Source organism: Amblyraja radiata, chromosome 17, assembly GCF_010909765.2.
Source record: "Amblyraja radiata isolate CabotCenter1 chromosome 17, sAmbRad1.1.pri, whole genome shotgun sequence".
In the NCBI taxonomy this organism is placed as follows: Eukaryota; Metazoa; Chordata; class Chondrichthyes; order Rajiformes; family Rajidae; genus Amblyraja; species Amblyraja radiata.
Window position 1 is genome coordinate 34,505,748 of NC_045972.1, and position 144,179 is coordinate 34,649,926.

General features: G+C 43.0%; 2 protein-coding genes and 1 long non-coding RNA gene across 4 annotated transcripts; 2 read left to right on the forward strand and 1 right to left on the reverse strand.

Annotated features, from left to right (window-relative positions):
- Window positions 1–7,298: 7,298 nt before the first annotated feature.
- Window positions 7,299–71,096, reverse strand: mmp15 (matrix metallopeptidase 15). Of its 2 annotated transcripts, none has more exons than XM_033036105.1 (10): window positions 70,897–71,096; window positions 41,648–41,796; window positions 29,729–29,851; window positions 29,225–29,532; window positions 27,562–27,723; window positions 24,671–24,903; window positions 23,735–23,873; window positions 10,241–10,391; window positions 9,440–9,555; window positions 7,299–8,996 (listed from the first exon to the last, which is right to left on the reverse strand). In XM_033036105.1, exons 1-10 carry the CDS (start codon window positions 70,999–71,001, stop codon window positions 8,557–8,559), a joined length of 1,926 nt encoding a protein of 641 aa, XP_032891996.1. In that variant the 5' UTR covers window positions 71,002–71,096; the 3' UTR covers window positions 7,299–8,556. The 2 variants fall into 2 exon arrangements, with proteins under 2 accessions (XP_032891996.1, XP_032891997.1); XM_033036106.1 differs by lacking the exon at window positions 70,897–71,096 and adding an exon at window positions 57,231–57,331.
- A 16,378-nt stretch (window positions 71,097–87,474) lies between these two features.
- On the forward strand, window positions 87,475–143,828 carry LOC116982719 (Y+L amino acid transporter 2-like). Its single transcript, XM_033036107.1, has 8 exons — window positions 87,475–88,436; window positions 93,685–93,810; window positions 97,303–97,444; window positions 102,053–102,176; window positions 110,493–110,596; window positions 135,343–135,439; window positions 141,034–141,183; window positions 143,408–143,828. Exons 1-8 carry the CDS (start codon window positions 87,920–87,922, stop codon window positions 143,612–143,614), a joined length of 1,467 nt encoding a protein of 488 aa, XP_032891998.1. The 5' UTR covers window positions 87,475–87,919; the 3' UTR covers window positions 143,615–143,828.
- On the forward strand, window positions 122,295–130,099 carry LOC116982720. Its single transcript, XR_004414521.1, has 3 exons — window positions 122,295–122,304; window positions 122,437–122,446; window positions 129,981–130,099. It is a non-coding gene; the product is annotated as an uncharacterized LOC116982720 (long non-coding RNA).
- Window positions 143,829–144,179: the final 351 nt, after the last annotated feature.

Sequence of the window (144,179 nt, forward strand, 5' to 3'; positions counted from 1 at the left end):
CATCCAAAAATCTTGTTTGAATAAAGGGCTTCAAGAAATTTGCACAGAGCACCAAATTTTCCATATGGTGAATGGCTGCATTTAATTTGATGGCCTCCGAAGTTTATCCCAATCTCCCAACAGAAGCTCCAGATAAATCGCCAAAGCTAAATGGTTGTGTCAAGCCAGGTTAAATGTTTAAATAAAGCACTGCTGAGTCCCAAGGCTTGTCCTTGACTAAAATGTGTCTTATAACCCCTAATATAAGCTAATAACTTCAGGTAGGGTAGGAAAGGTGACTCAGAAGATTCTACCTACGTACATGGAGTCAAGCCAACTCTAGGAACCAAGAGTTTGAAGAACAAGCTATAGATTACAGTCAGAAAAGTACCAGGCCTGATTGATGTGAAGAATTATTAGAGCAAAAGACTAGATTTAAACAGGCAAAAAAAAATCAAAGTTTATAGCAGATTGATACTGTAGTATTAGATGATATTGCAGTAAAATCCATTCACATCCTGATGGGAAGAATAACAAAAAGTTAGGGGAAAGGCAGCTTATTCATCTGATGTTGTAAATGTAACTTATTTGCTTCGTCTTCTGAGCGTGTTTGCTGTGTTAAATGCAAATACTGTTGAAGGGCAAATCAGAGAGAATAAATTAAAGTGTACAGTGCTCTCAGTGTTCCTTTGTGTATAATTCAAAGTCAAAAAGAGATGAAGGAGATTTCTTGGAGATCAACCAAGAAAATACAGCTCTAGAACAGATTATCTAAAAGACTAATTAAAAATGAGTTATATATCAGGTTATTAAATGCAATATATTATAAATGGTAAAACAATCAAATATTAATATTTTGCAATAACCAATATATAATGATCAAACTCGTTGTTTGCCTTGTCTTTCTGTTGTTAAGTTGGAGCGTCTACTTATAACTAGTAGTTGATCAAACCTGCTTAAATTGGGTAATGCAGTAAATTTATCTATAATTCATGATCTGTCCCCTTTTCAGAGGTTCAATATCATCATTGTTTTTAATATCTGGAGGATGTTACGGGAAAATATCTTCATTCATAATTCTTATATTTTCTTCACTTATTTAAATAGTAAAAATGGAACCAGTAACAGTCTTATTTCCTTGCTCTAAAAGGAGATGAAATATTGGAGCAGACATTTCCTGAGGCAATATATGTGAACAAACACGTACCATTCTGGCTGTTCCCCCCCTCCTCAATTCAAGTGCTAAAGATAGGTAACACATACAGGAAATTAGGACACTTCCTGATCCAGCCCCGCTCCATACAAGTGACATCCTACTGCACAGCTCCAAGGGCCTGCATTCAGACTCATTGTTTTCTCATCATGTGTTGTTAAGTCATTGAGTTGTATATTGTTCTGATTTATAAACATATTACAATCATAATGATCCAGTAGACACACACACACACCCACACATATAAAAATAATCAGTCTGTAGGAAGGAATTGCAGATGCTGGTTTAAACCGATAATAAATTGAGCATAATAAATAATAAATTGGCCATATGTAGTAAGAAACAAGGCGTATCCCGTAACATTGAACAACAAATAAGAAAGAAAAACAGGTGACTATTTTGTCTTTTCATAGAACATAGAACAGTACAGCACAAGAACAAGCCCTTTGTCTCACAATACCTGTGCCGTACATGATGTCAAGTCTTATCTGCCTGCACATAATCAATATCCCTCCATTCCTTGCATATCCAAATGCCTATCTTCACCACTTTTTATTCTAAGGGGTGATTTAGTTTGTGCTATACAATATATATTTCTCCTATTCCCTTCACTGTTTGCTACTGTCTGCAGCTCAGTTGGAAAAATCACATGCCCCTTTCCCCAGTTTCACTGTGCTAATATCTCTCCAACCTGACACTCTGACGATATCAATCTTCCATCTCACTGACATGGCCATTTAGCTTCCCTCTGAGCAATTTACCTGAGTGACTACCATCTAATTGCTTTCACATGAGTAATGTATTACTGTCAACGGTGGAACAATATTGCAACAAGTAGTGTTGCTGCCTGAAAGCTCTGGCGATCTTTGGTGCTGTCATGTCTCCCCCCTCCCCCCCCCCCCCCCCCCCCTCCCTCCCCCTCCCCCATTAACATTAAACATTAACTTAAACATTAAACTCGGGTCTCTGGCACTATAAGGCAGCAACTCTACTGCTGCGCCACTGTGCCACACTGTTAAATTACAGTTAATGTTGTGAATAGTAGGAAAATCAGGATAAAGGTAATAGGCATGTGAGATAGAGATTACAGGGAAATAAGTGGAGGAATGGGATTGCATTGAGAGGTAACATGAACTGGATGAGCGAGATGGCTCTCTTATAAGTTGTACAGAAATATGGGAAGGCAATCCTATGGAAATCGTATAAAAACGGCTGACAGTTTGTAGGTGGGGTTGGTGGTGGGTGGAGATTAAGAAAGAGTACTCTGTCAAATTGTTGTATAAGACTCCAAAGTACAACATTGCCAGTGGCCTCTCAATTTAACTTTGTGGCAAAATGACAAAAAAACACAGAAAAAAACTATACATGATTGAAAACATCCATGTAAAGCTTAGATGCTCAGAAATAGGCTGCTGACATTTCCATTAAAGTCATTGTTTGCTGACAAATTTCTTCAGCACTCGTTCATACATCTACAGCAAGGATTCCTGGGAACTTGATCAAGATTGAGAGCACAAATTCCACAAGGATACTTTTAAAATAGCAATCAGTTTATATTTTTTATAAAATCTACCACTAACAGAAGTTAAAGTTTTTTTATTTATGATAATCTAAATGGTTCACTATTTCCTTTAGACAAGGAAACTGCTCCTCTTCACTTGCTTTAGCCTTTAATTGGACACCAAAATAATGGATTTTTAACTGCTTTCCAAATAAATTCAGCAATTCAAGAAATAACCCATTGGCCATTTCTCTGGGGGACTAGGGTGAAAAAGTTTAGATACCCAAAATTTGCTCATGGAGTTTAGTCAGGTGCCAAATGCAAATAGAGCCACCTAATCTTTTTGAATCTGTTGGAAAGTCAGTGATTTGAAATCCTAGCTCAATTTTTCTCTCTGTCAATGCTACATAGCTTGCTCAGTATTTACATTCATGGCGATCCAGCACCGACCAGCGATCACCCGTACACTAGCACTATCCTACACACTTGGGACAATTTATAATTTTACCAAAGCAAATTAACCTACAAACCTGTACCTTTTTGGAGTGTGGGAGGAAACTGGAGCACCTGGAGAAAACCCATGTGGAGAACGTATAAAATCCGTGCAGGTCAAGGTCGAACCCGGGTATCTGGCAAGCTAAGGCAGCAACTCTACACCTACCATGCCACCCTGAATATTGAACATTTTGGTAAAATAGTACTGTTTGACCATAGCATGCTAGCCCATATATTTACTTACCAGAGCACAGTAAGAGGCCATTCAGTTCATTGGTTCCTTGCCAGTTCCCAGCAAAGATATCCCATTAGTCCTGCAATCCATTCTCTCTCACTTTGCTCATCAACTCGCTTTTAATTCTTTCTGCCATTTATCTATATTCAGGGGTAACTTACAGCAGACAATTAAACTACCAGAAAATCTTTGGAATGTGAGATGAAACAGGAACAATTGATGGAAACCCATGTGGCTTTGAGGAGAACAAGCGAGTTCCTTGATCTGCGTCATATTTTAAGGTGTACCATAGCAGAGAGATGGTTCTTCCATCTGAATCTGTAGATCATAATTAGGATATGCCGTAAATCCCACATTATATTTTGAAAAGAATGATTTTCCATCTTGGTGCTATGAATGTGCAGATATATGCTGCGTTAAATAAGGCCACTGATAGTCACTGCAGAGGCAGGAAGTTTCATATGTGGTATTTAATTGTAACACACGCCAGCATGAACCAATTTAAAAAAGAACATCAGAAAATCTAAATACACACAACATTTATTTAAAAAATAAAAACATACTTCCAACATTCGTTTCTAAATTGCATGATTTCTAGGAACATTGAGTGACAACGATTAAAGCACCTTGGCAATGTTTGGTGACCAGTAATGCACTGGGTGTTTGGACAAGAGGTAATGGGAACCAGTTTCAGAGAGTGAAACAGTTCAGCAGAGTTGTTCTCAGAATTAGTTATTTGATTTTATTTTGGAAAAACCTGCCACACAAATCCAGCATATGTGAACTCCTGCCTGAAAAATGTATAAATACAACTTATCCAGATTATGTTATAATAAACTGGGGAAGTCGCTGTAGAATATAACCCTCTTTGTCCAAATTAACACCAAATTCAAAAGGTACCTTCAAATCACCAACATTATCATGGACTGATGACAGTAATGTACTGCAGACAGAACAAAATCGAACTGAATGCCATGAAAGTGTGGACTTTGGAATTTTGGCCAGCCTCTGCACCTTGCAACAGTTAGGTTAGAATGACGAGCCCTACTAGAAAGGCTGCGATAAGGTCCCAGGTTTGATTAATACTCAATATAAAGGCACATGGAGTGTGTGATATGGCATCAGTTCCTCTCGGAGTGTTTGTTGCAGATTCCTAATCAGGATACCACTCATTCTGCTTTGGATCAGACTCTCAAATATTTGACCTGACAACCTGGGAAATTCTAAAATATTAATTGATAATGTAAAGGCTATTAGTTAATTTTAAAATTAGCTTTTTCCCTTCACTGATGTAAATATGACAACTGTAATCCTGGGATTATTTGATCTTCATCCAAAAGAAATGAGAGTTTGACCTCAACCCTGTTATATTTGACTGACTGCTTCAGAAATGAGAGGTGTGAACATTTATGAGTGCACAAAGAGCGGTACGACGGCGCAGCGGTAGAGTTGCTGCCATACTGCCTTGGGCAAGACACTTCACCCACCTTTGCCTGTGTGTGAATGTGTGTGAGTGATTGGTTGTGGTCGGAGGGGCCGTAGGCGCAGATTGGCAGCCACGCTTCCGTCAGTCTGCCCCAGGGCAGTTGTGGCTACAGAAGTAGCTTACCACCACCGAGTGTGACTGAGGAGTGAATGAATAATGCGATGTAAAGCGCCTTGAGTATTAGAAAGGCGCTATATAAATCCCATCCATTATTATTATTATTATTACAGAACTTACAGCGCCAGAGACCCGGGATTGATCCCGACTATGTGTGCTGCTGTATAGAGATTGTACGTTCTCCCCGTGACCACTTGGGTTTGCCCCAAGATCTTCGGTTTCCTCCCACACTCTTTGTAGGTTAATTGGCTTGGTATAAATGTGAAATTGTCCCTAGTGTGTGCAGGATAGTGTTCATGTGCGGGGATCACTGGTCGGCGCGGACTCGGTGGGCCGAAGAGCCTATTTCTGCAAAGTATCTCTATACTAAACTATAGTCTTTACTGTATAGTGGAGGAAGGCAATTTGTTGGGTCTTGCTCATCCATTTAGAAAAAAAAACAAGCCACATTCGCAGCTTCAACTATCTGCTAATGAATCCATCATTTTGCCTGCCTTGTATGGAAATCCAATCCAAAAATAATGACACCAAAGGAAACCATATTAACATTAGATTTAAATATATATTTTACCAGATGGATCCTTTTTCTTTTGTGGGCTCAACAAAGTTAGGTTCCAACGTTTATCTTTTCATAGGGTTTTTCACTTTATAGCTCGTCTCTCTGTCACCTTCCATCAAGGCTGATGGATAATTCATGACATAGCAAGAGACCATTATCTTCATATTTTTGTTACATCCATGTTTTCTGGCATTAGGAGTGGGTCATCTGAGCACCTGTGAAATCACAATTTCTCTTTGACTGACAAAGTTTTAAAAATACTTTATTTTCTAATTGAATCTATTGATTGGGTTATAAAGCTCAATAGATATTTTTTCCAATGGCTGGTCTTGTTTTGTGCTGAGTTTGCAACAGTCATATATTTATTTCGAATTGCACCCTTTGATGTGTGAACACTATTCCCAGGGTGTATCACCCAAGTGTAATTTCTCATAAATATCTGCACAGCTTCAACACTGACTGCCATGGTCATAAATGGATTTCAACCAGATAGGTCTGATGAAAGGTCAACAACTTGAAATGTTCTCCTTCCTTGGAAGCATACTTGCAAAATATTGCCAACATTTTTGTTTTTAGAACAGATTTTATCATCCTCACTCAATGTTTTCCATCTGCCTGATTGATTTGACTGCATCAAGCAATTTAGTAACTTTTGCAGTTTTCCCAAATCAACGTTTAACTTTTGAACCACGATGCTTGGGTAGAAAGTGAAGAGATTCAAATATTGATCTTACATGACTTTTAAATAGACAATATTAACCAATTTTTTACCCATTATCAGGTTTTTTTTTGAAAAATTAGACATATGCTTATTATCATTTTCCTTTTCCATTACACGACTCACACACGGTGTCCCAAACAAATTTATTCTGGGAACAAAAATGATGAATAAAGAAAATCAACCATTGTAAGTTAATTACTTCGCCAATTAGAGAGGTTTCAGAAGCATTAGAAGCATGAGGAAAACAAAGCAGCAAGAAAATAGGGAACGCATATAGCAGTTGAAAGAACAATGTCAAGAGATGAGATGACATACTTGGGGATGATGAACTGAGGAGAAGTTGGATGGCACCAAGCATTAAAATTGTGCAGTCAGTTTTTTTCGAGCAAATGAAACTGATGGTATACTACAGAAATGAGAATTCAGAATTCCCGCATGGCTGGAAATGCAAGCTCTGTTCTGAAATAGTTATACTTTGTGGAAGGTGGAAGGAAATAGGCTAGTTGAGCGGGAAGTTGATTAAATCAGGCTGAGGATTTTAGGGAAAGATCGGAAGAGGCAGGCAATGTTGCAATGAAGTCCGAACAATGAAGAACTTGATCAATTAAAGTTGACAAAATGCTGAAGGTCTATATTATATGTAGCCTGACTTAACCTCAAGTTTTACTGGACAGACAGTATATCAAGAAAATGCTTTCAGTTTTGCTGAAACAAAAATATAATACTTTTGGGGTCTTTCTAGTGTTAAAGTTCATTTAGCTGTAACAAAATGTCCAAATAGACTTTCAAGGAGACAAAGAAGTACATTTCAAAGTTGTTGGTGGAACCTGAACCCTGCAGTTCTGCCTAGTATCATTGAGAGGATTGCATGCAAATGATGAAAAGACAACACATCTTAGGAAACGTGTTGAAAGAGACTGCATTTGTAAATTCTGCTAAAATTAAGCTCTGAATAGCAGAACAGACAACCCTATTCCAGATGCATTTTTTTTAATGCCCAATGCCCATACAAGGTTAAAACCCTTTCAGATTGCAGAATGCCCCTATTAAAATTCACTCTAGTAGACGATTATCACCAGTCCAGCACAGTTCTGCATCCAATATGGAAACAGGCCTTTTAAGTTTACGGAATCACAGTACTGACATCTTTATTATTTATACATACTATATTCTTCTGAGGACCAAACTATCCACAAGGGCAATGAATCCCTTTTTCACCAATTGCCTCTTAACAATTAGAACCCTTGTTCTAGTTTAATGAAAGATCCCTGCAGCCAAAAGGCTAGAGACATATCTACAACTAATGGGATCTCCCCCCTTGCAGTGCAGAATAGGGCAATAGCCGAAGAATCTCAGCTATCAGTCTGAGTAGTTAAGTCAGGACTCCTGTTAAACAATGGTGATTCTTTACAGGAGTAATAACCTAATCTACAGGAAAGGCACAAATACAAAGCTTTGAGCAAGAATTCAACAGTCAACAAATACATTTAGTTGGTCCTCCACTAAAATCTGGTGAAGTGGAATGATTTCCTTTCAATAGGTCTAATCGCAATTTGTAGAAAGTTATGGCAATTATCTCTCAGTGATACTGTGGATAGCATCTTTTCCCAATTGTATAGCGATTCTGAGGAAGTTCTTTGGAGTACTTGGTCTAAATGCAATAATTCTAAGGCATAGAGAAACAACATTGCCTTTTGTGGCTGCTCCAATTCTTCCATGAATTACTGTAAACTGTCACCAGTTGTACTGCCCTCATTACATGCTAATCCTAATCAAATCTTCAGCTCAGGAGTGGAAACGTTTTAGTATGTTAAAGTATGTGTAGCGGATAGAAACTATTTATGAATTAACCACAATGAATAATGTGCTCAAACAATATCAATAATTTCAAGTGTTTTGTGTGATGTCGTTCTTCATTTATAGCTAATAAAACTCTTTGAGAAGCATTAAATGGAGTCATTCCTCAGGTCAGGCCTCACCTTGTACCACTCCACTTAGCCTAGTTAAGGGGAGGGTGTCAAAGAGGTATGAAACCTAGAAACCGCATCACAAATTCTTTCAGCCAGATTTCACTAGGACCATATCAAAATACCCCAAATTCCTTATGTTTTTTTACAACCAATGCTTCAGTTAACATAATTGAGCAGGATCGTTAAAAGCAAAACAAATAAAATTGAGAAGCAGCGTCACCTGTACTCAATGTCTGTGGCCCAAAGTGATGAGCCACCTAGCAAAAGCACCGTATTAATGTCAAACCCAGTCCTGCATAGAACGTTTACAGTACAGCAGGAGTCTTGGAGTTCCTTTCTTCTGCAGTTGGAGTATGGCATAGATCAATCCGAGAATGCACAGCAGCAGAATTAGTGGAACAATGACAATCACTATATTCATGACTCTGGTATAGTCATCCACAGGGATATTAATATGAATGTCCACCTCTTCTTCACTCTCTTTGTCTTTCTCTTCCTTTGTCCCATCATCATTGTCAGCATCATCGTCATTAGCTGTATCATTATCATCATCAACATTGTCATTATCCAAATTAGGCTCCTTCTCAGTAAAATCAGGTTCAACATCTGGGCGGCACCCCATCCAGTCACGGAGGATGGATTTTGGATAACCAGGCTCTGTTCTCAACAGTTGGTTGTTAAATTTCCAGTATTTGGTACCTTTGTAAAAATGTGTGTATGCTGCCAGACAAACAGAACCAATTTAGACATAGCCACTCAATAAATTGAAATGTATTACAATAGTAGACGGAAATACTGTACAGTTAATTCCATCACCGTTTTTCTAGATAGTTATTTGCCACTGTGGACAGCGCATCTGAGTATCAGCTGATTGCTGAAAATGTTTGCTTCTTGCAACACAAAAACCCTACCAATATTTGGGCATTTATTTAAAATATGACCGTGATTGTAAAGCCACTGTGGAAACTAGTGTTTGTTAGGCTTTAAAATATGATGTTTTGATCTTGCATCATACAATTGTATGTTAATTACTTTGAAATTAATTCCATTTCTTGACATTAAACAAAGAGGAGGTTGCTCCATTCAATAGACTGCACTTACTAGGGTCTACCAAACCCCAAGTCATTATATTGTCATAATTCCCAGTATGAATAATTTCTCACCTCCATCGTCTGTTAGGAAAGCGCCTTTTGGTGATGATGGAATTCCTTTCCAAACACTTATTGGCTTTGGATAACCACTATCTACTGCTCTCTTTTCCTCACTGAATCGCCAGTAGCTGAAATCATTTGAAAGTATGTTCAGTATTCAATATTATTTTAGCATCATAACAAGAGCTTTGAAAACCAGTCTTCCCAACCACACACTATTCTCCAAATAAGGGGAATCAAATCTCTGCAACCAAATGATCACATAGCAACATACAAGGGAACCTGAACAAAGTCAGAAATTCCATTACAAAATGGCATCAAACAGACAAATGAAATATGTTAGAAGTCTTTACAAAGCATAAACTAAAGTGTGCCCTCTCCTCTCTCTTAAATTTCTTTACTCTCCCCCACCCCCTCCTGACTGATAATCAGTCTGAGGAATGGCCCTGACCCGAAATATCACCTATCCGTGTTCTTCAGAGATGCTGCCTGAGTTACTCCTGAGTTATTCCAGCACTTTGTCTCCTCTTGTGTAAACCAGCATCTGCAGTTCCTTGTTTCTGCATAAACTAAAGGATATTTGGCTGGGGAAAATAGCTGAATATCTCATAGTCCATAAGAAAAACAGGCTCTACATCTGCTTGTGTAGTTGCCCTGAGTTTAGAGTACAGTTAAAAATGGTCTAGTACTGATTCTATCAAACCAGAAATGATCCAGACCTTTCCACAGGTGTAAATATTATAAATAGGAACAAAATTAATACATAAGTTGACCTATAGTAAAATGAAAATGGTAACATAACTTAAAGCAGACCTGTCGCCTTTGAAGAAATAAGTCTGACCAGTAATTTCCCACCAAATGGCTGCATCAATTCCATCAGGAGGCATTCCAGCACCAAGGGCCACTAGATGACGGGGGTAACCTGGCTCCAACATTGCTTCATGGAACAGCCAGAATTTGTCACCTGCAAATGAAGGAAAGGTTCTATTTACTTTTGAGTATGAATACTTATCACTTTTAAGACAACATATAGAAATTCAATTGTGAAAGAAGATATGCATTCAATTGATATACTGCCAAGACTCAAGAATGTTTTCTTGTCATAAATCCCAAAATGGAAAAATGAAATTCTATCTGCTTAATGCAAAGATTCAAGCATATAGTTCCATTTGCAATAGTTCAACAAATAAAGCAGCCCGTGCCTGCATGCTGCAAACCTTGACAAAATTCAGACTGTACACTGTAATCATGTATAGTCTCTCCGGGAGCTCCAGTATCCTCCCACACCCCAAAGATGTACAGATTTGTGGGTTAATTGGCTTGGTAAAATTATAAATGGTCCCTAGTGTGTGAAGGATTACATCAGTGTGTGGGATCACTGGTTGGCGTAGACTCGGTGAGCCTAAGTAACCGTTTCTGCGCTGTAACTCTAAACTAAACTAAACTTTCCGCTGATGGAATAGAATGGAATACTTTATTGTCACATACGACAAGGCAGTGAAATTCTCATATTTGGCTATTCCCCCCATGCCAGGTCCTCCATTGTTATTCCTCCTCCCCTAGGTCTACCGCCGCCGAGGCTTCACCACCACCGAGGCTCCACCACTGTTGCAGAGGCTCCACCGCTGCTGCAGAGGCTCCACCGCTGCTGCAGAGGCTTCACCACCGCCGCCGAGGTTCCAGTGCCGCTGATGCTCACCGCCACCGCGAGGCTCCACCGACCCAGACAGGCTTTGTCTCCCGGCTTCTCTGCAGCCTCCCAGGACGCGTCTGCCGCCGTGGCCTCCTGGGAGGCCCATCTATCCCTTTTCTTTAGAGATGCTGCATGACCCGCTGAGTTACTCTAACACTTTGTGTCTACCTTTGGTATAAACGAGCATCTGCAGTTCCTTTTCTACATTCTTATCAGGACCTTGATTGGCTAGCATGCACCAAAAATGCTATTCACTGTCCCTCTAAATTAAACTAATCAATCTAATCTAAACTAAAATACTGATAAATGGCAAATTGATTTTGTGCCACAAAATCATAGGCACTGGAATCACATCTGGTGGATTCTTATGATATGCCTAATAAATTCCTCATGGTTCGTGGCTGCAGTTGTAATTACATTCTTTGGCAAGACCAGGAGTCTAGACTAGGTGAGGGTCCATGAATAGTAGAATTCGATTTTGTCATAAGAGTCATCAGTGTCTCAGCAGCACTAGTACTAGTGCTGGTACTTGGTGGGCCCTCCAGTAAGCAGTTGTGAAATGGCAAAATGCATTAGTGCTTAAAGTAGATCTGTACATAGCAAATACAGAGTGGTTTTAACAAAGGATTTTAACATTCATTTGTATTGGCACATACTGACCAGTTCATGTCTAAAGTCTGCTCAGGTTAGCTTTTGGAAACAATATCTCCAAGAACCAATAAGCGAGTAGCCCATAATGTGGCTGTTCTGCAGGTTCTCCCTTCCCATTACAGGCAGTATTTAAACATACCAGTCTATTAAATGGATCCTTAAGCAAACATTTCTCTTGCACACGTTGTGCACAAAGCAATATTGAGTCCATTAGGAGATTGGCCCTGACAATGCTGTGTGCAAATCACCTTAGTACATTTCCTCATTAATGGAATAAATTATAGCTTTTGATTGCAACCAATAATGTTCATTGAACATTCACTAAAAAATTAATAGAACGTTACACAGGGATTGAAACTGTGATGCAAGTTAAAGGGCCCTGTATTGGAATATCGCTTTCTTGCACACAGCTTCCCCTAGCCTCAGGTTCAATGCTCAGGATAATGGAGATCCCATTAATGGCTGCATTATAACTCTTCACAAACTATTGCTACAAATCACATCAGAATTACAAACTACAATCCTAGATCAATCACACATGTAGGACAAGTCACAGCTTCGACCTCAGCAAGGACAGATGACCAATACAATACAATACAATTTATTGTCATTTTAGCCTCAGTGAGGCTCAAACGAAATTCTGTTTGGGAGAGATCTCTGCGTCCTTTATCCAAGCCATCACAGCAACCTCTCATGCAGCAGTTCAAGTTCAAGTTCAAGTTCAAGTGAACTTGAACTTCTGTGGCTATCATGGAGAAATGTCCTTTAAGATTTCATGTTCAAACTGCCGGTGTGGCCCCAAGAATCTTAAAAACTGGTGCATGTTCTTGCCATTGATTAACGCGGTAATGACAAAGCAGTCGCAATCTCATAGGCTTGTTTCACTACTCAGGTACTGTTTCAATGCACAATTCTGGGTGCATTGCCCTTAGCGCCATTAAGTATCTTTGGCTAAATTCATGATACTTTACAGATGATCCAGTTGATCCTTAGCATCATATATGGATCACATATTCAGTGCATCAAACAAAAATGATTTCTAATAAAGGCCTTCATGGTAGTCTGATCCAGAAGATTAAGATGAATGGAACCCATGGTAAGTTTAGTTTAGTTTAGTTTAGTTTAGTTTAGAGATACAGCACGGAAACAGGCTCTTCAGTCCACCCTGTCCGCACCAACCAGCGATTCCCGCACATTAACACTATCTACGCACACTAGGGACAATTTTCACTTATACCAAGTAGCCAATTAAATGACAATCCTGTACGTCTTATTGTGTGGGAGGAAACCGAAGACCTCGGAGAAAACCCACGCAGGTCACAGGGAGAACGTACAAATTCCGTACAGACAGCACCCGTAATCGGGATCAAACCCGGGTCCCTGGCACTGCAAGTGATGTAAGGCAGCAAATCTACCGCTGCACCATCGTCCCGCCCTGGTCATTTAGATTCACAACTGGCTTACTCATAGAAATCAGAAGGTTGTGGTGTTATTCTAGTTGAAGGTCTGTGACCAGTGAAGTTCCGCAGGGATCTGGGATGCTGCCAACTTTGTTGTTTGTGATATATATAAATGACTTGGACGTGAATGTAGATGGGTTGGTTAGTAAGAATGTAGACAACACCACAATTGATGGAGTTGTGGAAAGTGAGGCAGGCTGGCAAAGTATACAGCGGGATACAGCTCAGCTACAGAAACGGGTGGAGAAATGGCATATGGAGTTTAATCTAAGCCCATATAAGGTGTGCACTTTCAGAGGTCAAATGTAAGGGGAAAATACGCAGAGAATGGCAGGACCTCTTAATAGCATTAATGTACAAAGGAATCTTGTACAAAGTCTATAGCTCCTTGAAAGTTGTTATACAAGTAGATTAAGTGATAAAGAAGGCATATTGTGCGCTTGGCTACATACATCGGGCCATTGGATATAAGAATCAGGAAGACATGTTGATGCTTTAACTTTTGATTAGGCTGCATTTGGAATCTCGTGTGCAATTCTGTACAGGCAGATACAATAGAGACATTCAAGAGGGTTTTAGATAGGTATACGGAATCAAGAGCTGAACTCGCTATCAAAACATGGAGGGGACGGGGGACACAATTTTTTGGCAGCTACGCGCGCATGCGCACACTCACACACACACACACACGCGTGCGCGAGGCTTCAGAGGCTCAATCCAGCGCTAAATGCAGCTCAACTCTGCCTGTCTCACCGGGTTAACTACAGCCCTGTCTGGACTGACAGGACACCAGCGCTGCTTCTCCGCACTGGCCATATTTCCCGCAAGTCCAGGCCGGGCTGAAGGTTAACCTGGCGGGACTGGCAGAGTTGAGCTGGGTTTAGCGCTGTTTCTCTGCGCTGGCCTGTCTGGTTCCCGACCAAAGATCCCATAGCGGAGGACCTTTGCTGCCGACCTCTCTGGCCACCCGCGGGGGGGGGGGTACTCGGGAGGGGACAGGACAGCGCCGGAGACCCGGCCGGGATCATCCTGGCTGCGGATGAGGCGCGGGTCTGTGCCATGTCTTCCTCCTCCAATCATCGAGCTCTATCCACAGTCCCAACACCCCCCCACTCCTCCCTCTCCAGTCATCGTGCTGAATCATGTCCCGCCCCCATTGCCTGCTGAACGACGTCTCTCTCGTCCTATCGGCGCCCTCGATCATCAGTCCCACCCCCACTGTCTCGCGGAAAGCGGAGATTTCACCAGATTTTTAAATCCGGATGACAAAAACTTGGGGGGATGTCCCCCACCTCTCAAAACATGGAGGGGACGTGTCCCTTCTGGCCCCCCCGGGTTTTCCGCCCCTGTACAGAATGATTGGTTATGGATCACGTGGAGATTAGTTGAACTTGGGATCATATTTAGCATGGACATTATGGGCTGAAGGGCCTGTTTCTATGCTGTACTGTTTTATGTTCTATATTCTAATTTAGAGGAACCAGTGTTTAACATTCTTGGGGCCAATCTGACACGTTGAATGCTGCTCCGCATTCAAACTGTCAGAATGGCCCCAAGAACTGAAATAAACCAATCTACAAATGGAATGCAGATACCACAGCAGTCTACTAGTTGTCTAATTGTTATGTCATGATATTCTGTGGTGAATATTATTCCAAGTAGACAAACATCATTTTTAATTGAACACAGGATAAACTATCATAAAGATCCAGTGCAGGTGGCAGTGTAACTCTTGTCTTCTGCTGACTGGTAAAATAAGATGTCTTAATTATTTGAATCAGGCCCAAAGTAGACTGGCAGCCAAAAACTCTGCACTTCTGAACCTCCTTCACTAGAGTAGGGCACCAATAATATCAGGCCTATAAAGTTCATTTAAATTTGGATATTAAAATTAGCTTTTGGACAGCAGCGATAGACACAGGCAACATGCTGCTCTGAATCTTTCACATGTGCATAATTGGCATGAATAGGAATTGAATCCCATCCAGACATTAAGTTGCATAAGACTTTTCCGAATGAAGATACATGTTATTGTTTGTTGAGATTATATACAGTCACAAATTAGTATCTCTTCAATGCTGAAAATGAAAATGTTTCCTGTTTATCATTTACAGTAGTGGAGACTTTCCTAAACACTTAATTCTGGATCTCTGAAATTGCTAAACCGGGTTTAATTTCCACAGCTTGCATATGTCCAATTTTGGTTTTGGCAAAAGGCAATAGCTCCTTCCACATGCTGTTTAGCTCCACACACACACAGCGTGTGCTTGTAAGGAAATGGAATTTGTAAACAGCCTTCTGTGAATGTTCATGTGATGTACAAGCTGCGTCACCCACAGCTGTTCTGTGCTTATGTTTGGGAAGTCTGAAAACAGGCAAATTGTACAATAAAAACATACATTTTCCTGAATTTTATACCAAAACGTTCCAAAATAATGGGCACAATTCCCACCTACAGGGTAATTCGTTTTGAACAAGTTAATATAAAGAAAAAGATTCAAGGTCAAAGATTAATGAATTACTTTTAAAAAATAATGTTCCTAAAATAATGCTCCCAAAATTGTTCCCTTAACTGCTCTGCTTGGGGCACTGATAGAAGGAAATATAAATCAAATGAGAGGAATTCTTTCCTCCTCATCTGTAAAAACCAGGTAGCTAATATGAAAATAAAAGCTTTTCGCTGTACCCCAGTACACATGACAATAAACTAATTGCATGGAGTGTTTTTGGACCTGGCAAATGCATTTGGATCTTTGGAGTTTTTTTTGGAGCGCTTTTGATTTCTTTAGAGTTCCAGGATCGATAGTAAATTTAGTGAAAGCATATTTCCAAGATGTCCAAATGTGTTTTAATACAGCAGACTTTACGACAGCATGGCAGAGACTAGTGATGGTCATTGTGGCAGGTGTACTATTTCCCCATGAGTTTTTATAATGGCGATGGAGCTCATGATTTGAGCATCACGGTGGGTCGTCGGCAGGGATAGACGGCAGGACGGACTGCACCTCCCTCCAATCAGGGCCTATATGGATGATATGACCTTGGTGACCACAATAGTAGCGTCTACAAGAGATTATTAGAGAAGCTAATTGATAATCTTAAATGGGCTAGATTGAAGATTAAGACTAGTAAATCACGGAGTATTTCATTGGCAAGAGGAAAGGTAGTAGAGAAAAGATATTATGTAGATGAAGAAGAAATCCAGGTTATAATGGAGAAACCAGTTAAAGTTTGAGTAGGTAGTATAACAAGTTTGAGTGGGTAGTATACATTTGAGGTTGGTTGACACGGAACAGGTTCTGCAACTTAGGAAAGATGTTACTGACGGGTTAGAGAAGTCAGGGCTTCCAGGCAAGTTGAGGTTTGGGCTATTCCATACGTAGGTGTGGCCATTGACAGTATATGAGGTGGCCATTTCTTAAGGTGGAAAGGTTAGAGAGATTGGTTAGTTCATATATTAGGAAATGGTTAGGAGTTCCACGGTGACATAGTAATGTGGCTTTATATGGGAAAGGTATTCTTCATTTACCATTGTCTAGCCGAACAGAAGAGTTTAAGTGTGCTAAGGTGAGGCGAGAGTTTCAATTATCAGGGAGCAAGGATACCTTAGTTGGTAATCTGATGCCAAGTGTAACTAGAGGGAGGAAGCAGAATTCAAAGCAGGCAGTAGGAGGAGAAGCACAAGCAGCTCTGAGGCATACGTTCATTATTGGTAGGGTGCAGCAAGGGAAAGGTGGCTTAGGGTTCAGCACAGGGAGGCTTAGGGTTCACCAGTGTGGAGTAAGGCAGGTCCAACAGAGAGGACAAAATTGGTTGTAGAGCAGGTACGTCGTCAGGAGGAAACAGTGAGATGTATAAGAGCACTAGCTCAGGTTCAGGGACAGTGGATGAACTGGGAAAGTGTAGAAAAGAGGTTTAGCTGGAGGGACCTGTGGTGCATGGAGGCGGATCATGTTAGTTTCCTTATAAGGGCTATTTGTGATGTGCTGCCATCACCGCAGAACCTTAAACAATGGGTAGGTCTGAACCCGTCGTGTCCCTTGTGTTCAGATGTCGTAACGTTGAGGCATATTTTGTCAGGATATAGTACTAGTCTTTCTCAGGGTAGTATACTTGGCAGCATAACCTGGTCTTGAAGTGCTTAGCTGCTGCAATTGAGAGGAGGAGAGCACAAGTGAATTCAGTAGGCATCAGGACTGAGAGTATAGTGATTCATTTTGTCCGTGAGGGAGAGACAGGTAGGGGAGGGAAATTTTCAGACAGGTATGAGTTAGGCCAGTTACGGGGAGCCAATGATAGGAAGATGCAGGTAGATTTGGGAGGAAAACTTGTTGTTCCACAGGAAATAATTAGTACTAGTTTGAGGCCTAATATAGTTGTTCTGGGATGCCAGAACCAACTGTTAAGGCATCCCAAGGTGTCGTGGGTCTAACTCAACGAAACACTGAAGAAGGGAGCTGCCCACTTGATAACCCCAATGATATACTTGCATCTATATGATTCGTTTTTTTAAGAGCTAGTTAACATTTAGGTAACTGTATTTTGCATACGGAGTTATTTATTTGCCCTTTGCATAGGTTGGTATATTCAGTTAGATAATACTTTGGCTTTGTGCTTGGTTTTCTTAGTTGAGCGCTTATCCTGGAGTTATAGCACAAGTACTTTGCGTTTTAATTGCAATTTTAACTAAACTGAACTGAACTGAGCAGAGAAATATTAACAACTTAAATTTCTATTGTACACGCTGTTCATAGGAGCAAAAAGGGTTGTGGCGTAGGAACAATATTATTAAAGCTGGAGGTCTGTGACCAGTGGAATTCCACAGGGATCTGTGCTGATATCTCTGTTGTTTGTGATATATGTAAATGACTTGGATGTAAACATAGATGAGTTGGGTGGTAGGTTTGAAGATAACGCCTAGATTGCAGACTGCGAGGAAGGTTGTCAAAGTATACAGCGGGATATAGATCAGCTACAGAAATGGGTGGAGAAATGGCAGATGAAGTTCAATCCAAGCATGAATGAGATGTTGCACTTTTGAAGATGGAATGCAAGGGGAAAATATACAATTAATTATGACCATTGGCAATATTGATGTGCAGAGGGATCTAGGGGTCCATGTTCATAACTCCCTGAAAATGGCAACACAAATAGATAGAGTGGTAAAGAAGGCATATGGTATGCTTGACTTCATTGGTCAGAGCATAGAGTATAGGAGTTAGGAAGTCATGATGCGGCTTTGGTTAGGCCAGACCCAATACAGGAAGCATGTGGAGGCTTAGGAAATGGTGAAGAGGAGGTTTACCAGAATGATTCCGGGATTAGGAGTATTAGCAACAAGGAGAGATTGGACAAACTTGGAATATTTTTTGCTGGAGGGATGGAGACTGAGGAAAGGACCTGATAGAATCATATACATTTATGGGAGGCATATATAAGGTAGGCAGTCACACCTTTTCCCCAAGATGGAAATATCAAATACGAGAGGGCATAATCTTAAGATAAGAGGAGCAAATTTTAAAGGAGATGTGCGGTGCAAGATTTTGTACAGAGAGCATTGTGAGTACCTGGAACCCACTGCCAGGTGTGATGGAGGCAGAAACAATAGTGGCATTTAAAAGACTTTTGAATAGGCGCGTGGATATGCAGGGAACGGGGGGATATGGATTGTGGAATTTGTGTACACAGATAAGAATTGGTCTTGGCACCATGTTCGGCAGACACACTGTGGGCCAAAGGGATTGTTCCTGTGCTGTAAGGATCAATGTAGGAAGAAACTGCAGATGCCGGTTTAAAATTAAGATAGACACAAAAAGCTGGAGTAACTCAGCAGAACAGGCAGGATCTCTGGAGAGAAGGAACGTTTCGGGTCGTGGCCCTTCTTCAGTCCCTTAGATTTAGGAAATGACAATTGATTGATTGAAAGACACTGCTTAGAAACAGGCCCTTTGGCCCACTGAGACTATGCTCATCACCAATTACTCCTTGACACGAGTTTTATGCTATCCCACTTTTACATCCACGCACTAGGGGCAATTTATAGAGGCTAATTAGCCTTTAAACCTGCATGTCTTTGTCAGGTGGGAGGAAACTGGACCATGCAGAGGAATTCACGCGGTCACAGGGAGAACATGCAAATTCCACATAAACACCATGTAAGGGCAGAATTGAACCTGGGACTCTGGCGATGTACAACATCAGCTCTATCAGATGCACCATTATGCTGTCTTGATTTATCAAAGGCCCCATTCTCCAGAATTTAAGTTCAGTATCCAAATTTGCTGATGATACAAGGTGAGCAGTGTGAGCTGTGTGGAGAATATATGAGATGTTTTGGGAGGATAAAGATGGGATAGATGAACGGGCAAGACACAGCAGATGGAATATAATATACAAAGCATTCACTTTGGAAGACAAAATGGGAGAATACTGTTTTTTGAGAATGGAAAATGGAATATAATGAGAAAAGGTGAAGCTATTTGGAGGGACCAGGGTATGTAAGTGAAGCACTGAAATTTAAAATGCAGATTAAGTGAGCAGTTAAGGGCCTGTCCCACTTGGCTGTCTTTCGCGTGCCATTTACGCGACCTACTGGTGTGTGGGTAGCGCGTGGGTAGCACGTGGGTTGCGCGGGACGGGCGCATGGAGTGGTGTGGAGGAGTGTGGAGTGGCGCAGAGGAGTGTGGACTTCTCCTGCACAAAATCTTCGCGTGCCACCGACCTGTAACTGACGGCCAAAGTGGGAAAGGCCCAAGACCCTGACACGGCGCAACGTCTCACCTCCAACAGCAGCAGATCGTCAAACTCGGCCTGGGGCTCACAGCCGTTGCGGATCCGGATCCGCCCCCACTCCTACTCCCAGAATGGGGCCAAGACGATTGAAGATAGACACAAAATGCTGGAGTAACTCAGCGGGACCAGCAGCATCTCTGGAGAGAAGCAATGGGTGACGTTTCGGGTCGAGACCCTTCTTTCAGACTGAAGAGTCTCCAAGTAGAATGGAAATATCATTTAACAGTACTGCAAAAATTTCAGTTGGGAGAAAATTTTATCTCATGGATAAAATTGTTATATGATAAGCCGACTGCCAGAATACTGACTAACCATATACTCTCTCCTAAATTTCAGTTATCCAGGGGCAATAGACAGGGATGTGCATTAACACCCCTGTTATTTGCCCTTGCGATTGAACCTCTAGCGGAAAGTATAAGAGTACATCCGAATATTCACGGCTATAACACTAAATACTCAAATAATAAAATATCATTATATGCGGATGATGTATTATTATATATCACCAATTCTCAAGTTAGTATTCCAAATATATTAAATCTTATAGAGGAATTCGGCTTCTTTTCAGGATATAGAATAAAATGGAACAAAAGTGAAATTATGTCAATAAAACCTGAAGAGCCGACACACCTTCTAAAATTCCCTTTCAGAATTGCTACGGGAAAATTCAAATATCTGGGTGTTCAGGTAACCAGAAAATATACCTCTCTATTCAACGCAAACTTCCCGCCTTTAGTTACTAAATTAAACGCTCTTATTCAATTCTGGAAAACGCTCCCGATGTCTCTAATAGGCAGAATAAATGCTATAAAGATGATCTTCCTCCCACTAATCCTGATTAGTGCCATTCAATATGATCAGCCATGATCATATTGAATGGCGGTGCAGGCTCGAAGGGCCGAATGGCCGACTCCTGCATCTATTTTCTATGTTTCTATGAAAGGTAATCAATATTTCAGATATCTTCAAATTTGAGACTATCTGAAAACATATACCCAAGACTACCAAACTTTGCTACCAGATATATTAGACAAAGGTATGAATAGAAATTCAAACAACTTAACATCATATTTGTATAACACCCTTCTAAATATTGAAAACCCATCGTCAGAAACAATTAGAAGAGACGGGGAAGAGGAACTAGGCCTAAAAATTCTAAAAGACAGATTGGAAGAAAACCTTTTATATATACATAATTGTTCGATTAACATTAGACATATGTTAATTCAATTTAAGATACTGCATAGACTCTACTATTTAAAGACTAAACTGAATAAGATCTTTCCAAATGTATCTCCTTCAAGAAGCAACTATAGCACATTCCTTCGCCTCTTGCATAAAATTACATAATTTTTGGAGAGGAATTTTTGAAATTCTCTCAAAAACACTAAAAACTAAATTGGACCCCGACAGGGAATTGATTATTCTAGGAACGTCAGAAGCCTGCTCTGAGCTATCAATATTTCAAAGACGTTTCCTCAATTATGGCCTGATAACGGCGAAAAAACGAATACTAACATTTTGGAAACATACATCTGTCCCTACTCTTAAAATGTGGATTACAAACATGTCTGAGACGCTACATCTTGAAAATATTAGACTTGTCTTAGCAGAGCATTTTTCGAAGACATGGACACCATTCATTGATTTATTACAAGGATAGTATGGTGCAACACAATTTTGGAGTTAAATCTAATTAAGGGTTGGGTGATGGGTGGGGAGGGATGGGAGACAGGTATATCATCACCTTTTGTTTTTCTTTCTGTTTTTGTCTTTTTATTTCTCTACGTCTTCCTTATTTATTTTACTTACTCACTCTTTGGCTACACCACTTTGGTAGTCTAGGAGTTCTATCCTTGAACATTCCACTTTTCCTCTCTCTTGCTTTTTCTTTCTTCTTTTCTCTCAACTATAGCTAAAATCAAGATTGAAGCTGTACAATAACTGTATTATGTCATATGCCGCTGGTTATATTTTTGTACACTTGCTTCTAATAAATAAAAATTTTAAAAAAAAGAAAAAAGAATTGAGTTTCTTAATCGATCATTCAGAGTCTGGAGTCACATTGAGTACCAACCAGGTAAAAATAAATGATTTCTTCTCCTGAAAGGCATTCAGGAGCCAAATGAGTTTTTACAACTATTCAATAATACCATGGTCATTAATACTAAGATTCTTTTTAAATTCCATTCAAATTTTTATTATCAGTTTAATTTCCCTAGCTATTATAATAGGATTTGAACTCAGATCTCTGAATTGTTAGTCAAGGCCTCGGGTTTGTAATCCAGCAGTTTAATTGATGCATCACCACCATCATCACTCAATGCACTCCATAGGTTTCAGAGAGGAAAGGTAAAGACTGTATCAAGGGGAATAACAGACATCGACCATTTGAAGCCTGTGCTGGGAGTTCCAGCATTGATGATAAATAGAATAATATTAGTATTGCATTGTTTGTGTGGGGAAGGGTGAAGGATTTGAGTATAGGAGCAGGGAGGTTCTACTGCAGTTGTACAGGGTATTGGTGAGACCACACCTGGAGTATTGTGTACAGTTTTGGTCTCCAAGTCTGAGGAAAGACATTCTTGCCATAAGTACAGAGAAGGTTCACCAGACTGATTCCTGGGATGTCAGGACTTTCATATGAAGAAAGACTGGATAGACTTGGCTTATACTTGCTAGAATTTAGAAGATTGAGGGGGGATCTTATAGAAACTTACAAAATTCTTAAGGGGTTGGACAGGCTAAATGCAGGAAGATTGTTCCCGATGTTGGGGAAGTCCAGGACAAGGGGTCACAGTTTAAGGATAAAGGGGAAATCCTTTAGGACCGAGATGAGAAAAACATTTTTCACACAGAGAGTGGTGAATCTCTGGAACTCTCTGCCACAGAAGGTAGTTCTGTGACTGACATCGGGAGGAGTGCAGGGGAGAGATAAGACTTTGCCTTCCATCACAGTGAGGAGATTCACTGTGATGGATGTTTATGTAAATTGTGTTGTGTCTTGGTTCTTTTTCTTGTGTGTATGACTGCAGAAACCAAATTTTGTTTGAACCTCAAGAGGTTCAAATGATAACAAATATATTGTATTGTATTGTATTGTAGTTGAGGCCAGTTCATTGGCTATATTTAAGAGGGAGTTAGATGTGGCTCTTGTGGCTAAAGGGATCAGGGGATATGGAGAGAAGGCAGGTACAGGATACTGAGTTGGATGATCAGTCATGATCATATTGAATGGCGGTGCAGGCTCGAAGGGCCGAATGGCCTACTCCTGCACCTATTTTCTATGTTTCTAAGATGCAGAGTGGAAGTTGAGACCAAATTACATGAAGAGACCAGGAAGGAAACTGGGCAGAATGAATGAACCAATTAATTTTGACTTCATATTTCTGCATTGTATATATCCACAAAGGTCTCAGTAGTATTTAAAGGGATAGCCCAAAAATAGAAATTGGAAGTATTCAGTAGGCATTGAGTGAAGGCAGCATCCCAGATTAGCAGTAGAGGCAATGTCAAGAATACAACACAGAGGAAGTTTAATGGTCTATTCAGGCCAGGGAAAATGTTCATATTAGCCTCAACACACGTTTCACCCTGCTGTGCTAAGCATTCACTGTCATATCACTTTGCGCCTCCACTCAACTTTTAGCAGAATCTGGTCTTCTCCATTTCACTTCCCCAGTCAGAAATGAAAAGATAGTTCCAACTTACCTTTAAAAAACACAAATTTTCCATCATGCCGTTCATATGCTGCATCAATATTGGATGGCAATCCTCTCCAGAAATGGCCAATAGGCATTGGGTAGTTGTCCAATACTCGATTATTTCGAACTCTCCAAAACCAGAGTCCCTGTTTGGGCAAGAGAGCAGAGTCAGATCACATAGACAGAGAATTTTAAATTAGCAAAATCTCAAAATATTAAACTTTCTAATTGACTCTTTGTGATCATGTCTACTTATCCAGACTATCTCTGCTTGTTAAGGTCTAACAAGCCTAAAGGTTGTGGTGCAGCTTAAATAATACAATGGTTTATTGTCAGAATGTCTATAAGTGGCCCTTTAATGGTGGCACTGCATGTTGGCAAGTTCATTCTTGCTGTACCATTACTGTTGTGCAACATGCTGTGAGCTTTGGGTTAACAATGCCTTCATTGCTGATTATATGTTGGCACTGGGCTTTGGGCAGAAAAAAGCAATTCCAATCCTACTACTGCAATTACTGCCTTTTTGATGTTTTTTAAGAGAATTATTCCAGTCTGCGTTATCAACATCTGTAGAAATTATTGAAAGACAGTGTAAATGTCAGTGACAGTGAAAATATAAACACACACACACACGCACACGCTGAACTTGTTTTCTGGTTTATTATATTGTTTACAGTGTAATATGTTTACATGTTCTGGTGTGCTGCTGCAAGTAAGAATTTCATTGTTCTATGTGGGACATATGACAATAAAACACTCTTGACTCTTGAGTATAACTGACTTTGCTACCACTAATAATGTACTGCAATAACGGTGGTGCCAAAGCGTTCAAAGTTAACTCTTTAATGTTGTTTACAACGTGAATACACTGCCATAGTGAGGAAAAGCAGAACAAAAATGAAACAACAGAATCCCAGTAACTCAACTTGCAATCTATCTTTACCTTAAACACAAACATTTCTCCCCGCAACATTGCCATGCTATCAAAGTTGCCATCACATATATTTGGACGATGTTGGGTGGTTCCATCTGTCGTGTCAGGATTGTCTAGATCAGGATCTCGGGGTGCTGGTTTTCGGTCAGGAGTTTTGGGAGGCACACGCTCAGGGTTTTTTGGTCTCCGTGGTGTCATAGTTGGCAGTGAATTTGTGGGTTTGGGTATGCTATCTGGTAGACCTTGAAACAGTGAAAGAACCATTAAAAAAAGTTAGCCATTTATAAAGTTGGGACATTTATTGACAAAGAAATACAAATGATCCACATCATGATGAGTGTACAAGAACGTAACACGAGCAGCATCAAGCTTAGTTAAATAAGAATATCAGGTGTCAACCTAGTGAAGCTAGAACACCACGTGCGAACACATACAAAAACCAAAATAACCTCCGGTTAATTACTACCTCATGATACTTCTCCTATCCAAAAGTGAAGTTATGGGAGATGTCTGCCTTCACAGTTAAATAGCACTTACTCAAAAATAACCGGCTTCCAGAAGGACTATTCACCTTCAGACCTCATGTTGGCCCAAATACAGCATTCCCCTCGTGTGAGCCATGATAAACTCATGCCAATTACATCAACAGGACACTACATTCTTCTGCTATTTCTGCTAGTATTTTTACATTTAGAATTGCAATATAACTTAGCACCATTCTGCCTTTTTACATTAATCATCATATTTATTGTAGTATTTACCATTACCATGTATACCACTTAGGCTGGTGACCAGAAGATGTGGGTATTGAGTGACGGTGCTGGACTACTTCACATAAATATTGTGGCCTTAAGATCAGATTGGGTAACTAGGGTGGCACAGTGGTGTAGTAGTAGAGTTGCTGCCATACAGTGCCAGAGACCTGGGTTCGATCCTGACTACAGATTCTGTTTGTACGCTCTCCCAGTGACCATGTGAGATTTCTCAGGGTGCTCTGGTTTCCTCCACATTCCAATGATATGCAGGTTTTTAGATTAATTGGCTTCTGAAATTGTCCCTAGTGTGTAGAATAGTACAGGTGATCACTGGTGGGCCGAATGGCCTGTTTTCACGCTGTGTCTCTAAACTAAATTAACTATGGTGAATCATTAACCTTCTGATGCCCAAACGTCTTTCTGTCATTTTTATATCACATCAACAATTGAATGGAATTCATACTGGCAAATAATCATTTAACCTTGAAGGTCGCAGAGGAGGAGCAGTAGCCAGACCAGCAAGTGAGCGGATTGGCTGAAAGAAGGCTTTCTCCTAGGTGAGTAAAGTTCGGGAGCTTTAAAAAGAGTGGCAAGAGGCAGCCCAGGGCAATTACCTTGAAGGTCGCAAAGGAGCAGCAGCCAGACCAGCGAGTGTGTGGATTGGCTGGGACATCCTAATTAGTTGAGTGGATAGTTGACTTAATTAGATAAAATTAAGTTCAGGTGTAGCGGAGCGGCCTTGTTGAGGTGAAGTGTGAGACTTTGGCGAAAAAGTCTTCGTCGACGAGGCTACATTTAATCGGTTGTGTGTGTGTTTAATTTAATTTAAATGTTTAAACTTATTGCAGTGCATTGGTCGCAGGATGTGGGAAGTCAGGGGCACTGCTGTTGTCACTGACCACTACACCTGTGGGAACTGTGTCCAGATGCAGCTCCTCAGGGATCGAGTTAGGGAACTGGAGCAGCAGCTGGATGACCTGCACGCTATCGGGGAAGACGAAAGCTTCCTGGACAGGACCTACAGTCAGATCGTCACTCCGTGAGTACAAGAGGTTCGGCGGTTAGAGACGGAATGGAAGGGGACGAAACGAGTGCAGGAGACCTCGGTGGAAGTACCATTTGAAAACAGGTACACCCTCTTAGGAGCTGTCGGGGCAGACGACACTTCCAGTCCGAGCGGCGGACAGATCTGTGACTCGAATCCTGGCCCTGAGGCTCGACCAGCGAGACCGATGTCAGGCAGAGCCATTGTAGTGGGTGACTCCATTGCCAGAGGTGCGGACAGGAGATTCTGTGGCAACAGGCGAGACTCGAGGATGATGTGTTGCCTCCCTGGGGCCAAGACGTCTCAGACCCAATTCAGAACATCCTTGAGAGGGAAGGCGAGCAGGTGGAAGTACTTGTGCATGTAGGCACAAATGACGTGGCTAAGAGGAGGAAGGAGGTTCTGCAATGCGAGTTAGAGAACTAGGTAGGAGGCTGAAAAACAGGACTTCTAGCGTGGTTCTCTGGGTTGCTTCCAGTACCTCGTGCTAGTAAGGGTAGGAACAGGGATATAGAGGATCTGAATGTGTGGCCGAGGAGTTGGTGCAGGGGGCAGGGATTTAGATTTCTAGATCACTGGAATCTCTTCTGGGGCATGGGTGACCTGTACAAAAGCGATGGGTTGCACCTTAATTGGAGGGGGACCGGCATTCTGACTGGCAGGTTTTCTAGTGCTACACAGGTGGGTATAAACTAAACGGGGGGGGGGGGAGGGTGGAGGCAACAACGTGGAACCAATGCAAGGGGACAGAAGGTCATAAAGGGAGGACAGGTGGGTGAGTGGGCAGATGCATGGTAGATGCAGCATAATGTGGATAAATGTGAGGTTATCCACTTTGGTGGCAAGAACAGGAAGGCAGATTATTATCTGAATGGTGTCAGATTAGGAAAAGGGGAGTTGCAACGAGACCTGGGGTGCTTGTACATCAGTAACTGAAAGTAAGCATGCTGGTACAGAAGGCAGTGAAGAAAGCTAATGGCATGTTGGCCTTCATTGCAAGAGGATTATATTGAATGGCGGTGCTGGCTCGAAGGGACGAATGGCCTATTCCTGCACCTATTTTTCTATGTTTCTAACCAATAATTCTCAAAGAGACTCACCATATATCTGCTGGATTCCTTTTAAATCATCTTCTGGAAGCTCAAAATTCTCTGTATCCATCCACTGGTAAAACGGAGCCATTATGGCATTAGGATTGCTGGAATGTTCGAGGCCCAGAGCATGTCCTAGCTCATGGACTGCTACAAGGAACAGGTCATTCCCTGTGGATTATAAATAAAACATTGGGATCAAGCTCTGTTAAACAACAACCCACTACTGTCAACTCTAAAACCAGCGTAAATTATACATTTTACTTCATATGAGATACGGGCTCATTGAAGTGAAACAAATGAAAGAGAAATAAGGTTTTATATCAATTCACTTAATACTACCAAGGGCATTGGAATTAGCAAGGATGCAATTAGAACAATACACTCACATAACTGGCTTCTTATAAATATCTAACAAAATAAACTTGATGTGTTGGAAGGAACTGCAGGTGCTGGTTTAAACCGAAGATAGACTGTCTGACCCGCTGAGTTACTCCAGCATTTTGTGTCCACCATTTAAGAGCAGATAATTCAGAAAAGTGCTAACTGTGACAGGAAAATAGGGTCACATTGTACAAAAAAAATGGCCATTTATCAATGATAAATAATTTATCTCTCACACGAACCTTTGCAGAGAATCTCTCACACAAACCTCTGCAGAAATGGTCAGGGCCCCGACCACGGGTGAACAAGGGAGGAGGAGGAGAAGGAAGACTGTCTGAACTGTATTGCTTTCCACCACAGTGAAGAATGCTGTGGTGGATGTCTGTGTTGAATTATGGTGTGCATAGTGTCCCTTTTTAATTGTAACGCTGCATGGTAAATTACATTTCACTGCACCTTTTGGTGCATGTGACAAATAAATTTGAACTTTGAACTTTAATAATGGTCTCCGATAAAATTACACTCTTTGGAAAGGAAGTCGACAGTGACTGTCAACTGAATGAGACGAGTTGTATCTTAAATAAATGCTAGTAAGACAAGATTTTAATTCCTCTGTGTTTTAGATTTATTGCTTGTGCTTATTTTACTGTTATTTATCTTCTATAATTATATATAAAATAACAGTAATAACATTGTTAGCTAATTGGCTTCATCATTTATACATGCATTTACCTGTAGTTTAGTTTTATTATTTCCATGGATAAATAACTCAACAAGCCATTGTCAAAGACAAGCTAACAGATGCAATATTAAAATATAGCCTCCATCTCAGGATTTCTGGATTGTAAAATTGGAGGTTTTCGATCGGGTCATTGGAAATAAATAAATTCACTTGGAATAGTAAATATAATCATACACATGAGAACATTTCAAATTAGAATTGGAAATCCCAGCTGGAAGTGGAAAATGTTATGACAAATGGTTTAGAGACGGTCATGCCAGTGATCAAATCCATAGAAGTAGAGAGATTATGCAAGATTGCAGGGACAAAAGACTGATTATGAATACAAGTATAAAATATTATGCAGTAGGAAAGATAAGGGGATGATCAAATAAGGCAATTAATTCAGAGTAGAGGAAGTCTGAGAAACTAAAGTTCAAATTAAGATCACCGTCAATGAGTCATTCAGTACAGAAGCTGAAGAGAATACAGCATAAACCCAAAAAGATTTGCTGTTCACTTTTTCCCTTCACATCTTTTGAGAGAAGCAACAAATTCACCTCTTACCTTGAAGATCAGTACTTGCCAGGGTCCATGGCTCATCTGAATCAAAATGAGTATCACCGCCCAATCCACTACCAGGGAAATAGGCATGAGCCAGGAAACCACCCTCCCCATCAAATGGGGAACTGTCACCATGGAAACCCGAGGCAAAGAAGACCACGATGTCTGCATGCTTCCTGCGACCATATCGAATATCATAATAAGTAATCTCCTCAAATATTATTGGCGTAGCTTTCTGCCAGACACCAAAAGCCTGGCGGATAGCCTGGCGTGTCCTATATTCTCCCAGTTTGGGTGTATAGTTTTGGATGCTGCAAGAAGAAAATTATGCTTTAATCAGGAAATCTGGATCAGCATAAACTTTGGAGTAGGTTTTTGAACTCATTGGTCAATCTTTAGAATATGATGCTTCCTATTCTAAGAACATAATTTTGAGGTACAAACCAACACAGCAATTTACAACCACACAGCCCAGCAGAACGTTTCAATGAGATTTGAGTGTACTACCTGTATGTGATACGTTTCGAATTCCACTTTTGTCCAGTGAGGATATATCGCTTACGACGTAAATTTGTCTTGATTTCTGTGCCAAAGTTGTCAGGAACACCACAGCGGGGTTTCTTCATCCACCTGGCAGAGATTAACATACAAAATGCAAGAATGAAATCTGCACTTGGCTCCCATTGTCCATGATGATGCCCGTTCAGGTCACCCTGAACACTTTCCTCGTGCAAAGCATGGTCAGGATTTGTTGACACATCAAGTTATCTATATAATTAAAAGTCTAAACTTGACAATTTCCTGTTTGCACTGTATATTGATTTTAGAAAAAACGCGACCACTTATGGCTGTGATTTTTGGCCACCTTACTCAGAGTCCCCCTCCAGCTGTCAGAGCCAGAGGATTTTTCCCATCGATGAAAAGTGAAAGACTTATTAATGTTTAAAAAATGTTGAGATTCTCTCCCCTGTCAATCACGTCACAAAGGCCACGCCCCTCGGGGGAGAGGCTATAAAACCCGGAAGTGTGGCCGTGGCTCAGTCTCTGCAAGATGGGGGAGGAAGAGGGTCTGAGCTGGAAATCTACAGAACACTGAGAATATTGACCTGTGAGTGCTCTTTGTGTATTTTTTAAACCGTGCCTTTTGCAACTGTGTGGCTATTGAAATGTGTGCCTTTTGCAACTGTGTGTCTTTTACAACTGTGTGCCTTTTGCAACTGTAAAAAAAGATGAAAATTTCAAATTGATTGTCCACCCTCTCCACCTTCTCTCTCTCACAGTCTCTCACCTGTTTTCGGCAGAATTTCTGGCAGTTTCTGAGCTGCCAGCCTGCCAGGCTTGAGTTACTGAGCTGCCAGGCCTGTGTGACTGAGCTGCCAGCCCAAGAATCCATTCAGCCCATAATGCCCATACTAGCCCTCTGGAAACGAGTCCCTTCAGCCCACAACACCCATGCTAGCACTCCAGAAAGCCCCCCCAACCCCACACTGGCCAGCAATCTTGGAATTGGTGGAGAGGTGGAATATTGTGTTGGGGACCAACCCTTCCGTGTGAAGCTGGGACCCAACGTGTCCCACTTAGTCAAGTAGCTTCTTAAAGAGTTGGTTCTCTCCATCTTTGTGATCCATGGGTTGGATTTCCTGATGGGCTAAATTTACTGCTGGAGATGATTGATTTAGGACTTTATTTTTGCTCCATTAAATGCAAGTTGTTAATCTAACTAATGGCCCATCACGGAATGAATCCCAGCACAGACTGAGGTTAAGCCACTTCAATACTTCTCTCAATCTATCTTGCTAGAATGCTGTATCTCAACTTGCACCAGCTTCCCACTAGACAGTCTGTAAGGCTAATGGGAAACTGCTCAACCTATATTATCTTTACTCTGGAACCAAAGTCACTCCAATATGAACTACTGTACTTGAGGTACAATTGTGCATGTTCATCTTTGGAGGTTGAGCTCCAAGTCAATGTTGACTCATTCACTGAAATGATTGAGAGAATGGGCCTTACTCTGAACACATTTAGAACAAAGGTCCTCCACTAACATCCTCCACTGTCCAACATTGATTTCTGACAATAAAGACCAAAGTAAGAGCCTGGAAAATCCATACCTCAAGAAACATCTCTTAGTGAAGGCAGACTTTGATGATGAAATTCACTCCAGTCTCTAATGCAACAGTGCAGCTTTTGGTTTAAAGATCAAGATCTCAAATCTGGTATAAAAGACATGGTTTGCCAGCAGTGATTCCATACCTTTCTATATTCTGTGGAGATTTGTTGGACCTAGGGCAGGCACCTCAAAGCACAGGGGAGGCACAACCAACATCTGCTTCCTCAAAATCCTGAAATCCACTAGCAGGATAGGTAATCCAATATCAGCTTCCTGTGCCTGGCCAAAAACTCCAGCATGGGAGTTTACATCACTCCTGTGGGAAGGTTTATGTGCTTGACGCTAGACTCCTAAAATGTACTCTCTTAGATTCTGGAAATTGAGCGCAACTTGCCCATGCCGACCAACATGCCCCATCTACATTAGACCCACCTGACTGCGTTTGGCCCATATCCCTCTGAACTTATCCTATCCATGTACCTGTCCAAATGAGAAACTGGCCACTTGGCCTACCATATCCAGGTTAACCCCCAGGTACGTATCTATAGAGTTTGGTTTAGAATTTAGTGGAAACAAGCCATTTGGCCCACTGAGTCCACACTGACCATTGATCACTGATATGCTAATTATATGTTATCTCACTTTCGCATCTTATACACGAGGAGCAATTTACTTTCGTTAATTAACCTACAAAACCTGCACGTCTTTGGAATGTGGGCGGAAACTGGAACGACGCGGCCACAGGGAGAACGTACAAACTTTACACAGACAACACCTGAGGTCAGGATTGAAACTGGGTCGCTGGCACTGTGAGCCAGCAACTCCACCACTGTGCCGCACCTGAGTTGTATCATGACAAGAAATGATCTGCAGAGCAAAGAAAAGAATTGAAGAATGTTCTTAAACCTGCGTTGAAAACCTGTGGGATTCAAAACTTGTAGGATCCTCACTCACTCATGGAAATTATTAGCCCACTACTACCCAAAATGATGAAGGATCTCTGGGAAGAAACTGAGATGTTTGAATCTCCTGATCAGGAGCGTTGCGCAGCTCAATAGAAGTGGCCCTTCCATACCCTTCCCATCCACCCCACCATGAACCTCCCATCACAAATGTGAAAGTGTCTGCAGTTCCCAGATTGATCTGATGAGCATTCTCAGGGGCCACAGAACATAGCAGAAGCAAAGAATCCTCAGTCATCAAGTAACTGCCTAATAAGAAAACCTATGCATTATTCTGGAGTGAGGCTGAGCAATGTCTCCTCTGCAGGTCCCTACTACAGAGACAAAACCTGTGGCTGAATGGATGCAAATGACAAAGGAATGGGCACAAGACATCTGTTGAAAGATAACTAAATATAAACCAAACCACAGATTTCAATGGAATATCAGTGAGCAAGGATCTCCATAAAGCTGATTGTGAAGCATATAACTGCAATATCAGCAAACCTTGCAAAATATTCAAGGTCAAAGAAGACATTTATTTTTTGGGTGCATTACTTTTTGCATAAGTATACAATAGCATTCAAAATACTTTTGGAGCAGAAAAGTAAGCTTAGAGAAAATGATTACCGGTAATGAAAGATGCCAAGAATTCAACCCTCAGTTTGTGTTTCAATCACTAAGTTGATGCCTGAAGCACTCTCCACATCCATTCGTTTCTGAGTAGCAATTAGCCCTTTGCAAAGTTATTTCACTCAAGTGCTTTGTGTTACCACAGCAACATACTGTATCACAGCAACTACAGCATTAGTGCATTTTTTTTGCCACAATCCACCGAAATCTGTATGCAGTAATAGCATCTGATACCAAATGAGAAAAATAGAATTAAGATTATCCAAAAATCTCATTTCACTCTATCTCATTCAGTTACACAGGGGCATCTTTAATCTTCAATTTGCTAATAACAGCACCAAAATTTTACATTTAAGGCAGCAAAATCAGCATGCATTGATTACCATACAAATGTACAGACAAAGTAGGAAATGCTGAATAAGAGGAGCACAATGAACACTCGGGACATTGATGCATTGGAGAGGGTTCAAAGAGTGACAAGGTTAATTACAGTACTTAAGGACCTAAACTATAACAAGTGTCACACTGAATTTTATCATTTAATGATAAAAGATTAAGAGAACAAATCCAAGTTTTAAAAATGTTATGAGGCATGAATAAAGTGAATAAGAATAGTCTATATCTATGATATCAGCTCAGAACTAGAAGACACAGGTTTAAAATGACAAAAAATAATCTGAGAAGAAAATTCCCAGTTTTGCTACAGGACATGAGGCCTATTTTTGGCAAAAAAAATCAATATTTGAATTCCAGGATGCATCATGAAATGACAGTTCAATACAACCTTCTAAGGCACAAGTACCTTCTACTTACTCGGCCCAGTAGGAGAAAATAATCGATCATCACTAGGATCAATTATCTAAAGCTAGTGAAGACTGGGCTTTTAAATGCCTCGTATAAAATAAACAGATGATGGACATTTGGTTTAATGATGGATAATATTGGAGATATTAAAGTAGACGCCATCGACAGAGTGAGGAGTAGATATAATCTTTCTAGATCAAGCATCACCATGCCATTTTTCAACCCAAAGCAAGCCTAGCCCTAAAATTTTGCTTTGAAGATTCAGAAGTCTGTCTACAGGAATTTCTTTCCTTGTTAAGATTATGTTGGGGGTAAGTTTTGCAGAGCTGATGGAAGAAATTGATCAGATTTGTCAAGTGTCCATTTCCAGAACTATTTTTATGTTTCCATCTGACTGATGTGCTTTGCCGATGGACTGATCACAAATCTGGCATTATCACATCTTTTCAGGCTCATGTGTAATATGAATATCGTGGTGAGATTGTTTTAAGAGAATGTCATTTTAAATTTATAGAGTTATACAGCATAATGGGCCCTCCATGCCCATGCTGACCTTTATGCCTATTTATACTGCCTGTATTAGGTCCAATAAATACCTTGCCCATTTGTGCCTGTCTAAATATTTGTTACAGTTGTTATATTTATCTGACTCCACCATCTCTTCAGTCAGTGACTTCCAGATATTAACCACTCCTTGTATAAAAAGCTTTCTCCTCAATCCCTTTGAGAACTCTTATCTTAAACACAGATCTTTTGTTTTTGATAAATCTACCATGGGAAAATGATTCTAATTATCTACCAGGCACGTGCCGTTAGGGTAGGCAAAGTAGGCAGTGCTTACCCTGACTAAAATTATAAAATGGTGATTATTAAATATAAATAGTAAAGACACAGGAGAATTATGCCTACCTAAGAGATCGATCTCTTAGGTGGGCATAATTCTCCCATGCCTTTCATCCGCAGTACACGTAACACGTGAAAGTATGTGCAACTCACGTGCTGTCGACGCTGCTTCAAGCCTTCAATGACAACGGTCGAAAAAGGCAGCTGAAATTCTGCCTTTGCACCGTGGACTGCGTGCATGTGCTGTGCAACATACTGCAAATGCGCAGCAGCGTACTGCGCATGCGCAGCGCAAGTTTCTTGGCGGGTGTTTCAAACATGGATTGTCATTAAGAGTATCTTACGAAATAAAGAGAGAAGAATGGAGTTCGTGTACAAATAATGTGGTAAGTAAATATCTTTGAGCTATATGATTTTAAATACTTTATTAGGAGATAAGGCTTTTGAAGACAAATTACTTTATAAAAGTCGACTGACTACCTACCGGAGAGAACAATCTGCGAATGCGCGGTTTTAAAGATTTTTAAAAGCCGACTGACTGCCTACCCTGAGTAATTACTCACGGCACATGCCTGTCTATGCCTTCCATAAGTTTATATACCAGCAATCAACATTCAGTCTTCTTCGCTCCATGACAAACAAACCAAGCCTAACGAATTGAATTGAATACATTTTATTAGCCAAATATGTGTACATACTAGGAATTTGCCTTGGAGTTATGCTCGCAAGTAACACAATATACAGTAAGCCAGACCATGATGGAGAAGGTGAGGACAGACTCTATGATGGACAGACCGAGGTTATGTTTCTGTTTATCGAACCTGCAGCAGAACTCATTCAGGTCGATGGTCAGCTGACGATTGTCCAAGCAGCTGGGGGTTTTCCCCTTGTAGCTGGTGATTTCTTGCAAGCCCTTCCACACTGAAGATGAGTCATTAGCTGAGAACATAAGGGCCTGTCCCACTTGCATGTGACGGCATGAGTTTGGCACGACCAAACGGAAGCAGAGTTCGCGCTAAGTTCACGGTAAGTATGCGCTAAGTACGCGGTAAGTACACGCTAAGTTCGCGCGTGACGTAATTTGTGTCATACTTACCAATCAGCTGGGCAGGAGGCGGGCCGACTGAATTTGGGCGTCGGGCGGTGACGTCATCACGCAACGGCGCGCGGGTGGTGACGTCATCGCGCAATGCCACACGCTAGGCGTACGCCATCAAGACGCTGCGTACGACGTCAAGACGCTGCGTGCGCCGTCAAGACGCTGCGTACACCCTCAATGCGCCTGCGGGCCGACAGGCTGTTGCCGCGTGGAATTTTCGGACAGTGCGGGATTTTCGGAGCCCCGCGCGATGTCGGGACCAGCCCCGCACAACTCCATACACCTCCGCTCTTCGAAGTGGGACTGGCCCCGCGCGGCCCGTACGCCTCAAGCGACCACGTTTGGTCGCGCCAGACGCATGCAATCGCTTGCAAGTGGGACAGGTCCTTTACTCCTCAACTTCTCAGAGTACCTTTCCTTGCCAACTCTGATTCCTCATCGCAGCTTGTACTTGTCCTGCCTGTAGAGGTCTGTATCCTCGCTCCTGTAGGCCTCATCTTTAGACTGGCGGAGCTGTCTGAGTTCTGCCGTAAGCCAAGGCTTGTCATTGTTGAACCTGATCCAGGTCCCAGTGGGAATGCAACTGTCCTCACAAAAGCTGACATATGATGTCACGGTGCCTGTATTCATCGAGGCTTGCGGTTGCTTCCCTGAACACATTCCAATCAGAGCAGTCAAAGCAGGACTGTAGGTTTTCAATGCCCTCGCTTGTCCATTTTTTCATTGTTCTGATCACAGGCTCAGCAGATTTTAGTTTCTGCCTGTAGGTCGTAATAAGGTGAACTAAACAATGATCAGAGAGTCCCAGAGCCTCACAGGGAACAGAGAAATATGCATTTTTGATTGTAGTATATCAAAGATCGAGTGTTCTCTCTCTTCTGGTGGGGCAGGTAATGTGATATCCGTATTTTGGAAGCTCTTGGCTGAGGTTAGCCTTGTTAAAATTGCCCAAAACAATGACCATGGAGTCCGGGAAGTCACTCTACTCTCATTACCTGGTCAACATTTGCACCACATGTACGCAGGCTTGGGGAGAGATGTAAACACCAGCGGGAATAAAAGAGGTAAATTCCCTCGGAGATTAAAAGGGTTTGCAATTTATAAAAAAAGATTCCAGATGAATACAACAGAAGTTAGACAGTACAGTGATGTCACTGCACCAGCCCTGGTTAGTATAGAAGCATATTCCACCGCCTCTTGATTTCCCCGCTGGCCCGTTTCGCGGTCTGCTCGGTGTAGTTGAACGCCAACCAATTGCAGTGCATTGCCCGCAGTCGTTATACATTTTGGTTTCGCCATGTAGAGGATGCAGTAGTGTTTCTACATTGCCCCCCCCCCAATTCGGGGCAACATAATGTTTGGGACACAGCAATGTCATATGAATGAAAGTAGTCATGTTTATTATTATGTTGCATATCCTTTGCATGCCATGACTGCTTGAAATTTGCGATTCATGGACATCACCAGTTGCTGGGTTTCTTCTCTGGTGATGCTCTGCCAGGCCTGTATTGCAGCCATCTTTAGCTTATGCTTGTTTTGGGGGCTAGTCCCCTTCAGTTTTCTCTTCAGCATATAAAGTGCATGCTCAATTGGGTTCAGATTGGGTGATTGACTTGGCCACTCAAGAATTGACCATTTTTTAGCTTTGAAAAACTCCTTTGTTGCTTTAGCAGTATGTTAGTGATTATTGTCTTGCTGTAGAATGAACCACCGGCCAATGAGTTTGAGGCATTTGTTTGAACTTGAGCAGATGGGATGTGTCTATATACTTCAGAATTCATTATGCTACCACCATCAGCATTTGTATCATCACAGATAAGTGAGCCAGTACCTTCAGCAGCCAAACATGCCAAGGCCATAACACCCCCACCACCGTGTTTCACAGATGAGGTGGTATGCTTTGGATCGTGGACAGTTCCTTCTCTCCTCCATACTTTGCTCTTGCCATCACTCTGATATAAGTTAATCTTCTTCTCATCTGTCCACAAGGCTTTTTTCCAGAACTGTGGTAGCTCTTTTAAGTGCTTCTTGGCAAACTGTAACCTGGCCATCCTATTCTTGCGGCTAACCATTGATTTACATCTTGCAGTGTAACCTCTGTATTTCTGTTCATGAAGTCTTCTCAGAATGTCTCAGAGTGGCGGCGCCTTGTGGCAGCGGCTCCCTGCAGTCCGTCTGTCTATTTTTCTTTCTTTTTGTCTTGTTGGGAATATGTTTTTGGTTTATTTTTAGTTGTGTATATGTGAGGGGGCGGCCGCCCGAATCGAGGGATTTGAATCAGCCCGCAGCAGGGCCTTACATCGCCCGGTGCGGCTTAAACGGTCGCGGGACTTACCATCGCCCACCGGGGGCTTTAAAATCGGGAGCCCCGGTCGCCTCGGCGTTGCAGTTTGGCTGCCAAGGACAAAGGACAGGGAAGAGATAAGACTTTTGCCTTCCATCACAATGAGGAGGTGTTTGGAGATTCACTGTGATGGATGTTTATGTGGAATTGTGTTAATTGTGTGTTTTGGTCTTTTTTTTTGCTGTTATGACTGCAGGAACTAATTTTCGTTCAGAACTTGCATGTTTGAATGACAATAAAGGGCAATTGAATTGAATTCTGTGGATAATGGTCATTGACAAATCTACACCTGACTCCTGAAGAGTGTTTTTGATCTGTTGGACAGGCATTTGGGGATTTTTCTTTATTGTAGAGGGAATTCTGCTGTCGTCAGCTGTGGAGGTCTTCCTTGGCCTGTCAATCCCTTTGCGATTAGTAAGCTCACCAATGCTCTCTTTCTTCATAATGATGCTCCAAACAGTTGATTTTGGTAAGCCTAAGGTTTGGCTGATGTTTTATTCTTGTTTCTCAGTCTCATAATGGCTTCTTTGACTTTCATTGGCACAACTTTGGTCCTCATGTTGGTAAACGGCAATAAAAATTTCCAAAGGTGATGGAAAGACTGGAGGAAAGACTAGGTGCTGAGAGCTGTGTTATACCTGCATGAAGGAGGTAATTAAATACATCTGAGCAATTACAAATACCTGTGAAGCCATGTGTCCCAACCAATACGATGCCCTGAAAGGAGGAGATTGTGTATGGACAGTGCTGTGGTTTCTCCATGGTGAAACCAAGCTGTATAAAAATGGCCTTTGTTGGGGTCTGACAATGTGCACTTTGGCCACATGTAATTTTTTTCTATCGCAGATCTCGGGTTGTGGAGTACAGAGGCAAATGGATGGATGATGGGTCTTTGTCCCAAACATTGTGGAGGGCACTGTGTTTACAAATTATGTGACATTTTCTGCCACAGAAGGCAGTGGAGGCCAATTCACTGGATGTTTTCATGAGAGTTAGATTTAGCTCTTAGGGTTAACGGAATCAAGGGATGTGGGGAAAAAGCAGGAACGTGGTACTGATTTTGGATGATCAGCCATGATCATATTGAATGGCAGTGCTGGCTCAAAGGGCCGAATGGCCTACTCCTGCACCTTTTTCTATGTTGTGACTCACACAGCCAGGTCTCAGTGAAGCACAGGGCAGCGGCTCGAGAGAAGTCCTTGTTTGTTTGGCACAGGAGTTTCAGTTCGCCCACTTTGTTGTTGAACGAACGTAGATTTGCAAGGAATATACTTGGGAGCTGTGTGCGTAATTCTCGTCGCTGGAGTCGGGCGAGTGCTCCAGAGAGCTTCACCCGGGTCCTCCTCCGTCTCAAGACTTTGAACACAGCCACAGCCCCGTCGACAAGTATGTCCAAATAATCCAGCGAGTGAGAGAAATCCAGAACAATGTGTGGAGGTACCATATATCTGATGTTAATGAGTACCTCTCTCATGAAAGTGATCTTTGTGGGATTTTCACAGACGACACAAACAAAACAGAAAGGAGCAGTACACCTTGGCAACCATTGTCGGCGCCAGTCACAGTACAATCTCTGCCCATAACTAAAATCCTACGGTCCAGGCAATGTACTGGTGAATCTCCTCTGCATTCTCTCCAGAACAACCACACTCTTTCTATAATGTAGCAACCAGAACTGCACATAATATTCTCAATGTCATCTGGCTAATGTTTTGTAAAGTTACGATATAACTTCCCAGCTTTATCTTCTGCTCCATCTGAACTCTCTGTGATCCCTATTTGACTTCCCAAAATGCAATATATCATACTTGTAGGAATTAAATTCCACCTGCTAACTGCTCTAATTTCAACCTGATACATATCATGTTGTTGCCTTAAACAGCACACTAACTTTCTTGTCATCCACAATCTTACCAATCATATCTCCTACATTCACACTGTTAATATATAAATCACAAACAACAAGAACTGCTCACCACAGTATGCCACTGGCCATAGACTTCTATCCATTGAGGCCAGTTCATTGGCTATATTTAAGAGGGAGTTAGATGTGGCCCTTGTGGCTAGAGGGATCAGGGGGTATGAAGAGAAGGCAGGTACGGGATACTGAGTTGGATGATCAGCCATGATCATATTGAATGGCGGTGCAGGCTCGAAGGGTGGAATGGCCTACTCCTGCACCTATTTTCTATGTGTCTATGTTTCTATGATCCTCTGGCTCCTAACACCAAGCCAATTTTATATCCAATGAGCCAGTCCACATTGGATCCCATGTGCCTTAACCTTCTGGAGAGCTTACCCTAGGGCATGTTCTACAGCATGTTACTAAAGTCTTTATAGGCATAATCTATAGCCCTGTCTTCATCAATCTTCATAGTTAGCCCCTCATAAAAACTCAACCAAGTGTGTTGCAAGATTTCTTGGCATAAAAAGCCACAATGATTGTCCCTGTGTTACCAAATGTGCATAAATCCTGTTCCTAAGGGTTCTCTACAATAATTTCCCTACCATTGATATAAGGATTTGTACCGGCCTGTAGTTGCCTAACTTATCCCTTCCGCCCTTCTTAAATAAAGAAACACCATTGGCTATCCTTTAATCTTCTTGCACTGGGTAATAAAGATGCAAAAATCTCTGTCAGGGCCTAACCTATTTACCTCTCTGGGATAGATCTCATCTGTCCTGAGGATTGTATAACTCTTATGCATCCCATGATATCTAACATCTTCTTAACGTCCAGGAGCGGAAAAGACTGCAAAAAGTGGTAAACACTGCCCAGTCCATCACCAGCTCTGACCTCCCCACCATTGAAGGGATTTATCGGAGTCGCTGCCTCAAAAAGGCAACCAGCATCATCAGAGACCCACACCAATCCTGGCCGCACACTCATTTCACCCCTGCCATCGGGAAGAAGGTACAGGAGCCTGAAAACTGTAACGTCCAGGTTCAGGAACAGCTTCTTCCCTACAGTCATCAGGCTATTAAACACAACAACCTGAAATAAGCTCTGATCTGCAATAGTCTATTATTATTATTACTATTGCACTACTATTGTTTTATGTGTGTGCGTGTGTGCGTGTGTGCGCGTGTGCGCGTGTGTGTGTGTGTGTGTGTGTGTGTGTGTGTGTATATATGTATATACACACATACACACTGAACTTTTTTTTCTCTCTCGTTTAGCATATTATTTACAGTGTACTATGTTTACATATTCTGTTGTGCTGCAGCCAGTAAGAATTTTATTGTTCTATCTGGGACATATGACAATAAAACACTCTTGACTCTTGAATATTGACCTATTCTCGATTAACATGTGCCCCTCTCTGAACTCGCCCCATCTTCCACCTTCGTTCCCTTGGTGAAAACAGATGAGAAGTATTCAGTTGGAACCTCACCAGCACACAAATTACATCTTTGCTGTCTTAGGGAACCACACTTTTCCTGGCTGCTCTCTTGCTCTTGACGTATTTACAGAATCTCTCGATTCTCCTTAATCTTACTTGCCAGGGATATTTCATGGCCCCTTTTCATCCTTCTAATTTCTTTCATTTGTTTTCTCCTACATATTCTATATTCCTCAAGAGTCTCTTTATCCCAGATCCCCATATCTGCCATGTTTTTTATAAATCCTAATCAGACAACTTCTTACTTTTTTGTGTTTTCATCAAGTTCTCCAGTTACTTCAATTCCATAGAACCTCTGCATTTTACTGATGGCGTTGGACAGTGTCTGTGCTGATCTCATCGTGGACATTCGTAAATCACCATGAGGTAGGTATCCGTATGACTGGAGCCAGGACTGAAAGATAAATAATAGAAAAAGTTGATGAGTCATTTATGTATGTAATTGTAAATCTGTTCCTCACCAAAAAAATTCAGGTTGATAAGTTAGACTGGAGAACCGATCACGAACAAGTCCAGCTATCATCTCGGTGGATGTTTATTGTGGTAAATCCAGTGGCGATGTTTCATTGTATCTCCACTAATGCCATAACGATCAAGGTCAACCATGTCTTGCAAAGCTAAGCCCAGCTGTTTATGCCATTGATCATATTTATTGTATGTCCAAAGCTCAGTGTACTTCCACAAACCACAGATGTCAAGAGTGTTTTATTGTCATATGTCCCAAAGCAGAACTATGAAATTCTTACTTGCAGCAGCACAACAGTTATGTAAACATAGTACTCTTTAAACATCATGATAAACAAGAAAACAGTTATATAGGAATATAAAAATATTTGAGTAAAATCATAATAATCTTAGAAAGGACAAAATAACAGCAGCATGTTGGACGTTGGTTAGACTGTTGGATGTTTATTAGAGTACTATGTTTACTTCAGGCGCCGACATGTAGGGGGTATGGCTGCCTAGCCTGCAGCTGTCTGTTTTTCATTTCTTTTTTCTTATTTTTAGTTAGTTTAGTGTTTTGTTTTTAAGGAGTTCTAGCTTTTTTATGTGTGGGGAGGGGGGGGAAGGGGGAAACTAATTTTCAGGGTCCCTACCTGGTCGAAGATGCAGCTTTTCTCCGGGCTGCACTTTCGACCCGTCCTCGCGGCCTACCAGCGGGCCTGGAGCGGTATTTCCTGAGGGGACCGCCCGGAGCATCGGCGGCGGCGGCTGCGGAGCTGCGGGTCCGAGGAGCGAGGGGACCGCCCGGAGCCTCGGCATCGGCATCGGCGGCACCGGCATCGGCGGTGGCGGCACCGGCGGCGGTGGAGCTGCGGGTGTGAGGACGGCAGTGCAGCGCTGGAGCGCCATTGCGGGGCGGGCAGTGCCTTGCCTGGGTCGCCGCGCTGGAACCCCGGTGAGCTGGGACCGGCGTTAAAAACATCGCGGAGCTGCGGGCGGCGGCGCTGAACTTTACATCGGGAGCCTGGGATCTCGCGACGAGATCGCCAGTTGAGCTCCATTCGGCGCGGCCTTGTCGGCTCCGGAAGCCACGGTCTCGAGTAGGGAGGCGGCCATTCCAGGGTTCCCATGCCGCTGAGAGGACTCTCCCGACGCCGGAACATCATCACCCGGCGAGGACGGCCTGGAACATCGGGCCTCCGTAGAGGCAACTGTGGAGGCCTCAATAGGCCCGACTATGGGTGGACATTGGGGATGGGACTGGACTTTGTGCCTTCCCCCATAATGGGAACCATTGTGGGGGCATGTTTTTATGTTAAAGCTATTTATTATTGTTACGTTTGTATTCTTTTTTATGTGCTGCATTGGCAAAAGGAATTTCACTACATCCAGGTGTATGTGACAATAAATCAACCTTTGAACCTTTTGAACCTTTGAACCTTTACTTATCTGTTGTGCTGCTGCAAGTAAGAATTTCATTGTTCTGTTAGATTAGGCTGCTTGGAGTATTGCATGCAGTTCTGGTCACAGATCGCCCCAATACAGGATGCATGTGGAGGCTTTGGAAAGGGTGCAGAGGAGGTTTACCAGCATGCCTAGATTAGAGGGGATTAGCTACCAGGAGAGATTGGACAGACTTGGATTGTTTTTTCTGGAACGCCGGAGATGACCTGACATAAGTTTATAAAATTATGAGAGGCATAGTTAGGGTAGATAGTCTTTCCCAGGATGGAAATGTTAAGGCGAGAGGGGCAAAGTATAAAGTGGAAGTGTCGTTTTTTTATCCCTTTGTTCTCCTTTGCTCCCCCTCCCCCAACCTGGCTGAATCTGGCCATTATTTGCCTCCACATCTGGTTCCACCTGTCACCTACTAGCTTTTGTCCAATTCCTCTGCTGTAACTCTAAATACTGACCATCTTTCCAATCCCCTCCCCCAGTCCTCGTGCAGGGTCTGTTCCACCTTAGCTTTCTTTATTCTGTGGTTCCAAACCTATTACTACAGTTCCCTCTTAAATCCCAGAGTATTATAAAGGACATTTCCCACCCCGGACACTCCCTGTTTGAACTGTTACCGTCAGGCAGACGGTACAGATCTACAAGGACAAGGACAAACAGACTTAAAAACAGTTTTTACCCCACTGCTATAAAGGCACTAAATGTAGCCGCCAAGGAACGCAGGGGCGATACATACATACATGAAATCGACAGAAGGATGTAGGGCTGGGTGTTTATGCGTGCTATTTTTATGATATTTATTTTAGTTGTTTATCTTTTAAATATTTTACTTTGTATGTATCGTTAGCTTTTAGAAATGTTTGAATGGTGCACTGACTGGCTGACATTTTACAATTTCGTTGTACATGGTTCATGTTACAATGACAATAAAGAAACTATTCTATATTCTATTCTATTCTATTCTATATTCTAACTACCCCCTCAGTTCTAAGCCCCCTAGAAATAAACAATGAATTTTGTTTAAGAAGGAACGGCACTGGAAAATCGAAGGTACACATAAATGCTGGAGAAACTCAGCGGGTGCAGCAGCATCTATGGAGCGAAGGGTTCCTTCGCTCCATAGATGCTGCTGCACCCGCTGAGTTTCTCCAGCATTTTTGTGTACCAATAAACAATGCATGCTGGCTTTGCCATAGATATCTACTAAAAAATGAAAAATAAAAAGAGAATTAAAAAAATTAAATAGGGAGTAAGGTGAGGTTTTGGAAATACTTCTCCATTCCTCCAATTATATTTTCTGAATGTTTTTTGGAAAGTAAAGGAGCCAGGGGATATCCATTTAAAATCTATTAAAAAGGAACAAAAAATATTCACTTGCTGATCTCCTGCAAAGGATGATATCTCCCAGGCATTTGGAAGACTGGAACCTCATAGTGAATTTACTGTCTTGCATGCATGAAATCTGAGTCAGACATAGGACCGCAACTTGCAGTAACAATTCTTTAAATTCCTGTGCTTTGTTTCGATTTTTACATTGTGCAAAGAGTAAAACTGATGATAGTGAAGCAGAAGCCTATTTTAGATTACTCTCAATGAGTGTTTGTTGTTCAATGTCATCCATTTTTAAACTATCACACAAAAGGCTCTTGTATGTTTACCTTTTTACAGCTATCGCTGACTTACAGAATTGGCTTTGATCGACCTCTGCCTATTCCAGGTAGATGGAAAGTAATGATAAGAAGCCATTGCCAAACTAAATATTATTGGACATATAGGTATTTTTCAACTATTTTTGTAATGTTTCCTTGATCATAAAAATTAACTTATGTTTGTACTTTTTAATCTGGCTGTAAATAGTCTGGTGAAATATTGTGTAGGAAGGACCTGCAGATGATTACACTGAAGATAGACACAAAATGCTAGATTAACTCAGCGGGTCAAGCAGCATCTTCGGAGAAAAGGAATGGGTGACGTTTTGGGTCGAGACCCTTCTTCAGACATTCTTCTTGCAAATATTGATCTTTTTATTTTGAGAAAGCTCGAGTAAGATCTGCAAAATGCATCGCGGATCCAAGTGAAAATACATTTTTTACCCCTTTCACCTTTATTCCTTCCTCTGGCTTCACTTTTTGTGCCACTTCTATCCTCATCTACTTTTCTCACACTTTTTGTTGTCATCTTTGACCTTTGTCCACCCATCTGCCAATCAAAAACCTCCTCACGTATCCACCTATCACTTCGATTTGTCCTGCTCCCACCCCTCTTCCAGCTCCTCTCCCCCCCCCCCCCCCCAACACTCAACTGAGACATATTCCTACATCACTCTAATGGTAACTTGATAATTCACCTACTACAGGTACCTTCAATATTCCCTGTTGTAATTGTCATCGCGATTCAACAACTTAGAATTGTATTATTTTGCAAGTGGCAACTTTTCACCCGGAGAATGGTGGGTATATGGAATGAGCTGACAGAGGAGGAACATTAACATCATTTTAAAGACCCTTGGACATGTCCATGGATAAGAAAGGTTCAGAGGCATATGGATCAAACGTGGGCAAATGGGACCAGCTAATATGGGGCATCATGGTCGGCATGGACAAGTTGGGCCAAATGGCCTGTTTCAGTGCAGTGTGACTCACAAAACTAAAATCTTTCCCCAGACACTGTTTGTATCTGAACTTGAAACCAGAACCCAACATTTGGTGGCAATTTGCCACAGGATTTCCACTTCAAAGATATTTGTATTAGGAGCATTCATAAAGAGCTGCAAAGACTGACAAAGATAAGCCACTTGTCAGGAAGTGATGCATTGACCTTTGTCAGTAAACTCTCATTCACAATTCATTTGAACAAAGGACTATAGTTTGTTACTTAACAGTTCTTAAATTTTATTCTCTTTGTGAGTTTTCTTGCAACTATCCAGACAAATCTAGACTGCATTTGTCACTGCCTGACAGATGAAGTGAAAGAAATTGGAGGAGCAGCACCTCATATTTCACTTGGGCAGTTTGCACCCCAGCAGTATGAACATTGACTTCTCTAATTTCAGGTAGTCCTTACTTTCTCCTCCCCTTCTCAGCTCTCCCTCAGCCCTCTGGCTCCACATCTTCCTTTCTTCCTCCCGCCCCCCCCCCCCCCCCCGTCCCCCATCCTCACATCAGTCTGAAGAAGGGTTTCGACCCGAAACTTTGCCTATTTCCTTCGCTCCATAGATGCTGCCTCACCCGCTGAGTTTCTCCAGCATTTTTGTCTACCTTCGATTTTCCAGCATCTGTAGTTCCTTCTTAAACATGGATTAATGATGTTTCCCATCGAGACCCTTCTTCAGACTTCATATCAACTAACATTTGCAGTTCTTTATTTCTACAAAATACAATGAGACTGATTCTGCACCTCTGGCAAGTTGAATTGAAGAGGATTCCAATGTTTCTTATATGTACGGTTGGCGTTAAGTGGGCTGGGGTCTCACCTTCCGTGCCCTCAGAAGTGCTTTGGGTGTTCCAAGGTTGGCCGTGGGTAACGCCCTGAAGCACAGAGGCTGAGCGGTGGCAGTATGAGCCGAGCAACAGTGTGTTCACATTTGACATGTCCGGATCGAGGTGTCGGTGAAGTGGGCCACTGGACACCCTGCAGCAGCCTGGGGCCCCATTGGGTCAGATGCCAATTCAAGAGGCCGAGCACACAGATTGGATGCGGCCTGCAGTGGTGTAAAGCAATGAAGCAGCAGTGGAGGACAGCCGACCCCTGGAACTCCAACCCAATGCAGCCACCAAGACAATAGGCCCTTGTGGCCAAGTTAAGACTTTACATTTTTAACTGCTTTGAGCCTGATGGGTACAAGATGGCGCCAGAAACGTGGCAACTCCTGCATACTGCCTCAGTGTAATATACTATTCTTACACTCTCATACCCAAGTATGATTGTGCATATGTATAGTAAGATTTTTACTGATCTGCATACAAGAAAGGGTATTTCAGTGTCCCAACCAACATTTGACAATAACGTACCATTTTCCATCAAACCATTGAGGTACTAATATTGCTGTACAACATATTTGTGTCCTTCTCTGCTTCAGAAGTTCAATCGCAGAGCACAACAGAACACACACATATTGCAGTGTTCATTAATGCAAGTGACCAAGCCTTTACAATTTTGAAATTGCAGTTTTCCCATACTGGAAGAGAGATTGATGAAGAATAAAAAAAAGTTTGCAAAATTAAGAAAAGGTTCTTGAGAGAGTTATTTTCACCAGTTTCAAATTGATAATGGAAGTCAAAGTTTAAATGATTATCATTAGAATAAAATAGATTGAAAAGGTTTTTTCAACTGACTGTCAACAGCATGTCGAGAATTTACCACAATAAACAAACAAGGCATTTTCTGGAGAAAATGATTAGGTGATGTTTTGGATCGAGATTATGTATGAATATGATTAAAAGGTAAGGGAATAATTTAATATTAGAAATTGTCAGTCAGGAAGACCTAGCACTAACACATACATGCTGGCTAGTCTCCTTCCAGCCCTGTAATTTCTATGGAGCTATATCAAAATATTTAAAATCTTGCTCATACATAAATTATTTGCCACATGAAATTTATTTTCTTTCAACAGTTAATCATACTAAATAAGCATTTACATCAGAATATCTTACATTAACATGCTATACTGATTATTAGTATTTTTAGTTTTCCTCTAACATTGAAATAATAAACTATGTGATGTTTATGTCATAGCAATATAGCTGCTGAGCTTTGAACAAGTAGCATTGTGGAATGAGATATTCAAGACTGTGGGGTAAATGAATTCCCACGTTGCTGAGGAGTAATCTAAAAACCATGGAGGAGTAGAAAATTAGACAAATAAACTGTTCAATCTTATTGTGCTTTTTTTACCCTACATGAAGCTCACTCCAAAAATCTACTCAACGTACTTAGCGTCTTTCGGTGATACATCTGTCAGTTTTATTAAAAGCTAATCTACCAGGACAAAATTCAAGAAGAGCTGCAAGTTGAAATATTCTGTCAAAACTGAAATTAACCAAAAACTATTATCAATTTAGTCTATTTTGCTATTCCTTCATTGTCTCTGGGTAAAGTTCTATAACTCCTTATCTCCTTATCTGGCAGTATCTTTACCCAACAGTCTGCAGCAGTTCAAATAGAAGTCAGCTACTGACACCTCTTTTACAGAGATAAATGCAACAGAAAAATGTGCCATTGTTTTAAGGTTGTGATGGTTGTTATTAATCAAATTAATCTCAAAAGTAAGAAACCGAACACTGTGTAATATCAAAAGTGTAAAATTTGAACATTTAAAAAATCTGTATGATCGTTTTAGTTATTTGAAAGCTTTAAATAACTTATTTTGTTCTGGCAGTAGACTTGCAAAGTGGACACTTTCCCGCTTTCCTGTTTTTCCTGCAGAATATTCTACATAGTATGCAGAAGGTTTTGGCAAAACATTACCAAAATACTTTCAGAACAGTAGTCAAACGTATCATTTTCATTACAAATGTTACAGTTGCACTGAATTCTTGGCTGTTAAAACCATTATTTCTGCAACTTCATTAACCTTCTGACAAGTAAAGCAATTGTCCTCAATAAAATATCCCTAGTATTTGTTAACAATGTATTTTTTTAAATTTCAAGATCTTCACATACAATTGCTGAGATGAAACACGGTGATCTTGATTTCATACCCTGTCCAAAAAATTTCAGAAGATCTGGTGTGGGAACAGAAGAAAGATGATTGGGAACACACAATATGTAAGCTTAAACCTTGCCATTTCACAGTGGGCAGAGCACAAGGTCCAGAATGTTCTTGTTTCTGTGTAGTATTACAAATAAACAAAAATAGGAACAGCTCTACCTAGTGTTCAATGCTCCCATCAGAACCCACAGAACTCGACTAACAGTGTAGAGACCAAAGTTCAAATCACGCCATGGCAGCTATGACATTTGACTTCAATTAATAATCTGGAATTAAAAAAAAAAAAGTAAGAAATCTTTATAAACTACCACTCTCATGATATGGTTCGCGGGAGAACCCCGTCTTCCTTATCAATCTACACTTCATGTACCTTCACACTCATTGAAATGGCCTAATAAGCAAATCAGTTTGACCAAAACTGTTACATTTTAACAAAGAAGCAATAATATTGGAACCCTCTAAGTGCACAAGAAAATGACGACAGCAGTTCAAAGAAAGAGCTCGCCATCATTTTGTCCATAGCAAATTGGGGTGGGCAATAAATTCTAGACTTGCTGATGATACGCAGATGCCAAAAATAAAGATAAATAGAATGAATGAGAGCTCCTTGGACAAAATCTGCACAAATATTTGAAAATGCGGAGACATCCTCAGAAAAGTTCGAAGGCTGCTTCTTGCTCACGCTGCAGTAAAGCAAATCTCAATTTGACAAAGTTCTTTCAAAACTGGGAGACACCCTCCCACATGCAAAAGTGTAATGGAATAATGACATAAATCAAAGATGTTTCACTGGGCAAATGGAAATACATAATGGAGAGGTGTCCTCCATTAGTTTAGTATATTATTGCCTTGTCTACTGAGAAACAGTAAAATGGTATGTTTTGCATGCTATTTAGCCAAATCATACCATGAGTACAATTAAATACAAGTAAAAGAGTGGATAATAGCAATTCCTTTTCTAAGATAGAAGGCTATGTGTCACTCTCTTGCAGGTTTGAAGTCTCAAGTCTTTGATCTTGCCCTAGGGAGATATGCATTCCTTATTCTTATCTCCTCTGCCTCCATATGCCAATATCACCATGTCCCATTCCCCCGAAAAAAATCACATGACCGTAGGTCGCTTTGAGGGGTACGAGAGATGAATTCACAGATCATTCACAGCCACCAACTTTCCCCTTCACTGCCAACACATCTATTTTATAATAATTTATATGATAAATATAAATGCCTGGACGTCTTTAGGGTGCCTAAATATTTATATTTAAAATATAATGGTCACTTTTCTGTGAAAGTGCCACATCTTTAAAAAAAGCACGAATTGGTCATTTGGCGCTGTGCGCCTTTCAATAAGATCATGGCTGATCATTAGCCCACTTTCTTGCACAAACCTTATATCTCGATTTCTTTAATATCTATAAGCAAATCTTTATCTTGGAAATACTCAATAATAGAGCCCTGCATCCCTCAGGTCAAGAATTCCAAAGATTCACCACAAGGATTTTGTAGATATGGGTGTTTCCGTAAATGCAGCACTCAGTAGTGAAACTGAACGTCTCCAAACTTCCAGGTTATTTTCCTGTTTTTTCTGTAATATTCCCATTGTTTCATATATTGTATTTTAAGTAGTATAGATCATGGTGTAGAGGCAAAATAATGAGATTTAGTAAAAATAAATAAATCTGTTTTTACAAAGAAAAATATCAGATATGTGCTTTCTTGCCTTTTTTTTAAAATGACATTTTTTAAAAAATTTAAAAAACAATTTTTTTTTTTTAATTAGAAGTACGGTAAGTTACAATAATACACAACACATATGTCTTAATACATTTTTTGTCGCACTTCATTTTTTGAGCTTTAAGAAAAAGATAGAAGTAAAGGAAGTAAGGAAAGTGCGCAAGAATCGTGAAGGTGCAAGAGAGTGTTGAGAAAAGAAAGCCCCTTAGAAAAGAAGTTAGAGAAGGAAGTAAAGAAAGAAAGTAGACCCTAGAAAAGAAGGAAAAAGAAAGGAGAAACAATCGCTCTATTATAACATTAAACGCCGCAGAAAGGGGACTACCAACCAAGTCTGTTTTTGTTGTTTTACCCCCCGTTACCAGATCCTGGTACCATTTATTTATTTATTTATTTTTTAAATTACTATTGCACCTCATGCTTGTAATAGTTCCAAAAACGTAGACCACGTTGACATTTTTCAAGCAGGATTTCAACAGATGCTTAGGCTAATTTATACCAGAAAGATTACATCAATTTTGTAATTAAATAACTCTAGATAAGCCAAATTCTGATGATGCTTATGATTTTTATGATTTATCACCCGATGAGATGGTTTTCTGATGGCCCAAGTTTCTGCAGCACAACGTGAGTATCAGTGTCCCTTTGGTCACGTGTGAAATGTGTGCTTTAAAAGCAGAGTAACCATTTTTATATTTATTGTTTTTTTTAATTCTTTATATTTTTTATTTAAGCTTTCCATTGAAATACTTATAAAATAATAGAACTTAAAATCATGAAATAAAAATGTAGTTTGCTCAACTATTTTATCGATGTCTCATTCTGTAATCTGTGAGGGAGCTTCGAAATCAGTATAAGAGACAGTGTCCAAGTGGTCACATTGTGGTAACACTGTGCTCCGAATAACTTTGTGGTCACTGTTATCTTGTTCTCATTGGTAGTCAAAAATAATTTGCACTTTTTCATTCATATTCCGTGAATATTGTTGCTTGTTTACTATATCTTTTATTATTGTTTAATTTTTTTTTAATTCCGTGAAACTTTCATAGGTTGTTGCTATGTTGATGTAATGTGTGTGCACTGTAGAGAAGGGAATCGAAGAAGATGATCGAGCCCCTGATAACGCCGTGTCTCGTGGAAAGTATGCTCCTGTCTACACAGATACTCGTTTCCGGAAAAAAATTCGATTAAAATAACATTGTATTCGATGAAAGGTTACTATATTCTTTCTCATTTTCGTATATATATATACTTTTTTTTTAAATTATAAATTATAATTATAAATACATTTTTCCCCCCCCCCAAGTATTAAATTTTGGTAACGTTTTGGTCGATTTTGATCACAAATTAGCTCAAAAGGATCATAGGTAGGCCCATTTTTAATACTGTGGTATTCCATTATGATTTAATAACTTTCAAATTTGGCCACCCATGTCACAGGTTGTTATCCTTATTTACGGAAACACCCATATCAATGAGATCTCGTCCCATGTTTTCTAAAATTCCAGTCAGCAAGAACTCGGACTGTTCAATCTCTCCTCAAACAACATACCTGTCACCCCAGGAATCAATCCAGTGAAACTTTACAACAATGCCGCTTTCACAAATATATCTTCATTACATTACATTACATTTATTACATGTCATTTGAACCTCAGTGAGGCTCAAACGAAACTCCGTTTCCACAGCCATACAAACAAAGACAATTTCCTACAGACATACACACAATTCAATTTACAAAAACATCCATCACAGTGAACCCACTGTGATGGAAGGCAAAGTCTTTTCTCTCCCCTGTTCTCCATTTCTCTCCCGATGTCGAAGCCCCAGGCGGAAGATGGTGAGTCTCACGGCCATTTTAGGCCGAGCCGGGCGATGTACGGCCCCGCTCCCGGTCTAAATGTCACAATTATGTAGGGAGATCACACCAGTTCAAAATATTTCAGATGTGGTCTCATCAGGGTTGTATACAATTGGAGCAATATTTGTTTCTCTTCCAATAAAAGGTAACATACCACTTATCTTCCAAACTTTTTGATGTACCAACCCCCATCATATTAACGTTCAATAACTTTCATAATTCATGTACTAGGTTATCCAGACACTTTTGAACACCTCTCAATCTCTCACTACTTAGAAAATATTCAGCTTTTCGGAATAAACAAATTCCTAAGTATTTCACACAGTATAAGAGAAATAATCACTGCAACCTATTTATTTAAAAATCCACAATTAAGCAAATAATTTTTGCATTTTGTTTGGAATTTCAAAATTTCTAAACATCTGTTTTTGCTTCTTCATTCGGGGTATTGTGTGCAGATTGATGATAGAAAAATCCACTTTAAAATAAGGCTGTAACATAACAAAATGTGGAAAAAGTGAAGAGATCTGAATACTTTCTCTGAATGCACTGTATATGCAATCTCCACGTCTGTTCATTCCCATCTTACATCTGTGATCTGCAGCTCAATGTTTTTATCCTGCACGGCAGAACATTCTCTTTACTGTTTTCTTCTGATTTCAATTACCCTATCAACTGAAATTAGATACAGCTCACGTATAAATGAGTGTTCATGGCATGTTCTCATAGCTGCCGATGAAAAATAATCACCCCTCAGGAATTAACTACTACATTGCCAAAACTGATAAATTTTACTTTTTCCATCTCAAATTTCCTAGATTCTCCAGTTGATAACAAGGTGCATACAGGTCTTTAAATAAATGCTGTGTAATAATCAACTAAATTAATATGAATGCCATATAATTAATTAAAGCCCTCTCATTTGCACCTTACTTCAACAACAACATCCACTTTCGCAGTACTTTTAACAACTCAAGATGCTTCACTGGTTTGGAATAAATTAAAGGGGAAGGACCTGTACCATATATGCCTGTTGAGATGTGTATTAAATGGAAACAGTAAATGGAAACTGTTGCAACAAACGCAAGTTCCACCAATTTTTAAAGCGATGAATAAGGATGAAAAGGATGCAAAAATAAAGTGTGATTGGTAGAGATTGCAGACATGGCGATGTGGGATACATGTGAAGGAATTTGAAGATTAAAATGGGAAATGTGAATTCAGAGCATTGAGGAACATGGAGCCTGTCAAGGACATGATAAAGAGGAACTATATATTTGATACAATTGCCAGTTTGAATATGTTAGATGTTAAGGAGGGTATAAGATAGACTAACAAGAAGGGCGTTTGAATATGCACCAAATTTGTGGTATTTTGTCAAAAATCTGAGACATTTTGCAAATTTTGTAATAAAGATTAGGTATTTTATTCAATCGGTTTAAATTAGATGACTTGATAATATAAATAACTCGGCATACTGCACTTACTGTCATAAACTAGCAACTTCCCATTTTACCATGAACAACAGCATGAAGGATTTTGCAATAATATGATAAAACACTAACATCCCAAATTTCAGGTCTGATCATGGGATTTCAGGAGCTAGGGGTAACAAATTGATTATAAAATGTCATCCAAGTACACGTATTTGTAGCTCAAGACACACCAGCTACCATCATGGAAAGGAGATTAGTGATCAGCAATGAACATCACTTAAATTTTCTAGCGGTATTTTGTGAAGCCATTCAGCTTGCAATGATTATTTAATACAGTAAACTCTCATTGCAGCAAACTGTAGTGAGGGGATGGAATGGTGTCTGTTATTGCCAATTATCCGTTATAACCAAGTGAGATTTTACCAAGTAATGGAGTATCATTGTGTAAGTAGTAGAAACAAATAACTGTTGGCGCTGGTCACAAAGTGCTGAAGTAATTCAGGAGGTTATGCAGCATCTCTGGAGAAAATGAACAGGTGACATTTCGGGTCGAGGCCCTTCGTCAGACTCTTGGTCTGGAAATAGGCCTGGAATCCAGGTGAATTGGTGGTCGTGGGATACGTAGGGATCGGCAAAGTTATTGATTGCGGCCGGCCGAAGTGCAGGGAAGGGCCGGTGGTGGCAGTGGCTGCAGCCAGGCCTGGAAGCAGGAATAGGGGAGGCGATGTGCGTCAGGGGTGCATAGGCAACCAGTTTGGCGGCGAAGGTCCGTGGGTTCGTCTGTTATAACCAAAATCAGTTAAAGAGGTCCATAATAACAAGGGTTTGCTGTATTTGTGCTGCTATTTTCGAGCAAATCTCTACCTAACATCCTCTCTTTACCTCTAATTCAGGATAACATGTATTCTGCAGCAGGAATGACCTCCCTACGCAATTGAAAGAGTTCATCAAGTAATTAGCAGATAGGTTGCTGAATGTATTTTCTACTGGCTCTTTCAATCATTGTACCCCATGGTACAATTATTTGATGTTTTGTAGAATCCAAATACAGGTGCACAACCTTTTATCCGAAAGCCTTGGGACCAGACACTTCTCGGATTTCGGGATTTTTCGGTTTTCCGAACGGAAGGTTTTTAGCGTAGATTTTAACATGTGGCTCAGTGGTAGAGTGCTCGGCTCGTGGCCGCAAGGTCGCGCCTCGATCCCGGCAGTTACCCGGTCAGGGCCGGCCTTTACCCGATAGGACCTATTTCTCCCAATTGGGCCCCGCGCCTAAGGGGGCCCCGCGCTAGAGTAATCAAATTAATTGGAGCAAAGATCTTATAGCGCGCAAGATGGTCCACTCCTGTGAAATACAATGAACTGACGCGTAGTCCGCACCGGAGCGTAACCTCCGTCATTTCAGTAACCCCGACCCGACTTCAGTTATGCCTCTCGCAGCGTTGCGGGGGAACAGTTTAGGTGTTGTTAAATGTTTTTTATCACTTCCTATTTAAACGGCACATACTGCTGATTAAACCGAAGACAGACACAAAAGGCTGGAGTAAATCAGCGGATCAGGCTGCATCTCTGATGAGGAATACGTGATAATAGGAAGAAATAGGCGATATTTCGGGTCGACTTTTTCAATAGCTGCCATGAGGGGAGAAGCGCCGGCACCAAGAGCGAGCGAAAGCGTGGACAGATGGACGAAAGCAACGTTCATAGAGCGGCGTTGGTAGACATTTCGGGTCGAGACCCTTCTTCAGACTGATAGTCAAGGGAAAGGGAAACGGGAGAAATCGGCATATCTTCCATTCACTTGTCCTTAGTACCGTCCATAGCTCTTGCTCCTCTTTCCCCTGAGTCAGTCAGAAGAGGGGTCTCGACCCGAAATGTCACCTACATAGATCTTTGGTCACCTATTCCGACCTATGATCATTGCTTTTGTCCGTTCTGTCCGCGCGTTCGCTCGCTCTTAGTGCTGGCGTTTCTCCCCTCAGACTCCGCCAAACAAACACACGCACACACACAGCATGTCCGGCAGATCGCTGCGGGCCGAGAGAGAGTAGAGAGGTAGAGGGGGAAGAAAGGGGTAGATGGGGAGGGGGGTGTGAGGGGGAATGGAGAAGGGGGCGGTGCCCTCACGCTCCCGGGGCAGCTCTCCCGTCCCTCTAGTCGCCGTGCTTCACGCACACAGCCTCGGCTCCCGCCCTCCCCCCCTCTCTCCAGGAAGACGCGGTGAACAATACACCGGGGGTTGCAGCAACGTTTACAAACCTCGGACTCGGCTCACGCCCGGACCCAAGCATCCGTTCCCGCAGCTGGACCTCTCCCTCTCTTCCCTCCCTCCCTTCCTTCCCTCCCTCCCTTTCCCTCCCTCCCTTCCCTTCTTCTCTCCCTTCTCTCCTTGTCCCCTCAGACTCCGCCAAACAAACACACACACACACACACACACACACACACAGCATGTCCGGCAGATCCTTCCTCTCTCTTTTCCCTTCTCTCCCCTCCCTTTGCCGAAACCCTTCCTCAGACTGATAGGGGGGACTGATAGGGCAGTCTGAGGAAGGGTTTCGGCCCGAAGCGTTACCTATTTCCTTCGCTCCATAGATGCAGCTGCACCCGCGGAGTTTCTCCAGCATTTTTGTGAATCCCTAGACCTAGTTCAGTGAGTGTCCACCGAGGGTCACCCTAGAGGTGACCGCGGAACCTCTCCGGGCGACCCCGGTGGACGCTCACTGTACTAGGTCTAGGGATTCCTACTCTCCCGGGCAATATACCCTCCCTTTTTTCCAGGACCGAAAATGTCCGATTTTCGGAGCTTTTCGGTTTCCGGAATTTCGGATAAAAGGTTGTGCACCTGTACTCCTAAAATTTAGTGAATGCAATGCAAAGCATGAGATTTGTCCTACATACAAAGCTCCTGTATAAACATCTAGCTTTTTGAAACATTAAGATGCATATTGCATGGCAGAGGTAATGAATACAGGTTTTGCAAAGCACAATCTGCTGACATTTGAAGGAAATGAGGGGTTTTCAACATGTTCTGACTATAATTTTACCATTTGGTCCTCGCTGTGTGAGATATCTGCGGTTTTTGTAAGTATATCGTCAATGAAATCTCTCTCGCGTTCCAACTACAATTCCAACCTTAGCACCGGAATAGGGCTGTCGTTTAAGTGTTTTATTGTCATACATGTCATTACCTGTCAAAGGGTCTTGTTTTGGACTCCTAGGCCGGTCTATATATTTGCAATTTCAATAAGTTGTCTTTTGTCGTTGCATGAAAAGGTTCACTGATGCTCTCCTGTTAAAAAAGAACTTATTCAGTCTTGCCAGAGAACAACAGGTAGTGCAAACATTGCAGGGATTGCATATTTACGCATGTTGTAGGGTGCCAATGACTTCACCTGGTAAACAATGAAGTGTACTGCACATGGTGGTAATTCTGTTCCCTCAACGGGTAGTGTTTCATACAGGTCAACAGCTATTTCAGTTGTTGTGTAGTATTCATTCTGCAAGTCTGGTTGCCATCCCATAACTTCAATTTGCAACTTATGCACAACTGAGCAGCACGCAAATCATGGAATCCAAGCCAGCAAATGAAACATGATAGAGCACGTTTTTCCTTCTTGGACTTCTCCAGAAGATCCCTGGAGGTGGTGCATTTTTATGCTGAAAACCCCTGCTGTCATGATGGCATAATCTGTGTGAGCAACTGCATGTTAAGCAGCTAAAGAGCAGTGGCAGAAAAAAAACAAGAAAATTGAAGCGGATGATGAAGAAAAGTGAAGGCATCAAGATATCCCATTTCAGGCTCGACTGGGAATAACTCATCCAAGTAACATTTCAATAAACACAACTACAATTCCCTATTCACCTCTCCGTCATTGACCACAAAGTGTCCTTTAAGCCTTGATGCAAAAATCGAAACCAAGATAGAGCGTAGAAAATTAAAGTTATTGTCTAACTATTCAATATGGGGCAGCACGGTGGCACAGTGGTAGAGTTGCTGCCTTACAGCGCTAGAGACCCAGGTTCGATCCAGACTGAGGGTGCTGTCTGTACAGAGTTTGTAAATTCTCCCCGTGACCGTGTGGGTTTCCACCAGGTGCTTCGATTTCCTCCCACACTCCTAAGATGTACAGGTTTGTAGATTTGTCGGCTTTGGTAATAAAATTGTAAAATTGTCCCTAGTGTGTTGGATAATGTCTGTGTGCGGGGATCGCTGGTAGGTATGGTTTCAGAGGCCAAAGGATCTGCTCTTGTGCTGTATCTCTAAACTAAAATCTCATAGAAACATTACTCACACTTCTGCATTCACTTGGTGCTTCTTTTCCTAACTGCATTGCCTGTCTACTGTTCTAATGCAGTGCAAGCAAAGTGGCTATAACATAGCTTATAAGATGCTCTACTTTCTGCATTGCAGTGGAAGACATTGTATCTGTAACTGCAATGTAGCCTCTGACAATTCTCGGCCTCAAAGGTCTTGCTTTGGAATGTGCCATCTTGACATTAGTAGCAGAGTCCAAGGTGGCTAGCTGACAGGTTATCGGAACAATACAGATAGATTGGTAATACTGGGATCATAAATGCAATTAACCTGATCTGTTTCCCCTTTGGGTGTTGCCTTAGTTTTATTAATTTGTTTGAGGACAGGTTCCATTGCTATTGCTGCAATATGAATATTGAGGCATTGACCATTAGACACATTGGATTTGCAAGTATCAAAGCAATTTTCCAGAAAGAATATGCTTCAAAGTTACTGCAATGCTAATCCAATGATGATACTGCTCTCCTCCATGCTCCCTAAGATTATATGAAAATGTTCCTGTTAGCATCAGGTACTGTTAGAATCTATACACTGGGATCCACTTTCTTCTATAGATTACTCTATCCTCATTCTCAAGCAAGTACTTTCTCTACCTTAGTCTCCTGGGACTGAACACCTGTATTATTCTTGCCCCCTGCTCTGGTTACATCCCAATCGCAGGTGGTCAACTAACACAAACTCCCTGGTAAAGAAGGCACAACAATGGCTTTACTTCCTAAGATCACTCAGGAAAGTCAACTTGCCACAACAGCTGCAAGTATCATTCTCCCTTTCCTCCATAGAGAGCGTCCTGACACATGGCATCCTGGTGTGGTATGGCAACAGTTCTGCGGCTGACAAGAAGGCTCTGCAGAGAGTCATCAACACAGCTCAGAAGATCACCAACACACATTTCCTGCCCTGGAAGATCTATAGCTCTCGTTGCCTGCGAAAGGCATCACGCATCCTAAAGGACTCATCTCATCCCGCAGATCACTTGTTTCCCCTTCTAGCCTCAGGAAAGCGTTACAGGTCCATCAAATCACACACAACATTAACAAACAGTTTCTACCCCAAGGCCATCACCACGCTGAACTCTGCAATGAATACACACCCCCCATAGCCAATATTTTGTACTGCTATAAAACTACACTGTGGGATATTGCACATTCTGACTTGACAATGTTTTTCTTGCCGTTTTTGCTGTTTTCATTGTCATTATTTATTTATCTGATACGTTGGATCAGTGCGCCTGAAATTTTGTTGTATGCATTTACAATGACATTAAAGTGTTTTATTATTAATTATATCTAATAAAAACATAGAAACGTAGAAAATAGGTGCAGATGTAGGCCATTCGGCCCTTTGAGCTAGCACCACCATTCAATATGATCGTGGCTGATTATCCAGAATCAGTATCCTGTTCCTGCTTTCTACCCATATCCCTTGATTCCGTTAGCCCTAGGGGCTATATCGAGCTCACTTGAATACATCCAGTGAATTGGCTTCCACTGCCCTCTGTGGCAAAGAATTCCACAGATTTACAACTCTCTGTCTGAAATGTTTTTTCCTCATCTCCGTCCTAAATGGCCTACCCCTTATTCTTAAATTGTGACCCCTGGTTCTGGACTTCCCCAACATCGGGAACATTTTTCCTGCATCTGTCTCTGTCTCTCTTGCTCTGTCTCTCTTGCTCTGTCTCTCTCCGTCTGCCTCTCTCCGTCTGTCTCTGTCCGTCTGTCGCTCTCTCTCTGTCGCTCTCTCTCTGTCGCTCTCTCTGCCTCCATCTCTGCCTCCATATCTCTCTCTCTGTCTCTGTCTCTGCCTCTGCCTCTGCCTCTGCCTCTGCCTCTGCCTCTGCCTCTGCCTCTGCCTCTGCCTCTGCCTCTGCCTCTGCCTCTGCCTCTGCCTCTGTCTCTCTATCTATCTACCTATCTCGGCCTCTCCCTCTCCCGGCTCCAGGACGCTCACCCCCCTCCACTACGCAGAGCGACGATGGCCTGGCCCGTGGGGACAGAAAAGGAAACTTACCCATGGAGCTGTCGAGTCCCTGAGGGGGGAAAAAGATTTTGACGCCAGTCATGTAAAGACGGGAGGGGCGGGGCAAGTGGGGGCGCTGTTTTATCTCGCTAGCACAGAACCCCCAACCACAGAACCCGCTAAATAGCCCACTGCATGGAACTTGTTAAGAGTTTGCTGCGGGCTGGATAAAATCTCGTGTCTGGCCGGATGTGGCCCGCGGGCCATAGTTTGGAGACCCCTGTTCTATACAATCCCCTCTCTTCCCTCTAAATTCCAGTGAATATAAGCACAGTCAATCCATTCTTTCATCATTTGTCAGTCCCGCCATCCCGGGAATTAAACTGGTGAACGTACGCTGCACTCCCTCAATAGCAATAAAGTCCTTCCTCAAATTAGGAGACCAATATAGCATGCAATACTCCAGGTGCAGTCTCACCAGGAGTAGGACCTCCTTGCTCCTATACTCAAATTCTCTCGCCAACATGCCATTAGCTTTCTTCACCGCCTACTGTACCTGCATGTTTACTTTCAGTGACTGATGTACAAGGGCTGCTAGGTCTCGTTGCACCTCCCCTTTTCCTAATCTGACACCATTCAAATAATAATCTGCCTTCTTGTTCTTGCCGCCAAAGTGGATAACCTCACATTTATCCACATTATACTGCATCTGACATGCATCTACCCACTCACTCAACCTATCCAAGTCACCCTGCAGCCTCATAGCATCCGCCTCGCAGCTCACACTGCCACCCAGCTTTGTGTCATCTGCAAACTTGGAGATGTTACATTTTATTCTTTTGTTAATAATACATAATAATATTCGTAATGATACATCAGAGCCCGACTTTAAGCTATTCTTTAAAATTCAACAATAGTATCTGCATTGCTGGTTGCAAATATTAAATAAAGTGACAGTTTTTCATCTTTATTTTCATTCAGCCTGCAGATGTTGGTTTTCTGTACCAACACATCACCCTGGCAAGAATTTGCGAAGAAGACTGAAGTGGAAAGGTAAGGGCTACATGTTTACATGATCCACAGTTTGAAGAGCTTCAGAAGAAAATGTGGTATGGCAGCAAAGTCGGGATATGAGTTTGTGAGTTTATTTTATTGACACGTGTACCAAGGTACAGTGAAAATCTTTTGTTGTGTGCTAACCAATCAACGAAAAGACAGTATATGCTTACAATTGAGCCATCCACAGTGTACAGATACATTAAGGGAATAATGGGATAACATTTAGTGCAAGATCAAGCCAGTAAAGTCCGATCAAAGATAGTCCGAGGGTCTTCAATAAGAAGTGCAATTAGAAGAACATATCAATTCCAGCTCTGGCTATGGGCACAACAATTAGTCATTCCACTGATGGAGAGTATTCTCTCTTCCACATATGTAAATTCATGCAACTACACCTGACCCTGCCATTAGTTGCTGCTCACTTTAATTATGTTCAACTTATTATGGCACATAATTCTTTGGCTTTGTTGACACTTGTAAGGTCACTGAACTTGGTTGTTGGATATTATTCCAGGTCATTGGATATGATTCCAGCCATTGAATATCACAGTTATCTGCCTCCACTATTATGGTGTTTGTTGAGTGGGTTACTTCTCCACCAATTTCCAATTATGATAGGAAATGTTGAGCCCATTTGTACCCATGTTACATCAATCTTTCAATGTCCCTTTGATCCCATTGATCCTAGAATATCACCAGCATCTGCAGTAGCCAGATGACATTTTTAAGAAACGAAGGCTAGGTTTAAGCAATGCTGCTACCTGCATTGGAATCAACTGGTGAATTAATAATAGTGCCCTCCATAATGTTTAGGCCAAAGACTTATCATTTATTTATTTGCCTCTGTACTCCACAATTTGAGATTTGTAATAGAAATAAATCACATGTGGTTAAAGTGTACATTGTCAGATTTTAATCAAGGCCAGTTTTATATATTTTGGTTTCACCATGTAGAAATTACAGCAGTGTTTATACATGGTCCCCCAATTCAGGGCACCATAATGTTTGGGACACATGGCTTCACAAATTTCTGTAATTGCTCAGGGGTATTTAAATGGCGCCTTAATGTAGGTATAAGAGAGTTCTCAGCACCTAGTCTTTCCTCCAGTCTTTCCATCACCTTTGGAAACTTATATTGCTGTTTATCAACATAAGGACCAAATTTGTGGCAATTAAAGTTAAAGAAGACATTATGAGACTGAGAAACAAGAATAAAACTGTTGGAGACATCAGCCAAACCTTAGGCTTACCAAAATCAACTGTTTGGAACATCATTATGAAGAAAAAGAGCATTGGTGGGGTCATTCATCGCAAAGGGACTGGCAGGCTAAGGAAGACCTCCACCGCTGATAACAGAAGAATTTTCGCTATTATAAAGAAAAATTCCCAAACACCTGTCCGACAGATCAGAAACACTCTTCAGGAGTCAGGTGTGGATTTGTCAATGACCACTATCCGCAGAAGACTTCATGAACAGAAATACAGAGGCTACACTGTAAGATGCAAAGCAGTGGTTAGCCGCAAAAATAGGATGGGCAGGTTACAGTCTGCCAGTACTTAAAAGTTAGGATGGGGTTAGGAACTAAGTTAGGAAACCCAAAGGGTAGGATGTGCCTGGACTGGTTTTTCGCCAATAGTTATTGGTTTGCCACCATCTAATTAATTAAATTACTTTCTTTTCATTTCACACTCGCTAAAACAAGTCGTCTTCTAACTATGTACTTTTCAGAGCTGATCTACACATTTTGTTTGTTACTTGTAGGCTTACATGTATGCAATTTTATATTAAAATGTAACTTAGATCTGTTTGGTCCATTAACTCGCAGGCACTTTTTAAGCACACATTTTGATTACTTTCCATTCTACCATAGAGATATAAAGTCTATAATAGACTTTATTTGTATTTCTATGATTCTACAGGCCTTGGCTGGGAACCTGGGGCTCACCAAAATTGTTCCCAATTGGGCCCCGCCCCTCCTAAGGCCGGTCCTGCATGTGCGCATGAGTTATGCATCAAGATTATAATCCATTTCTTTGCCCATTAGACACTCGCCCTAGGATTGTTGAGGTGGCTCAAATGCAATGGACATAACAGGTTGCTGCAGCATTATGGTATCAACTGTAATAAGGATTTCAGACATCATGCTAAATAATTCATTACCTTTGGCCACTCATCAGCTATACCTTGAGGGAGTGGAATCACTTTTTGTTCCAATATAAGGCAGAGCTAATATGCAGGGCCTGAAAAACAATATGCATTTAGTTAATGGACAGTGGAGAGCCCTACAAGATATTATGCCTGATCTACTTGTTGGTCCGGCAAATGAGAATGAATTACAGCCCATTAGAGCATAAATTGCCTTCTTATGCAACAGTATTCATCAAACCTCAAGCGTGAATGGAGCCCAACACACATAAATATATAGTCACAATTCTCTATACAAATACTAGCAAAGTAGATCTCTCCTTGCATGAGTGATTGTGCAGTTTTACACCAATAACTAGGTCAGGGGTCGGTAACCTACGACCCCCGGGCCGAATGCGGCCTGTAGCCCAAAATCATCCGGCCCGCAGGTGGATTTTTTTCCCTGTAATCATCCGGCCTGCTGAGCGCCGTCGAGCGGCAAGTGTGGCCAAGCGAGGCCGAGTACGGCCAAGCTCTGGCTGTACCGCATCCTGCGCAAAGCTGCCGGCACAGCTGTGCACCTTCTGTGATCACGTGATTTGTTGCCTGCCATCCAGGGTGGGATCCATGTGTACACGTTATAGATGTGGCCAGCCATCTGCTCACAGCCCTATGCATAACAAGGTTGCCGACCCCTGAACTAGGTTATCTACACATACTTCCGTCATGGAGTCATAGAGTGATAGGCCCTTTGGCCCAACTTGTCCATACTTGCCAACATGTCCCAACTACACTGGTCCCACCTGCCTGCGTTTGGTCCATATTCCTTCAAACCTGTCCAATCCTTGCACCTGTTTAACTATTTCTTAAATGTTGGGAAAGTCTTTGCCTCAACTACCTTCTCTGGCAGCTTGTTCCATACACCAACCACCCTTTATGTGAAAAAGTTACCCCTCAGATTCCTATTAAATTTTTTTTTACTTCTCCTTAAACCTATGTCCTCTGGTCCTCGATTCAACTACTCTGGGCAAGTGGTTATGTGCATCTACCCAATCTATTGCTCTCATGAATTGATACATAAGATCACCCCACATCCTCCTGCGTTCCAAGGAATAGAGTCCCAGCCTACTCAACCTCTCCCTACAGCTCAGACCCATCTACCAGGCAACATCCTTGTAAATCTTCTCTGTACCCTTTCCAGCTTGACAACATTTTTTTTCGATAACATGGTGCCCAGAACTGAACACAATACTCTAAATGCGGCCTCACCAACGTCTTATATAACTGCAACATGACCTCCCAACTTCTATACTCAATACGCTGATGAAGACTAATCTGCCAAACGCCTTTTTGACAACCCTATCTACCTGCGTCCACCTTCAAGGAACTATGCACCTGCACTCCTAGATCCTTCTGCTCTACAACACTCTCCAGAGCCCAACCATTCACTGTGTGGGTCCTGCCCATGTTAGACTTCCCAAAATGCATCACCTCACATTTCCCTGTATTAAATTCCATCAACCATTCCTCAGCCCAACTGGCCAATCAATCAAGATCCTGCTGCAATTTTTCACAACCATATTCACTATCTACAAAACCACCCACTTTTGTATTATCTGCAAACTTGCTAATCTTGTGATGTATATTCTCATTCAAATCATTGATATAGATGACAAACAGTAACGGGCCAAGCATCGAACCCCTAGTCACACCAATAGTCACAGGCCTCCAGTCCAGGAAGCAACCTTCCACCATCACATCAGCTTCGTTCCATTAAGCCAATTTTCTATCCATTCTGCTATCTCTCCTTGGATCCCATGCGATCTAACCTTCCAGAGCAGTCTACCATGTGGAACCTTGTTGAATGCTTTGCTGTCCTCGATAAAATATATCTTTCATTTTTTTAGAATCTGGGCAGTGCAAATTTGAGGTGAGGCAACTAAAATATAAATGGATTCTTGCCAAAAGAGTTGTAGGTCAAAACAAAGCCATGGGAGACCCACCATCAGAGAATAAAGACTTGGAGCACCTAGCTATTAGCAGCAAGTAAAGGATCTGTGACCTCCATCCCACACTGCTCTGACCTCGTTATCTTTGATCTATTACAATGTTCCAATGGACCTTAATGTAACACTGGTGAACAATGACACAAATTGTGATTTTAGAGCCTACTGGACTTATATACAACAGATAACCACCCTTTAGAGTTTGTATCAGAATTGACATGTGATAATGAAAGGTCATCAACTTGAAACATTAGTTGGTTCCCTTTCTACAAATTCTCCTTTATCCCCTACATACCTCCATAGTCTTCTTTTTTTACTTGAAACTTCCAGATGTTGGGAGAAAGAGCACTAGAAAGATATCTTAGCCAGAATCATCGGCAAGATCAGGCATTGTAAAATTATAAAGTCACAGTCATTCAGCACAGATATGGGCCCTTCGGCCAACCATGTTCTTCTCAACTGTTGCACCCTTTTACACTAACCCTAATTACCTACATTAGCTGAATAGCTTGTTATGCTCTCGATGCTGAAAAGATATGAGAAATGGGGTCAAAAAAGCAGAAAACAATTGATGAGTAATAGTCTCATTTTATTGCAAATTCCCAAGAGATTTTTGCATGGTGATACAAGAAATTGCAGGTGCTGTCTGAGACACAAGTCATTAATGCAATGATGAAGAAGGCTTACAATGCCCCTACTTCCTCAGATGTTTGAGGAGAGTCGGTATGTCACCAAATACTACTTCAAACTTCTACAATTCTACCATGGAAGCATACTGACTGGTTGCATCAACGCCCGGTTCAGTAATCTGAATGGTCAAGATCGGAGGCTGTAGAAAGTGATGGACAATTGCCCGGTTCATCACAGGTACTGACAACCTCACCATCAGTCTGAAGAAGGGTCTCGACCTGAAACATCACCCATTCCTTCTCTCCAGAGATGCTGCTGGTCCTGCTGAGTCACTCCAGCATTTTGTGTCCCCACCATCAGATATCTACAGGAATTGCTGCCTCCTGAAGGCAGGTAATAACATCAAGACCAACACCATCTGGCCAAGCTCACTTCTCTCTGCTACCATTGGTATGAAGGAGCCTGACAATAGTTACCTCCAGTTTCCCCCCCATCAACCATCAGGTTCTTGAACCAACCCTACTCAGAACCAAACCACTACAGATTTCACACTACTATGGGTTGGTCTATGTACTTTGGTTTTTGCACTATCATGGTCCAGATTACATGATAAATGACAATTTAATGAATATTTAACAACTTTGTTGTGCCTAATCTCTCTGTAAAGCTGTGGCACATTGTTCATTGATCCTGTTCATTACCGGTGCACATCGCAAATCAATACTCTTGATTCATGGGCAAAAAACAAACAGCTGGAAGAACTTATTTATTTTTATTTCTCACATTTCTTCAACTTCTGGTTTTCCCACTGCTCTACAGTTCAAAATAGAGGATAGCATTGACATATGAAACTGAATGGCATTGCCTTTCACCTTGGGGACGTGACTTTAAATGTTTGAATTAATATTTACAACTGCTCATTGTAAGAGCATTGTGTGAAATATTTGGATAAAACTGCTCTCAATTGCCATTAATCGTCACTAAATTGACAATCCTGCTCAGTGACAATTTAAACTTATGTAAGAAATGGAAAAAGATTAAAATGATGCAGTAGAGTATTCTTCTGACATTGTAGGCCAAAATTGCTAATAAATATTCTATGGAAATGCTTCAAATTAAACTGGGTGGCAGCAAAAAAGCCACTAAAACACTTCTGTTGTATGATGATACATACAAAAACCCTTTAATGGAAGAATACCAATGTGATAAATACTTTTGGTGTGACTCCAAGTGCTGTGGCAGTATACAAGATAAATGATTCTTTTCCACAATTAATTTGAATAGATGCATAGAAATACATCTGCTGAAATAACCTTCTTGGTTCAAATGATTCAGGTTCAAGATGTGTTCTGTTTATCCTCAGCCTAGTCCTAACCTAACCCTCTTTACAACCATGCAGCATCAACTTCTCGTCCCTTTCATGCCCTCCATTAATCTCTAAATCTGTTACATTGCATCTGTGCTTGCTGCCTCAACTATTATTTGTGGTTGCAAGATCTAAATTCCCTTGAGCAAACTTAATTTCTTCTACACTCTTTGTTGTACTTGGAAGTAACCATCTTTAATTTCATGATCATTAGTTTTTAATCAATCCCACAAATGGAAATAGCTCCTCCAAGGTCATCCTCCCAAGTTATTCCCGTCCCTTTCCCAATAGGAAAAATATATATCTTGTCCATTCACTGTTATTGGATAATCCTCATAATCTTTATAATTCAAAAGCCAAAAATGTTTTCTAAAAACTATCTAACCATGATTAAACAAATTTACCTGTAAGATCCAAATTTTGATTAATCCCAGTAATAATAAACCTTGGTGGTTTGTTTGCTTTGGTATAGCTTCATTAAAATTAGTGACTGTGTTTAATGACATTTATCAGTATCGCTAGTTTCCTCTACCCCATTTAGATCTCAGAGGGTTGTGGCCTTCTTGTTCTTCCTACTAAAATGCAAAGCTTCAAATTTGTCCATATACACATCTTTTACCAATTATATGGTGATTCTGAAAGTTTATTAAGTCCTTCTCAATATTGACTATTCCTTCCACCTCCCTTCCAAATTTGTTTGTATAAATTGTTCATAGTAATGGTCCCTGCACAAATCCTCATGGAAAACTAATATACCCATTCTCCTACAGTGAATGTCCTACTTGTACACTCCTTGTAGCATTTGGAAGTAACCATCTTTAACTTCAAGATCAGTAGTTCTTAATCAATCCCACAAGTGGAAATATCTCCTCTAAGGTCATCCTCCCAATTTAATCCCAAGTTCCGCAAGGGTCGGTGCTGGGGTCGCTACTCTTCACATTGTTTATTATTGATTTGGACGAGGGGATTGAATGGTTTGTGGCAAAGTTTGTGGATGATATGAAAATAGGTGGAGGGGCACGTAGTGTAGAGAAAGCAGAAGGACTTGGACAGGAGAGTGGGCAGATGGAATATAGTGTACAAATTGTGGAGTCATGCATTTTGCTAATAGGAATAAAGGCATAGACTATTTTCTAAATGGGGTGAGAATCCATAAATCGGGGGTGCAAAGGGACTTGGGAGTGCTGGTGCAGGATTCCCCAAAAAGGTCATCTGTAAGTCGAATCGGTAGTAAAGAAAGCAAACTCAATGCTAGTATTTATTTCAAGAGGGCTTATATAGAAAAACAGGGATGTAATGTTGAGGCTCTTATAGGTGCTGGTAAAGCTGCATTTGGAATACCATGAACAATTTTGGGCACCATATCTGAGGAAGGATGTGCTGGCTCTGGAGAGGGTCCAGAGGAGGTTTACAAGAATCATCTCAGGAATTAATAGGTTAACCTATGATGAGCGTTTGTTGGCACTGGGCCTGTACTCGCTGGAGTTTAGAAGAATGAGGGGGGACCTCATTGAAACATACAGAATAGTGAAAGGTTTAGATAGAGTGGATGTGAAGATGATGTTTCCATTAGTGGGAGAGTCTAGGACTAGAGGTCATAGCCTCAGAATTAAAGGACGTTATTTTAGGAAGGAGATGAGGAGAAATTTATTTAGTCAGAGGGTGGCGAATCTGTGAATTCTTTGTCACAGAAGGCTGTAGAGGCCAAGTCAGTGGATATTTTTAATCCACTTAAGTTAAGAGAGCTAGAATCTTAATTAGTACAGGTGTTGGAGGTTATGGGGAGAAGGCAGGAGAATGGTATTACGAGGGTGAGATAGATCAGTCATGATTGAATGGCCAAATGGCCTTATTCTACTCCTATTCTGTATGACCTATTCTTTGTATCAAAATACATTGCTTCGTACTTGTCTATACTGATATCCATTTTTTATGATATGTTATGCATTATGCATGTTACATTTTATCAGTCTTTCATGATATCATTTCTGATTCGCAAGTCTAAATTGTTATGTTTACATGGTATTACTGATATATTAAAACACAACTGCTCCTTCTGCAGCATCATTTTCTACATTTTTCCCCAGTCCCTGCCTTTTGATTTTTCTATGAGCTTCTGCAAAGCACTAAAGTCTAATGCCATCAATAGGTAACAGACATAAGACAGAAGTTTAAGACATTTTGTTTATTATCTGATATTATAACCCTACCCCGCAAAAGCACCAATAAATCCTTAAATCCACCAATAATGCCTGAATTTTCTCTGAACAATGAGGTTTCTTGCATTAACAATGTATTTATTTATGCTATATTACAGGCTCTCTAAATTATTGACATGTAGGAAACTATCAATTAATGTTTTGCAGTGCCTATCATTTCACAATAATCACACCTTAGTTGCATCAAATCAAATAATGTCAGTATTAGTAATTAGTTAAGACCAGAAACTAAGTGGCTTATTGTGAGCCGTGGTATGATTTTTTTGGAAAGCAAATAACTGCAGATGCTGGAAATCTGAAATAAAAGCAGAAAATGCTAGGAATTCTCAGCGTCATACGTGGTGAGAAAAAGGAGTTAACATTTCGGGTTAATGAAAGGTCATTAACCTGAAACATTAAGTCTGCTTTTCTCTCCAGATACTGCCTGCAGTCCTCAGTACTTCCAGTATTTTCTGTTATTATTGCAGTCTACTTTTGCATGTTATGCATGTATATAGTCGTGATGCTGAGTTCGAATCACAATGTTGGATAGCCTTTTCCCTTGCAAAACTTTATATTCTCATGCACATACATCTTAATGTTTTAAATTTATTTGATCACCTTATTGCTTGAAACGACATCCATGCAACTTAATACTGTAAAGTTATTAGGATACTTTAATATTAAATAAGACAATTCATGTATATTAAAGGGCATCTAGTATGTCATTCAGATTAAAGATGGCCAAGGAATCACTTCCTGCATATCCGTACAGTATTGTTGAATTCATATTAACATTATAATACGTTAACACATGTTAACTCATTGTATGCATATTAATTATGTGTAGTCACAACCTCCATAATAACATTGTATAAGTAATATATATTACAATCCTATATATTTACACTCTAGGACTCGACAATAAACACAAGCATGTGTATTAATGTTCGTCATTATGTCATGCATTAGCATTCGTTAGTACCGACCATTTAGTCCAACCAAGCATATTAAAATCATATAACGGTTATCAGTGTGTTTCAATGTTGAATTTCCCGGTGTGTGTTAATACGGGGTAGTTAGATCAGCAACAGTTCACGCGAAGGTGCAAGTGTTTGAATGACTACTGTAGCAGTTGTGCATGCATCGACTCGACTTGCAATTGACTCCAATTGGAATCTAGATGTCTTCTTTACCTCTGCGTTAAAGTTGGCCTGTTGAGCCCGGCTAAGAATGGCGCAAAACCAAAGAATGAGAGTAGGGGCTTTCCAGCCTCGGCACCAGCAAACCTCACCGGCCATTTCCAAGCAATGGACTTTGGCTCTACCGCCCCGAGGACGGGCTATCCCTTCAGTTCTCTCTCCCTCTCTCCCATCCGTTCCACGATCAAACTGTACTGACCGTAAAAGTCAGCGCCCTCTGCCGTCGAACAGTCAGTTGACCATAGGTACACAAAATTGCTGGAGAAACTCAGCGGGTGCAGCAGCATCTATGGACCATAATTGTTTCCAGCCTGGAGGCCGTCTCAAAATTGACTCGCTTTAATGTAGAATCTAATTATCAGTTTTTATCACCCCACTTTCTCTATCGTTTAGTTATACCATATATGTACTCCACCTGCAAAGCCATATTCCTGCATACTTCGCTACAGATATTAACGGAATTTCTATCCCCTTTGCTTTCTCATTATGTTTTCTTACTCGTTTCATAATCACGATCGCATTTTCCAGTAATGTGCATTTAATCAATTCCAATACGTGTTCATACACGGACATATATATAAAGATACTTCTGTATGCTGATTATTAATATGCACTAATGGACTAGTGTACATATTTAAATTTACATAATGCAAACACGTGTACACCCAAAGTCACAAAAATCCGAGGTATACACAGGACTAAACATGAATGATTCCATGGCGAAATTTGCGAATACCAATCATATTGGAAACCACCCTCCAGCATCAACAAAGATAAACATGGTTAAGTTGATAGATTGCATTTGGTACATGGACTGCACAGCATGGAAAAATGACATTCTAGCTGCCCTTTAATATATGTGAATTGTCTTAATTAACATTAAACTAACCTAATAACTTCACAGTAATAGACAATAGACAATAGGTGCAGGAGTAGGCCATTCGGCCGTTCGAGCCAGCACCGCCACTCAATGTGATCATGGCTGATCATCCCCAATCAGTACCTCGTTCCTGCCTTCTCCCCATATCCCCTGACTCCGCTATCCTATCGGGCTCTTGAAAGTATCCAGAGAATTCCACAGACTCACAACTCTCTGTGAGAAAAAGTGTTTCCTCGTCTCAGTTCTAAATGGCTTACCCCTTATTCTTAAACTGTGGTCCCTGGTTTTGGACTCCCCCAACATCGGGAACATGTTTCCTGCCTCTAGTGTGTCCAAACCTTTAACAATCTTATATGTTTCAATAATATCCACTCATCCTTCTAAACTCCAGAGTGTACAAGCCCAGCCGCTCCATTCTCTCAGCATATGACAGTCCTGCCATCCCGGGAATTAACCCTGTAAATCTACGCTGCACTCCCTCAATAGCAAGCAGGGCCGGCCTTAGGAGTTGCGGGACCCAATTGGGAACAATTTTGGTAAGCCCCACGTTCCCAGCCAAGGTCTGTAGATTCATAGAAATATAATTAAAGTCTATTATAGACTTTATATCTCTATGGTAGAATGGAACGTAATCAAAATGTGCACTTAAAAAGTGCATGCGACTAAATGGACCAAACAGATCTAAGTTACATTTTAATATAAAATTGCATACATGTAAGCCTACAAGTAACAAACAAAATGTGTAGATCACCTCTGAAAAAGTACATAGTTACAATACCACTTGTTTTAGTGACTGAAATGAAAAAAAAAAAGTAATTTAATTAATTAAATCCTGGAAAATCAATAACCATCGGTGAAAAACCAGTCCAGGCATTACATTTTGGGTTCAGCCCCATCCTACCGTTTGGGCTTCTACCCCATCCTAACTTAGTTGTGTGTGTTAGTTGTCTGTGCGTTATGTGTGTGTGGGAGGGAAGGAGAGAAGGGAGGGAGGAAGGGAGGGAGAGAAGGGAGGGAGGGAGGGAGGGAGGGAGGGAGGGAGGGAGAGAAGGACAGAAGGGGGAGGGAAGTAGAGAAAGGACTGTTGGAGGAGAAGAACTTTCGCTTCCCTGATTCCATTGCGCCAGGCCGGACGCGACTTCGGGTTTTTTCACTCCTTAGAAGGAGGGAGGTAGGAGGGCCGGTGGCGGGAGCGGAAGCCGGGGTCCGGGTGTGAGCTGAGGCCGATGTTTGTAAACGTTGCTCCAACCCCCGGCCCGGCTCTCCGTGTATTGTTCACCGCGAGAGAGGGGTGGAACCGGGGCTGTGTGCGTGAAGCACAGCGACTCGACTCCTCTTGTTATAAAGGTCAGCATGCCATTCGCTTTCTTCACTGCCTGCTGTACCTGCATGCATACTTTCATAGACTGATGAACAAGGACCCCCAGATCCCATTGTACTTCCCCTTTTCCCAACTTGATGCTATTTAGATAGTAATCTGCCTTCCTGTTTTTGATACCAAAGTGGATAACCTCACATTTATCCACATTAAACCATTTGCCATGCATCTGCCCACACCCCAACCTGTCCAAGAACCCTGCATTCTCATAGCATCCTCCTCACAGTTCACACTGCCACCCAGCTTTGTGTCATCTGCAAATTTGCTAATGTTACTTTGAATCCCTTCATCCAAATCATTGATGTATATTGTAAATGGCTGCGGCCTCAGCACCGAGCCTTGCGGTACCCCACTAGTCACTGCCTGCCATTCTGAAAGGGACCGGTTAATCCCTACTTTTTGCTTCCTGTCTGCCAACCAATTTTCTATCCATGTCAGCACTCTACCCCCAATACCATACACCCTAATTTTGCCCACTAATCTCCTATGTGGGACCTTATCAAATGCTTTCTGAAAGTCCAGGTACACTACATCCACTGGCTCTCCCTTGTCCATGTTCCTAGTTACATCCTCACAAAGAAGATTAGTCAAGCATGATTTCCCCTTCATAAATCCATGCTGACTCGGACCGATCCTGTTACTGCTTTCCAAATGTGCGGCTATCTCATCTTTTATAATTGACTCCAGCATCTTCCCCACCACCGATGTCAGGCTAACTGGTCTATAATTCCGTTTTCTCTCTCCCGCCTTTCTTAAAAAGTGGGATAACATTAACTACCCTCCAATCCACAGGAACTGATCCTAAGTCTATAGAACATTGGAAAATTATCACCAATGCATCCACAATTTCTACAGCCACTTCCTTGAGTACCCTGGGATGCAGACCATCAGGCCCTGGGGATTTATCAGCCTTCAGTCCCAGCAGTCTACCCAACACCATTTCCTGCCTAATGTGGATTTCCTTCAGTTCCCCCGTCACCCCAGATCCTCTGGCCACTACTATATCAGGAAGATTGTTTGTGTCCTCCTTAGTGAAGATGGATCCAAAGTACCTGTTCAACTCATCTGCCATTTCCTTGTTCCCCATAATAAATTCACCTTTTTCGGTCTTCAAGGGTCCAACTTTGGTCTTAACTAATTGTTTCCTCTTCACATACCCAAAGAAGCATTTACTATCCTCCTTTATATTCTTGGCTAGCTTACATCCGTACCTCATCTTTTCTCCCCATATTGTCTTTTTAGTTATCTTCTGTTGCTCTTTAAACATTTCCCAATTCTCTTGCTTCCCGCTCATCTTTGCTACATTGTACTTCTTTGGTTTTATTTTTATACTGTCCCTGACGTCCCTTGTCAGCTACGGTCGCCCCTTACTCCCCTTGGAATCTTTCTTCCTCCTAGGAATGAATTGATCCTGCACCTTCTGTATTATTCCTAGAAATACCTGCCATTGTTGTTCCACTGTCATTCCTGCTAGGGTATCTTTCCAGTCAACTTTGGTCAGCTCCTCCCTCATGGCCCCATAGTCCCCTTTATTCAACTGTAACACTGACACCTCCAATCTACCCTTCTCCCTCTCCAATTGTAGATGAAACCTGACCATATTATGGTCACTACCTCCTAATGGCTCATTGACCTCAAGTTCCTTTATCAAATCCGGTTCATTACATAACACTAAATCCAGAATTGCCTTCTCCCTGGTAGGCTCCAATACAAGCTGCTCTAAGAATCCATCATGAAGGCACTCTACAAAGTCCCTTTCTTGGGGTCCAGTACCAATCTGATTTTCCCAGTCTACCTGCATGCTGAAATCTCCCATAACAACCACAGCATTACCTTTGCTACATGCCAATTTTAACTCCTGATTCAACTTGCAAGCTAAGTCCAGGCTACTGTTTGGGGGCCTGTAGATAAGTCCCATTAGGGTCTTTTTACCATTACAATTCCTTAGTTCTATCCACACTGACTCCACATCTCCTGTTTAAATGTCACCCCTTGCGTCATCCCTTAACATGTGTTCTCTCATTATCATTTTCCCTTATTCTCTCATAATTTCCTTTATTCTCTTTCCTCCACCTTTCGTTATTTTCCCGACATGCTTTGCTTTTGAAGTTTACGGCGTTAATTGATTATTTCACCAGGTCTATGAATGTTGAGGAAACTCGTATCCATCGCATTCTAAGGAAGATGAAACTAAAGTGCCTGGACTTCCTGGTACATTCCATGTACACACTAGATTGTCAATCCTAAATTGAAAATAATAAGACACTGCAATTTCATTTACAAGCAGCCTACGAATAACCAAATGTCAAAAAATTGGTCAAAAGAAACAACGATTCATATCTGAAAATGGAATTACTAATGTTTATAATTGCTTATAAATAATCTGCAGCTGTCATGTAGGACCGAGCAGAGTTAAGTTCCCAGGAACCAGCAGATGTTCAACATTACTACATGAAATAAATTGGGAAGTGCAATCAGCAGAGTTGCAGTCTCCATAGGGATATCCTGCAGCGCCCCTTGGAGGAGAACACGTAACTTACGTCAACTATACAATGATTCACATAATGTACGTTTAACTAGTAGAGCAGTCAACATGTGTAGGAGTGAACTGCAGATGCTGGTCTAGACCGTAGATAGGCACAAAAAGCTGGAGTAACGCTGCAGGTCAGGAACATCTCTGGAGAAAAGCAATATGTGATGTTTCGGGTCGAGATCCTTCTGCAGATTGAGTCAGGGGAGAGGGACACGGGAGATATGAAAAGGTACAAAGAAATATATGAATGAAAGGTATGCAAAAAAAGCCATCAACGATGATCAAGAAAAAGTGGAGCCCACAATGGTCCATCATTGGCTGTGGTGAAGACGATAACTGTTTCTTTGTTCCTAACTTGCAGACCAATTTCATCGTTCTATGACTACCTTGAGATATGTGCACTGTTCTCAAATGGTTCCTGCATCAACATTTTAAATGCAGCCCTCTTTCTGGAAAGGGATCTTTATATATTGGTTTGGAAAACCCTCTTGAATGTATTTTAAATTCATCCCCATTTAAGCCCCTTGCATTAAGGCAATCCCAGTCATTATTGGAAAAGTTGAAATCCCCTGTTCTACTACCTTATTGCTTTTACACCCTTGTGTGACAGAGATTATTGTCATGTGTCCCAGATAGGACAATGAAATTCTTGCTTTGCTTCAGCACAACAGAATATGGTAGGCATAAATACAGAACAGTTCAGTATGTCCATATACCATTATATAAATATATACACACATGAATAAATAAACAGATAAAATGCAAATAAACAGATAATGGGCTATTAATGTTCAGAGTTTTGTTTGAGTTGAGTTTAATAGCCTGATGGCTGTGGGGAAGTAGCTATTCCGGAACCTAGATGTTGCAGTCTTCAGGTTCCTGTACCTTCTACCTGAAGGTAGCGGGGAGATGAGTGTGTGGCCAGGATGGTGTGGGCCCTTGGTGATGCTACCAGCCTTTTTGAGGCAGCAACTGCGATAGATCCCCATGATGGTAGGGAGGTCAGAGCCGATGATGGGCTGGGCAGTGTTTACTACTTTTTGTAGTCTTTTCCGCTCCTGGGCAGTCAAGTTGCCGAATCAAGCCGCGATGCAACCGGTCAGCATGCTCTCTACTATGCACCTGTAGAGGTTAGAGAGTCCCCCTTGACATACCGACTCTCCGTAATCTTCTCAGGAAGTAGAGGCGCTGATGTGCTTTCTTTATAATTGCATCAGTGTTCTCGGACCAGGAGAGATCTTCAGAGATGTGCACGCCCAGGAATTTGAAGTTCTAGACCCTTTCCACCATCGACCCATTGATATAAATGGGACTGTGAGCCCCCATCCTACCCCTTCCAAAGTCCACAATCAGTTCCTTGGTTTTGCTGGTGTTGAGGGCCAGGTTATTGTGCTGGCACCATTTGGTCAGTCGGTCAATCTCTCTTCTATACTCTGACTTATCCCCATCAGTGATACGTCCCACAACAGTGGTGTCGTCGGCGAACTTGATGATGGTGTTCGCGCTATGACCGACTACGCAGTAATGAGTATAGAGTGAGTACAGCAGGGGGCTGAGCACACAGCCTTGAGGTGCTCCCGTGCTGATTGTTATCGAGGCTGACACCTTTCCACCAATTCGAACAGTCTGTGGTCTGTGAGTGAGGAAGTCGAGGATTCAATTGCAGAGGGATGCGCAGAGACCCAGTTCTGCGAGTTTGGTAACCAGCATGGAGGGGATGATTGTATTAAATGCCGAGCTGTAATCAATGAATAACAGCCTGACATACGAGTTTTTGTTGTCCTAGTAGTCCAGAGCGGAGTGGAGAGCCAGCAAGATCGCATCCACCGTTGATCTGTTGTGGCAATAGGCAAACTGCCAGGTTTTTGTCAAGGTAGGAGTTGATTTGCGCCATGATCAACCTCTCAAAGCACTTCATCACCACCGACGTTAGTGCCACTGGTCGACAGTCATTGAGGCACGTCACCTTGCTCTTCTTGGGCACTGGTATAATTGATGCCCTTTTAAAGCAGGTGGGAACCTCAGACCTCAGAAGTGAGAGGTTGAAAATGTCCGTAAAAACTCCAGCCAGTTGTTCCGCACAGGTTTTTAGAACACGACAGGGTATACCATCAGGTCCAGGCGCTTTTGGAGGGTTCAACCCTCTGACAGATTTTCCTGACATTGGCCTCTGTGACTGACCTGTGAAATACCATCACAGCGAATGGGGCTCGTGAAGGCACATCAGTGTTCTCCCTATCAAAGCGTGCATAAAATGCATTGAGCTCGTCAGGGAGTGATGCTACGACGACATTCGAGCTACCTCCTGATTCCGCCTTGTAGGAGGTGATTGCATTCAGGCCCCGCCGCAGCTGCCGAACATCCGTCTCATCCTCCAGCTTGGGACAGAAGTCCCTTTTGGCCTTTTTGATGGCCTTACCAAGGTCATATCTGGAATTCTTGTAGACCACTGTATCATCAGACATGAATGACCGGTGTCTGGTCTTCAGAAGAGTGCGAATCTCAAAGTTCATCCAAGGCTTCTAATTGGGAAACACTCGGAATGTTTTTGTAGGGATGCAGTCCTCCACACATTTCTTTATGAAGTCTGTAACGACGTGGCGTATTCGTTCAGGTCCGTTGCCGAGTCCCTGAACATTGCCCAGTCTACAGACTCCAAACAGTCCTGGAGTTGTTCCTCTGCCCCGCCCCCCCCCCCCCCCCCCCCCCTCCCCACCCACGACCAACTCTGTACAGTCCTCACCTCTGGGGGTGCGCTCTTCAATTGCTGCCTGTAGGCAGGAAGAAGCAACATGGTCGGATTTACCGAAGTGAGGGCAAGGGATAGAGCGATAGGCATTCTTAATGGTGGTGTAGCAGTGGTCGAGGGTGTTTGGTCCTCTGGTGGAGACATGTTGGTGGAAGTTAGGGAGCGATTTCATATGGTTGCTTTATTGAAATCCCCAGCTATGGTGGTAAACGCCTCGGGGTAAGAAGTCTGGTGTTTGTTGACAATGTTTCCACGATTGCAACAATATCATCATCCTATATTGTGCAATATCATAATCCCATGTTCTGAAAATGATTTTAGCCATGAAGTATTTAATCCCTCTAACATATTCTACCAATCAATTAAATGATGGCACTCCAATAATCTAGGGAAAATAAGACTTTATCAGAAGCTGGAACCCATTACCTTGTCTGGTGGTAGTTCTATTTTATTGTTTTTGGGGCATTCGAAGGTAATGTCTTTTGAAGATAATACCCATTTGAAGATAATGTCATTTTTAAATGATACATAAGCAGAAACTAAACAACTTCTGAGGTTGCAGTGAAAGCCTAGATATCTCCCCTTGTCATTGCCCTAGTTTTTGGTGCTGAGAAATCCTTTGATAGTGTGCAGAATTACAGCTACTTGTCGTTCAACAATTTACACAGACTCCTGAGGCACTACCTGGGTAGAGCCGTAATTGATGCATGGATCTCAAATCTACTGTATGTTCACAGGGTGGTAATCTTTGTCCATATGCATATGATGACACACTGCACTGAAAGCTGGGACAGAAGGTTAAGGCACTTGGATTCCAAGGCAAGCTCAGTAATTGGGCAGTGGTGGAAGAATAATTTTCTAATTTGAAGTCTGTGAACAATAGTGTTCCACCGAGCTTAATGCTGGGACCAATATTGATTTAAATATATATTGTTCAATTCAAATTGTGAATGTAGGAAATATGGAAGTTTGCAGATAACACAAAAGTTGGTGTTGTTTATAGTGAAGAAGGTTGCATCCATTCACCGCCTCCCCGGGGCCACCGACGCTGTGGCCTCCCACTTTCACCGCCTCCTTGGCCGTCTGCTGACCAGGGCCACCGACACTCTGTCCTTCGACCTGTACCTTTACTCCAGCCCCTGGCGGGCCTCCACCAGCGATTCCACCGAGCCCTGCCTCTCCACTGCCGAACAGCGGGCTGGAACTGTCGCCTCACTCGAGTTCCAGATTCAGCAATAGGCAGACTCCAACACCACGTGGTCTGAATCTACTGGGTCCTGCTGCTCCCCCCTCCTACTGGGAACCTCAGTGGTGGTTCTACTGGGTCTTCGCCTCCCCCCTCAATTAACCAGGTTGCCCCAGTTTTTTCCCACCCAAGCACTGGTCCTCACGCCCCGCTCCTCTCTGAACCCCCACTATCCCACCAAACCTCACTTCAGCCTCCGTGCACTCACCTACCCTCCTCTACCCCATCCCACATGTCGTGTCTTCACCATCTCCCCTGACCTCCCCCTTTCCGATACGGAAAGGTCTTTCCTCAACAGAGGCCTCACCTTTGCTCCCCTCCACCCCCAACTCAATGGGTTCCTAGTCCGCCATGACATAGAGCTGTTCTTCCGTCACCTCCACCTCCATGCCTTTTCTGATGGTAAGGAACCCTCACCACCCAGTCATTCCGTCTCCCATCTCCACCGATCCCCCTCCTCCTGCACTCCCCTGGATGGCCTTCTACCCTCTTTAGACCTTTTTATTTCTATCTGCCGGCGTGACATCAACCGTTTCAACTTTTTCTCTCCCCTTACCAACTCTAACCTCTCCCCTTCTGAAGGTACGGCCTCCGCTCACTCTGCAGCAACCCAACATTATCATCAAACCCGTCAACAAGGGAGGTGCCATGGTAGTCAGGCACGCTCATCTCTAATAAGGCCTTGCGGCAACTCTCAGACACCTCCTCCTACTTATTCTTGGACCATGATCCCACATGAGCACCAGGCCATAATCTCACAGACCATTTCTGATTTTATCACTTCTGGCCGTCTGCCCTCCAAAGCCTCCAACCTTATCATTCCCCAGCCCTGCAAAATCTCCCCAAAATCAAGCGCAGGCTCAGTGATCATTTCGTTAAACACCTCTGCTCAGCCCGTCTTAACCTACCTGATCTCCTGGTTGCAAAACACTTTATCTCCTCCTTGCATTCCCACACTGACCTTTCTGTCCTGAACCTCCACCATTGTCAGAGTGAGGCCCAGTGCAAATTGGAGGAACAGCACCTCATATTTCGCTTGAGCAGCTTACACCCTAGAGGTATGAATATTGACCTAACTTCAAGTAACCCTTGCTCTACTTCTCTCTCCATCCCTCCCCTGCCCGGTTCTCTCACCAGACTGACTGTCCCCAATTACATTTTATCTGTTTGCTTTGTTGTCAACTTCTCCTAGCTAACATTGATCTATTCTACATTTTCCTTCAGCCTCATCCCCTTTGATGTCTCGTTCTCACACCATACACTTCATTTTCTCTGTCTCCTTCTCCCCTGCCTTTCAGTCTGAAGAAGGGTCTTGACCCAAAACGTCACCCATTCCCTCTCTCCGGAGATGCTGTCTGTCCCGCTGAGTTACTCCAGCATATTGTTTCTATCCACCATATGGTATTATCTTTTATGTTTTGAACAGGCAAAAGCCTTTTGAAAGTAAATGGCATTCAGAATGTGATTGGTTAATATTTACAACTTTCTTGTTATAGCTGGATGCAGCTATATTTTGGAATATTGACAAGGTGTGAATTTTTTCTCTTCCGACTATACAAATGCTGAGATGATCAGTGACAGGGAAGAGGGATAAAATAAATTATAGTATGAAAGGGAATGCGTTGTGTTATTGAAATCATAGTTTGAAAAATGATTTACTGACTGCTTACACATAAGTTAGACACAAAAAGCTGGAGTAACTCAGCGGGACAAGCAGCATCTCTGAGTTTCGGGTCGAGACCCTTCTTCAGTCTGAAGAAAGGTCTTGTCGCAAAGTGTCACCCATTCCTTCTCTCCAGAGATGCTGCCTGGCCCACTGAGTTACTCCAGCTTTTTGTGTCTACGGTTTAAAACTCCAGTGAAGCTTCTTCATTTCCACTCATACAATTTCAGCTCCATTTTCTGCCAAAGCCTGAGCCTGCATTGTTGTCAAATTATGGAGGCAACTGTGAACTTGACTTCTAAACAAAGTAGGCAGTAGAAATTTATGTATGAATATTTTCCTGTGCATTGAGTGTATAATAAAGTCGCTTGGTCACAGAATTTCCTATACTTCTATCACCCTAGCTTCCAACTTCACAGAGCGGACCGCAAAGTGGAGGCAGCGGGTAAATGAAGAGGCGGTGGAATATGCATCTGTACCAACCAGGACTGGTGCAGCGACATCAAGGTACTGTGAAATTTGTGCTCTCCCAACCTAGAAACCTTCTTTATAAACTGCAAACCCTTCTACTCTCCGAGGGAACTTAACTCCTTTATTCTCGCAGTTTACACCCCCCCCCTCCCCCCAATGCCTGCGAACATGAGGTGCAAACGCAACTCGCTGACCAGGTAATGAGGGTAGAGAGTGACTTCCCGGACTCCGTGGTCATTGTTTTGGGGGAGTTTAACAAAGCTAACCTCAGCTGTGATCTTCCAAAGTACAGACTTCAGGTTACCTGCCCCACCAGAGGGGAGAGAACACTTGACCACTGTTACACGTCAATCAAGAACGCATATCGCTCTGTTCCCTGGACGGGTCTGGGTCTCTCTGATCATTGTTTAGTTCACCTTATTCCAACCTACAGGCAGAAACTAAAATCTGCTAAGCCTGTGGTCAGAACAACAAAATCTGTCACAACATCTGGAGCCTGGATCGCCTAGGCGCAGAGGGAGAACAAAGAGGGAAGAGACAGAGACAGAGACTTTAAGATTTTGCCTTCCACCACAGTGAGGAGGTGTTTGGTGAACTCACTGTGGTGGATGTTAAATTTGTGTTGATTGTGTGATTTTGTCATTTTTTATTATATGTATGACTGCAGGGAAACAAAATTTCATTCAGACCTTTTGGTCTGAATGACAATAAACGAATCTAATCTAATCTAAAAAGGTGGACAAGCGAGGGCATTGAGAACCTACAATCCTGCTTTGACTGCACGGATTGGAATGTGTTCAGAGAAGCAACCACAAGCCTCGACGAGTATACAGACACTGTATCATCATGTGTCAGCTTTTGTGAGGACAGTTGCATTCCCATTAGGACCCGGACCTGGTTCAACGACAAACCCTGGTTTACAGCAGAACACAGGCAGCTCCAAAAGTCTAAAGAGGAAGCCTACAGGAGCGGGGATGCAAACCCCTACAGGCAGGCCACGCTGAGAAGAGGAATCACAGCTGGCAAGGAAAGGTACTCTGAAAAGTTGAGGAGCAAGTTCTCAGCTACTGGCTTTTCTTCAGTTTGGAAGGGCTTGCAAGAAATCACCAGTTAGAAGAGGAAAGCCCGCACACATTTAAGCTTCACACATACTTAAAGCAAGACTCCAGGGAAAAGACTGGACCCTTTCCCACTCAAACCAACACTTCACACCCATTCACAGCCTGACCTCAGTCTGCAAAGACTGGACCCTTCTACAGCCACTCCTCCCCATTCGCCACTTCACACATACTTAAAGCAAGACTCCAATCTGAAAAGACTGGACCCTTTCCCAACCACCCCTCTCCAATCGCCACTTAACATCTAATTATCCATCTCTTCCGTGCTGTACACCACTTCTCCATCATCAACAATAAAAATAGAGGTGGAGGTGTTCAGAAGACAGAAAAGCCGGAAATCTCCCGGACTGGACAATGTTTCCCCCTCTACCCTCAAGCTCTGTGCTGAACATCTGGCACCGGTCTACACAGACATTTTCAACCAGTCCCTGCAAACCTGTACTGTCCCTGCCTGCTTCAAAGTCTCCACTACCCAAAAAGGCAAGGATTATTGGTCAATGACTACAGGCCTGTCGCACTGACCTCTGTAGTCATGAAGACCCTTGAAAGACGTGCTGGCCAAGCTGAAAAATATCAAACTTGTGTTGGACCCTCTGCAGTTTGCATATCGGGCCAATAGATCTGTGGATGAAAGTACACAAAAATGCTGGAGAAACTCAGCGGGTGCAGCAGCATCTATGGAGCGAAGGAAATAGGTGACGTTTCGGGCCGAAACCCTTCTTCAGACTGATAGGGGGTGGGGGGGGGGGGGGGGGAGAAGGAAGGAAAAAGGGAGGAGGAGGAGCCCGAGGGCGGGGGGATGGGAGGAGACAGCTCGAGGGTAAAGGAAGGGGAGGAGACAGCAAGGGCTAGCAAAATTGGGAGAATTCAATGTTCATGCCCACCGGACGCAGCCTACCCAGGCGGAATATGAGGTGCTGTTCCTCCAATTTCCGGTGTTGCTCACTCTGGATGATGGATCTGTGGATCTGTGGATGATGCAGTCAACCTGGGCCTGCACTTCATCCTTCAGTACCTACAACGCCAGGGGACCTCTGCGAGGATTTTGTTTGTTGATTTTAGCTCCGCAACTTTCCAATCGATCACGTTCCACAAAAACCCACTCCCAAGATGATTAAAATGGCCATTAATTTACGGGAATTAAACACTAAATTCCTTCCATTTGGCCTTTAAATTCATGACAATGAGATTTAAAAATCATGTTATATTGTGAATTTGTGTGTGAATGTTATTTGGACACTTAGGCTATTTAAAAATGTTAACCTTTTCTTAAGAAATGGATAGATGTGGCGGCGCTGGTGTACGGCTGTGGCTCGCCTGCAGTCCGTTTGTCTTTACTTTTTTGTGTTGTTTTTTTTCGTTTTGTCTAGTTAAGTTTTTGGTTTTTAGGTTGTGTTTATGTGGGGGGGGGGGGGGGGTTGAAACGGGGCTTGCTGTCTCTCCCTTCGGGGGAATGCGACTTTTTTGTCGTATCCCCCTTCTCTGCCTCCGTCTGCGCTGAGGCCTAATGGCGGAGCTGGCGACCTCGAGACTCTGGAGGCAGTCTGTCAGGACTCACCCTGGGCTCGCTCCCGTGAGGGCGGCCCGGCTCGGGGCTGGAACGGCGCTCCCGTGAGGGGCTGTGACGCTCCCGTGAGGGCGGCCTGGCGAGGGGCTGAGACTCTCTCGTGAGGGGCTGTGGCGCTCCCGTCGGAGCGGCCCATCCCGAGGGTGGAATGGCGCTCCCGTCGGAGTGGCCCAGCTCGAGGTGGAATGGCGCTCCCGTCGTGGCGGCCCAGCCCGAGGTGGAATGTCGCTCCCGTCGGAGCGGCCCAGCTCGAGGGTGGAATGGCGCTCCCGTCGGAGCGGCCCAGCTCGAGGGAGGAACGGCACTCCCGTCGGAGCGGCCCAGCTCGAGAGAGAGGAACGGCACTCACGTGAGGGCGATCCGGCTCGGGGCTGGAACGGTGCTCCGGTGGCTGGGACGGCGTTCTGGCGGCTATGACCTGAGTCCGGGGTTCAGCAGCGGGCCAGCGGCTGCGTCCGCTGGACTGGAATCCGCGGTGTTTGAGCCGGCCCGTTTGCAGGGTTCGGTGAGCTGCGGGACTGTTTGTGCCATCGCCCGGTGGGGAATCGCCTCAGCGCAGAGGGAGAAGAGGAGGGAAGAGACTGCAGCCCTAAGATTTTTGCCTCCACCAGTGAGGAGGTGCTGTGGTGGATGTTAATTTGTGCTTAGTGTTGTTTATTATTGTATGATTGTATGTATGACTGCAAGCACGGAATTTCGTTCAGACCGTAAGGTCTGAATGACAATAAAGGAATTCAATTCAATTCAATGTTTAGATCAGGCCCCAGGTAGTCAAGATCGGAGGGAATACATCAAAGTTCCTCACCCTGAGCACAGGGTCGCCCCAGTGTTGCGTCCTCAGCCCCCTATTGTACTCCCTGTACACACATGACTGTGTAGCTAGGTTCAGCTCCAACTCAATAATTAAGTTTTCTGATGCCATGTGGTGGTGGGCCTGATCTCAGACAATGACGAGAAGGCCTACCGGGAGGAGGTGGCTGATCTAGCACTCTGGTGCCAGGATAACAGCCTCCTCTTGAACATCAAAAAAATGAAGGAACTGATCATGGACTTTAGGAGGGCACATCATCCGAGGACGTACACTCCATTGAGGATAAATGGGGATCCTGTGGATAGGGTGAACTGTTTTAAATATCTGGGAGTCCATATCTCCGAGGATATGACATGGGCATCACACGCCTCAGCACTTGTGAGTAAGGCAAGGCAGCGCCTTTACCACCTCAGGCAATTGAGGAGATTCAGAGTGTCTCCAAGGATCCTCCAGTGCTTCTACGCAGCGGCGGTGGAAAGCATCTTGTCCGGGAATATTACCATCTGGTTTGGGAATTGCTCTGCCAAGGACAAGAAGGCTCTGCAGAGAGTAGTGCGTTCGGCCGAACGCACTATGGGAACTTCACTTGCCCCCCTGCAGGAACTATACATCAGGAGGTGCAACTCCAGAGCCAACAATATCATGAGAGACCCCTTCCACCCCTGCAACGGACTGTTCCATCTGCTACGGTCAGGCAAACGCCTCCGTTGCCATGCGGTGAGAACAGAGAGGTTGAGAAGGAGTTTCTTTCCAGAGGCCATTCGGTATGTAAACGCCTATCTCACCAGGGACTATCTCTACTGAATGTTTTTCTTTCCATTATTTATTATGTAAAAGAATATGTGTGTTTATGATTGTGTTTATAGTTTGTTTGGTTGTTTGTCTTTTTGCACAAAAGTCCGCGAGCATTGCCACTTTCATTTCACTGCACATCTCGTATGTGTATGTGACAAATAAACTTGACTTGACTTGAGATCTAGTAATTGAATTTTATAATTAGTTACAATTAGGTAACTAATTATATGCTTTAATTTCAGGTCATCCAAGTAAGATTGTTTCATATTTGTTTCAGAATGCTTCAATCTATAATAACTGATAATTTCTTTCAGTTCTCTTAATTTTTAAGAAGGTTATGGGCTTTTGACTGTCCTCGATAACAGCTTTTGAGTTAAGTCAAGGGAAAAACAATAGGGGACAAGATGCTAATTTCAGAGTATGAAAATGGCCATAACCTTTTTAATACGGAAGATATGAAAGTGAATTAGGTGTCAAATTAAACTTCTTTTTATGCTTTATCTGATGGGATAAATTGCAGGCTTGATTTTTTTATCTCAAAATTTTATAACATTGCTACTAAGTGGTAGTTAACAAAGATCTTATAGCAGATCTTTGGTAGTTAACACATCGTTTTCGTCTCAGAGGAATCAAGTGATAAACGACTCCAATCTTTCTGCAGTACTCATTAAACCCGAGCTTTAAATAAATGTAAAATTGCAAGGCGATTTTGCTGCAACATGTTTCATCTCTCAAAACATGGGATGGGGGGGGCACGCCCCCACCCCCCCAGGATTTCCGCCGCTGACTGCCAACCAAATATCTTATAGCAGAGCTCCGACTATACCTAGCCCACAGCCAACAATGGACCGTTTCCTCGATCATCGTTACTTTTTTGCATGATTTACATTCACGTGTTCTCTCTATTTCACTGTATTTTTCTCTCGTTTTGCCCGACTCCTCGTCTGAAGAAGGGTCTCGACCCGAAACGTCGCCTATTCCGCCTCTCCAGAGATGCTTCCTGTCCCGCTGAGTTAATCCAGAATGTTGTGTCTATCTTCGGTGTAAACCAGCATTTGCAGTTCCATCCTGTACTCGCACCCAAAGATCCTATAGCGGAGCATAAGATCTTTGCTCACACCGTCGCTTCCTTGGCGCCGCCAACAATGGCGCTCGGGAGCAACAAGCTCGAGCGCCAACGGCCGGGGCGCGCGGTCAGGCAGTGCACCCGCGCGAGGCCAACGACATAACTGACGGTCAGGAGAGGGGCGGGTTATCATGGGGAAGGTTAGCTGGGGTGGCGTAGTAAAGGTAGTACGTGTATAATTTACCGGCGTATATTTACAGGTATCTACACGCATTATTACATATACTTCAATGTCTTTCTCCTAATTCTTTCTCATTAAATTAGCGAGCTGTTAAGTTTTAAATTACAGTCGAAACCTCTGCAAAGAGGGACTTGTGTTCGAGAAGGCTCAAGTTACCCGTCAAGGCACTGGAGGTATGGATGGTCCCGAACTTTCAACGTCAGGCAACCTTTACTGTGTGAAATCCATGAATAGTTGCAACGATTGGAGATATGAGTTTCTTGCAGATCACCGGTTACAATGACTTGTCAACATCCTTCGTTTCTCGGGTTGATTTAAGTAATCCCATTCTCTTCTTCCCTCTCCCAACTTTAATAATGTCAAATGTAAGCTATTAAAGAATTATAGATAAAGTATACATGAAAAAATGTATAATGATAAAAAAAAATACAATTGATTTTTTTTGCTCTTTCTAGGTTGCTGTTTCCCATTGGATATAGAAGTATGAAGATATTCAAATATGGATAAGGAACGTGCTGATTTTAAGACAGGTTATCCCGAAAGCTCTAATGTATCTATTCCTATCAGGTCTAAAGGAGTAATTAGGCCCCAAACCCATTCTGCAGTAGTTGCACTAAAGAGGGAAATTTCTTTATGGAACGGTATATCTCTTATAGTTGGAGCCATAATTGGATCAGGGATTTTTGTTTCTCCAGGTGGGGTCCTGCAGCAAAATGGCTCCTATGGTCTATCGCTGCTTACTTGGACTGTTGGGGGTGTGTTTTCAATGCTTGGAGGCCTGTGCTATGCTGAATTGGGTACAACTATTACAAAATCTGGTGCAAGCTATGCATACATTTTGGAAGTATTTGGCAGTTTCGTTGCTTTTCTTAAACTCTGGGTGTCAATACTTATTATTCAGCCCACTGCACAAGCTGTTATTGCCATCACTTTTGGCAACTACCTGGTGCAGCCGATCTTTGTAAACTGCCGTACACCATATATAGCAGAACGACTACTCGCAGCTATTTGCATCAGTAAGTGTTATCATACCTTTTTATTGAGAGTACAGTATATATATTTAATATACATTTAAATTCTAATAAACATTAAGATTCATTTCTTATGTATAATAAATTTAAACTAATTTTAATTAATTAGATGGATCTTTCAGGAGATGGTAGGATAATTAAATTTAATAAAATGGATTTTAAAAAGTAAAGTATTTAAAACTATTTTAATTGTTGGTTATACTCAGTGTAGCGGCCGATTTTTATATCGTTCGAGAAATTAACCCTCTAGCCGCTAAATGAACAAGCATGGTTAAGGGGAATATCTTCGATATGCATGCGAGCTCACCCACAGAGAACTTCAGAACTTCTTCACAGATAAGTCTTCAAAACACAGTCTTTTGATGAATAAATGCTTTATTGTTGATAGAAAACAGTAAGATATATCCAAATTTCTTCCGAATCATTACTATAATCTTCATCGAACTCCAGCTTATTACTTTAAACATTGGAAAACTCCTCGTGTCTCCGTTACACTTCGCATGATCTCCTTTACACCTCGCATGATCTCATTTACACTTCGCATGGTCAAAGGGTAAACCTTCTCTATGGTCCTCCAAACTAAAACTAAAAACTAAGCTTCTGCGCAAGATACATAGCCCAAAACACGCCCTAAAACACATCATAAGTCCCACCCACAATATAACGGGCAGTCTAAAATTTAAAGACACTTGCCATCATCAATGACATGCGAAACAAGCCAAATGGCCACTACACTCTAGAAATGTAACCAATTCAGATGTGATGCATCCTATATTCTCGAAGAAAGTAAGTGTGCAGGCAGCAAAGGCTTTGCTCTGAATTTTCCAAATCTCTTTGGGTTTGAGAGTAATGCCAGTAGACTGGGGGACAGTACATTTTCATATCTGGGTCATAAAAAAAAGGGATAGAGTTATATAATTGATTATAGTTCTGTAGGTGTACTGCAAAATGTGTACATTTTTTAGAGACAATAATCTGAAACAAAATTAATCATTACTTGAAAATCTATCAATTAATAGATTAAAACTAACACTTTTTTTAAGATAATCTTGAGTAAGTTATTTAATGGAATAAAGAGGATTGATGAAGGCTAGGATGGGTATTTGGACTTTCAAAAGGTGTTTAACCTTTTATAGCACAATAGTAATGAATAACAGTAGCAAAGAATCAGAAACAGAAAGTAGTGGTGAATGATACAAAATGGTGGAGTAACTTAGCAGGTCAAGTAGCATCTCTGGAGAACATCGGTGACGTTTCAGGTCGGGATCCTGAAATGTCACCTATCCATGTTCTCCAGAGATGCTGTCTGATCTGCTGAGTTACTCCAGCATTTTGTATCTTTCCTTAGTACAACCAGCATCTGCAGTTCCTTTTTATTACATAATGAGCCGTCGAGTATGGCTGCCCTGCCTGTAGCTGTTTGTCTTTTCACCCTTTAAAAACATTTTTTAGTGTGTTTAAAGTTTTTGTTTTGGAGGCCTAGTCTTTTTATGTGGGGGAAGGGGGAAACTGCTTTTCTCAGTCCCTACCTGGTCTGAGATGCGGCTTTCCTCCGAGCCGCATCTTCGCCCCTTCCTCGCGGCCTACCAACGGGAACGGAGTGGCGTTTCCTGCCGGGACCAGCCAGAACCTCAGCTTCGGCGGCGGCATAGCGCTGAAGCACCATCACGGAGCGGGCGATGCCTTACCCAGGTCGCCGTGTGCTAAGTTCCGAAGTGCTAAGACCGCCGACTCCTACATCGCGGAGCTGTGGTCGCGGAGCGTTCAGCTGCGGGCGATGCTGGGTTTAAACACCGCAGAGCCTGGGATCTCTCGCCGAGATCGCCAGTGTTGGCCTGTGGACTTCGGGAGCCACGGTCTCCGGGGAGGAAGCGGCCGTTCCAGACACTCCAAGCCGCTGAGAGTGTTCCCCCAACGCCGGAGCTCCATCATCCGGAGAGAGGGCCTGTAACATCAGGCTGTCGTCGCGGCAACTGCGGAGGCGACAATAGGCCCGACCATGGGTGAACAAGAGGAAGAGGACTGGTCTTTATTGCCTTCCCTCACAGTGGGAACCATTGTGGGGGGATGTTTTTATGTTCAATGTTAAATTCTTTAATGTTGTGTTTTATTTTTATTGGTGTGCTGCAAATGGCAACTCAAATTTCACTACACCAATTGGTGTGCGTGACCATAAATGTCCTTTGTCCTTTGTCCTTTGAGTTGTAAATAATTGTTTACCTGAATTGAGAGGTCAATATTTGGACCAGTGGTCTTATTAAAATTTTATAAACATGGGTGTAACTTAGGTTTAAGTCTCCAAGGCATAATTTCAACATTTACCAATGACACAAACCTTTATAAAGTAATAAATAATACAAGAATAATAAAATATTTCAGTATAAAGGCTTTTACATTGAACTAGAAAAAGGAGCATGCACTGGGCAGATTAGATGTAATATAGAGGTTCAAATTTCACATAGTCAAATCAAGTTTATTGTCATATCCACAAGATTGGTGCGGTATAGGTATGACATAAATCTTGCATCAGCAGCATTGCAGGCACATAGACTCAAACACCACATGAAAATGTATATTGTACATAATTTTTACGACAGTAAAAAAAGACTGCAAAAAACATGACATTACTGCATTAATACAGAAAAAAATAGTCCATGGTTCTTCAAGAAGCGGTTTGCAGTGTTTCCCTATTAGGCTGTGCAGGTTGGTTCAAGAACATGATAATCGTAGGAAAGTAGCTGTTTCTGAACCTGTTGGTGTAGGACTTCAGGCTCTGTACCTCCTGTGTGATGGTATCAGTAAAAAGAGGACATAACCCAGATGGTGGGGATCCTCGATGATAGATATTAACCTCTTGAGGCAGCGCCACGTATAGATGCCTGCGATGATGGAGACGGCTGTGCCCTTGTGAACTGGGCTGAGTCGACTCTGCAGTCTCTGTGTTATAATTGCCATTGCAGGCCCTGATGCAATCAGTCAGGATACTTTCTATAGTGCATCTGTGGATGTCTTTCAGAATGTGGCATACTGAATATCTTTATACGTCTGAAAAGGCAGAGGTACTAGTGCACCTCGTCATGATTATATCGGCTAGGTCTAAGACGGTTCTTCTGTGATGTTAATGCCCAGGAATTTTAAGGTCTCTTTCCACCACCATAACCTCCATTAACTCTCTCCACCACCAATGAACTCTCTCCACCACCAATACGTGGTCTCCTAACTTTTCCTTTCTGAAGTTAACAATTAATTATTTCATTTTGTTGACATTGAGCAAGAGGCTGTTGTTGTGACACCAGTCAACCAGGTGTTCTATCTCACTCCTGTGTGCTGACTCATTATCACCCATGACTATGAATTTGGTAGGAAGAAAAAGGAAAGACAATATAAACTACCATTTGTTTAAAGTATTACAGGAACAAGGACTTGGGTATTTGCATAAATATTTGTAAATCACAGTACATAATTATTTGGGCCCATAACTTTATTAGCAGACATAGAATAACAACAAGGAAGTCCTGCCAATTCTTTGTAAATCAACTTGGATCGCAGCTAGTTTATTTGGATTGAATATTGGAATAATGGATACAACATTTTGGGAAGGAAGTCAAAACTTTGGTGACTGACTAATCTCTATGACCTGAGATTCAGTTCCTCACTGCAGAGAAGATTGAGGACAGATTAGACAGAGCTAACTAAGGATGTTGATGGAGATTGCAAAATAAGAAACTGTTTATAAATAAGCTTTATTAATAAGTTTGGTAACCAAAAGAGCAGACGTTTAAGACAAAATGTAAGAAAAGATTACTAGAAGAGTATTGAAATTAACTGGACAACCTGTTGAAGGAATTAGCACGTACAAATACAATAGTTTTTATAATAATATTAATATAATATAGTGATAAAAATAAATTAGTTGGCCACTGTTTTAGAAACAGAAACATAGAAAATAGGCGCATGAGGAGGCCATTTGGTCCTTCAAGCCAGCACCGTCATTCATTGTGATCATGGCTGATCATCCACAATACCGTGCCTGCCTTCTCCCCATATTCCTTGATTCCGCTAGCCCCAAGAGCTCTGTCTCTTTTAAATTCATCCAATGAATTGGCCTCCACTGCCTTCTATGGCAGAGAACTCCACAAATTCACAACTCTCTGGGTGAAAAAGTTTTTTCTCATCTCAGTTTTAAATGGCCTCTCTTTTATTCTTAGAATGTGCCCCCTGGTTCTGGACTCCCCCAATATTGGGAACATTTTTCCTGTATCTAGCTTGTCCAGTCCTTTTATAATTTTATGTTTTTATAAGACATCCTCTCATCCTTCTAAATTCCAGTGAATATACATTAAGCCCAGTCTTTCCAATCTTTCCTCATATGACAGTCCCGCCATCCTGGGGATTAACCTCATGAACCTACGCTGCACCACCTCAATAGCAAGGATGTCCTTCCTCAAATTAGGAGACCAAAACTGCACACAATACTCTGGATGTGGTCTCACCAGGGCCCTGTACAACTGCAGAAGGACCTCTTTACTCCTATACACAAATCCTCTTGTTATGAAGACCAACATGCAATTAGCTTTCTTCACTGCCTGCTGTACTTGCATGTTTACTTTCAGTGACTGATGTACAAGGACACCCAGGTCTCGTTGCACTTCCCTTTTTCTTAATCTGACACCATTGAGATAATAATCTGCCTCCTTGTTCTTGTCGTCAAAGTGGATAACCTCACAGTTATCTACATTATACTGCATCTGCCATGCAGCTGCCCACTCACTTAACCTGTCCAAGTCACTCTGCAACCTCCTAGCATCCTCTTCGCAGTTCATACTGCCACCCATCTTTGTGTCATCTGCAAATTTGCTAGTGTTACTTTTAATTCCATCATCTAAATCATTAATATAGTAAATAGTTGTGGCCCCAGCACCGAGCCTCGCGGCACTCTACTCGCCACTGCCTGCCATTCTGACAGGGACCCGTTTATTCCTACTCTTTGTTTCCTATCAACCAATCAATTCTCTATCCATGTCAATACCCTACCCCAATACCATGTGCTCTAATTTTGCCCCCAAATCTTTTATAGCATGCTGTGATTTTGACTAACAATGAATGGTTCATGATTCTATATTACTGATTGTGCAATAAAGCTTAATGTATATAACCAAGCCTGAATCATTGAGTAGAAATATATGTGTATTAGTAGCTCCTGTGTTACTTGCTTGTACTTCTTCATATCCAGGCATGCTTACTTTTATAAACTGTTCCAGTGTAAAATGGGGAACAAGAATTCAAGATGTGTTTACGATTGCCAAAGTTATCGGCCTCATCATCATTATTGTTACAGGGCTGGTTAAACTGGGCCAAGGTAAGAGGATACGGTAGATTATGATGCAGATATTCAAGTAATTTATCTCAACTACTCCTTGTCTGCCAGGAATCTATAAATCTTTTACCATCTTTCTATATCTAACCTTATTGATATATAATCAGTGTATTATTTTCTTCCCGAATCATTTAAGTAATTTCCACTTAAATGAAGGAACCGTATTGTACATTGACTTTGACTATTTGTGGAGGGACATATTAGATATATGCTCATTAAGCAGCCACAACACACAAGTGTATATTACATGCATACAAAAAAAACAGTAACATTGAATATACTTAATTGAAGTATATTCAATGAAGATGCATATGTCTTGGATCCATCTACATTACTATCTCTGCTGCTTGTTGCATTCCCTACTGCAAGAATTAACAGTCCGTGTCATTGAGCTTCCAGCATACTGCCTCCATATCTACCTATAAAGCACTTTTTGAAGTATTTTTCTCTGGTTTGGAGGCACTTTCAAAGGAGGGGAGGAGATAGTGGCAGAAGATGTCAACCTTTCCTTGCTCCAATAATCACCCCCCAAAAAGTTTTACACATGACACAATGATACATGTGCATTGACTCACAACTGATTATCAGGAGTTCAACAATAGTTCAAGAAAAAATAGACCGTAAGACATTGGAGCAGAATTGGGCCATTCTGCCCATTGAGTCTGCTCCATCATTCGAGCATAACTGATTAATTTTTCCCTCTCAATCCCATTCTCTTGCCTTCTCATAACCATTGATGCCCTTACTAATCAAGAAACGATCAATCTTCGTTGTAAAAATACCCAATGAGTTGGCCGCCATAGCTGTCTGTGGCAATTAATTCCACAGATTCAGCACCCTCATGCTAAAGAACTCAATCGTCCCTGGAATTTTCTCGTAAATCTCCTCTGGACCCTCTCCAATGCTAACACAACCTTTCTCAGATATGGCCCAAAAATGCTCACAATATTCAAAATGTGGCCTGGCCAATATCTTATGAAGCCTCAGCATTACATCCTTGTTTTTATATTCTAGTCCTCACGAAATGAATGTTAAGATTGCATTTACCTTTCTTGCTAGTGACTCAAACTGCAAATGAATGTTTTGTGAATCCGGCACCAGCACTCCAAAGTCCCTTTCCATTGCTGATTTTGGAATCTTCATCCCATTTGCAAAACCAGTGTACGACTTTATTCCTTCCATCACAGTGCATGACCAAACACTTTGCTGTTCTGTGTTCCATTTGCCACTCCTTTGCCCACTCTCCCAACCTGTCCAAGTCCATCTGCAGACTTCCTGCTTCCTCAACACCACCTGTCCTTCACCTATCTTTATATCATCCGCAAACTTGACCAAAAAGCCATCAATTCCATCATCCAGATAATTAATATATAAAGTGAAAAGTAGTGGATACAACACTGATCCCTGTGGAACACCGCTAGTCACCAGCATCAACGAGAAAAGGCTCCACTCTTTGCCTTCTGCCAGTTAGCCAATTTTCTAACCATGCTAGTACTTTGCCTCTAATACCTTGTGCTTCTATCTTGTTTAGCAGCCTCACGTGCTACACCTTATCAAAGGCCTTCTGAAAATCCAAGTAAACAACATCCATTGACTTTCCATTGTTATTGCTGCTTGTGACTTCTTCAAAGAAGTAACAACAGATTTGTTTAAAAAGGGAAATCTCCAAGGAGGATATAAAAGTAATCTTCAAAAACATGTCACCAGCATCTCATTATCAAGAGACTAGACATTTCTCAAATGTTACCAAAGAAAACCAACACCTTCACACAAAGTCCAGCAGAAAGCAATACTTTAATCAGGAGCTTAATTCAATAGAGATATTAATACCTAATACTGATGCTGAAGGCTTCTGTAGATGTTTCCAATAAAACTCATTATGCACTCCCCTTTTGCATTATGAAGTACAATGTTTTGTGCATTGAAAACCAAGAACTGCATCAACCTGCATTGTGTAGTTCCTCCAAATCTATGGAAATAAATTGCATTTATTTAGGGGACTGAGCTACAGGGAGAGGTTGAGTAGGATGGGACTCTTCCTTGGAGCGCAGGAGGATGAGAGGCAATCTTTTAGGGGTGTATAAAATTATGAGAGGAATAGATTGGGTAGATGCACAGAGTCTCTTGCCCAGAGTAGGTGAATTGAGGACCAGAAAACATAGGTTTAAGGTGAAGGGGAAAAGATTTACTAGGAATCTGAGGGGTAACCTTTTCACATAAAGAGTGGTGGGTGTATGGAACAAGCTGCCAGAGGAGATAGTTAAGGCAGGGACTATCTCAACATCAAGAAAGTTGGACAGGTACATGGATAGGACAGGTTTGGAGGTGATATGGACCAAATGCTGGCAGGTGGGACTAGTGTAGCTGGAACATGTGGGCATGTTGGGCCGAAGGGCCTGTTTACACACTGTATCACTCTACTACTCTAAATTAGTTTTAGAAAGGAAATAATTCTAGAGAAATTACAATATCTAAAATCTCATTAATGCTTATGACCTCTGATGAAGGTACCCAGTCTGGAAAAGGGTCTCGACCCGAAATGTCACCTATTCCTTTTCTCCAGAGATGCTGCCTGGCCCGCTGTTACTACAGCACATAATTCCCGTGGCTTCAAGAGCATGCAAGAACTTTCATATTCTGCAGCAAAGGACTAAACTGACCACAAAGACTTCTCACCATCTGCAAGACACTAGCCAATGGTGTAAATGTAACACAGGCCGCAATGACTGCTGTTCCAAATACACAAAGAATGCTCTTTATGTACAATCCACAAGTGTTAAAGAAACTTGAACGAATCCAGGCCAATGCAGCAATCTCAAATGCCAGCCTAATCTCCACATCAAAATTTGCTTTTGTTTAGCTTGACACATTGACTACAATGTGCATTATCTGACAAACAGATGCCAGGAACACGTTCTCTTGGCAGCACATAGAAAGTTTCAACTTTTACCACCTTTAAAGATAAGCTGAATTAACAATGTGCTGTAACACCCGTAACGTGTGTTCAAGCTGCATACTGTCCTTGAAAATATATTGCTGTCATCTGTGCATTCCTAAACATCAGCTTGACATAATCAATTAAAACTGTTGTGCTATTTACACCCATCCTGAAAGTGATTATGAATAATGAAAAAAAAAACAAATGTTAAAGTTGCTAGGTCATCTTCATTCTGTTGTTAAATATCCTGGTATCTGCTTAAGGAAATATCATAAAATTGCAAACCTGTCAACGACAACACTTTCTTGTAATGCCATAACTAATCAGAAGTATACTTACCTGTCAAGCTAGTTACACTGATTGCAAGCAAAATTATGTTCCCTTGCATTAGGGAAGGCGAGATTAGATGGAATAACATTAGATGGAAGACTTACTGTAAATGCTATTAAATATTCAGGGATTTTTCCAGGCTCTTTCCTAGTGTATTAAAATATGTGTGTGAAATGTCTGTTCTGATTATTCCTTCTTACTTTCAGGTGAAACTGATTTTGGTTCCTCATTCAGTGGTTCAGTGTGGGATGCTGATAAGATCATCTTGTCCTTTTATTTTGTACTATTCTCTTATTCCGGTTGGGACACCCTTAACTATGTAACAGAAGAAGTTACAAATCCTGAAAGGTATGACTGCACATACTGCATTGATATGCATATTGTTGAACCATACTGAATGACTTCACCTTTGAATGTTAAATTATCTGTCATAGTTTGCACATAACCAATGAATCTCAAAATATTTCTCTACATTAGCTTTTTTGGGAGAATGGTAATCTTTATATATTTTTTCTCCTAGTTTTTATTATATTCATCAGAAGCTTAATTGCCATAGCCTGGAAACATTAAATATAATCCTTAGTTCCAAATGTAAACTACAGTCAATTTGATTATTCAACAGCCTTGGGCGTCCCTGATGAAAATGTTGTAATACTAAGTTACCCCGCAGAGATGTCACACGGAGATGTCATTACAAATGTATAAAATGCACTGTAAAACCAGTCTTGTTTCTGCCTGCTCCTGTCCCACTAAATTCATATCATTGTACCTCAACTCCATCCACGCCCCCCCCACCTCCCACCCAGATCCAATCCCTCCTGACCTATGTCCAAGGCACCTCACACTCCCTTCGTCTCTTCAATAACTTCCATTCTCCAGGCCCCCACTCCTGAATCGTTACTATGGACATTCAGTTACTCTACACCTCCATCCCCCACCAGGAAGGTCTTAAAGCCTTCCCGAGATAGACGATCGACAGATTTCTATTATGAACTTACTAACTCCCACCGCAATCGAGACCACATTTCTGCCTACTCTGCCTCCTGCAAAGGCTCTTTCCTCTACTCCCAATTCCTCCGTCTACGCCACATCTGCGCCTAAGTTTCATACCAGGAGCTCTTGCTCCCCCTCCCTCCAGTCGGAACAGGGATACCGTCCCCCATTCACCTGTATGCCGTCACATACAGCACATAATCCTCCGACATTTGAATGGCAGATTAGGTTTGAAGGACAGTTTGGTCTACTTCTTTTTCATGTGACAGCGTAGGAGGACAGAAGCAATGGAGAGGGAGAAACTGGGAGACTGAAATGAAATTGATGCAAGACACAGGATATTAGAAAATGGAGGCTAGCTGCAGTTGTGGGCTTGCGGTATGTACTGCTTGCTAACCTTTCCCTTGAAATGGAGTTGGAGAAACTGAGCAAGGAAATAAAAATGATTCTCGCATAGCCATCTCCTCTATTCCCAAGTGATTTCAAAAAGGTTATATTCATTGTATTTGTGGCAAAATAAAAATAATTGTTCTAAAGTTCAGCAGGTAATTTCTTGAAAACCAATCCACAGAGAAACAGTATACACATTTGAAATCATTTGTAAATGCCATATCTCATGATTTTGCTAATTTTATTCTAATATTCCAACAGGTGACAGGGAAAAGCTTCCATTTTATTTTGGCCTGTGTATTTACTGCCTGTGCAAAGTACTTATGATACAGAGTAATTATATATCATAACAAGCACTTTAATTTGTATACATACAGAGACCATTTAGATGAGTACTGTAGGCTTCGAATCGTAAGTTAAAACTAAAACACAACAAGGCTGCCTTCATGCATGAGGTGGCAGTGGTGTGGGAAACCTGACATGGATTATGGATCAGGTCATCAGCTGCAAAACCAGACACGGATCAAACCAGCAATACTGTTTGATCTACATCCCCCTTCTTGGACTTTTGCCCAAAGGGCAAGCATAAAGCCTGCAGGAGTAATATGTATATAAAGCTGTATAAATTAACTATCATCTACAGTAAAGAAATGGAGGATATACTGCAGTAATAAAGTTCTGATTGCAGAACTGCTCACCTGTCCCTCATTCAAATAATCATTTCCATCCTCTGTCCACAACACATCATTTTGGTCATCTGCATCATCACACTGAACCTGCCTCAATGGCACCGGCTCATTTAATGGCAGAATATGTCGTCAGTTTTGTCTGTATAGATCTCCTCCAGATTGTATCAAATAAGACCTTGGTTCCGGACACACATCTTTGACCGTGCCCATACGGTCATACCCCTTCTGGGTTTGGAGACGGACCACCTGGCCCTCCGACAATGGTTGGAGAGGACATCTAGAACGATCTTCTGCGTCAGTTTGTTACGCTGCAGGCGCGCCCAAACCACCTTGGGTTCGCAGACTTCTGGCTGGAGCAGCTGCTTCGAGACTGGAAGAGTAGCCCTGGTCTGTCTGGACATGAGTCGGTGAGCTGGCGAACCGAGTGTGGGATCACGTGGAATGTTGCGGAGATTGAGAAGATCCAAAAACACATCAGACCCGGTGCTGCTGGACTTCTCCATGAGCATCTTTGCAGTGCGGACAGCTCGCTCAGCCAGCCTGATCAACGGGGTACTCTGGACTGCTGGTGATGTGCTTAAAATCCCACTCATTTGCAAAGTCTGAAACACTGACTTGTGAATTGGCCACAATTGTCAGACATGAGGGTTTGAGGTACCCCATGGACTGCAAAATGCCTCGCAAGTTTCTTGACGACAGCCACAGCGGAAGCTGTGGGGAGCAGATCGATCTCAAACCACCCATAGTAAGAGTCAACCTGGATCAAGTATTGGTTGCCACGCCAATCGAAAATGTCAGTAGCCACCATAGATCACGGCAAGTCAGGAACTGGGTGGTGCAAAGGGGGCACTTTCTGTTGATGTGGAGCCATGCTGTTGCACACAACGCAGGACTGCACCCTCTGGTGTACATAATCTGACATGGCAGGCCAGAAAAACATGCTCTTTGCTCGTTGCACCGTAGCTTCAGAACCAGGATGACCTCCATGTACGGCATCAAAGTACTTATGTTGAAGTCTGGGATCACTGCCTTATGGCCCTTTTTGATAACCCTGCCTTCCAAGGCAAGTTTCAGACAGAAAAATAAGGCCCAACAGCAAGCGGAAGCAAATGCTGATTGCCAGGCCATCCGTGATTGATGACTGAGGCGCGCAGCTGCAGGGTGGTATTTTCTGCCGTACAAACCATCAAGGTATCCAGATGTGAAGGATGAGTGAAATCAATTGCCATGACATCAAACGTGTTTATTTCTGATGTGTGCTGGCCGCTCGACCTCCTGGGAGCACAGGATAGTGTGTCAGCCAGATACACGTGCTTACCCTGCTTTAAATGAGAGAGATATCATACTTCTGGAGCTGCAGCATCATTCTTTGCTGCCACGCCAGAGCAGCATGTATAGACTTGTTTAAAATGGTATCCAAAGGTTACAGCCTTACCAAAAATGTAATTGTTGAATTTGACACATGCAAAGACCACTGCCAGTAATTCCTTCTCGATCCGAGCATACCTTGTCTCCGTGTCCATCATCGTCCTGGTGGCATAAGCAACATGCTGCACCAAGGCCGTACTGGGATGCATCACAGGACAAAGTACAGGTTTATTGACATCGTAAGAAAAGCCAGGGTAGGTGGGCATGACATCTGATGTTTTAGAGTGTCAAAAGCATGTTGCTGCTAATCATGCCATGTCCAAGCAGTGTCGTTGTGAGTAAGTTGCCTCAAGGGAGCAGAGATGTCGGCGAAGTTGGGATTGAATTTTCCAAGGTAATTAGCCATGCCCAGAAATCTCTGCAGGCCTGCAACATCAGTAGGCGTGGACATTTTGTTAACAGCCACTGTCTTAGAAGGATCCGCTTTGAGACCATCAGCCGTGAAAATATGCCCCACGTAGCTCACCTTGTTAACACGGAACCAACATTTTTGGGGATTCAGTTTTAAATTCACTTCCCTGGCAAGCTCGAGTACCTTCTTCAAGTTTGCATCATGTTGTTCCATGTCTTTGCCAGTAACAATGATATCGTCCACGATGATAGCACAAGAGTATCTGGCAAACAGTTGCTCCATGGAGCACTGAAACACCTCACTGGCTGAACTGATGCGAAACGGCATGCGTAAAAATCTGTAGTGGCTGAAAGCAGTGCTGAAGGTGGTACGCATAGATGATGCAACATCCAGGGGAATATGCCAGAAGGAGCTCTTTCTGTCTAATACAGAGAATACCGCTGGCTTACCCATGTGGCCAGCTTCCTCCTCCATGGTGCGCATGGGGTGATGGGACCTTTTCAGTGCAGTGTTCAGGTCCATCGGATTAATACATATACGAATCTCCTGTTTATTCTTCTGGTCTCCGACTGGAGGCGTGGGTTCAAATCTCACTTCTGACACCATGTGCAAAGTACATATGATACAGAGTCATTAAATATCATAACAAGTACTTTAATTTGTATGCATACAGAGACCATTGAGATAAGTACTGCAGGCTCCGAATCGTAAGTTAAAACTAAAACACAACATGGCTGCCCGCATGCACGAGGTGGCAGTAATATGGGAAACCTGACATGGATTATGGATCAGGTCATCATCAGCAAAACCAGACATAGATCAAACCAGCAAGACTGCCTTTATATTAAATAAATATATTAAATTTTATTGATGAAATGTCAGATGACTGATATAAACATTGATTCTGTATGTGGTGTTAGAACCATTGTAAAATCACCTCAGGTACAGTATTTGGACTAAATAAATAGGTTTTGTGGCATCTTATTTTACAAAATGGTCAATTTAATACTGAAATTTTGAACCATACATTTAGAGTTGGATTGAGAGAACAAGACTTCCTTTCGCTTGAATAATCACTCACTGTTACCTTTCTTTGTTTTTCAGGAATCTTCCACTTGCGATTTTCATTTCATTGCCAGTGGTGATTATCTTATATATTCTAACAATTATAAGTTATTACATAGTGTTAGAACCAAATACCATCCTCACCTCTGATGCTGTGGCAGTGGTAAGTACATTTATTTTTGGTATGTGAGATGTTTTTAAGTATTCCTTTTATTCAAACTGTGTATGGCTGTGTTGGAAAATTGAGAAGGCTGTGTGGAAAAATAATTTCTTGACTTAAAGTGCTGGAGTAACTCAGCAGGTCAGGCAGCATTCGTGGAGAACGAGGATAAGTGATGTTTTAGGTTGAAACCCTTCTGTGATTGTAAGAGAGGAGAAAAAAGTTGGAAGAGAGGAGAGGCTGGACCTTCGTGGCAGGTAATGTCGACGCAGGCGAGGAGATGGGTTTTGATAGGCAACTGGTTGGAACAAAGGCCAAAGATAAGAAAGGAAGGGAGGGTATGAGACAGAGACCCTTCCCTCCACAATGCCTTGGTTCACTCATTGCTTCACACCCAAACCACCCCCTCCCCAGACACTTTCCCCAGCAACCGCAGGAGATGTAACACCTATACCTACCTCCTCCCTCGCCACCATCAAGGGACCCCAGCTGTCCCTCCAGTTGAGATAGAGATTCATGTGCACTTCCTCTAACCTCATCTACTAAATGCGGTGTCCCGATGTGACCTCCTGTACATCGGCAAATCCAAATGTAGACATGGCGACTGATTTGCTGAACACTTGCACTCGGTCCGCCAAGGCCTTCTGAATCTCTCGGTTGCTAACCTTTCCAACTCCCCATTCCCACACTGGCCTTTCTGTCCTGGTCCTCCATTACCAGGAGTGAGATCACACTCAAACTGCAGGAACAGCACCTCATATTCCGCTGGGGTCGCTTACAACCCAACGGTATGAACATTGATTTCTCCAATATTAAATAACCTCACAAAACCTCACACCTTACCCCCCAACCCCTCCCCCTTTCCCTCCCTTCCCTCTACTCCTTGAACTCCCACCTATTTCGCCCCTCCACTCACCTCTTCCCTTCTATCAATTTCTTCCCTCCCTTCTACCACTTTCCTCCCTCTAGCTTTACAATCTGCAACTCTTCAAACCTGTCTCAACCTTCTCTCATACCTCTCCCTCGCCTGTGTTGATCCATGTCCTGCCTCACACCTTTCCCAGCTATCTTCTTCCCTTCTAAAATCAGTCTGAAGAATGGTCTAGACTCAAAACATCACTTATCCATGCTGCCTGACCAACTGCTGGGTTCCATCAGCACTTTTATTTTTTTTGTGTATTAACCAGCATCTGCAGTTCTTTGTTTCAACATTCTAAATAATTTCTTGGCTGAGTTGAACTAATAGAATGCAAAGAGTGAAGGGTTAATGTAATGATGTGACCCGAACACACATGAAGATACAACACATATTTATTAAATCACTTACAGCATAGGATCTGCAGTACATTACAACTCCGAGCTGCTACATCTACTGACTGGCGTAATGCAAAATCTTGATAATATAAAGCACGTGCTAGGCGAAGCTACTACTGACAAACACTAGGATTGGCTGGCATGCAATAGCCAATCTACATATCTTGTAGAAATCAGAAACACCGGCGGCTAAACAATATAAGCGGAATATTAAGAACATACTAGCAAAGTTATACAAAATCGCCATATCTAACGGGTGGCCTACAAACCCGTCCGGCCCTCGTGCAGTAGGAGACCACCTCAGCCTCACTTCTTTTCGCGGGAGAAATAACCGTGAGGGGGGAGTGGGAGTGGGCGACCCGATAGGCATAATGGGAGACGAAGCAGGCGAACCAGGCAGCACGCGACGTAAGGAGACCACGGTGGGAACAACGGTAGGAGGTGAGGAACTAGGACCGACTGGGAGTGAGCATGAGGCGCGGTGCATCAGGATATGGTGTCGCCGGACGCGGTTCCTTCACAGGAAGGATGTGTTGACAGTTGCATCTGTAGAGGACACCGTTCGCTTCTACCAAATACGAGCGTGGTTCTTTAGCAGGGCCGTGGATGTGTCCCAGACGTGCATGGCCCTTGTTGGTTTGCAGACGAACCATTTGACCACGTGCAAGAGGTTTAAGTGGCTTGCTGGACTTGTCGAAGAACCGCTTCTGCGGGTCACGTTTAATTTGCAGTTGGTTCTGAACCACAGGTGGGGAACGAACTTGTGGCTGCAGCAGCTGCTGGGAGACAGGCAGGGGACCAGGGGTTTGGCGAGACATTGGCGAGATCCCAGTATAGGATCCCGTGCAATGTTCCGTAGATTGAGTAAGTCCAGGTATACGTCGGGTTTGGCAAGGTATGATCGTTCCATGAGTTGTTCTGCACTCTGAATGGCACGTTCAGCGAGTCCGTTGGACTGCGGGAACTCGGGACTGCTCGTAACGTGTTGGAAGTTCCATCTTTTAGCAAAGTGTTTAAAGGCTTGGCTGGTGAACTGTCTGCCGTTGTCAGACTGAATACGAGCAGGAGAGCCATGCACGGAGAGGTGCCGTTGCAGCTTCTCAATCACTGCCACCGACGAAATGGTTTGCAGTAAGTCTCTTTCGAACCAGCCGGAATAAGAGTTAACAAGGACCAGATAGTGTTTCCTGTGCCACTCGAAGATGTCGGTGGTTAGCGAGGACCACGGAAAAGGAAGGACTGGTTGTGGCAGTAGGGGCTGCTTCTGCTGATGTGGCTTTTGCAGAGCGCACGTTTTGGTTCTTTCGCGGATGTATTTGGTCATACCGGGCCAGTAAAATATGCTTTGGGCGCTTTGGAGGGTTGCCTCCAAGTCTGGGTGGTCCCTGTGGATGTTGTTGTAGTATTCGTCCCGGAGGGCGGCTGGGACCACTGCCTTGTGGCCCTTTACTATGATTCCGTCCTGTAGCACTAGTTCATCATGAACCAGGAAGTTAGGGCGTATTTCGAGCGGGGTGGTGGAATGTTTGTCGGGCCAACCGCGCTGGATGACTGTAGACAGCAATTGTAAAGTCTCATCAGCAGCTGTGAGTTCAGCTAGGCTGCGTAAACGATCAATTGGCACAAACGAGACCTTCATGACTGAGAATTTGTTCTGTTCGGAGAGTTGGTTCTGCGTGGGGCTCTGGATAGCGTGCCTGCTATGTACATGTCTTTACCTTTCTTGTAGACGATGTTGAAATCAAATCGCTGCAGTTGCATCATCATTCTCTGCAGCCGTGCTGGGGCAGCGTGGATCGATTTGTTCAGAATGGTGACCAGTGGCTGGTGGTCGGTCTCGATGGTCACGGTTTTGCCAAAAATGAAGTCCTTGAATTTCATGCAGGCGAAAACCACCGCAAGCAGTTCTTTCTCGATCTGGGCAAAACGCTGATCAGTGGCAGTTAGCGTACGAGATGCATATGGCACGGGCTTGAATTCGCCATCAGCAGTGATCTGCAGGCACGCTGCGCCTAACCCGTACTGGGATGCATCGCAGGTGAGCGTTACTGGTAACTCCAGATCGAAATAGGTGAGTGTAGGTGCACTAGCCAACTGCAGTTTGGGAACGTCGAAAGCCCTTTGGTGCTGCGGGTACCAGAACCATGTCGTGTCCTTATGTGTCAGTTCTCCAGTTCTTGTATGTCACTGAGGTGGGGAATAAATTTTCCCAGGTAGTTAACTATCCCGAGGAATCGTTGTAAACTCACAACATCAGTAGTAACCGGCAGTTCGTTGATAGCTGCGGTTTTCAATGGACCTGGTCTGAGTCCGTCGCTGGTAAAAACATGTCCGACGTAAGTGACCTCAGGAACTCGAAACCTGCACTTCAGTGGATTGAGTTTAAGCTGAATGTCTTTGGCACGGTCGACTACCTTCTTCAGATTAGTGTCATGTTCAGCCAAATCGCGACCGTAGACGAGAATATCATCAACAATGATGGCGCACGGGTACTCTGCGAACAATTGTTCCTTAGTGCGCTGGAAGACTTCGCTGGCGAATGGCATTCTTAGAAATTTGAAACGGCCAAAGGGTGTACCAAACGTAGTGAGCTTGGACGAATCTGGGTCCAGTGGAATCTGCCAAAAAGACCTTTAGGCATCCAGGACTGAGAATACTGCTATGTTTCCAATCTACGCAGCGACATCCTCTATGGTTCGCATCGGGTAGTGCGGGCACTTGATGGCAGCGTTAAGATCTCTGTGGTTGATGCAGATATGGATCTCCTCCTTGTTTTTTTTGGTTGCCACGACCATGGTGGAAACCCAGTCGGACGGGTCAGTTGATTCAGCAATAACACCCATTGAGACCATGCGTTTTAGTTTGGCGTGTATTCTGTCGCGCATGGCGTGTGGGACACGATGTGGCGCTCGGACCACGTGAGTTTGGGATCAACAGTAATGCGGTATTTGACAGGCAACTTGCCAAGTTCATCATTAAACAGGTCTTTGTATTGGGAGAGTAGCTGCTGAGTGGGCTCATCAGTGAGGCAGAGTTTGTGGACAGCGTGTCCAAAGTAGACCAGGCCTAGATCGTGGCATGCATTGATACCGAGCAAAGCCTCTGTATTAGCCTTAACAATGTAAAACTGTAGGGTGGGTCTGTTCATCTACAGTGCACTTTAAATTAGCCTTTCCGAATGGGTGCAGAACCTCACACCTGTAAGCCTGAAGCGTTGCAGAGGCCTTATTAATACATTCAGTATTGCAATTTTTTTTAAACTCCCTTAATGATATGACGTTCACTTTTGCGCCAGTATCTACCTTGGCAAGAAGAGGCCTGTTGTTCACGAACATAATTACTTCAGAGTCAAGTAGCTCATTAGACGAAGGGATGAGGGAGTGGATGGCAGAACTGTTATCAACATTGTATGGTACCAAAGCGGGGGACGACTACTCAGACTCTTGGGAGTCATTATCAGTGACCTCCTGCTGGAGCAGGTGCAGGCTTGTCCTTGAAGCATTAGGAGTCACACGGGAACGACAACATTGTGTAAAATGGTTCAATTTCTTACAGAGATTACAAGTTTTTCCGTAGGCCATGCAAAACTGACGACCCTTCGCATGGAAATAGTTACAATTTTGACAGTGAGCAGTAGACCCGGTAGGAGTCTTCGAGAGGAGAAGTCTGTATGATTAACGCTATGTTGCTGGCGGGGACTGAGAGGCACTGGTTCAGAGAGGGGAGACGTTATCTCGGAAATACGGCAAACATGCTTTGCTTTGTCACGGGTTAATTCAGTGTCGCGGAGAAGCTCAGCTCTCAGCTTGCTATTAAGCGTTCCACCTATCAATTTATCTCATACTAATTCATCCTTTAAATCACGGAATCGACAGCGCATAGCCATGTGCTTCAGGCCGCTGATAAATTGTTCAATAGGCTCATCAGCCTGCTGTAAACGAGCATAGAACTTGGTTCTTTCAATAATATGGTTTGAAGGCATGTCACACAGTTCTCTGAATGTTCTTAGCAAAACCACAGGATTGTCGATAGTTTCTGCCGGCACTAGGACCTGGCTGTTGTCATCCAAAACAGCAGGAGCAAAACTGAAGTTGTCTGCATGATTCATTGCCTCAAGTCCCGCAAGATTGAGCAAAACAGATGCACGCACTTCTGGGGGGTTCATACCGATGAACGATGCGAGCATAATGAGTGTAGTCACATTCAAAAAGAATCCACCGTTCATCAATGTCTGAATTAAAGATCAAAGGGCTCGGACGGTGACACGAATTAGCCATAACGGAGATAATAAAACACAAACTAATCAAAAGACAATAAAACCCGATAGACTTAAACGGAGTGGGTAAGATTTACTGTCTGACACCATGTAGTGATGTGACCCGAACACAAATGAAGATACAACACATATTTATTAAATCACTTATAGCATAGGATCTGCAGTACATTACAGCTCTGAGCTGCTACATCTACTGACTGGCGTAATTATCAAACTCTTGATAATATAAAGCACGTGCTAGGCGGAGCTACTACTGACAAACACTAGGATTGGCTAGCATGCAATAGCCAATCTACAGTTAATATTTACTGTTGGTATTTAATGTGTTAGGCTGAAATGGGGAAAATGAATCTCAGTCTGTCCAGAAGAAGCAGTCAACATACGGAAAGCAAAACTAAATATAATGGACAGAGTACAGGAAGGGCAAACAAAATACTAATTATAATAACAGAGGTATTTTTACATTACGAAGACATAGTATAAATTACAATAAGTGTGTCCAGGTTGTCCATGCAGGAGATAGTAGCAACCAGAAATTGTGGTGATCCTAAAATGGATGAAGTTGAGCTATAGATTTAATGGTTAAAATGCTGCATTGACAAATGAATATCCATGTTTAATAACAATTAAGGTCACCAAATATGTCTCGGGGTTGTTTGAAGAGTAAACTTAATTAGCAAACTTAATTAGATTTCCCATGGAATGTAATGAGCCAACGGCCAAGAGAGCCAATTCAGGGCTTCAGCAAAATATACATTTTGCCATGAGTTGGGGCTTTAGAAGTACATCCCAGAAAATCCACACAACAGTTGAGAGATGACGGGAGTCATTGGCAATAGGAAGTTCAATGTTTCTTGGATCAAAAATCTCTATATTATGTAAAGTGCAGCATATTTACACTATCTGTGCCTGTGCCTATATTATCTGCCTAGAACACCACCTCTGGCAGTGTGTCCCAGGCACTCGTCACCCTTTGTGTAAAAAAAACTTGCCCTGCATATTTCCGTTGAGCTTTGCCTCTCTCACCTTAAAGACATGCCCACGAGTGTTAGATTTTTGCATACTGGGAAAAAGGTTCTGACTGTCTACTCTATCTATGCCTCCCAAAATTGTATATATCTTATTAGGTCTCCCCGCAACCTCGAGCAGTCTAGAGAACTCTAGAGAGCATTCTAGAACAACTCAAGTCTCTCTAGTCTCTCGCTGTAGCTAATATCCCTTAATCCAGTCATCATTCTGGAAAAGTCCTCTGTATCCTTTCTGAAACCTCCACATCCTTCCTGTAATGGATGACCAGATGTTCATGCCATACTCCAAATGCAGCCTAACTTAAATCCTATAAAGCAACATTCTTAACACTTGCACGCAATGCCCCGACAAATGAAACCAAGCATACCATAATCCACTATCTACTTCTGTCCAGGGAAGTATAGACTTGGACCCCAAAGTGTACATCAAAGCTGTCAAGGGTCATGCCATGAATTGTACTTTTTCCCCTTATATTTAACCTCCCAAAGTCCAACACCTCTCACTTCTTGGATTAAACTCCGTCAGCCATTTATCTGCCCATTTCTGTGGATGATCCACATCCTGCTATATATTTTGAAACCTTCCTCATTGTCCATGATCTCAGCAATCTTGGTGTCACCTGCAAACTTACTAACCAACCCGCCTACGTTTACATCCAAGTCATTTAGATATATCACAAACAGCGGAGGTCTGTGTCAAACGCGCAAAGGTGCCAAGACGCAAAGGTCTGTGTCAATGCTCCCACAATCTCCTTGCTTGCCTTTCTCAATAACCTGTATAGATACCATCAGGTCCTGGGGATTTATCCACCTTAATGCTCTTCAAGAGCCCCGGCACCTCCTCCTTCCTAATTTCAAACTGTCCTTGCATGATAGTATTCGCCATACTGATTTTGCTGTCATTCATGTCCTTCTCCTAAAAGTACTAATTTAGTACCTTGCATACATCCCTAGACTACCAGCACAAATTCCTTCCTTTAATACTTGAGTGCTCCTATTTTATCCATTATTTTAATGTAGGTAATAAAGTGTTGGTATTTTCTTAAATCTAACATGCCAAAACTATTTTGGTCTTCCTACTCGCCCATTTCGTTTCCTTCCTTCTTTCTTTATATTCCTCATGGCCCCAGTTCCATCCACTTAAACCTAGAATGTGATTCCTTTTTCTTTTTGACCAAATGTACAACCTCTTTGGTCATCCAATGTTCCCTTACTTTGCCATCCTTATCAGTCCTCCTTACTGGAACATGCCAGAACTGAATTTTGATCAATTGCCCTTCAAATGACTCCTACATGTCAGATGTGGAGTTATCCAATATCTGCTGCTCCCAGTGTACCCTCCTGAGTTCTTGTTTAATAATATTGTAATTTGCCTTACTTCATTTCAGTACCTTGCCTTCTGATTGCCCCCATGTTTTATAACAAGTTTTACCAATGGGGTTAATAAACTAATTTGACTGGAATTACAGAATTGGGAAGAAGATTAGAAAATGTCTATTTTGCCACACAAAAATTGGAATATGTCTCGAAATAAGATCCAGGCAGAAACTGACAATGGGCAGGTCATCTCATTGAACTTTTTTTCACATAGATGTTATTGAGTTTCATATAAATAATATGACTTAATGAAAATAAAATTACTGTATTGGATTATATTCCACATGTACAATGAGGAATATAATGATTGTTTTGGCCTTTCAGACATTTGCAGAAGACACACTAGGAATAATGAAATGGATTGTCCCAATGGCAGTGTCTATATCTTGTTATAGCAGCCTCAATGCATCTATTATAATAGCTTCAAGGTAGGCTTTTAGCCAAAGTCCCAACATGTGTAAGGATAAATCCCATCACTCTTATCATATTTAATGTAATTTCTTTAAACTTATTTGCCTTGCAACCATAATAATGTACTTTATTAATACCAGTTACCTCCAAATTTAACAATTGCTAATATTATTTTGGTATAGAAACGAATTTATTTTGTACTACATGTGCATTTATCGAACTATGCTCCGTCTTACAGTTTGTCTTTTCTACATAGAAAACATATTTATTTTGCCATATCCATGTAGATTTTAACAGTTGTATAATTTAGAGATTTAATAATTAAGCAAAAAAAAATCACCTATTTATAATCAAACCACGCAACAAAAAAGCTTTTCACTGTACCTTGGTCCATGTGACAATAAACTAAACTATACTAAATTGATGAACCAACAGGGATCTCTGTCATTACCACTTTACTGTTATTTCCCACCGTTTACTATAACTCACTCAAATTGACTGTCTGCAATCCAAAGACAGCAAAGTTTAAATTAGTTAGCAACCACAACAGTACATCCCGTTTGGTTTCTGTGTCATATTTTTGTCCGTCACTGCTATTGTGGAATATTGCTTTTTTACAAGGTAACCTGTACAGTCTGAAGAAGGGGTTCGGCCCGAAACATTGCCTATTTCCTTCGCTCCATAGATGCTGCTGCACCCGCTTAGTTTCTCCAGCACTTTTGTCCATCTTCATACAATATTTAGTATTTAGTTATTCCTGTTGTGTGATTCTATTGCATCGTCTCCATGTTTTTATTTCACAGCAACCTACTTTTGAGCTTTCTTCACCATAAGGTTTATTTCAAATAGACTGTAACATATTTTAAACATATTTTAAAACCAGCAGGTGTTGAAAACTAAACATTCTGCCCGTGATGTGTGGTTGAAAACCTGGTCTACAATAGCACTGAATGGTGTGATTCATACCAGATATGTTCAGGGCTGGGAGTTAGAGTCAGAGAGTCTTACAGCCCTTTGGCCCAACTTGTTCACACCGGCCGACATGTCCCATCTACACTAGTTCCTTCTGCCTGCATTTGGGCCATATGCCTCTAAACACGTCCTATCCATGTACCTGCCCAAATGTTTCTTAAACCTGCCTCAACCAACTCTCCAGCCAGCACATCCTTCCACAGATATGGTGCCCAAAATTGCTCACAATATTCCAAAAATGCGGCCGTACCAGTGCCTTATAGAGCCTCAACATTACATCCCTGTTTTTGTATACAAGGCCTCTTAAAATAAATGCTAGCATTGAGTGTGCTTTCTTTACTATCGATTCGACTTGCCCACCGTGGGCAGTCACGGTGGCGCAGCGGTAGAGTTGCTGCCTTACAGCGAATGCAGCGCTGGAGACCAGGTTCGATCCTGATTACAGGTGCTGTCTGTAAGGAGTTTGTACGTTCATCCCGTGACTTGCGTGGGTTTTCTCCGAGATCTTCGGTTTCCTCCCACATTCCAAAGACATACAGGTTTGTAGGTTAATTGGCTTGGTAAATGTAAAAATTGTCCATTGTTGGTGTAGAATAGGGTTAATGTGCAGAGATCGCTGGTCAGCGCGGACCTGGTGGGCCGAAGGGCCTGTTTCCATGCTGTATCTTTAAACTAAACTAAAACTAAATTAAATAAACTTTTTGGGAATCCTGCACCAGCACTCCGATTTTTGGATTCTCTGTCCATTTAGAAATTAATTACGCCTTATTCCTACCACCAAAATACATGTCCACACTTTTCTACACTATATTCCATCTGCCACTTCTCTGCTCACTCTCCCAACCTGTCCAAGTCCTTCTGCAGAGTCCCTGCTTTGTACTACCTGCCCCTCCACCTATTTCCGTATCATCCACAAACTTTGCCACAAAGCCTTCAATCCCCGCGTCCAAATCATTAATATACCAAGTGAAGGGGAGTGACCCCAGCACCAACCATTGCGGAACTCCACTGGTCATTGGCAGCCAACCACAAAAAACCCCCTTCATCGCCACACTTTGTCTTCTGCCATCCAGCCAACCTGCTGTCTATGCTAGTATCTGCCCTTTGATACCATGGGCTCTTTCTAAGCAGCCTAACGTGTGGCACCTTATCAAAGGCTTTCTGAAAATCTAATTAAACAACATCTACTGACTCTCCTTTGTCTGTCATGCTATTTACTTCTTCAAAGAATTCCAGCAAATTTGTCTAGCAAGACCACCCCTTCAGAAAGCCATGCTGACTTCAGCCGATTTAATTGTGAACTTCTAATCTCATCCTTTATAATCTATCTATCTATCTATCTATTATTATATAAAACTCTCGCCCCAGATTCCGAAACGGAACTCCGTCCGGCTGCCTGCCTGCCTTTCGATTCGTTCCCGCCGTGCGATGTCACAATGCCCGATGCTCGCAGACGTCCAATCGCGATGCCCGAGGCTCGCAGACGTCCAATCGGAATGGATCCATTTACATGTACGGCTTCCGGCCTGGCTTCCGGCCACATTTCTTCCATTGATTCCCTGCAACTCCGAAACCAGACGCAGAATCGCCGACATCTTTTCCATTTCGGTAGAGATTTCACTTTTCTTTCTAAGTATCCGCTCCTCATTACATTCCGTCGTGTTTAAGTACACGTTTTTAATCAAATCCTTCCCCCCCCCCCCAAATATTTCAAAACTAAACTGGCTTCTCACTCATAGATTCAGCTTCAGCACCAGCCCCTGCTGAACGTTCCATCGTGTGATGTCACAATGCCCAATGCTCACAGATGTCCAATCGGAATGGATTCATTTACATATGCCTATGCAGGAGCCCAAGCCCATGGTGAACGTTCCATCGTGTGATGTCACAATGCCCAATGCTCAAATACATTGTTGCCATAGAGAGGGAGTACAGAGAAGGTTCACCAGACTGATTCCTGGAATGTCAGAACTTTCAAATGAAGAAAGACTGGATAGACTCGCCTTGTACTCACTAGATTTTAGAAGATTGAGGGGGTATCTTATAGAAACGCTTAAAATTCTTAAGGGGTTGGACAGGCTAGATGCAGGAAGATTGTTCCGGATGTTGGGGAAGACCAGAACAAGGGGTCAAAGTTTAAGGATAAGGGGGAACGCTGAATCGCCGACATCTTTTCCATTTTGGTAGAGATTTCACTTTTCTTTCTAAGTATCCGTTCCTCATTACATTTCGACGTGTTTAAGTGTACGTTTTTAATCAAATCCTAACCCCCCCCCCCCCCCCCCCAATATTTCAAAACTAAACTGGCTTCACACCCACAGAAGCTTCACCAGCCCCAGCCCCTGCTGAACGTTCCATCGTGTGATGTCACAATGCCCAATGCTCAAAGACATCGTTGCCATAGAGAGGGATTACAGAGAAGGTTCACCAGGCTGATTCCTGTTATGTCAGAACTTTCACCACTTAAAAGTGTAATGCCCCAACGCAAAAGTGTAATGCCTCCTCCCCCCCCCCCCCACCCCCCCCAGTTTTTGAAATAAAAACTGGCTTCTCACCCATACAAGCAGCCATTTCGGTAGACATTTCACTTTCCCTTCCAGCTATCCACTCCTCATTACATTTCGTTATGTTTATGTCCATTTTTTACATTAAAACCTTCTCCTCCCCCCCCCCCCCCTCACTCATTTTGTCGCCTCCTGCTGGCCAGCGACCATAACGGCTGCTGGCGCCCGCAGCAAACCCTCACGCAACGCCATTTAAAAACGGACTCTCGGGAACGGCTCTACTTCGAGGACCACGTCTCCCGTGGGGGCTGCGGGTAGGCAACGGCTGCGTTGGGGCATTACACTTTTAAGGCTCTGTGTGTGGGGATGCTTCGTGTGTGTGATGCCGCCCCGCCACCCTCCCCCTCCCCCCCCCCCCCCCCCGCGTTGCCGAGATGAACCCGACTTCGACGACTTCAAGATACGCTATTTTAAGACGGCCGGAACCTGACTTCGACGACCACGTCTCTGCTGGGGGCTACAGGTAGCGAACGGTCTTTATACACTTTTCCAACTCTGTGTGTGGGGGTGGTTAGTGTGTGTGATGCCGCCCCCCACCCCCCCCCCAGTGGGGGCTACGGGTAGGGAACGGCTGCGTTGGCTAAAGGGATCAGGGGTTATGGAGAGAAGGCAGGTACATCACTCCCCCTACCGCTCCCTCCCTCCCCACTCTTCCACTTCCCTCCCCCTTCCTCTCCACTCTCCCTCCCCACTCTTTCCCCTCTCTCCCCCACCCCTCTCCCTCCTCCCCATCTTCCCCATCTTCCCTCCCCGAAATCTCTCTCCCCATCTCTCACCCCCTACCCCGCTCTCCTTTCCCTCCCAAATCTATCCCGTTTCCTCCTCCTCCTCTCCCCTCCCTCCCCTCTTCTCAACCCCCCACCCCCCCGCAAACGCCGTTGGGGAAACAGACCCAACGGGTCTGCACTTGGTCTAGTTATTATATAAAACTCTCGCCCCAGATTCCGAAACGGAACTCCGTCCGGCCGTCCGTCCGGCAGCCTGGCCCACTCCCTTTGCTGGCGCGCTCCCTTTGATTCTCCGCAACTCCAAAACCGGACGCAGGACCGCCCGCGTCTTTTCCATTTCGGTAGAGATTTCACTTTTCTTTCTAAGTATCCGCTCCTCATTACATTCCGTCGTGTTTAAGTACACGTTTTTAATCAAATCCTTCCCCCCCCCCCAAATATTTCAAAACTAAACTGGCTTCTCACTCATAGATTCAGCTTCAGCACCAGCCCCTGCTGAACGTTCCATCGTGTGATGTCACAATGCCCAATGCTCACAGATGTCCAATCGGAATGGAATCATTTACATATGCCAATGCAGGAGCCCCAGCCCATGTTGAACGTTCTATCGTGTGATGTCACAATGCCCAATGCTCAAATACATTCTTGCTATAGAGTGAGTACAGAGAAGGTTCACCAGACTGATTCCTGGAATGTCAGAACTTTCATATGAAGAAAGACTGGATAGACTCGCCTTGTACTCGCTAGATTTTAGAAGATTGAGGGGGATCCTATAGAAACGTTTAAAATTCTTAAGGGGTTGGACAGGCTAGATGCAGGAAGATTGTTCCGGATGTTGGGGAAGACCAGAACAAGGGGTCAAAGTTTAAGGATAAGGGGGAACGCTGAATCGCCGACATCTTTTCCATTTTGGTAGGTATTTCACTTTTCTTTCTAAGTATCCGTTCCTCATTACATTTCGACGTGTTTAAGTGTACGTTTTTAATCAAATCCTAACCCCCCCCCCCCCAATATTTCAAACCTAAACTGGCTTCACACCCACAGAACCTTCACCAGCCCCAGCCCCTGCTGAACGTTCCATCGTGTGATGTCACAATGCCCAATCTTCACATATGTCCAATCGGAATGGAACCATTTACATATGCCTATGCAGGAGCCCCAGCCAATGGTGAAGGTTCCATCGTGTGATGTCACAATGCCCAATGCTCAAAGACATCGTTGCCATAGAGAGGGATTACAGAGAAGGTTCACCAGGCTGAGTCCTGTTATGTCAGAACTTTCACCACTTAAAAGTGTAATGCCCCAACGCAAAAGTGTAATGCCTCCCCCCCCCCCCCCCCCCCCCCCCCCAGTTTTTCAAATAAAAACTGGCTACTCACCCATACAAGCAGCCATTTCGGTAGACATTTCACTTTCCCTTCCAGCTATCCACTCCTCATTACATTTCGTTATGTTTATGTCCATTTTTTTCTTTAAAACATTCTCCTCCCCCCCCCCCCCTCACTCATTTTGTCGCCTCCTGCTGGCCTGCGACCATAACGGCTGCTGGTGCCCGCAGCACAACCTCACGCGACGCCATTTAAAAACGGCCTTTCGGGAACGGCTCTACTTCGAGGACCACGTCTCCCGTGGGGGCTACGGGTAGGCAACGGCTGCGTTGGGGCATTACACTTTTAAGACTCTGTGTGTGGGGATGCTTCGTGTGTGTGATGCCGCCCCGCCACCCCCTCCCCCCCCCCGTTGCCGAGACGGACCCGACTTCAACGACTTCAATATACGCTATTTTAAGACGGCCAGAACCCGACTTCGACGACCACGTCTCCGCTGGGGGCTACAGGTAGGGGACGGTCTTTATACACTTTTCCAACTCTGTGTGTGGGGGTGGTTAGTGGGGGTGATGCCGCCCCCCCCCCCCCAGTGGGGGCTACGGGTAGGGTACGGCTGCGTTGGGGGATCAGACCCAACGGGTTTGCCATTGGTCGTCGTGTTTAAGTGCACGTTTTTAATCAAATCCTTCACCCCCCCCCCCCAATATTTCAAAAATAAACTGGCTTCTCACCCATAGAAGCATCACCAGCCCCAGCCCCTGGTGAACGTTCCATCGTGTGATGTCACAATGCCCTATGCTCACAGATGTCCAATCGGAATGGATCCATTTACATATGCCTTTGCAGGAGCACAAGCACTTGGTGAACGTTCCATTGTGTGATGTCACAATGCCCAATGTTCAAATACATTGTTGCCATAGAGGGAGTACAGAGAAGGTTCACCAGACTAATTCCTGGGTTGTCAGGACTTTCATATGACGAAAGACTGGATAGACTCGGCTTGTACATGCTAGAATTTAGAAGATTGAGGGGGTATCTTATAGAAACTTACAAAATTCTTAAGGGGTTGGACAGGCTAGATGCAGGAAGATTGTTCCAGATGTTGGGGAAGTCCAGAACAAGGGGTCACAGTTTAAGGATAAGAGGTAAATCCTTTAGGACTGAGATGAGAAAAACATTTTTCACACAGAGAGTGGTGAATCTCTGGAATTCACTGGCACAGAAGGTAGTTGAGGCCTGTTCATTGGCTGTATTTAAGAGGGAGTTAGATGTGGTCCTTGTGGCTAAAGGGATCAGGGGGTATGGAGAGAAGGCAGGTACAGGATACTGAGTTGGATGATCAGCCACGATCATATTGAATGGTGGTGCAGGCTCGAAGGGCCGAATGGCCTACTCCTGCACTTAATTTCAATGGTTCTATGTTTCCCTCTCCGCACCCCCTCCCACCCATCCCTCTATCCCCTTCCCTCTCTACGCCACCCCCTTCCTCCTACCCCTCTGTCCCTCTTCCATCACTCCCCCTACCCCTCTCCCCCCCCCTCCCCACTCTTCCACCTCCCCCCCTTCCCCCTCCACTCTCCCTCCCCACTCTTTCCCCTCTCTCCCCCACCCCTCTCCCCCTCCCTCCCTCCTCCCCTACCTCCCCATCCTCCCCCTCCCCCACATCTCTCTCCCCATCCCCCTCTCTCACCCCCTACCCCGCTCTCCTTTCCCTCCCAAATCTGTCCCATTTCCTCCACCTCCTCTCCCCTCCCTCCCCACTTCACATCCCCCCCCCCCCCCCCCACCTGTGTGTTTGGGGGTTGGTTAATATGAGTTTGATGCCGCAGCCCCCCCTCCCCCCCCCCTGCAAAACGCCGTTGGGGAAACAGACCCAACGGGTCTGCACTTGGTCTAGTTATTCTATAAAACTCTCGCCCCATCCGTCCGACATCCGTCCGGCTGCCTTTCTGCCTTTCGATTCGTTCCCGCCGTGCGATGTCACAATGCCCGATGCTCGCAGACGTCCAATCGCGATGCCCGACGCTCGCAGACGTCCAATCGGAATGGATCCATTTACATGTACGGCTTCCGGCCGCATTTCTTCCATTGATTCCCTGCAACTCCGAAACCGGACGCAGAATCGCCGACGTCTTTTCCATTTCGGTAGAGATTTCACTTTTCTTTCTAAGTATCCGCTTCTCATTACATTCCGTCGTGTTTAAGTACACGTTTTTAATCAAATCCTTCCCCCCCCCCCCCCCCCCATTATTTCAAAAATAAACTGGCTTCACACCCATAGAATCAGCAACAGCACCATCCCCTGCTGAACGTTCCATCGTGTGATGTCACAATGCCCAATGTTCACATATGTCCAATCGGAATGGATTCATTTACATATGCCTATGCAGGAGCCCCAGCCAATGGTGAACGTTCCATTGTGTGATGTCACAAAGCCCAATGCTCAAAGACATCGTTGCCATAGAGAGGGAGTACAGAGAAGGTTCACCATACTGATTCCTGGAATGTCAGAACTTTCATATGAAGAAAGACTGGATAGACTCGCCTTGTACTTGCTAGATTTTAGAAGATTAAAGGGGTATCTTATAGAAACGTATAAAATTCTTAAGGGGTTGGACGGGCTAGATGCAGAAAAAATTGTTCCGGATGTTGGGGAAGACCAGAACAAGGGGTCAAAGTTTAAGGATAAGGGGGAAAGCAGAATCGCCGACATCTTTTCCATTTCGGTACAGATTTCACATTTCTTTCTAAGTATCCGCTCCTCATTACATTTCGTCGTGTTTAAGTACACGTTTTTAACCAAATCCTTCTCCCCCCCCCCCCCCCCACCCCCCAGTTTTTCAAAAATAAACTCGCTTCACACCCATACAAGCAGCCATTTCGGTAGACATTTCACTTTCCCTTCCAGCTATCCACTCCTCATTACATTTCGTTATGTTTATGTCCATTTTTTTCATTAAATCCTTCTCCCCCCCCCCAACTCACTCATTTTGTCACCTCCTGCTGGCCAGCGACCATAACGGCTGCTGGCGCCCGCAGCACAACCTCAAGCGACGCCATTTCAAAATGGCCTTTCGGGAACGGCTCTACTTCGAGGACCACGTCTCCCGTAGGGGCTACGGGTAGGCAACGGCTGCGTTGGGGCATTACACTTTTAAGGCTCTGTGTGTGGGGATGCTTCGTGTGTGTGATACCGCCCCGCCACCCACCCCCCCCCCCCGCGTTGCCGAGACGGCCCCGACTTCAAGATACGCTATTTTAAGACGGTCGGGACCCGACTTCAACGACCACGTCTCCCCTGGGGACTACAGATAGGGAACGGTCTTTATACACTTTTCCAACTCTGTGTGTGGGGGTGGTTAGTGTGTGTGATGCCGCCCCCCCCCCCCCCAGTGGGGGTTACGGGTAGGGAACGGCTGTGTTGGCTAAAGGGATCAGGGGGTATGGAGAGAAGGCAGGTACATCACTCCCCCTACCCCTCCCTCCCTCCCCACTCTTCCACTTCTCTCCCCCTTCCCCTCCACTCTCCCTCCCCCCTCTTTCCCCTCTCTCCCTCTCCCTCCCTCCTCCCCATCTTCACCATCCCCCCTCCCCCACATCTCTCTCCCCATCTCTCACCCCCTACCCCGCTCTCCTTTCCCTCCCAAATCTATCCCGTTTCCTCCTCCTCCTCTCCCCCCCCCCCCCTCTTCTCACCCCCCCCCCCCCCGCAAACGCCATTGGGGAAACAGACCCAACGGGTCTGCACTTGGTCTAGTTATTCTATAAAACTCTCGCCCCATCCGTCCGACATCCGTCCGGCTGCCTGTCTGCCTTTCGATTCGTTCCCGCCGTGCGATGTCACAATGCCCGATGCTCGCAGACGTCCAATCGCCATGCCCGACGCTCGCAGACATCCAATCGGAATGAATCAATTTACATGCACGGCTTCCGGCCGCATTTCTTCCTTTGATTCCCTGCAACTCCGAAACTGGACGCGGAATCGCCGACGTCTTTTCCATTTCGGTAGAGATTTCACTTTTCTTTCTAAGTATCCGCTCCTCATTACATTTCGTTGTGTTTAAGTACACGTTTTTAATCAAATCCTTCCCCCCCCCCCCCCAAAATTTCAAAACTAAACTGGCTTCTCACCCACAGAAGCTTCACCATCCCCAGCCCCTGCTGAACGTTCCATCGTGTGATGTCACAATGCCCGATGCTCACATATGTCCAATCGGAATGGATTCATTTACATATGCCTATGCAGGAGCCCCAGCCAATGGTGAACGTTCCATCGTGTGATGTCACAATGCCCAATGCTCAAAGATATCGTTGCCATAGTGACAGTACAGAGAAGGTTCACCAGACTGATTCCTGGAATGTCAGAACTTTCATATGAAGAAAAACTGGATAGACTCGCCTTGTACTCGCTAGATTTTAGAAGATTGAGGGGGTATCTTATAGAAACGTATAACATTCTTAAGGGGTTGGACAGGCTAGATGCAGGAAGATTGTTCCGGATGTTGGGGAAGACCAGAACAAGGGGTCACAGTTTAAGGATAAGGGGAAAAGCAGAATCGCCGACATCTTTTCCATTTCGGTAGAGATTTCACTTTTCTTTCAAAGTATCCGCTCCTCATTACATTTCGTCGTGTTTAAGTGCACGTTTTTAATCAAATCCTTCCCCCCCCCCCCCCCCCCCCACACTATTTCAAAAATAAACTGGCTTCACACCCATAGAAACGGCCCCAGCCCCTGGTGAACGTTCCATTGTGTGATGTCACAATGCCCGATGCTCACAGATGTCCAATCGGAATGGATCCATTTACATATGCCTTTGCAGGAGCCCCAGCACCTGGTGAACGTTCCATCGTGTGATGTCACAATGCCCAATGCTCAAATACATTGTTGACATAGAGGGAGTACAGATAATAGGCTGTGGGCCGATGAGCTTTATTCTGCAGTTTCGTGACCCAAGTCACCAAACTACATGAAATTTTAACATATTGTGTAAAAATATTTAAAACAATCACCACTGAAACTCAGAAACACGGGAAAAATGTCGGGAATTTTTTAGTCCGATCAAAGCACGTTTAACATTGAGTTGTCTGCCAGTTGGCCAATCACGCGCTTTGTTTCAGGCTAGCACACAAAATGGCTGAGGGAGCTTTACAGATGCCTGTTTTACTGGAGATTCCGATGTGTTGATCTGTGGAATAAATGTTGTGGAAACTTGCAGCAGGTTCATTGTATTTAGTGGGAAAAGCATAAAAAAAGCTGAAGAAAGTGCTGCGAGGTCGATTAAAGTGCAAGAAAGCAAAGTCCCTGCTGAAGTGAGTTAGTTGTTTCATGGGGTCCTTCTTTGTGTTCCAGCAAATCAGAAGGGATTACTCTAAAACACGCTGGCATTAGTGACAATGTTTAATTTACTGTTATAGCTTAGTCCCCCCCTCCCCCCCACACTCTTTCCCCTCTCTCCCCCCACCCCTCTCCCCCTCCAATCCCACTCTCCCCATCCCTCCACACTCTTCCCCCTCTCCCTCCTCATTCCCTTACCGTGCACACTCTGTCTTTAAGAAGGAACTACAGATGCTGGAAAATCGAAGGTAGACATAAAAAAACCTGGATAAACTCAGTGGGTGGGGCAGCATCTATGGAGCGAAACCCGGAAGAATGGGTTTCGGCCAAAAACGTTGCCCTTTTCCTTCGGTCCATAGATGCTGCTGCACCCGCTGAGTTTATCCAGGTTTTTTGTTGTTGTACCAGCCTCTCTCTTCTCTCGACTCATGCACGCCCGCTCCAACCCCCCCCCCCCCCCCCCCCCCTTCACCTCTCTCCCCCCTCCTCTCCTCCCCCCCCCCCCGCTCCCTCTCCACCCTCCCCCTCCCCTTCCACACAAAATATTTTTTGCGGGGGCAGGTCAACAGTGTGTGTGACTGTTTGTGGAGGCAGCCACGCGCTCTCCATTCAAGAAGACGCTCATCTGTTTGTGGATGCGCGTGCATAGTGTGTGACCAAAGATCTTTGTGTGTGACGACACACGCTCCCCCCCCCCCCCCACTTTGGTGCAGGAGGCGTGCGCAGCATTTGAACGCTCCGCGATTGTTCGAATTCTTCACTAACCGTCATTCTGACTTTGCTTGTGAAGTGAAAAGTCCTGAATTGCATTTGTCTGATGCAGGAAGATTGTTCCCGATGTTGGGGAAGTCTAGGACAAGCGGGTCACAGTTTAAAGATAAAGGGGAAATCCTTTAGTACTGAGATGAGGAAAACATTTTTCACACAGATAGTGGTGAGTCTCTGGAACTCTCTGCCACAGAAGGTAGTTGAGGCCAGTTCATTGGCTATATTTAAGAGGGAGTTGGATGTGTCCCTTGTGGCTAAAGGGATCAGGGGGTATGAAGAGAAGGCAGGTACAGGATACTGAGTTGGATGATCAGCCATGATCATATTGAATGGTGGTGCAGGCTCGAAGGGCCAAATGGCCTACTCCTGCACTTAATTTCTATGCTTCTATGTTTCCCTCTCCTCACCCCCCTCCCTCTCCCACCCATCCCTCTCTCCCCCACCCCCCTTCCCTCTCTACCACCACCCCCTTCCCCCTACCCCTCTGTCCCTCTTTCACCACTCCCCCTACCCCTCCCTCCCCACTCTTCCACTTCTATCCCCTTACCCCACGCCTCTCCCACCCCCACCCCTCCCTTCCCTTCCCCTCTCCCCCACCCCTTCCCCTACCCTTGTCCCTCTTCCACCACTCCCCCGTCTCTCTTCCTCCACTCCCGCTACCCTTCTACCCCTCCCTCCCTCCCCACTCTTCCACTTCTCTCCCCCTTCTCTCCTCCCCCTCTCCCTCTCCTCACCCCTCTCCAATCCCTCTCTCCCCCCCCCCCCCTTCCCCCTATCCCTCTGTCCCTCTTCCATCCCTCCCCCTCCCCCTCTCCTCCTCCCTCCCCACTCTTCCACTTCTCTCCCCCTTCCCCTCCACTCTCCCTCCCCACTCTTTCCCCTCTCTCCCCTCCCCCCCCTCACTCATTTTGTCGCCTCCTGCTGGCCAGCGACCATAACGGCTCCTGGCGCCCGCAGCACAACCTCAAGCGACGCCATTTAAAAACGGCCTTTCGGGAACGGCTCTACTTCGAGGACCACGTCTCCCGTGGGGGCTACGGGTAGGCAACGGCTGCGTTGGGGCATTACACTTTTAAGGCTCTGTGTGTGGGGATGCTTCGTGTGTGTGATGCTGCCCCGCCACCCCCCCCCCCCCCCCGCGTTGCCGAGACGGACCCGACTTTGACGACTTCAAGATACGCTATTTTAAGACGGCCGGGACCCGACTTCGACGACCACGTCTCCCCTGGGGGCTACAGGTAGGGAATGGTGTTTATACACTTTTCCAACTCTGTGTGTGGGGGTGGTTAGTGTGTGTGATGCCGCCCCCCCCCCCCCCCCCCCAGTGGGGGCTACGGGTAAGGAACGGCTGCGTTGGCTAAAGGGATCAGGGGGTATGGAGAGAAGGCAGGTACATCACTCCCCCTACCCCTCTCCTCCTCCCTCCCCACTCTTCCACTTCTCTCCCCCTTCCCCTCCCCATTCTTTCCCCTCTCTCCCCCACCCCTCTCCCTCTCCCTCCCTCCTTCCCATCTTCCCCATCCCCCCTCCCCCACATCTCTCTCCCCATCTCTCACCCCCTACCCCGCTCTCCTTTCCCTCCCAAATCTATCCTGTTTCCTCCTCCTCCTCTCCCCTCCCTCCCCTCTTCTCACCCCCCCACCCCCCCCCCCCCCGCAAACGCCGTTGGGGAAACAGACCCAACGGGTCTGCACTTGGTCTAGTATACTTATAAAAGTCTCATCTTGTTAAAAAACTTTAATCATCAATAACGTATGTTTGTGCGTGTGTGCGTGTTTTTGTATCTTTGCCAAACGCTATGCGGTAGCGCTGACATTTTTACAGAATCTTACTCACATTTTTCCGGTCGTCGCGATAATCAGGCTCCCTCCAGATTTGATGCTATATTTCACAAGTTATTGATGATTAAAGTTTGTAAAAAAGCCAATAACGGCTTCTGAGAAAGAGTCTTCCAGCAGCTTCCAGTGACGATGTCACAATGCACCAATCCCAATGGGCTCTCATTTACACACGCTACCGAGTGTGACAATTACATCGAAATGGGACGTTGACAAAGGTAATGGCAGCAACAGCTTGAAGGGGAGGTTGCCAATGGTAACGGTAGCAGAAGCTTGGAGGAGAATGCTGCGCGCCACCATCGAGGGAGAGAGAGAGAGAGAGAGAGGGAGGGAGAGGGAGAGAGAGGACAGGGAGAGGGAGAGGGAGAGGGAGAGGGAGAGGGAGAGAGAGAGAGAGATGCATTGGGGAACTGGTGAGTGATGGAAACGGGTTGCGTTGGGGGAACTCGTGAGTGGTGGAATATTGCGTTGGGGGTTGCCAATGGAAACGGCAGCAGCAGCTTGAAAGAGCATGCTGCGCGCCACCATATTCAGTCCAACTAGGCCGCACAAGGGGGGGGGAGTGTGAGACAGGGGGGAGGGGTCGAGGCAAAAGTTGAGTCTATTCATTGACGCTAAGATTGATTGGCGTTTTACAAAAACATTTCCACAGCTTTCTTCCGACGCTGCCACTCCAGCTTCTAGTGATGATGTCACAATGGTATCTCACAATCCCAATGGGATCTCATTTACTCAAGTTGCCGTGAAGATTCCGAAAACCGAAAATGACATCACAATGGGATCTCAGGCACATGCTGCAGTGAACATTCCAAAAATTGAAAATGACATCATAATGTGATCTCTGCTGCCAATACAGAACCTATGAGAGTAGACGGAGTGGGGATGGGAGGAGAAGAAATGTTATTTAAACATTTCTTTAATGGGGGAGTGTGAAAGGGGAGAGGTGAGGGAGGGGGTGACTGAGGGTAGGGAAAAGGAGAGGGAGGGAGAGGTGACAAGAGAGACAATGGGAGCAGCAGCTTCAATAAGAGTAAAGAGTGAGATTTTTGTGCCCCCCCCCCCCCCCGAACGTGGGTAGGATTGATTGGCTCAAGGGAGCGCCGACGCCGACCCAAAGGTCGAGTCCACTCATTGGCTCCGGGAAGTGCCGACTTCCACCCCACATGGGAAGGATTCATTGCTTCCCGGGAGCGCCGATGCCGACCCAAACGTCGAGTCAATTCATTGGCTCTGAGAAGCGCCCACTGCCCCCTCCCTTGGAAAGGATGGATTGGCTCAAGGGAGCACCAACACCGACCCAAAAGTCAAGTCCATTCATTGGCTCCAGGAAGCGCCGACTGCTTCCACAATTTTCATTGTGGGACGGTGGGATAGGGTGTAGGTGATGAGTGGGGGAGCAGGGGATAGAGGGAAAGGAGGGGGTAGGGGGAGAGGGAGGGGAAAGTGGGGGTGAGGAGGGAGTGTGGAGGAGTGGGATAGGAGGAGGTGAGGAGTGGGGGAGCAGGGGGATAGAGGGAGAGGAGGGGGTAGGGAGGGGAGGAGGAGAGGGGAAAGAAGAGAGAGGGTGAAAAGGAAGGGGAGGGAGTGCTAGGGATGAGGGCGAATGGAGGAGGATAGTGGTAAGAAGAGGAATGGCGAGGCGCAGTTGGAGGAGGGTTGCCGTGACTCGCGTCACAACGGGGATCTCTGGCGTCTCATCCGGGAACCCGTCAGCCGCACATGCGCAGTTGGGGGCTATGGATGAGTGGTGGAATATTGCATTGGGGGAACGGGTCCCACTTGGTCTAGTAGACTCTAAAATCTTACCAACCACTGAAGTCAGACTAACGGCCTATTGTTCCCTCTAATCTGCCTTGCTCCCTTTTTGTGTAGCCGGGTAATATTGACAATTTTCCAATCATCTGGGACCACTCCTGACTCCAGTGATTCCTGAAATATCAATATAAATGCGTCCACAATCTCTAAAGTCACCTCTTTCAGAATCCTAGAGTACAGTCCATCCGGCCTAGGTGATTTATCCACCTTCAACCCTTTCAGCTTCCCAACCACCTTTTCCCTCATGATAGCCACTCTAACTTCCACCTCCTGACTCTCTTGAATTTCAGGTACGTTGCTGATGTCTTCCACCATGAAGATGATGCAAAAATGTTATTCAACTCCTCTGCCATTTCTATATTCCCTATTAAAACTTCTCCTGCATCATTCTCCAGCAGTCTAACGTCTACTCTTGCCTCTTTCTTGCTCTATATATAACTGAAGAAACTTTGCTATCCTCTTTTACATTATCGGCTTTTTATATTATTGGATAGCTTACATTCGTATTCCATCTTTTCTCCCTGTATTTTCTTTTTAGTCCCCTCTGTTGTTCTTTAAAAGCTTCCCAAAATCCCAGATTAGCTTCCCACCAATCTTTGCTATACGCTATATGCAAATATGTAAGAATGCTATACCCCTTCTCTTTTAGCCTTATACTGTCCTTGACTTTTCTTGACAGCCACAGTCTCCTCTTTCTAACCCTAGAATCTTTCTTCCTCTTTGGAATGAAAAGGTCCTGCATCTTCCGAATTATTCCCAGAAATTTCTGCCATTGCTGTTCCACCATCATCCTTGCTGGGGTCCCTTTCCAGTCAACTTTGGCCAGCTCCTCCCTCGTGCTTCTGGAGTCCCTTTGCCCAGCTGCAATACCGACACATCCAATTTCACCTTCTCCCTCTCAAATTTAAGATTAAAACTTATCATGTTGTGGTCGCTACATAAACGATTAGCAGCTTACACAGGTGAAATTACATAACTAACTACATATAATATATGCCAGTTTTAAATATAATTGATTTACACATTTATTTAGTCCATTGTTCTTGTCTACAAACCTTTTTGCGATGAGTTGTATATAACAACTTTAAGATACCTATTTTTGGCATCTATTATACCAGTAAAACACCTTTCCATGTTGGTATTTTACACACTTATTTGACATGTTGTTCTGTAATTGTTCCATTAACATTAACTCCATTATTTGGAACATATTGGAATCTGTACTTGTTTTGGATTACCATCTTCTTAATATAACCTGTATACAGAACATTTTGCACAAATCTTAATAAATATAAAGAATATAATGAATCTGAAGAAATTGGAGTCAGAGTTGCAGAATCAAATCTGGGGTCAGTTTGTGCAAAGTTGCAAATCAAATGGCTTGAGATGCAAGTTGTTGGAGAAAGGTGACACGCTAACATTAGTGAAAACACTGACATTTGCCTGTTCATTTGAAGCCGTGGAAACCCAGTTTCTGACCATGAGATTGGATGGAGGAAGCTGCGTTAACAAGATGATATCCACTGGCACTAGCAAGGGACATGGACATGGTAAGGGTCATTCCAAAACTGAAGATGACTGTGAGTGTTTTAGATGTGGAAATTTTGGACATTTTAGCATGGATTCATGCTGCCATGTCAGGGGTCAAACATGCAGAAAGTGTGGAGAAATATATAATTTTGCAAAGAAGTGTTGAGCAAACCAAAGAGAGACGATGGAAAAACAAATAGATTTGGAGGAAGAAGAGGGCAGATAGGTGGATACTACAAAATTCACGCCATGTTGTTAAATGTTGGATTGAAGGTAAATGTGATGAAACATGGATGGATGCAGGATATGCTTTTGCTATTAACAATAAACACTCAAAGGTACTGGTGAGATTATGGAAGTAGATATTGTAGTAGACTCTGGAAGTGGCAGCAATGTTATTGATAACATTGATTAAGATTTAAAATATGTTAAGATAAAATGAACTTCAAGGAAATGTGAGAAGAAATTGTATCCTTATACATCATCAAAACCACTCCAGATGGTTGGATGTTTCAAGGCAGAGGTCCAAGCAGGTGATAAGCACACAATAACTGAATTTGTAGTAATTGAGGAGAAAGGAGCTACCCATGAGTAGAGAGACTTCCCAAGCATTAGGTCTGCTACACATTGGGAAAAATGTGAACTCACTGAAGTCATATGTGGACATAAAGGAGAAGTTCAAGCCAGTATTTAAAAGCTTTGGAAAATGGCATAATCATCGAGTCAAACTTAAGATAAACCCAATGTTAAGCCTGTAGCACAACCAATGAAGAGAACTCCATTCGAATTAAGAGAAAAGATTGAAGCTAAGTTCCAAGACCTCATTGAACAGAATATAATTGAACCTGAAGAATCGACGCCATGGGTCAGTCCAGTTGTAGTAGTACCAAAATCAAACGGAGAGATACGGCTTTGCGTGGACATGAGACAAGTAAACAAGGCAATACTGCGAGAGGCACCCCATACCTACTGTGATAAGGTCCTACAAGTGCTATCTACAAGCAGGGGGGATCTACTGTGAAATAAATGAAGCTTAAGCTTCAGGGCCCCTAATCATGGGGAGTAGTCTAAAAGTATATTCTTCCGATTTAAATCCCGCAGCCCCTGCCGCGGGGAGGGGCTGTGGCCTCCGCGGGCGGGGGAGCGGGCTCGAACTCGACGTCAACATCACTGCGTGTGAGCCCCTCCCCTCCTCACCCAGCGGCTCTCTCGGGCAATGCGCCTACGCCGCTTTCCACACTCGGCCCCGTCCCCCCGGTTGGAGCCATTCCACTCACGTGGGGCTCCGCCAATGGCCGGGGGGGGGGGGGGGGGGGCTATAAATAGCGGGAGTGAGAGAGAGGCGGCGATTAGTCGAGGCGCGGATTAGGTGTGAGGTTTAGCTAAATTGAGGTGGGGTTAAGGTTTGAGGTGGGGTTAAGGTTTGAGGTGGGGTTAAGGTTTGAGGTGGGGTTAAGGTTTGAGGTGGGGTTAAGGTTTGAGGTGGGGTTAAGGTTTGAGGTGGGGTTAAGGTTTGAGGTGAGGTATGAGGTTCATTTGAGGGGCGAGGTTTAGTCGAGGTGAGGTTTACGTGTGAGGAGAAGTTTAGTAGTGAGGCATTGTCGAGGCGAGGGGTTTAGTGAGGCGATGGGATTAGTCGAGGTGTAGGTGCGTAGACGAGGGAAAGTGAGCGTATGTGAGGTGAGGAGAAGTGGGTGTCTGTGTTCAGGAAGGAGACCGAGATGCTGCTGAAGGAGACGAGACCACTGCTTTCTGTGGCAGAGAATTCCACAAATTCACAACTCTGGGTGAAAACGATTTTTCTCATCTTAGTGCTAGGCAAAGAGACATTTCAGGTAACATATTTTTTGTAAAGATTGTTTTAGCTGTATGATGCCATTTATTGAAACATATAACATTCTTAAGGGTTTGAACACGCTAGAGGCAAGACACATGTTTCCAATGCTGGGAGAGTCCAGAACCAGGGACCACAGTTTAAGAATAAGGGGTAGGCCATTTCAAACGGAGATGAGGAAATGCTTTTTCACAGAGAGAGTTGTGAATAGACAATAGATGCAGGACTAGGCCATTCGGCCCTTCAAGCCAGCACCATCATTCAATGTGATCATGGCTGATCATCAACAATTAGTACCCCGTTCGTGCCTTCTCCCCATATCCCCTCACTTCGCAATCTTCAAGAGTGCATTGGCAGTGGAGACCAATTCTCTGGAGGCTTTCAAGAGAGCGATAGATAAAGCTCTTAAAGATAGCAGAGTCAAGGGATATGGGGAGAAGGCAGAAATGGGGTACTGATTGTGAATGATGATAGAAATATCTATTGGCTATTTCATGAAATATATATATTTTGGGGGTTATTTTACTGCTTGTGTGTTAGAAAAATTCTAAGCTTCTGTTATGTAAACTACCAGCAGAAAGCTTGAGAATTACTTTCAATTTATTGAAAATGTAGGAGCTCAGGGGGCGTAGCCCGCTAAACCCCCACCGGGGCGCTGCCCCTGGACCCCACCTGGGGTCTAGCCAGCCTGTCGTGGAACAATCCCATTGAAGAAGATAACAGTGGTTACCCAGACCTCATTGCGAAGGGGCTCCCATAACAGTTCAAGCTTCAGGCCCCAAAAATATAGGTCCGCCACTGTCTACAAGCAAAATATTTGCAAAGCTAGACCTAAAGTGGAGTTATCATTAGTTGGAGTCAAAGGCCTGTCCCACTTACGCGAATTTTTCGGCGACTGCCGGCACCCGTCATAGGTCGCGGAAAAATTTTCAACATGTTGAAAATTCAGCGGCGACCAGAAAGATGCTACGACTCTTTGGGTGACTAGGAGAGTACACACGACCATACGGGCAACACCCTGGCGACATATCACGGGGTGAAGCCTGTATGGTCGTGAGTAGTCACCCAAAGAGTCATACCTTGTTCTGGTCGCCGGTGGATTTTCAACATGGTGAAATTTTTCGGCGACCTGTAATGACCTATGACGGGTGCCGGCAGTTGCCGAAAAAGTTGTGTAAGTGGGACAGGCCCTTCTGACCTAGAATCAAGGAAAATAACTACTTTTGTCACACATCGTGGACTCTACCAATATAGGAAGTTGTTGTTTGAAGTCAGAGATTTACCAATATGAAATTCACAAGGTAATTCAAGGGATTCCTGGAACCTCAAAAATCTCAGATGATATCATTATTCATGGTACCACACGTAAGGAACATGATGAGAGGCTCAGGCAGACACGGGCTCGGTTGAAGGCTGATGGATTGACAGTGAATGTGGACAAATGTTTGCTTGGTGTTTCAGAATTGGTGTTTATGGGCCACAAGGTGACCAGTAATGGCATCAATCCACCCGAATAAAACTGATATTGATTGATATTGAGGGTAAGATTGAAGCTGTGAAAGAAGTTCGAGAACCAAGAGATGCTACTGAAGTAAGGAGTTTCCTTGGTTTGGTTATTTGAAGATACTCCCAGACAGAATAGGAGGCTTTGGCTTTGTTGTGGGCATGTGAGCATACCTGTATGGCATCAAGTATGTGTTGTGAACAAACCACAAACCACTGGATCACAGTGAGGAGGAGATTCACTATGATGGATGTTTGTGTTAATTGTGTGTCCTGGTTTTTTTCTTGTTGTATGACTGCAGAAACCAAATTTCGTTTGAACTTCATTTGAAGTTCAAATGACAATAAACGGTATTGTATTGTATTGGAGACAATCTTCTTCCCTTGATCCAAACCGTGCACCCATATTGAAAGATAGATGCTTAGACTCCCAACAGTACAAATACAGAGTGATCCACACGGCTGGAAAGAACAATATAACTGACTCATTATCCACATTGCTGAAGGTAGACAAGCTGCAAGGGTCTACACTGGAGACAGAAGCAGGATCATTTATACAATTTGTCGCAGCAGACTCTCCACCAAGAGCAATGAGAACAAGGGAAATAGAGGAAGAGACCTATACGGATCCAGACCTACAAGATGTTTGAGACCGGATCCAAAGAGGTGAACTAGAGGAATGTCCACGCAGCTATCAGATTGGACAATTGGAAAGTGTGTGCTGAGAGGAAACAAGATCATAGTGCCAACAATACCCGAGAGCAAGGATGGTCGCGTTAGCTTATGAAGGACCTTTAGGAGTTGTTGGAACTAAACAAAATCTTCGTACAGAGGTATGGTGGCCGGGGATGGGAAAAGATGTGGAACATGCCGACATATGAGGTCATGCCATAGATATCAGATGGTAAGCAGACGCAATCTACCTGAACCAATACAAAGTACATTGTTACTGACAGGACCATGGGAAGATGTTATCATAGATCTTCCATCAGGAGAGTCAATACTAGTTGTAATTGACTATCACAGCAGATATGATGAGTATGCAATAATGAAGTCTATAACGTTGGAAAAGTTTAGCAGTTTTGATGGAAATCTTCGCAAGACACGGTCTACCAGTGACATTATATCCAATCAATGGGCCTCAGTTCATTTCTCAGATGTTTGCCGAGTACATGAAGAGGATCTGACATTGGCGACGAGGATGAACTAGTAATTATTTAGTTCAGTTTTTGAAGCAGATATGGCGTTTAACGAAGCAGCTCGAATCTATTTGACCCAAGTGGAGAAGCGAGTGTGGTGAGTGCAAGGTGGGAGGAAAAGTCAGAGAGCATCTGTTGCCGGGATGTAAAGGAATGGAGGAATAAAAACAAAGTGTTTGTTTTCAGTGTCCTTGGAATGTGTTTATTATATTTGGAACAAGGCGAGGATCTGACAATGGCAAGTCTCTGTTTGATTGTCAAGAAATAAGAGTATTTAATTGTCAAACAGAACAATTAAATTCTTACTTGCAGCAGCATAGCAGGTCAGTAAACACAGTACGCAACATAACTAGACAAAAAAAGCTCAATAATAAAATAAACCAATATTAGTGCAAAATAGATGAAAGCCCAAAGTCCCTGATGCAACCAAGAGAGTTCATAGCTTAGGTAGTATTTGTAGTGTTCAATAGCCTGATGGTTTTAGGAAGAATCTGTTACTGAACCTGGAGGTCATGGTTTTCAGATTCCTACATGTTCTTCCTGATAGCTGAGTGAAATGGGGGCATGGTCAGGGTGGTGTGAGTCCTTGATGATGCTGTCTTTTTGAGGCAGCGCTTCCAATAGATATCTTCGATGGTTGGGTGGTCAGTACCCATGATATTTCAGACAGACTCCACCACTATTTGTAATCTCCTTCGTTCCTGGGGTTTTTGAGTTGCCAGACCAGACTGTGATACAACCAGTCATTATGCTTTCTATCACACACCTATTGAATTCAAGACAGTATTCATCAACAGATCAAATTTCCTCAATCTTCTAAGGAAGTAAAGCTATTGATAGGCTTTTTTCACCATGTGCTGGGTCTAAGACAGATCTTCAGAAATATGCATGCCCAGGAACTTGAAATTGTTGATTCTGTCCACCACTGACCCGCCCATGAAGACAGGATTGTGGATCCTTGCCTAGGTGTTCTAAGGTAAAAAAAAACAGCAAATTGGTCTTATTGACGTTGAAAGGAAGGTTGTTGTTCTGGTTCCATTCAAGTTTAGATGATCAATCCCCCTCCTATATTCTGATTCATTACCTATAATTTGTCCAACAATGATGGTGTCATCGGTGAATTTAAAGATGGAGTTGGAACTGTATACAGCAGGGAAATGAGCACACAGCCTTAAGGTGCCACGGTGCAGATGGTTATCAAGGAGGAATTACTGTTGCCAATTCACACCAATTGGGGTCTGTTGATGAAGCATTCGAGGATCCAAATACAAAACGATGTGCAGCGAGGGAATTATGGTGTTGAGCGCTGAGATGTATCGATGATCAACAACTTTATGTATGTGTTTTTATTGTCCAAGAGATTCAGTGCATGGAGAGCCAGCAAGATCGCGTCACGCCTTAGATCTATTGTGACGGTAGGCAAATTGTAGCTCAATAATGAGTGGTTGCAAATGTCCACAAAAATTCCAGTCAGTGGTATTGAGAATGCGACCTAGTACATCAGGTCCAGACACTTTCCAAGGGTTCACTCTCCTGAAGGATCTTACTCACCCTCTGTGATTGAGATTACAATACCATGTCAGCATTCACCATCTCGAAGTGTGTGTGGCACATATTGAGTTCACTTGGTAATGATGCCTCGCTGTTTCTTGAGCTGCCACTTGGTTTTGCTTTGTAGGAAGTGATGGCATGCAAGCCCTGTCACAGCTGCCGATTGTTCGTCTCATCCTCCAATTTGGAGCAAAAGCCCTTTTAGCCTTTTTGATGGTCTTATCAAGATCGTACATGGATTTCTTGTTTGTATCTGCATTGACAGAGTTGAATGCCCAAGATCTCATCCTCAGAAGATTATGGACCTCCTAATTTATAGATGGCTTCTGGTTTAGGAACACTTGGATGGTTTTGGCCTTTTCGTTTTTTCTGTCTGCCTGCCTTTGGTTTCTGCCTTTGGTTTTGGTAACTTTTTTTTCTACTCTTTCAATTTACAGACTGGGTATCAATTTCATCATTCTCTTTGTAACCTTTTCTGTAGCTCCACTACATTCCTGTGTGAGGCATATTTCCAGGGTTTACTCTCCATCAGAACACTCTTTATAGTCATTTTTCTACAGAAGCTAAAGCACATTGTGAGAACCCATGAATCGCTTGTTGTTAATGGTTTCAATTCTTGTTGCCCAGATTATGGATGAAACTTTTAAGCCACAATTTTTCTTGTCATTTCTTTTGTGGACAAAGTTTTTTTCAATCTGAAGTTCCCCGAGCCATACTGTGATCAAAATGTGATCAAATATGTGTACCAGATAACCTGAATGATGGAAGTCCAGGTCCATTAAAAAAAAATCTGTCTTTTCTCATCACCTGACTCTTGGCTGCACCAACCTTTGTCGTCATTTTCCTTCACATCTGGCCTCATCGTGTAATTTTCATTCTTCTGTCCATTCCTGAGTCCACCTTACTGTTTCTGTTCTTGGAGTCAAAGTCAGTTTTATACCACACTGATCCACAAAATATGGTTACCTGGAAACCCAACAGAATGCAGATGCTGGAAGTTTCGGAGGAACCCAGCAGCTCGGTCAGAGTCTGTGGAGGGAAATGGATAGATTATGTTTCAAGTTGGGACCCATCTATTCACTGTGATGCTTTCCTTCTATAACATTTTTCCATCTATTTTTGTAAAATTTACAATAACAAAGCTTTATTGCCTGGATTTCTCTGGAAAATGTCAAATTTGTAAATTTGGGATAGCTCCATGTGAAAGTTCTGAGCTTCCTTAAGATTCTTTGGAAGCAATTTGCCAAACGTAGTCTGTGTTGAACTGAAGTTCAGCATTGAAATGCAAACTGCCTACAATTTTGCACGTCATTGCATACCAGAGTCTTGGCAGTCAGGTCAGAAATAGCTTTGCTTGCTGGGTATCAATTTAAGGGAAAAGCAGATTTATATTTAAGGGAAAAGCAGATCATACAAGCAATCACTTTCTGTCCTCGAGAAATTCTGGGTTTTATATTTTAAGTGAAATGAAAGCAATTTACTTATAATTGGAAGTTACTTAATTCAATTGATCTCGTAGTTGAATTCCCTTTCATATTAAATTCCCTCTTAAAAATCTTGCTTCATTTAATCAATGGATTATTCCAATTTCTTAATTAGGCATCGAGTTTCAATTATTTGTAAATTAATTTCTGCAGTAATTTTATTATCTCAAATAGTGTATTAAAGAATGATTCTTCAGCTTAACAATGTATTCTGAATGTAATGCTGAAGCAAAGCACAAATTTCATTGTCCTATACAGGAACACATGACAATAAACTCACTTGAACTTGAACTATTCTTCTTGTCATTGCAGGTTGTACTTTACTGCAGCCCGTGAAGGACATCTCCCTCAAATAATGTCAATGATCCATGTGACACGATTGACACCAGTACCAGCACTAATAGTAAATGTAAGATTTACTTTTGCTGTCCTCACCATTTGTTCTTTTTCCTCCAACTGCAATTATAATAAAATTGTGGATGTGTCGACAGTTACAGAATGTCAATCCTAAACAGAGCAAATGCTGTATGATTTCAGAAGCAAATCTATAGTTTATGTATGGTAAGACAAAGTTCAAGGTTAATTCTTTCATGGTTATCCAACATGAAAAAGCCCCATCTTAGTCATACCATCACGAGCAAAGGTTCTTCATATAAAGGAGTGAAGTTTGTGAGTGGTATAAAAAGCCGCCATAAACTGACCTGGAGATCAACTTTTGAATACTCCTGTTAGATGTCTTGGACAAAATATCATAGTCGTCTAATAGCTCTTGAGAGTGGCAAAGCTGTAAGAGGAATCCTGACAGGACAACCTCATCCGCATACCATTATTTAATCTATTGAGTTCTTCTTGCAATGCAATATTAACATAGAAAACATAGAAAATAGGTGCAGGGGGAGCCCATTTGGCCCTTCGAGCCTGCACCACCATTCATTGTGATCATGGCTGATCATCCACAATCAGTAACCCGTGCCTGCCTTCTATCCACATCCCTTGATTCCGCTAGCCCCTAGAGCTCTAACTCTCTTTTAAATTCATCCAGTCAATTGGCCTCTACTGCCTTCTGAGGCAGAGAATTCCACAAATTCACAACTCTCGGTGAGGATGTCAGTTTTAAATGGCCTCCCCTTTATTCTTAGACTGTGGCCCCTGGTTCTGGACTCCCCCAACATTGGGAACATTTTTCCTGCATCAGGCTTGTCAGGTCCTTTTATAATTTTAAATATGTTTCTTTAAGATCTCCTTTCATCCTTCTAAATTCCAGTGAATACAACCTCAGTCTTTCCAATCTTTCCTCATATAACAATCCCGCCATCCAGAGGATTAACCTCGTGAACCAACACTGCACTGCCTCAATAGCAAGGATGTCCTTCCTCAAATTTGGAGACCAAAACTGCACACAATACTCCAGATGTGGTCTCACCAGGGCCCTGTACAACTGCAGAAGTGCCTCTTTACTCCTATACTTAAATCCTCTCATTATGAAGGCCAACATGCCATTAGCTTTCTTCACTGCCTGCTGTACCTGCATGTTTACTTTCATTGACTGGTGTACATGGACACCCAGGTCTCGTTGCACTTCCATTTTTCCTAATCTGACACCATTGAGATAATAATCTGCCTCCTTTTTCTTGCAGACAAAGTGGATAACCTCACATTTATCTACATTATACTGCATCTACCATGCATCTGCCCACTCACTCAACCAGTCCAAATCACCCTGCAAACTCCTAGCATCCTCTTCGCAGTTCACACTGCCACCCAGTTTTGTGTCATCTGCAAATTTCCACGTGTTACTTTTAATCCCATCATCTAAATCATAAATATATATTGTAAATAGTTGCGGCCCCAGCACCGAGCCATGCTGCACTCCACTCGCCACTGCCTTCCATTCTGACAGGGACCCGTTTATTCCTACTCTTTGTTTCCTGTCTGCCAATCAATTCTCTATTCATGTGAATACCCTTCCCCCAATACCATGTGCTCCAATTTTGCCCACTAATCTGTATGGGACCTTATCAAAGGCTTTCTGAAAGTTCAGATACACTACATTCACTGGCTCATCCATTTTACTTGTCACATCCTCAAAAAATACCAGAAGATTAGCCAAGCAGGATTTCCCGTTCCTAAATCCATGCTGACTTGGACCTATCCTTTGCTATCCAAATGCACTGTTATTACTTCTTTAATAATTGACTCCAGCATCTTCCCCACCACCGGTGTCAGGCTAACTGGTCTATAATTCCCCGTTTTCTCTCTCTCGCTCCTTTCTTGAAAAGTGGGATAACATTAGCTACCCTCCAATCCACAGGAACTGATCCTGAATCTATAGAACATTGGAAAATGATCACCAATGCATCCACAATTTCTAGAGTGTCCACGACTTCCACCTCCTTGAGTACATCAGGCCTTGGAGATTTATCAGCCTTCAGTCCCATCAGTCTACCAATACTATTTCTTGCCTAATACAAATTTCTTTCAGTTCCTCTGTCTCCCTAGATCCTCTGTCCTCTAGTACATCTGGGAGATTGGTTCTGTCTTTACCAAGGAAGACACAAAGTACCTGTTCAACTCTTCTGCCATTTCCTTGTTCCTTCTTCCACAGATTCAGTGTACACAGCAAGATTTTCTTAGTCATCTGCTTCATTAGTCATCCTTCCATTAAAGTTGATGCAAGCTGTCCCCAGGTTACAAACCTATGACTTACAGACACCAGTCCATACAAACAAGCTCCCATATTATTAAATTCAAAAGTCCAACTGACATTCAAACATACTCTCCTATTAATAGCAAAAAAACTTTTTTCTATCTCTCTCTCTCCGTGTCTCTCCACTTTTCTTTCTTTCTTATCAGTCAGTTGTATTTTTGATGCCATTTATTACAATAGTGTAGCGATGTTACCTTATCAAGTGATTTTCATATATTTTAAAACTTAGAGACAAATTTGACTTTGAACGTATTTAAAAACAGAACCTTTTCATTACCCAGAGATGCCTTTATTCTATTTATCTTCCTATTTACTTCAATTCAATGTCCTTTTTTGAAACTCCTTGTTACACCTGCTAACTTCTAATTAATTGGAGCACAAGAGATTGCAGGTGCTGGACTCTATTGTATAAAAGAGAGACCAGCAGAAGGAATTCAGTGGGTCAGGCAGTATCTGTGAAGAGAAATAGTTTTGGACCGAAACCCCTAATCTAGACTGAAAGAGAAGAAACTATTATTGCTCCTCCTGTGGCAAGGTGAGGCCAAACACAAACAGGAACAGCTACTCATATTCAGACTGGGTAGTCTCCAACCCAATGTATGAACATTGAATTCTCCAATTTCAGGTGATCTACACCTCCTCTGTCCCTTTCTCTCTCTCCCAGCCACTGTTGCTATCTCACACTTCCATCCCCCATCTGACTGTTATATGTTAATTAATCCTTCCTCACCTGTGCCCACCTATTGCATGCCAGGTCTTGCCTACACCTCACTCCACCTCTCTACACTGGCTGTTTCCCACTACTCTTTCTATTCCGCTAGAGGGTCTCGAAACATCAACTGTACATTTTCCTCCACGGATGCTGGCTGGCCTGCTGAATTCCTCCAGCTGTTCTCATTTCTTTTTGCTCCTAATTCTTAGGACCCCAGAATATAGCTAATCTATTCTAGGGGATTTGTCAGCTTTCAGTCCCATTCAATTTAATTTAGTTTAGTTTAGATACACCACGAAAATCGGACCTTCAACCCACCGAGTCCGCATCAACCAGCAATCACCGCACATTAACACTACCGTACACACATTAGGGACAATTTTACATTTATGCCAAGCCAATTAACCTACAGACCTGTACATCTTTGGAGTGTCGGAGGAAACCGAAGATCTCAGAGAAAACTCACGCATGTCATAGGGTGAATGTATAAACTCCGACTGACAAGCAACCGTAGTCAGGATCGAACCCGGGTCTTTGGTACTGTAAGGCAGTAGCTTTACCGCTACGCCACCATGCCACAAATTTGTCCAATACATTTCCTTTACATATATTACTCGAAATGCTCAATACTCAAAAAAAGGTAACAATTCACCTGACATTTGGTCTCAGGCCAAACGTTACATGGATACAGCATTTCTTTAGTCATAGAACATTTACAAGCAGTCTGAAGTCATGAAAGGTTCCAAATAAAATTTAGAGACTGCAGGAAATATATTAGATAGTAATTTAAAAAGTGCAGGTGTGCACAATAAAGGCAATTTGAAGAGAGTTCAAAGGAATGATGAGGTGATGAATGCAGTGCTGCAAACAAAAAGGGCAATGACTTTGCATATGTGGTTAGTCAGTGAAATACCATACCATTGGCATAGCACCTGCTATGATCAATACACTCCCACTCCTTTCCATCACATACCAAACAAAATCTGTAGGCACAATTCTTACTTCCAAGGATGTAGTTGAGGCTGGGACTATCCCATGTTTAAGAAACAGTTAGACAAGAAAATGGATAGGACAAGTTTGGAGGGATATGGACCAAACGCGGGTAGATAGGACTAGTGTAGCTGGGACAGGTTGGCCGGTGTGGGCAGGTTGGGCTGAAAGGCCTGTTTCCACGCTGTATCACTTATATATATATATATAGTACTCCACAAACTCAAGCATTTTTATCACTGCAAGGCATTCGAGTATTTTTCAAATCTAGCTTAAATTTCCAAATGTTCAATGTGGGCACATCACTCAAACCTATTGTGGAATGCTCACATTACAACTCTTGCTGATCAAGGTGGCACTAATTGTGACTGTGTTAGTGAACCGGAAGGGAAGAAACATGCCTATGTCATTATCTCCCTGTGAAATGACTTGAGCAACTGTAATCTAGTGGTGGCATGGAATTCATTGAAGATGATGTTATCCTCTCACCTATATTCTTCCTTCTCACACCCCTTCCATCCAGCATTTTATATAATCTATTTTTATTTACGAGCTGCATAATGCATAAGCATGCACAGCTAACTTTCCTTTCCACCCTGTCCTCACCACACACTGCACATCTATCCTTGCATCTACAACTTGTTTAGGTTGTGGTGCAAGAATGAGAAGACAACAACAATGTGGGCACAGAATCACTAGATTGAGTAGCCTCTACAATAAATTCAGATACTGGAACTGTGTGATTTAGAGGTTAGTTTAGAGCACATGATTAGCCACTCATATGCTAATAGGTCAAGGGTTAAATAGCCCAAAGCTGGTTTCTCAAAGGGGAATTCTTGCTGAAAAGGATCAAATGACAGCTCAGTAGAAGCAGTCTTACTGAAGAGGACTAATAGGTAACGAAATACGCGAGCTTTGGCAGGCCAGTCAAAGTCCATGTGCAGTGTCAAGAAGCAAAGTGGTCTCTAGTACCAATCTTGCATTGGATTTTCTGCACAGCTTTCCCATATGGATCCTTTCCCAAATGGAAGAATGGATGTTAAACTGGGACATGTTGTGGAGACCTTGAACTATATCGTGACAGGAATTCATCACCTATAATTTAATGGCAACCAGTAGCCATAGGTTCCGGCAGTAGAAAATAACATATATGAGTGAATCGCAATATTTCATACGTAGATCGTTAGCAAAAGAGATGCAGAAAATTCTTCTTGGAATCCCATTGATAGAGATCCTGGTGTTGACCTATTCTTTCATACTTTTTTTAGCAGTTCATTTTGTGCTGCTTCTCTTCTCTTTTTCCCATGTATTCAAATAATTTTTGGGAGAAACTAATTATATCAGAAGTTTTGAAGTCAGGACAAGGAAGTCCTTGGTTGCTGATTCACCTTAGAATTTGCTCAGAATTCTGTACGTACCTAATACTACTTTATTTGAATTATCACAGTAAAAAAAACAATCAACCATCAGTCAGGCCTCCATTAAATAAAAAGAAACAACTTCAGACAAACCTTTTTATTACGTAATTAAGGATTTGTTAGTATTTTTAGTACTCTGATTTTACAACTGATGATGATGATATTCAATTTAACAGGGAATTTTATCAATTATCTACCTAAGTGTACGGGATGTCTATAGACTCATTTACTACTTCAGCTTTAGTTATTGGTTCTTTATTGGATTGGCTGTTACTGGGCAAATTTACCTGCGCTGGAAGCAGCCAAATCGACCCAGGCCTCTGAAGGTAAGACCTACCATTATGGAGATTTGTGTAATGAGCCTAGTCCGTCAATTCACACAGCTTCAAGAAAGCAACAAGCATGATTTACGGCCGGGTTATTCCCACTTCTCCGTCCATCAGGCAGAAGACATAAACGTTTATAAGCAGGTATCACCAGATTCAGGAAAAGCTTCTTCCCAGTTGTTATCAGACTGCTGAATTGACCTCTTATAAATTAAGGGTACAGTCCTGATCTCCCAATCTACCTCATTGTAGCCGTTGCACTTTAAAAAAATCAGCACTTTCTCGGTATCTATACTATATTCTGCACCCTGGTTATTTCACTCTTTGCACTACTGTTGTATTTGTGTATGGCTTGATTATACTCATGTATGCTTGGACTGGATAGCGCACAAAGAGGTTTTTCACAAAATCTTGGTACACGTGACAATAATAAACCAAAACTACCAAAAAGTTAACTAAGCGTCAATATTTTATTCAATAGACAAGGCAGGCAGGCAATGTTCACATGATCTTGTCAGCCAAGATCAGAGCAAATGTAATTATTTTCTTTGATTAAGGGAGGGAGTAAATTAGCCAATGTTCCGACCACCTTCATGATCCATTTGGGTCAGTTGAAAAGTACTTGGGCAAATGGTAGATGAAACAAGATCAGCTATGACCATTATGAACTTGTGGGTACTCAATGTTAAAATTCACATAGGCCATTAAATTATTGCAACAAAATACAGATACTGATAATATAAAATAAAAACATAAAACATTCAGCAGGTCAGGCAGCATTTGTGGAGAAAGAGTTCATGTTTCAGGTAGATTACCTTTCTTCAAAATTGGGAAAGCATTTGAAATCACACATGTTTAAACTTCCCGAGATGTGGAGGGGTGGAGAGAACAAAGGAATTTCCATGTTAGGGTGGAGACCAAGAGTACACCAATAACAGATGATGAGAAGAGGCACTGAAGGCTTGATAATCTTTCTTGGCTCTTTCTCGCCTTCCTTTTTTTAATGTTATATTCTTCCTCCTTGCCGACAGTGAGGAAGGCTGTCAAAGCATACTGCGAGATATGGGTCAGTTACAGGTTATGGGCGGAGAAATGACGGATGGTTTAATCAGAGCAAGTAAGAGGTGCTGCGCTTTGGGAGGTCGAATGTAAGGGGAAAGTGTACAGTTAATGGAAAGATTATTAACAGCCCTGGAAGTGGTACAAGCAGGAACATGGCAATATCATATTGAAACAAGATTATTAAGGATTTGGACACGCTAGAGGCAGGAAACATGTTCCTGATGTTGGGGGAGTCCAGAACCAGGGGCCAGTTCAATAAGGGGTAAGCCACTTAGAACAGAGATGAGGAAACACCTTTTCACACAGAGAGGTATGAGTCTGTGGCATTCTCTGCCTCAGAGGGTGGTGGAGGCCGGTTCTCTGTATACTTTCAAGAGAAAGCTAGATAGGGCTCTTAAAGGTAGCGGAGTCAGGGGATGCGGGGAGAAGGCAGGAACGGAGTACTGATGGGGATGATCAGCCATGATCACAATGAATGGCGGTGCTGGCTCGAAGGGCCGAATGGCCTACTCCTGCACCTATTGTTTGTAATACCAGTTAATCTACCTGCAAGAGATGTAGAAAGAAGAGGCACAGAGGAAAGTAAAGAACTGTTGGAACAATGAGATAGGACCCAGCATATGCTAAAAATCTGAACAAAAAACAATGCTGAAGTCTAGCAGATCCTGTGAAAGAGGGAGAAAATTATGTGAGATCTAAGATAATAGGTCTGATACTGTAGGTTTTTAAGGGATGCCAGAAGTAATGTATGAGAACTAGAATAAGTCATTCAACCCCCTTACCATACTCTTTGGCCGTATGTTATTGTCCTCAATTAGGTTTCATATGCCTTAAATCCTTGCCTAATTTTTTTTTTTAAATCAAATTTTTGGTCCTAACCTCCATTATCATTGAAAGAGAAAATCCAGATATTTTGGTGCCTATGTGAAACGCTACTTCCTAATAACTCCTGTATGATTGGCACTAATGTTAAGATTAGTTTTCCTTGTGTTGGACTCTCTCCTCACCAGTAGTAAATGGCATATCCTTTTAATATTAAGCATATCAGATAAATCCTCCATATTTTTCTCACGGTAATTAAACACAACCTTAACTCATAATTAAAATGTCTGTGCAAATGTCTGTTTTGGAAGCATGATCACTTTTCTCACTCTTGCTTCAGATCAGCATGTTTTATCCAACCCTCTTCTGCGTATGCATTTTGGGTTTGATAGCAGTGCCTGCATACACCGACACTATTAATTCCCTAATTGGGATTGGAATTGGATTGACAGGAATCCCAGTCTATTTCTTATCAAGATTGGTGTCAAGAGTATCATATCCTGTTTGGATACAGAGGATTTCAGGTAAAATGCTTAATAAACAATAAGCACTTGAATTTTTTCCGATGATTATTTGTTTCTTTCAATTTGTGCTCAACATAAAATTATCTATGATAGACCATAAAAAATATACCAAATATTTTTGTGATAGTAAATTTGAAGCTGCTTTGACACAGCATTTGAGTTTTGCAATTCGTCTCTTACTTCAGCTCCAAAAGGAAAGTAGCAAAGTAGCTGGGTAACAATCTGAAAAACAAGCTCCATTCCATGCCCGAAGGATTATGCCAAAGTTACTGAAACAACATCTTTTTCTAAAACCAAAAGATAACTGATCTCACAAATGGATTAAATATTGTCATTTATTGTGGTTGCAATGGTTAACAATGGCATGGGTGTAATAAGCGTTTCGCGCGAACCATCCGAGGCTGATAGCGCTGTGGCCAGTAGCGGTATGTTTAAAAGCTGATAGCGCTGTGGCCAGTAGCGATATGTTTAAAGCTTCACGCACCAAGTTTCTTCAGTGAAGTGTAACTCATCAATTGAGTGAAAACAAAATCTAATATTAATGACCTCCTTAATCATTTTTCACTGCTATTCATTAGTGGGAGGTAT

Coding starts and splice junctions, on each gene's coding strand:
- mmp15 (XM_033036105.1), bottom strand. CDS start 71,001: ATGGCCGGTGAGGTTTGCTGGTGCCGAGGCTGGAAAGCCCCTACTCTC. Junction 27,724..29,224: donor GGCAAGTACTGATCTTCAAG/GTAAGAGGTGAA, acceptor TATAATCCACAG/GGAATGACCTGTTCCTTGTA. Junction 10,392..23,734: donor AAAATTTGTGTTTTTTAAAG/GTAAGTTGGAAC, acceptor CTTCATTTGCAG/GTGACAAATTCTGGCTGTTC.
- LOC116982719 (XM_033036107.1), top strand. CDS start 87,920: ATGGATAAGGAACGTGCTGATTTTAAGACAGGTTATCCCGAAAGCTCT. Junction 110,597..135,342: donor TCTATTATAATAGCTTCAAG/GTAGGCTTTTAG, acceptor TTGTCATTGCAG/GTTGTACTTTACTGCAGCCC. Junction 135,440..141,033: donor TACCAGCACTAATAGTAAAT/GTAAGATTTACT, acceptor TCAATTTAACAG/GGAATTTTATCAATTATCTA.